Raw genomic sequence first — 122,722 nt, 5'->3', positions numbered from 1 at the left:
AAGGAAATAAAGCGCGGAATAAAGCGACGCAAAGTGAAGGCGACTCTCGAGGCGCATCGAAATGGGAGTTCTGCGAATGGCAGAAAAACATTACGACGGGAATAGAAGGGAAGCGATGATGATAAGGGAGGATTCAAGGAGCCGTTCCTCTTGGAAAAGCTCGAAGAACTAGATATTAATATCGAGAATACGCGCGGAAGTTGAGACTTTATTGAATTAAGTAAAAAAGTTTTATCCTCTTGTTTTATTCCTCAAAGACAAAAGATAATAACGATATAAAAATAGATAGATATAAAAATCTTCGATGCATCGCGGAATAAATTTGTCACTCAATAATGTCTCTCTCTTTCTCTCTCCTTCTTTCAATTGTTATTATTTACTATCTGTCGTCGACGTCCATGAAGGGATGTTTCTTCGCCGGGAAATTTCCACTTTTTTATCGCAAAATTCGCGACTGCAAAATGTGCCCGCGTCTTTGTCATCGCTCTGTTATCGTGGATGCGCATACTATCGGACCACGTTCGGACAAGAAGGTTTTATCACCGCGCCCGCTCGTTGAAAGTTAATGAACGCATCATCAGGTTTATCGAGAAGTGCGCGTACAGAGCGATAGTAGCGGTTTAATTTACAAAAAGCGCGGTACAAGCGACTCTTACAAACGTATAAACATGTGCGGCCGGATTGCTTTTTGGCGGAAGCGACGCGATTAAATGTTCCCGAACGATCGAATGGCGCAAACTTGATTATAAGAAGCCATTCTTCTCAAAGAAATTGCATTTCTTCCTCGCGACGTACGATAAATGTTCATAATTAATAATAATCGATCATAAAATGGCTTTGCTCCTTCGGTTCGTCGATCAATTACAGCGCTTGAAGAATGCAATGTGTCACATTCGTCTATAATCTATTTCTTCAAAAATCTTATAAAAATCAATCTTATTGTTAGGTAGGTTCATGTATAAATCAAGCTGATGCAAATGATTTGTCATTCTTATTAAAGTCGAGAAATGAAATTAACTTTCAAGACATAATAATCTTAATCTTAATAAAACATTATGTTGACTGTGATATACATGTTTCCATTTATAAAGGATTTTTTGTCTTTCTCTCTCTTTTTTAGAAAAGACAAATTCTTAACTTTACTAAAAACAAAAGTCGATACGAATGAACTTTTTTGTAAACCTATTAAATTAATGTTTTAAAGTTTTTCAATCAAATTATTAAATTATTATGAGAGATATACTAATAGCACAATTAAGAAGATTTAAATAAGAATAATAAAAGTCTTTTGTGCAGCTTTTCTCGTGGAATTTCTTAAATTATCTCAACACAGTCGGAAAATAACAAATATAGCTTGTGTAATTATGTGTAATTATATGGAATTTGATACTTTTAACGATATTAAGTTTGTTATAAAATTGTACGGCATGTGGAATCGCAAACAGTCAACTGTTATCATATTCATAAATAAAGCGCGTAATGTACGATATTATTGAGATTAATATATCATAGCAAAAATATATAAGTCGATTGTACACACTGTTACAATTTATCAAAAAGTGCAAGAATTTTCAAGTTACAACCATCGTCACGCATATCAAATTGCTTTCTATCTCCGATTATTGCGATTTGAAGAAATATATTTACATTTCGCAAAATAATCACCGCTGTATATCGGCATAAATGTTTAATGTAATTTACATTATTCTCAACATTTAACGGGCAATTATTAGTACTGAATAAAAATCCAAAAATATTTGGAAGCTAAAGTAGCGAAAATTAAAATGATACTAGGGAATCCTTGATTTTATCGTTGCTGTCAATCTGCAGCGACAAGATACAATGTGTCATCGCGATCATGTTCTACATTGCCTATCTGCGCAAATGCAATACTCTGCACTTGGTGATTCCTAAGGTAAACTTGGGGCGATCATTAAAGGCAGCCATTCGCGACAGCGCCTCGGACTTCGCCGACGGAATGGCGGCTTCTGCAGCCAACTTGACGTCTGAGCGGATCCGCGATTCGCTTCTAGAATAATTTTATAAATACACATCATGTGGATTTTTTTATTTTTCGACGACAGAAACGCAACATTGTGTCTTATTAAAGAATTTTAACAAAAATTTAAATTTCTACTTCTGGTCTTTATTTAAAATATTCTACTTTAAAAAAGAGAAAGAATGGCTTGATGCGAATAATTATGTTTTGCTTTTTGAGAAATTAAGTTTTGAAAATTTTTAAATATTTCTAATCACTTGTCATTTGAAAGTTATATTAATGTTATTTTATTTTGACTTAATTAAAGGTCGATTATTACATTATTAGTTTATAGAAAGAAAATATTTTCTCGCGCAATTATATATCGATTTAACAAATACTTATTACATTTAGATCAATTTTTTAGCGTGAAATAATATAGAATTAATCAAATTTATCATATATCAGGTCGGATCATTGATTGAAAATTTAAATATTTTTATTGATTTTAGCCTTTTGCTTGAACAATCGATTGAAATTAAAATTGCCATTGCAACGGGCGATCTGTCAGTTTAACGAACCCGAACGAGACTTCTACGGCGATGCAGCACGAATGGCAACATGAAAATGGTTAAGCAACACGAATATCAAAGATGAAGATATCCCTTTGCCCTTGAAGTCGCAAAATGGTCGACGCTTGCCAATCATCGCACACACCGCGACGGCGCTGGTCGTATATATTTCAAGAAGAATAAGGAAAAAAAACAACATTTTTTTCAACAATGGATTGCGTGTCTGAGTGCGCCGCTTAACAATCGCGCCGATAACATGATAATTATAATAAATTCGTGCTGAATAAATTACAACAATATAATAGCGCGATAAACAGGATGAAACGACAGCCCTCATATAATAAACTTATCGTTATTTATTGTCAGACCTTTGCTTCGAGATTACACAGGTAATGCTTTTTTGTTTAGATAAAATTTTTGTTATTAACTAAGAAGATTTAATTTATATTCAGATCACAAAAGATTATTTTTTTATATCTTTTTTCTTTGCCAGTTTTTCTTCAATACTCGCATTCTAGCAACCATCTTGTCGGGAAAAAATGATAAAAGAGCTCTGTAGAATATAACAGAGAATATAAAATAATTTGTTAACCATGCTCTGCATATGCTCTGCTTTAAGAATAAGTGTTAATAGACAATGATACATTTTTATTAATTATTAAAAATAATTCTTGGATAGAAAATTTCTTACAATAACATAAAAAAATTATTAGAATAATAATAATAATGTTTCTATTATCTTGTGATGAAAATCATAAGTAAGAAATCAATCATAAGAATGTTTTGAGCTTTCATCAAATTTATCAAAAAAATGATAAGATTATTAAAAATTGAGGGCAATGTAAAACTCTCTTATAGTACCTACAATAAGATTATAACAACAAATGTGTGATAAAAATATATATTTGTACAAGTTGATAATTATTGAAATAATGTTCTTTAGTAATGCTGGAAAAACTTTTTGCAAGCGGTCAATTACGGCTCTGTCGCGACATGTCATTTTACGTTGATTTATGTAAACGTGATAAATGAACAAAGTATTTTACAAACTAAATACTTTATCTATATTTTTCTAACAATTTATCTTACCGCTTGCTTTTTGCAAAACAAATCAAGAAATATGTCGGAGCTTCGCTCCCAGAGAAATTAAGCACTGCGTCTACTGCATTCCTGCAGTTCTCGTTTTAGTGACTCAGGATTTGTATGCGTCGTGTCCTATATACATATATGTAGATACCTATATCTGCGCCTGTAGACTGACAGTGTGTCCTGGACCAAACTACGATCGAAAACATCGTACAATACTACCCGATTACAAGATGCTCTCTCGATGTCGAAATGTTGGCGCCATCCTTGTATATCGCGCATATAAGTGTATTACACATATTACACATAGTTCTTTTAAACATCAAGATTCCATATAGATATATCCTAAGGGATGCTTGGAATTGTAGTTTCGAAACTATCAAATACATTATAAATAATTATAATTAACATATTATAATGCATTGTAAATTTTCATTTATTTTAATTAATATTAATATGTATTAAAAATATTTGCACGCAGATGAATATGACATTGTGTCGTTTACTGCAATTTTTGTTTGCTTAGATTCTACATAATTCCCATTTACAGATGTATATATTTTTATATAATTAGTTGGAGAAACGAAAAGTCTAAAGTTTTATGAAAAATGACAAGATTGCGAAAGTACTTTTTTGCATCTTTCGCTTCTTCCTCTCGCTGATAACAAGTTGTGTGTTTATCAGTCACATAATTTCCATGTCTGTACGAAAGAATAATACATGTTGTAACATCTATTATGTAGCGTGTTTTTGCAGCTATCTTTTCTCTTCCCCCACGAGCGCATCCGCGGTACATTGTGATATCTCTTGCATAATGCACACATTGTTCTATCAGTCGGATGATAATGCATCTTGTTACATCTTTCATTCGTCGTGCGCGAATAAAAAGTATAAAATAATACGATCGCGTAATCTTTCTGCACATATATAATTGCAACCAACGAGGTGACATCGTGACTCGTTGATAACGCGATTCTGCGAAATCCGTGATTTTTTTTGTTTCATCGATTTTACAAATTTTTGCAAAGCCAATAAGTTTTCCAACGTCAACGTGTAGATTCATACCTCACCCTCTTTCTTCCCCTCAATAAGTTTACATAAATCACGAGCGATTAAAACGAGAGCTCGTTCGCGATATCATCGAGTCCTAGACTCTCCGCGGGAAATGTCTTTTTTTTTATTTACATTCGCGAACCACTGCCAACGATAAATCGTCATTTCTCCCTCTCAGCCTCCGCGCGCCGAACTTCGTGGAAATCCGCAACGAGACGCGCACCAAAAACGATAAATTATGCGATCCTTGGAGAAAAAAAAAAATGTACGAAAGGGAGTCGACGGTAAGAAAGAGGGGGGGAGGAACCCTCGGTGGAAGGAGTCCGGGATCGGGAACGACGCGAGCAGAAGTATCTGAAAACGGCGGGGAAAGGGATCGTCGAGAGGGCGGCGCCAGGTTTGCGCCACGGTATAAAAAGTCCCCGGAGGGGAATAAAGAAGAGGTGGAAAAAAAAGAGCCCGACGAGAACGGCTAACATGGAATAGCCCTTAGCCGGCACGATAGCCGCTCTTTAGGCTGATGGACTCTCGGTCTTTCCTCTCCTTCTTCTCCTCCCGCGCTCTCTCGCTCTCTTTGCCTGTGTCACCTTCCTCTTTGCGGTCCAGCTTTCTACCTTTGTCGTACTCCCGTCGCGTTTCTCGTCGTAATTTTATGCGTATATGTGAAATATTGGACTTTATTCAACATGTGTAACCAGAGAGAAACCTGAGAGCGGCCACCAGCCTCGACGGGCACATTTCTCGATGCTTGACGCGCCGTCTGACAAAGTGGACGTGAACTATGTCCATTACGCTCGGTAACGAAACATGGTTTGTGTCTATGATATAGGTTCATGTCCGAACTATTCAGAGATGGACAGTCATTATATGTATATTTATATTATCAGGAGAATATATTTTGCGAGAAGGTCGATGATGCGTTGATGACCTCTTTACAAATCATGTTCTCCTAATAACGCAAGCGTGAAAATTTTCGAAAATTCGTTTCTTATTATTTTATATTATCAGGAGAATATATTTTGCGAGGAGGTCGATGATGCGTTGATGACCTCTTTACAAATCATGTTCTCCTAATAACGCAACCGTGAAAATTTTCGAAAATTCGTTTCTTATTATTTTATATTATCAGGAGAATATATTATGCGAGAAGGTCGAAGATGCGTTGATGACCTCTTTACAAATCATGTTCTCCTAATAACGCAAGCGTGAAAATTTTCGAAAATTCGTTTCTTATTATTTTATATTATCAGGAGAATATATTTTGCGAGGAGGTCGATAATGCGTTGATGACCTCTTTACAAATCATGTTCTCCTAATAACGCAAGCGTGAAAATTTTCGAAAATTCGTTTCTTATTATTTTATATTATCAGGAGAATATATTTTGCGAGGAGGTCGATGATGCGTTGATGACCTCTTTACAAATCATGTTCTCCTAATAACGCAAACGTGAAAATTTTCGAAAATTCGTTTCTTATTATTTTATATTATCAGGAGAATATATTTTGCGAGGAGGTCGATGATGCGTTGATGACCTCTTTACAAATCATGTTCTCCTAATAACGCAAGCGCGAAAATTTTCGAAAATTCGTTTCTTATAATTTATATTATCAGGAGAATATATTTTGCGAGGAGGTCGATGATGCGTTGATGACCTCTTTACAAATCATGTTCTCCTAATAACGCAAACGCGAAAATTTTCGAAAATTCGTTTCTTATAATTTATATGATCAGGAGAATATATTGTGCGAAGAGGTCGATGATGCGTTGATGACCTCTTTACAAATCATGTTCTCCTAATAACGCAAACGTGAAAATTTTCGAAAATTCGTTTCTTATAATTTATATTATCAGGAGAATATATTTTGCGAGGAGGTCGATGATGCGTTGATGACCTCTTTACAAATCATGTTCTCCTAATAACGCAAGCGTGAAAATTTTCGAAAATTCGTTTCTTATTATTTTATATTATCAGGAGAATATATTTTGCGAGGAGGTCGATGATTTTTTTTTTTTTTTTTGTTTAACGACGGGGAAAATGCATTACGCACACCCCCCCGAGGTGCGTACGGCGCACCAAGGGAGGGTAGTGTTGGACTCCCCGGCCCTTAGGAGAGAGCTAGCCCCTCTCCCAGGTGTGCAATGCCGGGTATACCAACTAAAAACCCCGTCGAGCAGACTCACGTGCTGCTATCGCCCTGCCTCCAGGAAACGGAAACCATAATTTCTGAAGGCAGGGCAGCCCGGCCCAATTAAGGGCCCCACCTCGAGGAGGTCGATGATGCGTTGATAACCTCTTTACAAATCATGTTCTCCTAATAACGCAAGCGTGAAAATTTTCGAAAATTCGTTTTTTATTATTTTATATTATCAGGAGAATATATTTTGCGAGGAGGTCGATGATGCGTTGATGACCTCTTTACAAATCATGTTCTCCTAATAACGCAAGCGTGAAAATTTTCGAAAATTCGTTTCTTATAATTTATATTATCAGGAGAATATATTGTGCGAGGAGGTCGATGATTGATCCCTAAAGGGAAAAGAGGGAGCCTGCCCCCGGAGGGATATACCAAGAAAGAGCCCTGGGGTGCTGCCCGAATCTCAACCCCTCTTGGGGAAGGGAGGGTGGCCCACCCTGGGGCTCGGGGGGCCGGGGCTCGAGCGGGAGACTCGAGCCCCGACCCCGCCGCCCCGGAAAACACCGTGGAGGGCGTGGCGTGGAGGTGATGCCCCTCTGCGCCACAACTAGAGCAGAAGCCGCCATACAGGCGGAGTGGGCGGGCCCCCCCCCTCGGGGGGGTTCGCCCACGAGGTTAGGTCGTGTGGGTGGGTGGAGGACGTCCGGTTGACATCGCTACGGCGCACCCGGTCCTCCCCCCAAACATCCGAGTAAGCATCCGGTGGAGTTTTAGTGGGTATATTGGTCCTTCAGACCAGGAATCCCACATAACCCGCTCTCCCTCCCCGGGGAGTGCGGGTATCCATAAAGGATTTCTCCACCGTTATCAAAAAAAAAAAAAAAAAAAAAAAAAGGATGTCGATGATGCGTTGATGACCTCTTTACAAATCATGTTCTCCTAATAACGCAAACGTGAAAATTTTCGAAAATTCGTTTCTTATAATTTATATGATCAGGAGAATATATTTTGCGAGGAGGTCGATGATGCGTTGATGACCTCTTTACAAATCATGTTCTCCTAATAACGCAAACGTGAAAATTTTCGAAAATTCGTTTCTTATAATTTATATTATCAGGAGAATATATTGTGCGAGGAGGTCGATGATGCGTTGATGACCTCTTTACAAATCATGTTCTCCTAATAACGCAAACGTGAAAATTTTCGAAAATTCGTTTCTTATAATTTATATTATCAGGAGAATATATTGTGCGAGGAGGTCGATGATGCGTTGATGACCTCTTTACAAATCATGTTCTCCTAATAACGCAAGCGCGAAAATTTTCGAAAATTCGTTTCTTATAATTTATATTATCAGGAGAATATATTGTGCGAGGAGGTCGATGATGCGTTGATGACCTCTTTACAAATCATGTTCTCCTAATAACGAAACGTGAAAATTTTCGAAAATTCGTTTCTTATAATTTATATTATCAGGAGAATATATTGTGCGAGGAGGTCGATGATGCGTTGATGACCTCTTTACAAATCATGTTCTCCTAATAACGCAAGCGCGAAAATTTTCGAAAATTCGTTTCTTATAATTTATATTATCAGGAGAATATATTGTGCGAGGAGGTCGATGATGCGTTGATGACCTCTTTACAAATCATGTTCTCCTAATAACGCAAACGTGAAAATTTTCGAAAATTCGTTTCTTATAATTTATATTATCAGGAGAATATATTGTGCGAGGAGGTCGATGATGCGTTGATGACCTCTTTACAAATCATGTTCTCCTAATAACGCAAGCGCGAAAATTTTCGAAAATTCGTTTCTTATAATTTATATTATCAGGAGAATATATTGTGCGAGGAGGTCGATGATGCGTTGATGACCTCTTTACAAATCATGTTCTCCTAATAACGCAAACGTGAAAATTTTCGAAAATTCGTTTCTTATAATTTATATATCAGGAGAATATATTGTGCGAGAGGTCGATGATGCGTTGATGACCTCTTTACAAATCATGTTCTCCTAATAACGCAAACGTGAAAATTTTCGAAAATTCGTTTCTTATAATTTATATATCAGGAGAATATATTTTGCGAGGAGGTCGATGATGCGTTGATGACCTCTTTACAAATCATGTTCTCCTAATAACGCAAACGTGAAAATTTTCGAAAATTCGTTTCTTATAATTTATATTATCAGGAGAATATATTTGCGAGGAGGTCGATGATGCGTTGATGACCTCTTTACAAATCATGTTCTCCTAATAACGCAAACGTGAAAATTTTCGAAAATTCGTTTCTTATAATTTATATTATCAGGAGAATATATTGTGCGAGGAGGTCGATGATGCGTTGATGACCTCTTTACAAATCATGTTCTCCTAATAACGCAAGCGCGAAAATTTTCGAAAATTCGTTTCTTATAATTTATATTATCAGGAGAATATATTGTGCGAGGAGGTCGATGATGCGTTGATGACCTCTTTACAAATCATGTTCTCCTAATAACGCAAACGTGAAAATTTTCGAAAATTCGTTTCTTATAATTTATATTATCAGGAGAATATATTTGCGAGGAGGTCGATGATGCGTTGATGACCTCTTTACAAATCATGTTCTCCTAATAACGCAAGCGCGAAAATTTTCGAAAATTCGTTTCTTATAATTTATATGATCAGGAGAATATATTTTGCGAGGAGGTCGATGATGCGTTGATGACCTCTTTACAAATCATGTTCTCCTAATAACGCAAACGTGAAAATTTTCGAAAATTCGTTTCTTATAATTTATATTATCAGGAGAATATATTGTGCGAGGAGGTCGATGATGCGTTGATGACCTCTTTACAAATCATGTTCTCCTAATAACGCAACGTGAAAATTTTCGAAAATTCGTTTCTTATAATTTATATTATCAGGAGAATATATTGTGCGAGGAGGTCGATGATGCGTTGATGACCTCTTTACAAATCATGTTCTCCTAATAACGCAAGCGCGAAAATTTTCGAAAATTCGTTTCTTATAATTTATATTATCAGGAGAATATATTGTGCGAGGAGGTCGATGATGCGTTGATGACCTCTTTACAAATCATGTTCTCCTAATAACGCAAACGTGAAAATTTTCGAAAATTCGTTTCTTATAATTTATATTATCAGGAGAATATATTGTGCGAGGAGGTCGATGATGCGTTGATGACCTCTTTACAAATCATGTTCTCCTAATAACGCAAGCGCGAAAATTTTCGAAAATTCGTTTCTTATAATTTATATTATCAGGAGAATATATTGTGCGAGGAGGTCGATGATGCGTTGATGACCTCTTTACAAATCATGTTCTCCTAATAACGCAAACGTGAAAATTTTCGAAAATTCGTTTCTTATAATTTATATTATCAGGAGAATATATTGTGCGAGGAGGTCGATGATGCGTTGATGACCTCTTTACAAATCATGTTCTCCTAATAACGCAAACGTGAAAATTTTCGAAAATTCGTTTCTTATAATTTATATGATCAGGAGAATATATTTGCGAGGAGGTCGATGATGCGTTGATGACCTCTTTACAAATCATGTTCTCCTAATAACGCAAACGTGAAAATTTTCGAAAATTCGTTTCTTATATTTATATTATCAGGAGAATATATTTTGCGAGGAGGTCGATGATGCGTTGATGACCTCTTTACAAATCATGTTCTCCTAATAACGCAAACGTGAAAATTTTCGAAAATTCGTTTCTTATAATTTATATTATCAGGAGAATATATTTGCGAGGAGGTCGATGATGCGTTGATGACCTCTTTACAAATCATGTTCTCCTAATAACGCAAACGTGAAAATTTTCGAAAATTCGTTTCTTATAATTTATATTATCAGGAGAATATATTGTGCGAGGAGGTCGATGATGCGTTGATGACCTCTTTACAAATCATGTTCTCCTAATAACGCAACGCGAAAATTTTCGAAAATTCGTTTCTTATAATTTATATTATCAGGAGAATATATTGTGCGAGGAGGTCGATGATGCGTTGATGACCTCTTTACAAATCATGTTCTCCTAATAACGCAAACGCGAAAATTTTCGAAAATTCGTTTCTTATAATTTATATTATCAGGAGAATATATTGTGCGAGGAGGTCGATGATGCGTTGATGACCTCTTTACAAATCATGTTCTCCTAATAACGCAACGCGAAAATTTTCGAAAATTCGTTTCTTATAATTTATATTATCAGGAGAATATATTGTGCGAGGAGGTCGATGATGCGTTGATGACCTCTTTACAAATCATGTTCTCCTAATAACGCAAACGCGAAAATTTTCGAAAATTCGTTTCTTATAATTTATATTATCAGGAGAATATATTGTGCGAGGAGGTCGATGATGCGTTGATGACCTCATTACAAATCATGTTCTCCTAATAACGCAAACGGAAAATTTTCGAAAATTCGTTTCTTATAATTTATATTATCAGGAGAATATATTGTGCGAGGAGGTCGATGATGCGTTGATGACCTCTTTACAAATCATGTTCTCCTAATAACGCAACGTGAAAATTTTCGAAAATTCGTTTCTTATAATTTATATTATCAGGAGAATATATTGTGCGAGGAGGTCGATGATGCGTTGATGACCTCTTTACAAATCATGTTCTCCTAATAACGCAAACGTGAAAATTTTCGAAAATTCGTTTCTTATAATTTATATTATCAGGAGAATATATTGTGCGAGGAGGTCGATGATGCGTTGATGACCTCTTTACAAATCATGTTCTCCTAATAACGCAAACGTGAAAATTTTCGAAAATTCGTTTCTTATAATTTATATGATCAGGAGAATATATTGTGCGAAGAGGTCGATGATGCGTTGATGACCTCTTTACAAATCATGTTCTCCTAATAACGCAAACGTGAAAATTTTCGAAAATTCGTTTCTTATAATTTATATTATCAGGAGAATATATTTTGCGAGGAGGTCGATGATGCGTTGATGACCTCTTTACAAATCATGTTCTCCTAATAACGCAAACGTGAAAATTTTCGAAAATTCGTTTCTTATAATTTATATGATCAGGAGAATATATTTTGCGAGGAGGTCGATGATGCGTTGATGACCTCTTTACAAATCATGTTCTCCTAATAACGCAAACGTGAAAATTTTCGAAAATTCGTTTCTTATAATTTATATGATCAGGAGAATATATTTTGCGAGGAGGTCGATGATGCGTTGATGACCTCTTTACAAATCATGTTCTCCTAATAACGCAAACGTGAAAATTTTCGAAAATTCGTTTCTTATAATTTATATTATCAGGAGAATATATTGTGCGAGGAGGTCGATGATGCGTTGATGACCTCTTTACAAATCATGTTCTCCTAATAACGCAAACGTGAAAATTTTCGAAAATTCGTTTCTTATAATTTATATTATCAGGAGAATATATTGTGCGAGGAGGTCGATGATGCGTTGATGACCTCTTTACAAATCATGTTCTCCTAATAACGCAACGCGAAAATTTTCGAAAATTCGTTTCTTATAATTTATATTATCAGGAGAATATATTGTGCGAGGAGGTCGATGATGCGTTGATGACCTCTTTACAAATCATGTTCTCCTAATAACGAAACGGAAAATTTTCGAAAATTCGTTTCTTATAATTTATATTATCAGGAGAATATATTGTGCGAGGAGGTCGATGATGCGTTGATGACCTCTTTACAAATCATGTTCTCCTAATAACGCAAACGTGAAAATTTTCGAAAATTCGTTTCTTATAATTTATATTATCAGGAGAATATATTGTGCGAGGAGGTCGATGATGCGTTGATGACCTCTTTACAAATCATGTTCTCCTAATAACGCAAGCGCGAAAATTTTCGAAAATTCGTTTCTTATAATTTATATTATCAGGAGAATATATTGTGCGAGGAGGTCGATGATGCGTTGATGACCTCTTTACAAATCATGTTCTCCTAATAACGCAAGCGCGAAAATTTTCGAAAATTCGTTTCTTATAATTTATATTATCAGGAGAATATATTGTGCGAGGAGGTCGATGATGCGTTGATGACCTCTTTACAAATCATGTTCTCCTAATAACGCAAACGTGAAAATTTTCGAAAATTCGTTTCTTATAATTTATATTATCAGGAGAATATATTTTGCGAGGAGGTCGATGATGCGTTGATGACCTCTTTACAAATCATGTTCTCCTAATAACGCAAACGTGAAAATTTTCGAAAATTCGTTTCTTATAATTTATATGATCAGGAGAATATATTTTGCGAGGAGGTCGATGATGCGTTGATGACCTCTTTACAAATCATGTTCTCCTAATAACGCAAACGTGAAAATTTTCGAAAATTCGTTTCTTATAATTTATATTATCAGGAGAATATATTGTGCGAGGAGGTCGATGATGCGTTGATGACCTCTTTACAAATCATGTTCTCCTAATAACGCAAGCGCGAAAATTTTCGAAAATTCGTTTCTTATAATTTATATTATCAGGAGAATATATTGTGCGAGGAGGTCGATGATGCGTTGATGACCTCTTTACAAATCATGTTCTCCTAATAACGCAAACGTGAAAATTTTCGAAAATTCGTTTCTTATAATTTATATTATCAGGAGAATATATTGTGCGAGGAGGTCGATGATGCGTTGATGACCTCTTTACAAATCATGTTCTCCTAATAACGCAAGCGCGAAAATTTTCGAAAATTCGTTTCTTATAATTTATATTATCAGGAGAATATATTTGCGAGGAGGTCGATGATGCGTTGATGACCTCTTTACAAATCATGTTCTCCTAATAACGCAAACGCGAAAATTTTCGAAAATTCGTTTCTTATAATTTATATGATCAGGAGAATATATTTTGCGAGGAGGTCGATGATGCGTTGATGACCTCTTTACAAATCATGTTCTCCTAATAACGCAAACGTGAAAATTTTCGAAAATTCGTTTCTTATAATTTATATTATCAGGAGAATATATTGTGCGAGGAGGTCGATGATGCGTTGATGACCTCTTTACAAATCATGTTCTCCTAATAACGCAAACGTGAAAATTTTCGAAAATTCGTTTCTTATAATTTATATTATCAGGAGAATATATTGTGCGAGGAGGTCGATGATGCGTTGATGACCTCTTTACAAATCATGTTCTCCTAATCACGCAAGCGCGAAAATTTTCGAAAATTCGTTTCTTATAATTTATATTATCAGGAGAATATATTGTGCGAGGAGGTCGATGATGCGTTGATGACCTCTTTACAAATCATGTTCTCCTAATAACGCAAACGTGAAAATTTTCGAAAATTCGTTTCTTATAATTTATATGATCAGGAGAATATATTGTGCGAGAGGTCGATGATGCGTTGATGACCTCTTTACAAATCATGTTCTCCTAATAACGCAAACGTGAAAATTTTCGAAAATTCGTTTCTTATAATTTATATTATCAGGAGAATATATTTTGCGAGGAGGTCGATGATGCGTTGATGACCTCTTTACAAATCATGTTCTCCTAATAACGCAAACGTGAAAATTTTCGAAAATTCGTTTCTTATAATTTATATTATCAGGAGAATATATTTTGCGAGGAGGTCGATGATGCGTTGATGACCTCTTTACAAATCATGTTCTCCTAATAACGCAAGCGTGAAAATTTTCGAAAATTCGTTTCTTATTATTTTATATTATCAGGAGAATATATTTTGCGAGGAGGTCGATGATGCGTTGATGACCTCTTTACAAATCATGTTCTCCTAATAACGCAAGCGTGAAAATTTTCGAAAATTCGTTTCTTATTATTTTATATTATCAGGAGAATATATTTTGCGAGGAGGTCGATGATGCGTTGATGACCTCTTTACAAATTATGTTCTCCTAATAACGCAAACGTGAAAATTTTCGAAAATTCGTTTCTTATTATTTTATATTATCAGGAGAATATATTGTGCGAGGAGGTCGATGATGCGTTGATGACCTCTTTACAAATCATGTTCTCCTAATAACGCAAGCGCGAAAATTTTCGAAAATTCGTTTCTTATAATTTATATGATCAGGAGAATATATTGTGCGAAGAGGTCGATGATGCGTTGATGACCTCTTTACAAATCATGTTCTCCTAATAACGCAAACGTGAAAATTTTCGAAAATTCGTTTCTTATAATTTATATATCAGGAGAATATATTTTGCGAGGAGGTCGATGATGCGTTGATGACCTCTTTACAAATCATGTTCTCCTAATAACGCAAACGTGAAAATTTTCGAAAATTCGTTTCTTATAATTTATATTATCAGGAGAATATATTTTGCGAGGAGGTCGATGATGCGTTGATGACCTCTTTACAAATCATGTTCTCCTAATAACGCAAGCGTGAAAATTTTCGAAAATTCGTTTCTTATTATTTTATATTATCAGGAGAATATATTTTGCGAGGAGGTCGATGATGCGTTGATGACCTCTTTACAAATCATGTTCTCCTAATAACGCAAGCGTGAAAATTTTCGAAAATTCGTTTCTTATTATTTTATATTATCAGGAGAATATATTTTGCGAGGAGGTCGATGATGCGTTGATGACCTCTTTACAAATTATGTTCTCCTAATAACGCAAACGTGAAAATTTTCGAAAATTCGTTTCTTATTATTTTATATTATCAGGAGAATATATTGTGCGAGGAGGTCGATGATGCGTTGATGACCTCTTTACAAATCATGTTCTCCTAATAACGCAAGCGCGAAAATTTTCGAAAATTCGTTTCTTATAATTTATATGATCAGGAGAATATATTGTGCGAAGAGGTCGATGATGCGTTGATGACCTCTTTACAAATCATGTTCTCCTAATAACGCAAACGCGAAAATTTTCGAAAATTCGTTTCTTATAATTTATATGATCAGGAGAATATATTTTGCGAGGAGGTCGATGATGCGTTGATGACCTCTTTACAAATCATGTTCTCCTAATAACGCAAGCGTGAAAATTTTCGAAAATTCGTTTCTTATTATTTTATATTATCAGGAGAATATATTTTGCGAGGAGGTCGATGATGCGTTGATGACCTCTTTACAAATCATGTTCTCCTAATAACGCAAGCGTGAAAATTTTCGAAAATTCGTTTCTTATTATTTTATATTATCAGGAGAATATATTTTGCGAGGAGGTCGATAATGCGTTGATGACCTCTTTACAAATCATGTTCTCCTAATAACGCATTTAAAAAAAAAAAAAAAAAAAAAATTTCGCGAACAATTAATGTTCGAAATAATTTACGCATTGCCATCCGCGTTTTGTGGGCTCTTAATGCTCTTTATTTAATTATCATGTTGATAAATACATAGAACCGTATTATTTACCAATTTATTTTGAAAAATATTTATTTCATCTTTGAATATTACAGTATCTGTCGCGATTGAATAATTTATTTATTATCAATTTACACACATAAGTATTTAATTGTTATATAGCACTGGTGCTACCGGCATTTCGTGTACATAGCACGGAACAAAACCAGAAATTGTGCAATTATATATTACCCTCTGAGAACATTCATGGACTTTGACTTTGTAGTTCATGTCCATGTTTTGAATGTCCATAGAGGGAGTATCACTTTTGGGGTCACTCCATAGCTTGGACATGAACCATAGCTCAGACACGAACCATGTATTATTATCGACTTTAATGGATGTAGTTGACGTCCACTTTGTCAGGGAGCGCATTAGGACAATATATCCGTTAAAGCGAGGTGGCCGCTCTCAGGTTTCTCTCTGGTGTAACGAAAAAAATTTTATTCACATATACATATACACATAAGCCATTAAATGTATTTTTAATAATTTTCTAATTTTCTATAAGTCGCAAATCCACGCAAATTTATTTATACTTATATTCTTTTTTTTCTTGCAATGTACAGAATGTAAAATTTCGTTGAAGGGTCAATCGATAAAATATGTCTTTCTGAAGTAATAAAAAGTAATAAAAAACCATCGTTCCTCTATGAAGAAGATAATACATAGCTTGATTTAGGATGATGAATTTTGCGCGCTTTATACTCGGCTTTATCGCGCAATTTGCTTGTTTATTATACGATGCGTACGGATTATTGATATAAAATAAGATGTACGATAATTCGCGCACTTTTATCGCGTCTATAAATACGATATTTGTTATTTTTCATGTAACGCATATGTGCAACGTTAAATAATTTATCCTATTCGCACGATACATGTTCTAATGTCAAACAATGTCTAATTAATAAGTCACGCATCATTGGATGGGTTACAGATAGATATTATCATCTCGGGAACTTTTCGATAACGAGCTGCTGCCGGATTCCTGGGAAAGAATCTCAGCTTACAATTTTTTAAAATATCGCGAAATTGTTAATAATATTTAAAAAGAAAAAATGAAGGATTAAAAATTTACTATTACGCTTAAATATTTATAATTTATATTTAAAATAATTCGATTTATCGTAATCTAAAATTCTCTTTGATGATACTGGGACAAGATATACTTGCATAATTAGTATGCGATTACATTATGCACAATGTAAATATCGTCGATAAGAGAGAAAAAGATCTCGCTTTGAAAGATATTATATTTAAAGAGAATCATTTGCAGAAAATGTCTAAAAATACATAGTTATATATATGTATGTAATATTCTTTGGAGAAAATTATAAAATATACGTCTCTCTCTCTCTTTCTTTCTTTTTTTCTATATATATATATTTATATATCTTTGGATCACGTGATGTAAATATATATTTACAAAATCGAGCAAATATGAGCCATACTATATACATGTCACATGTTAAGTACAAGTCGCACGCTAAATATAGATTAATCATTTAGAATGTCTTGTACGTTGCATTATCGTAAAAGAGACGAAAAGAAATCAAGTATATTGTAAAATAGATAACGAATAACATAATAAAATGTGATTTGAACTAGAGTCTCTGTATAAAAGAGCTTCTTATAAAACATCTTTATGTAAAAGAAGAGACTCGAGTCAAATTTAATTGAAATTTTATATAATCCATAATATAAGTTTTTTCACATTTTTCTTTCTCCTTACAATATAATTGTATCTTTCGTTTCTTCTGACAGGGAGCGTATCGGTTCAGGTATATTCTGCGATGAAGCAGTCTACAATATCGATAGTATAACGTCAAAGGGACGCATTATTGTAGAAAATATTACCGATATTGTATCATATATAATAGATCGTAGATGCTTTCGTTATTTTGCAAAATTTCGACATGATTAATAATTAGTGTAAAGCGTAAAGAGATAATAGAACAGAATAATATGCTATACAATATCACGCTTTTTAATTTTCAAGCGCTGACATAGACTGTTAAGTAAATGTAACTTAAATAAATATAAATATATATATATATATATAAAGCGCGATAGGAATATATAACATTATTCATAGTTATTTCCTAATCTCAAATTCGCAATAATTAGACTAGGATGCTAAACTTCCCGTTAACATTGCGCGTTTAGCGTTGTATTTTTTATTTTTTATAGGATTATGATAAAGCTCGTATGCTCTTCCTCCAGCATTGAATGATCGAGCGAATACGGATTCCTTATAAAAAATACATATTATTTTATTTCTACAAAATGATACGTATCGTCTTCATATTTTCGTGCACTCTGCGTTGTCGATAAACATCGATACCGATAAGCAATCATAAATCGGTATGCTTTTGCCAGAATTTTTTTCACAGAGTTCGTTGCAGCTGCAGTCGGCAAGTGCTTTCAAGTCGGTAAGAACGAAACGGTTCTCTACGATCTCTCGGAATGTGCTGCCGTAGTAGACGTTATAACCGAGGCGAGGTCACCGCTGGACTGACTAGTGATTGGTTCTAGGGGTGGCACGCTAGAGTGGAAAAATTAAATGGATATTAATAAATTATTATTATTAGCGACGTATCTCAATTTTTCTCAAATTAATATATCATGTCATCATATTTGCGTATAGATATAAATAGAAGAATCAAATTTTGACAATGAAATATAATCTAGCAATCGTATAGAATTACATTTGAATTTCATTATTTTTATTATTAAAAATCATATATTTTTATTTCACTTTTTGTTCCGCTTTTTTAAATTTTATATTTAATCAGGCAAATTTATTAATAAATTAACGATAATCCGTTGTACGTATACACATACACACACACACAAACGCGTATCGGAATACATCTCAAGTGAGACTAATGATTGATGACTTACGTAAGGGTGGTTTGGCGATTCAACACGGCGGCGGTAGGTAATGCAAGGGGCGAATGTGCGTGTCCTAATTGCGCTCCAGTTGGTGTACCTACAGGAAGACTGTGCCCTTCGACCCCTTCACCACCCCCGCCCCCGCTTGTGTATATTGTATTCAACTGCAACGCGTCCACTGTAACGTCAACAAAGAGAGACAACATCGGTCACGATTACTCTGCTCGTCACACCTTATGCTCTGATTAATCTCACTTTTTTTTAACGCGCGATATGTGTGTATGAATTCTATTTTGCGAGAGATGCAGGCGCTAATATTCGATTATTATTCTAGTATTTCTATCGTTGGAATTTCACGTTATTAATTTTTATCATTAGCGACACATCAATTTTTATCATTAGCGACACATCAATTTTTCTTCAAATTAATAGCCTATCTCGTTTACTTATTGTTAGATGTAAAAAAAACAGAATCGAATTTTTACAACGAGGCTTCAGTTTTTATTCTTTAATTATTTCTTCAACACATTTCGCAAAAATTCATTCAATTCAATCGACTCGCGCTCTTATCAAGATGAATAATCGACGTGCCCGTTGATCGACTTTTGATCCTTGTTTTGTCGCTCGTAAGAAGTACCTCAAGGTCTTGATTCTCAAAAGAGATAAACGCACAGCTCGAGTGGAAAATTCACGATCCGTCATTCTTGCGAGCCCGCAAAGTCGAGAGACTATCTCGAATAATAATGTTCGATATAATCAAGTATGATTTAATATAAATATAATCGGACATGCAAAGTTGCTAATTTTTTTTCTCCTCCAATATGGCTTTAATTAAAATTTTCTAGACGTGATAAACGCGCAATTTTTCGATGTTATTACGCTTTAATTCGCGTGTGAGGAATATATATTAAAATATCAAGGGTAATGTTCCACGTTCTCTCCTCGCGTATTTCGCGTATTTTTTTATTTAATCCCCTGTCAAAACGGAGAGAAGTGTCGCTATCGCGCATTCCAAGCTTTGACCAATCCGAGGTACTATCGGTTATTGTGTGCTCTTTCGTCGATCCCCCTTCGCGCTATCACATGTACACATAATCGTATCGTATAGTCGGCCATCGAAGCTACCGATGGACGAGGATAGGAATTACGACTTTCTGCGTTTTCTGAAAAACGATTCACTCGCATACAAGAAGTTAATTGATCATTCAAACATCGATAAAATTAAAACGGTAAAAATAATTGTTAGCTTCATATTTTAATAATTGCGCAATGGCTTTATAATATATTATGATATAAGTCTAGCGATTGCTCGTATAATTGTTCAATAATGTATATTAAAAATAGTTTTAGCATTTTACGTGCAAATTTATATTTCTCGAACCATCTCGTTTCTACCTGTAGGTACACCTAATCGAACCGATTAAATATTCGATTAACGTTCGCGAGAAAGAATGAGAACATCACAGGGTGTCATTGTATCATAGAGAGAATGGCGGTAAACTTGACAATAGCTTTTGAATAATGAAAATGGTTTAAGCTCGCGAAGAATTGTGTAGTTTATTTAGGGCACGATTTGTATCCTGTATATCTTTAAATCGAGGTGATAAGTAGGAAAGGGAGTGTGTGTAAATGAAAATAAACTGTATAATAGACTTGCTCACCGAAGACTCACCGAGTAGGTTGGACTTGATCTCGGTCTTGTGGATACCACTAGGTCCGGGGAGATTTCCAGTGATGGATCCCGAATGATTCTTTGGTTTCCGTTTTCGCGTCTGTATTCCCTCCTTCTTCATGCTCAACGGCCTGTTCACCTGTCGAATCAAATTAATTATGTGTGCGCGCTCTTTTTTCCAGCTTTGACGTAAAAAAGTAATGAAACGTCAATTTAGCACGAGCTTTCTAGCTTTAAGATTGATCGAGGCTCTCGATCATTTATAAATAATTTTATATTTTTTAATTCTTTTATTTTATGTACGAAAATGTTTGTAGATAAGATAATAGGATTATTACTCGAGATGATATATATATATATATATATATATATATATATATATATATATATATACTACAGTAGGGCCAAAGTATGAACACCACTTGTTCTGCAAAGTTTAATATTAAGATTGAGAGGAGTAAAAATAAAAAAAAGATATAGATATAGAAATATATGATAATATGAATTTTTTTCGATTCATAGCATAACCGCTCATCAATCTCTGTTTTAATTAAATTTATTGTCACGATGGTTTGCACAGATCCGCGCGATAATCTGCGCTCTTCTACAACGTCGAAACGGAATCGTGCGTGTAAAAACAATCAAGTCACCGTTATCATTGACTAGCGATCGCAAAAAGACCGATAACGATGCGCTGACCAGTTGTAACGAGATTAATGTATTAATTAAAGTAATTTACTATACTGCTCTTTTGGTATTTTTATATCGCGAGAGAGTGGATCAACGCATTGTGTCATTGTAATTCTTATATTATTCGGATACATTGAGGAAAAAGAAAGTTTTGTTTTTTGTAAATTACGCTTTTCATACGCCAATAATTTGTTTTTAATTTATTGTTACTATCATTTATTATTATTTATAGAAATATTTGTAGCTTGTAATGATATTAAGAGATGTCGATTATAAATACGTTAACGAAATTTCCGTTTAAATCCGGATATAAAAGAAAAAGTATAATTTTGCGACTCACATTATGCAGCTTGAAATAAAGTCCGCACGCGTTGCAAACTGGTTCACCATTGTTATTTCGCCGCCAAAGAGTCGTGTTGTTTGTTCTGCAATTTGCACATTGAACTCCTGTCCTTCGTACACCGGTCTGTAAAAAAAAGTGTTATTTTCATATAAACACACAATATTAAGTTATTGCGTGTATGATAAAAATATGTGTCAGAGATCTTTAAAGAGAGCAAATGATTAGTACACAAATTCCATATTTGAAATATTTTAGTATTGTCTTTCTCTCGTCTCTCTCTCTCTCTCACACACAAAAGTTGTAAGCAGTGTGAAAAAATACCGTATTTAAAAGGATATTTAATGATAATTTCCCTTATTTAACGGAGCATTAAATTACAAAAACAAGTTGCATATTTCACGAGCGACGCACTCTCTTGTTTGCATCAAATAATTTATGATTAAGACATATGTTGTTTCTTTTCGTAAATTTTAAGGTCGCGCGAGAGATGAGAAAATTCCTCGTTCTTAGTCGATGACGTCATAAAATGCTGCGTCGTCACGACGGGGTGTTTGAGGAATCGAGACTACGAAAATGGGAGTGCTCGGCGCGAGAAAACTAGAGCAAATAACAGCCGCCAGTGAGTCCCCGTAGTGATTATTTACTCAACAAGAGATAACATCCCCCTTTTCTCTGTCTTTTATAACGTAGAAGGAAACGAGAGAGAGAGAGAGAGAGAGAGAGAGAGAAGGCAAGAACGTTACTTAATATCGAAGTCATGTACGCTTCAAGCGAGAAATTTATCAGGGTAAATATCGGTGGCCCCGTTTTGGCGATGGTCATACGTATTTCGGCTGTCGAGCATTCGAACGCGAAAATTGCAGATTGTGTTTTGAGAGATCTCTTGGTTTTTTTTTTAATATTTCAACAATTATATTGAGCATAAAATTTATTATGTTAAAAAATATCAGAAAAGAAAAAAAACCGAGTAAACCTTAGCTCAAAAAAAATCGAAATATCAAGTTAAATAAATAATAAATAGAAAAAAAATAACGATGACTCAAAGAGAAAAGTAACAGAGATAAAAACTCTGTATAGAGAGTCGAGTGTTCTCGGGGAGGAAAAGTGATTTTCAGATATATATAGAGTTGAATATACAATATTTAAATAATTATATCGTAATAATAAAGATTCGCACAATGTTTACCGGTACCGTCTGCTTCGGTTTAGGACATCTCATGGGTGGCCTGTTGACCCCGTTCATCTTGCCATAAAGTCCGCAGGCATTGCAAAGATAATGCCCGGCGCCGTCCCGTCTCCATAACGGCGTCATTTGTGACGCACAGTTGGCGCATTCTTTGGTTTCTATAACGGCATTTTCGAAGGACTCGTCGGTACCGGCAATCGGAAGGGTAGTAGTCCATCCCGATGGTCCGCCCCCGCTCGTAGAGACGCTGTATCCGCCACCCGAGTACAGCTGCATATTGGTGTCGCCGACGGAGATGATGCTCGGATAACTCGGGACGTACTCCAAGGTCGGGGGCGAGGGGGTGCTACCGGCCGGCCAGTAAGGATCGTTTTGCGCCGAGGATTGCTTCACGTATTGATACGACGTCGGTCCTGTGCTGTACAAAGTCACTTGAGAACCCGGCGAACCGGGTTGCTCGTAATGTAGCGGAACCGCCCGAGCGGAGGTCAAGGATGACGTCAACGTCGGATCACCTTTCATGAACGCATTGCCGGGTGATTCCACCTGTTGAAACGAATGAATGTATCTTTTCTTGGGTCAAAAGATAAGATTAGGACAATGTTAGTAATTTGTTTTTATTTATGTGTGTGTATATATATATATATATATATATATATATATATAATTGTAATTTTTTAATATTTATATATTTTTATATAGTTAAAATTATAGAAACGAGAGTAATTAAGTGCGATTCAAATAACAAATTTCTAAAAGCTCTTTCTCTTTTTCTGTTTCTCTCGCTCTCTCTCTCTCTCTTCTTACCTCGGTCACTCTCGATCCAAGTGGAGTTGATGGTGGATACGCCAGGATCACGGGATCGCCCGGTTTGGCATAGCTATAGGTCGGTGCCTGCTGAAACGTCTCGCTGGCCGACAAATATTGCGTATATTGAGCGGTTTGCGCGGGCGGAATGGCGACTGTCTCTAGAGTGGTGTACGTGTTCGGACCTTTGATGGTTTCCACGGCGGTCGCGGACTCGGGCGGATCGTACTTGACGACGCCGCTGGCGTCGGAGTAGCTCGTCGACACGAGGTGTTGTTGCGACTGCTGCTGACCGGGACGAATGCCGTCCATGGGCGGCGAATACGGCGGTGCGGGTGACCCCAGATGGACCGTGGATCCCGATTGCGCGGCGATCGTCGCAGCGCCGTAGTCCTCCGTCGTGGCGGTGAGAACCGGCGATGTATATCTCGCCTGATGATGATTGTCGTGCGGACTGAATTTCTGATGCCCGGCCTGATGCTGGCCTCGCCGATCGGCCATTTGTACGGCGATCACTTGATTCTCCCTTCGTATCTCGTGACTATCCGGATAAGATATCGCGTACCGGTCCATCTCGGTACCGTCCGGTGCGGGAGTCTCGTATCTTCGTTCGACCAAACCACACGACGTTTAAGTGCGTGTTTCTTTTTCTTTCTCTCTTTTTTTTTTTATAAACACTTAGTTTTAGAAAAAAATGTGTCGACCGTTCTTACCTGGGTGGTTCCTTGACCGTAAGCGCAATGGTGCCCCCGGAGCTCTCGGAAACTTCGACCTGTATTTGAGGGCCGTTACTAGTGCCGTAAACGACGCGTTGTTGATCCGCTCGTTGATCCACCTCGACTGCGCCCGGATGAGAGATCTGCACGTAATGCGCCTGATGAGTCTGCTCCTCGTGATAATTACGCTGCTGCGTTTGCTCGTGTTGCCGCTCGTTTCTCTGCTGATGGAGATTCCCGCTGACCGAATTGGAGTCCGGCGATTCCGGATCGACTTCGGCGATTCCCTCGGTTATATGACCGGCGGTAGTGATCGTTCGAACGTGCTTTCTGCTCGTTATGACGCTTTGAGGGCTGGACACCGTCTGATCATCGGTTGCGGTAACTTGCGGAGAACTATCGTCGACATGATGGCTCTCCCACTCCATTTTGATTTCTTGCTTGACCAGCGTTTCTTTCATCATCGTATCCTAAGTAAACCAAGGAGTTGTCATTATTCAAAAATAATGTAATCTAATCTCTGTCGCACATGTTCCAAAATAACTTGTCAACTTGTTTCTATAGAAATTTTCTATAGAACCAAAATGTCTTTGAGTTATTTATGTGGCAGTCAGTAAATAGTTTCAAATACAAATATTATATTATATTGAGTTCGTTATGCGACAGTCTGTAAATAGTTTCAAATACCCCTATTATATTATTATTTATTACGAGTAATATTATATTATTATTTATTACTTGTCGGAAGAGGATGCAAATTTTTCAATTTTCATAGTCAAAGCTTAAGCGTTCTCGACAGTTTAATACATAAATAAAATTGCTTAATAACGGAACGACCACGTGTCGCGAAAACTCGCGTGTAAAGACATCGGAGCAGCGTTATCGTCGCGATAACGGAATCGTGCGAGTAAAGTCATATGTCGGATTTTCAAACCGGATAACATAAGAGATTGGTGTCTAGGTCGGCGATCTTTACGGAAACTTTTGCTTTCGCTCCGATGGAGCAATTACGGCAGGGATATTTCGCCGAAGAAATCATCGAATACGCATTTCGCGCTTTGCGCTTTCGCGAGAGGATAATTTTTCTAAAGAGATGTACAGATCGTTTCATCCAAGGACTCGGAATAATATTTCAAGGATCGGACGGTAGTCGAGAGTAAGGAGCGTATTTACCTAAAAAATTATGCAAAATTGAGGTAAAGGCTAAAGAATGGTCCTGACGGATTATCGATTAGTCATTCTTTCAGGGGAATCCTCGAGGCACGCGACACGAGATCGTTTCGGGCAAAAACACAGACACACAGACACACGGCGGATTTAGCGGAGAGGGAAAGGACCGAGACACACCTCGTCCGTCTCGAGAAAAATGCGAGAGGTACCGTGTTTGTCCTGCGTCACACTTCCGCTCGGCAATGTCAAGTTTCGACTTCCGGCACGAGAGCGGCTACGCGACGGCTCTCTTTCTTTGGCAAAGACCTCGCGCGACTTCCGCTACATCACCGTCGGCGATGATCCCGCAATCTGTGTCCCGGTACCGCGGACGTCAAATCGGAATAACGCGACGTGGTGAGTCATATTAAACTGCGTTAAAGCGAGCGAAAAGCGTCCATTACCGTCAAATTAAGCGTTAAACTGTCGGAAATGGAGTAACGGAGAAAATTAATTTGCGAATGGCGATTGCTTCGTGAATACTTTAATTGGAATAAATCTTAAGTCTTTCTCAAGTTTGAAGAAATCATACGTTCGGGAGAACAAAAATTATATCACGTTTATTTTTGTTTAATGAATATTTTAATCGAAATAACGAATAAATATTTCTCTCTCAAATATCGAATAAACTATCGCGTGTTGAAGAAATTAAAAATCATATTATATATGTGTTTATTTGTATGCGCGAAGCAATTAAAAATTTTATTTTATTTCAGACTATCATTTTTTTCTGTAAATAACAAACTTTTGTGAATTTATCATTTCGTAACGAGTAAAGTCGAAATATAAAGATGCTTCAATTCAGAAGACTTTCGAGACTCGACGTGCTCTGAAACGATAAGTTTTATTTAAGTAATTGAAAATGTCGCAATTTTGTCAAGTACAATTTCTCGATCGACACCAAATTCTTCGGCAATTCCATACATATTTTTCTGAGTGAAAATCCATCGGTACCTCGTTCGATGCGTGTCGCATTTGAGAATCGTGTCGCGTCCTCGCTGTTTTCCCGACGCACCCTGCAACGCACTAATCTCGGATTAAATCGATGTTGGCATGAAATGTACATGCACTCGGAAGTAATCGCGACGTGGATCGTTGAGAAGAATCGTTCAAGTAAAGAGACGCTTCCTCCGCTGGCGGGAAGCCAACTGACGACGGCAAGAAGAGACAGCCCGTACCACAAAGAGATGTGCGAAGAAAGGTGGTGGAACCGCAGCGAACCGCCGGTGAGTTTCTACTATACCTGTACCGTACCTGGATAGGTGAAACGACGTGCTCTTCTCCTCTTGGTCGATGCGTAGCGGAGGAACGAAAGAGAGAGAGAGAGAGCGAGAGCGAGAGCGAGAGAGAGAGAGAGAGAGAGAGAGAGAGAGAGAAGGAGAGAGAGAAGCTGCATGTGGACAACTTGCAATAGACAGTTTAGATTGACAGCAGCGGAAGCGATTGGGCGGACCCTCGCGTTCATTGGTCAACTGGTTACGAGATTCTTTCTACAGTTATACTTTCGTGCTGTTGTTGCTGCCAGAATCGATCGTGCTTCTCTCTCTCTCTCCCTTTCTCTCTCTTTCTGTCGTCCTTTGCTGCGCAAAAATGCGACGTGCGAGAGCTGCATGCTTTACATTCCTTCGTCTCCCCTTTCCCTTTCTCTCCCCGAAAACTAAATATATATATATATATTTATCTTTTCTTCAATTCAAAAGGAGAATAAAAATGTGTATTTAAAAAAAAGGTCTAATTGTTCCAGTGACGAAATGTTGTTTTCAACAACAATATCTCGATAAAACGAATCTTTACTCGATGATTTCTTTTCGAAATATTTTTGAAGAATTACAAAAATTATTTCATGACGTCATATCCGTCGACTCACAAGCCAGGTTGTAGCGTGGACGATAAAAATAGATGGTCAGAAAGAATCCAACGAAACCGAATTTCGTAATTCTGTCCACTCGGATTGGGTAAATTACACACATACAGTACGGGGGGGAAAAAAAGGTCGTGAAGGTGTCCGTTTGTTTGCTCGTTGATAAGGCACGATGTAGCTGCGACGAGATGAGATAACGAGGGACGGTGCGGGGGAACGGGACGTGTCCACGTGAGACCTCGTCGTCATCGTCGGCCATCGTTGCTAACGCCATTTTGTAGCGGCGACAGCTTGACCATATAGAGAGAGAGAGAGTGAGAGAGCGAGAGGGATGATTCATTCCCGTGCGCATCGATCAGTCGGGGGAAAAGGGAACCCCGCTGCGACGGATTTGTAATAAAATCTCGTTTCAATCGAACGGAAAGCCGATGATATCTTTTTCCTAGAATCTATAAAATTTCATACGTTTAAATTACGCGTCTTGTTTTTATAAATATTCATATAAATATACATTCATTTATATATTCATGTAAATATACATTCTAGTGATATATAATGTATATAAATCATGTAATCTAATCTCTAGCAGATCAAGTTCTAAAACATCTCAGAGAAAAGAAGTAAATGAAGTTGATAATGCAACATTAAATACAGATGATATTGATGAAGCATCTATGTATGAAGATGCAATTGGAAAACCTATTCCAGTTATGAGTTCAACTATAAAGTCTAGTTCTTTTCTGCATGGAAAATTAATGGACTCTATTGCGGTATTAAAACGTTTGTCACAACCGAAATTAAATGAAACAGTAGTAATACAAAAGTCACAAAATGCAAAAACTAGACAATCAGAAGAAAGAACAAGTAGGGATAACTTACAATCAAATGAGCAAAATATACAAATATACTTAATTTCTTTCGATTTAATTTAATTCACGCGCTAGCTGAAATGATCGCGTTTCATTTTCCATAGTTATAAACAAATAGACGAGGGTAGTATCGGTGTGGGGCTGAATAGCTCAGTGGTAAGAGCAGTCGCCCGGCAAGCGAAAGACTCGGGTTCGATTCCCGATTCAGCGACTTCATTAGCAAAACAAAAGAAAGACAATGAAGACTTTAAAGAGATAAAAGCATATATCTATACTTAATTTTATCTTATAATTATTTATATAACTTTCATTTACATCATGACCCATTTTTTCTAGCATTTGTCACTGATATTTTCCATTAATAATGAATTTTTTCTTTCAGAATACATATATTTTAGTATCCGAAAACTGCTTCTCGTACTCAAACTGGAAGAGCAACTTAGAAACTGCAGAAACAACAGAAACTACAGAACAATGAAGCAACAAAGGAAACGGAACAAGAGGAAACGGAACGTTTCTTGCGGTACAAGAACATATTCCGCAAGAAGTAATCCACAAATCGGCCTATGCATATATTTTACTTGGTGCATTTAACCAAGATATAGATTCTCATTTTTGAGAAATTCTATAAAACCTTCTTTATCTCCCTGGAGAGACGTAGACCCGAAAAATATCGGGGTGAAGTCGCTGAATCGGGAATCGAACCCGAGTCTTTCGCTTGCCGGGCGACTGCTCTTACCACTGAGCTATTCAACCCCACACCGATATCACTCTCGTCTATTTATAACTATGGAAAATGAAACGCGATCTTTACAGCTACGCGTGAATTAAACTAAATCGAAAGGAATTAGGCTCGTTATATATTAAATAACATGATAAGAAAACTAGCGTCTACGAGCCACAGCGGATGGTAATGCCTAAAAATTCTTTTTAATTGTACACGAAATTTAACGTGTACAATTAGACGTAGACGCTAGTTTTCTTATCATGTTATTTAATATATAACGAGCCTAATTCCTTTCGATTTAGTTTAATTCGCGCGTAGCTGTAAAGATCGCGTTTCATTTTCCATAGTTATAAATAGACGAGAGTGATATCGGTATGGGGTTGAATAGCTCAGTGGTAAGAGCAGTCGCCCGGCAAGCGAAAGACTCGGGTTCGATTCCCGATCAGCGACTTCGCCCCGATATTATTCTCGTCTACGTCTCTCCAGGGAGATAAAGAGGGTTTTATAGAATTTCTCGAAAATGAGAATCTATATCTTGGTTAAATGCACCAAGTAAAATATATGCATATGCCGTATTTTCGTTTAAATTTCGTTAAGATTGAAGAATTCTTTTCTTTATATTCTTCAATCTTCTGAATCGACAAGACCGTCAAATACGTACATTAGCACAATTAAATTTTTGCAAATGTTTTCGACGTCAACATTCGGAAAAATTCAGTTTTGTTAAATTAAAAGATTAATGTTTATTAAATGATATGTTTGTAATGGTTTGCGCGAAATGTAATTGAAAATGTATCGGTTTTTTCTTTTACAGAAATTATTACAGCGCACGACTAATTATTATGCCAATAATGATGATATTAAAGTTTTGCCCGCGCGATAAAGCCCGCGAGTATCTTAATATGTGATTGAATATCATAGATAATCATTGTGATACATTGCATCGATCAATCATTATTTAGTCCGAAAATTTAGAATGAAAATATAAATATGTTGTGCATGCTCGCCGAGAGAGAAAGAAAACGGTAACATTTCAATTACGAATGGTACGAATAGCGTACACAAGCGTCGCAAAATCATCTCGAGATAATAACTATTGCTTGCATCACGTTGTCCTGATTCATTTCTGCAAACGAAACGTCATCGATAGCGAAACCGTCATAATTTCGGTAATCGAAAAAGGCATGACACACGTAAAGTACCTTTAAACCCGAAACTCTACCTTTCTCGCATCCGAATTAATCTTCCCTGCGTTATCTTTCGAGTCTAAATCAAGATTAAAGAAGAAGAGTTTATCAAAGAAAGATATTAGAATAAAACAATCTCGGATTAACTTATAGAGACTTTGAACAAAAATACGCGATGTATTTAATTTTCTAAAAAATCAACTTTCGCCCGATTTTTACTATTAATCATTAATTAAATCGAGTGAATTAAGGCAATTCATCATAATTGGTCGTTGTCGAATCTTCAAGAATATAAGTTAATAACGTGATCGCAACAAGCGAAATCAAAATGAGAAGAGGAGGCGGGAGGAGAAAGGAGGAGAAAGGAGGAGAATAATAGATCGCGACGCTCGAGGGGCAAAAAAAATATCAAGCCGCGAAAACCTTTGGACGCGCATGAAATTGTCCGGAATGGCGTACGTGACGATGACGGATATTTCTACATGCGATCGCAACGATACCGTGTAAGCTCGATAGAAATCAAGAGCACAAACATACGCACACGCGCGACGCAGGTTTCCTCTCGAAGCAATATTTCGCTGATAAGAGCGAGCTGTTACGAGCCACGACAAAAGGAAGAGAGGAGATTGTACACAATTGCAACACATCTAAAGTTTGGTGCGATGGATTACAGTTCTGTTGATTTTGTAACAATTTTCCGTTGTTAACCTGGGCTTCAAATAACGTGGGAAAATTTATACGAGGGTATGAGAGAAGAATGACGCGCTTCTATCGGGAATGAGAAATATACGAGAAACTTACGTTTTGTATTCACCGTCATTATATAACGCGACAATACATGATGACAATACAAATAAATTTGAGATTGCGAATTTTGAATATTGCCTTTGTAATCGCATAATCATTCGAATAAAACAGAAATGATAAGGTTGGAAATTTCATTTCCCACAAATCGATTAAAAATTAAATTCAATAGAATAATGAGATTATTGAAGAATCGAAGGATAAGATGTACGATAAGGTTGTAATAAATAGTACTTGTATGTACACTCCCCGAGTCTAGTCTTTCTCTATAGTTACAAAAAAAATGACTGACGCATTATCAGCAACGTCTACTCCCTCGTTATTTCTCGTATCTTTCGATCTTGGCGCAATTCGTCAATCGACGAATTTGTTACGATTCCGCTGTCAATAAAAAAGTCATTATCGTAAAGCGTCGATTGCAGAAATGATGCGTTTTCGGCGGAACCATAAAACCTGATCTTTTCGTCTCGTCGCACCTCGATAAAGCGACCGATTATTGACTCGGAAACGCATTGGCGCGGATTAACTTGGCGCAATATGCAGTCGCGTTAAAGTCGAACCTACATATGGGGCTTTCATAGGCGAAGTTTGGCGATTATTTGAGTTTACAATCGCGTTATACGTCGCGGAATAAGCAAACAGCACGTTGTCGGCAAACAAGAGGAAACGGCGACGCCGGATTATAATGTACAATTGCGTGGAAGATTTCTCAACGTCGTAATTAAATTCTAAACGAGAACGCTTGTCTTGACAAATAAAATGCAGAGATAGCAAATAAATAAATAAATAAATAGTACTTTTTTTAAGATGAAGGCAGAAATTGATAATGTTGATACGCAACTTTAAACTTATTAATTCGAGAGATATATAAATATTACGTATTTAATAATATTTAATTTTACCTGTGTTTTATTTTAATTCAAGTTTATTTTCGAGTTGGAGATTTTAATTAATCGGCAACGTCACAAAATGTGGATTACGGATATAATTGACTTATACACTTAATTATAGATTGAAAATGATTGAGACGATGAAGATGTAAGAAGACGACTTTGAGGTACAATGCGCGGCTTTTCGCGCGTTTGGTTTCTGTCGCAATCTTATTGTATAATCCATGCGACGAAATTCGGGAACGCGCGATTATGTAGACACAGGCAAGGTGCAAAAGACGAAAAACCACCCGAGCGATGATACACAAAACGCGCAGCGTTGAACATTGCCGATGGGGAGGCGCGCGAGTTGCCTCCACGCTGTCAAAATAAACGGCACTATCGCGATTTATCTCGTTTCCCATGATAATAAGAGATAAAACTGCATCCTTACATTAGCTAGTATATCAGCTAAAATGATAATTTCAGTCGTCGGGTCCGCCAGGAGCGCGTAGGGCCGTTCTTACTTGCCTCCGATTGCATCGATCCGCGAATCTCCCCGGGAATTCACGATGAAAACGCGGGCTGCGAAACATACTTTAACCCAAAGTGCATTGCGCGAGACCCATTCGAGTGTAAACCGAAAAAAATGGAAGCGGGAAGGGAGGACTGACGATATATTTTCTTCGCGCTCGTCCTACAGCTCCCTAAACAAGATTATTGGCACGTGTGTGTGTGTGTGTGTGTGTGTGTGTGTGTAATAATATGTGAATGAGTCTTAGAGATAAATCTTTGGATAAATCTTTTTTTTTGTAAAAAAAAACCTACTATACTCGACTGTAATCGAAGGGTAAAATATGTAAGATTTATATATTTATTATCAAAATGAGGAGTAGATCGACAACTTGAGTGTCTCGCGAAAAACTCTATAAATAATGCTCTGTAAAAATAAAGCACAAAGTAGATAACGATGTGCATCATGTGTATCGAGAATATATATTATTAATTACATCATCGAGTTTCGCCTGGAAATTGATTCGTGGATGAACTTTTGTGTATTTCTGACACAAATACACGACGGAAGCAAAAATTGCAAGCGAACGCAAGGAGGATTTACGTCATTAAACGAGACACGAGGTCATTTCTTTATCAGCCACGTAGATATCCCTTATCATCGTATGTGAGAAAAATTGAAGTATGTACGTCCGTGTACGTGTAAAGGTAGACAGCACGATTCGCGCGAGCATCGCGTGTGTACGTGAGAATCCGTATCATTGAGAATCTACGTAAAAATGATGTCTTATTTTTGCACGTTGACATCATGCGGTTCAAGGAATACCGATATACGCAGTGTTAAAAAATCATTGGATATTCTTTTAATTTTTTTAAATTGTTTTTTTTTTTACTTTACTAATATTTTATCTTAATGAAAATATCAACGCTCTCATTTATTACATCTCTTTAACTTTGATTATTGCATCTTTTTTTTTATAATTAAGCTATTCAAATTACGATTTTCCCTTTATTGAAATACATCAAAATAATTTTCGTCGATAAATCATTCTCTCTTGAAGAATTGCACGACATTATAGTTTGATGTACAGACAACAGATTCCCACATATATGTATATACGCCCTAGATGGCATAATTTGATAAGGATGGACTTAATTTGTTGGGAAAATTTTCCAAAGTACAGCACTAAGGCTAGCTTCTCGTCTCTCATCGAATACTGAGAAGCCAATAAAACTTTATTGCAATTTGTCATCGTTTTAATCAAGCATAGTGCACGCCCGTGCATCAAAATGGCGAGCGTTACAAGTCCTTTATTGCCCAATCGGCGCGTGTTTAACGACGTCTCGCAACGCGTGCAAAGATGAGAAGATGGGAAGGTTTTACGGCGCAATTAGTAAAATTTACAACGAGACGGAGCTGTCTCGATTTTAACGTCGACGGGATTAACATCGCGCTACAACCGCGCCGTGCAAACAAATTTCACGCTCATTATTTTCGTCGCAAATACCGTGCGTTCCTTCGTCGTAAAATATCCGATGAAAATGAGCTCGAAAGCGGAGGATGGTAACTAAGGTACTCGCAATTACTCGCGACTATTTATGACAATTAAATTGCTAGTCGCGAAAAAAATATTACAGAGTTTCTGAAGAAATTGCCCGTCGTTTCTCAAAGAGGAGAGACACGCGCGTCGTATACCGCCATGGCGATGTTTGCGTTTCTGCAGCGGCGGGATCGAAACTTTTTATTCCAATATTTGTATTTCGATCGGCCGACTACGAATGGAACGTCGCGAGACCTTGAAAAAAAAAATGATTTACACTGGGTTCTCGCATTCGGAACTAAAGCCCGCGCCGCTCTTTCCATTTTTAACGGCGACAGATCTTTACAAGCGGTATCATTGCCAGATCCCTATTAATGCGTAACGTAATTATTAATATATGTATATTCGAGTTGTAAAAAATTTCAAGCTAAAATTCACATTTACATTTACTCGATGATTTTGAAATAGAATTAAGTCTATTGATAAAGGCGCGTTATTTTTTTAATTAAATTTTTTCACGAAATTTTCGCGCGCGTTTTTTTTTATTAATATATTCTTTTATTAATGATTATTTAAAAATTTGTGTAATATCTAAATCCTTCAAGGAAAATATCTCACGTGTAAATATTTCGATTTTATCGAAATGTGCGTTTCAAAAAGAATCTCTTTCGGTTGTCGCTGTCGAATCGAAATACTTTGGAATTATTTGAACGAAATCAAAGAAGAAGCGTTGATTGCTATTTCCCGTGGCATATTCACGCGACAGTTTGTTTCAAAAATAAACTTTGCCAACATTCCGAATAAATTGATCGATAATGGAGCGACGAGCCGACGGCGCGGTGCGAGAGGACCAATAATTAACGTGCACGACAAACAGTATTATCGTCATTGCCTGATATTATTCCCATTATCTTATATGTACGGCGGCTATGTGCTTAATGATTAATAAAATATTATCTGCGCTCTCTCGGCGGATATCTCTTTTCCTGCGACGGATAGTTTCGTGCCAGACATCGCAAGGAGCACCGATGTCGAACGTATCGCGGATTCTCTACAGGTGACAATTGAGATTTTAATCCGGATCGATGAATCGTATTTTTGTCAAGATGGAACGCGTCGGGAACGAACCGAGAAGAAAAGTTTGCGCGCAACGAACAATTATTTTGCCTTATAAATGTATGGTGCGCGCATGTATGTCTACGTGTGCGCGTGGACGTACAGATGATTGATAGTGAATATAGCTTTCGTTTGTGACATATAATCGATAGTTGAAGAAGAAAGCTCCTGTAAATTTTCGAAATTCCAGATTTGTGAAAGTAGAAAGTTGAAGGTACCTAATGTTAACATATATTTCGAACGTGTAAAATAATTGGAATATATAAATTTTGAAAGAAGCTTATACGGAAAGGTACAAGACTTCGTGAAGAAATTAAATTAAATTGCGATTCTTAAAATTTTATTGAAAAAGGTGTCTGAAAATATTTGTTCATTGAAATGTTCCCTCGCGAGCGCACCATTGGACCGACTCGAGTTGATATTTATGTCGATTTAATATTTGCTGTCGACATTGTTGTAACTGAATAATCTGGACATCGTTTGGGACATGCTTCTCGAGCGACAGATGCAGGTAAATTAATTAAACGTTAAAATAATTAATTTGCTCTTGAGAGGGAGAAAGAGAAAGAGAGAGTAAACTCGAAAGTCTGCAAATATTTTCGGTCGTTTGTATAAACTGGAAATTACGTATACTTTAATGAGCTCATGCTTTTATAGCTCCAACTTTATAATACTTTGCAGAATTTTTCTTCAATTTAAAAAAAAAAATTTTTTTAATTTCAACGATGGTAGAATTAATTTTCGTTTTAATAATTCAATAATTACGTTACTTAATACGTTACGTTATTTAATCATGTGTCTATTTCATCACAATTCTGATTTTACGATGCAACTATTATTACACGGAACAATTAGTGTCCAATTAGAGCATATATTAATTACAGCGTAATATCGTGCGAGCTTCGTACGCATGTGCGATATGTCTTTGAGTGATAAAACAGATGAATTAACATGACCGATTGATGAAGATCTGATCGAGACCTTGAAAAAAAAGACTTTCGAGAAAAATAAAGAGAAAAGGGGAAGGGAAAAAGGGAAAGGGAGACGGATGAATCGAATAATGTTCGACGAGGCTCGTGCCTAGATTAAGGAATCGTACTGATGAAGAGGAGGAAGCGGGCCAGGTACAAAGCACAAGTGTCGAAGAGGTTCGAACATAAAACACAAGTGTTTCTTTCGTTGCTCGCGTTACCACGAACGTTCGTTTTCGGCTCTCTCTTACGTGCGTTTCTCTCTCTCTCTCTCTCTCTCTCTCTTTTTCTTCTCTTCTCTTTCTCTGTCTCTCTTGACGATGAGATGAAATCGCGTTAGCCGATTTGCTCTTTTATCAACGTTCGACTTTATTACATCTTAATGTCTTTTTTATGTTTTAAAATTACTAAGCTCATCGCTTTTACCTAGATACATGTGAGAAAAGATTTAAACCATATTTAAGGTATCCAGCTATTTCAATCGTCTAATGCGATTTCAAAGTCGATTAATGTCATTCGACTTCGTTTCTCAATCGTACCAATCGACTCGCTAATTATATCACAAGCGGGAAAAAATTTATTCAACGACAATTGATGCTTGCGAATCCGTTGAAATGCAATCGTGCACGAATGCTGCTACAGATGCGGCGTCGCCATGCCGGTCTCTGTCAGCGCGCGAAACTTGACAAGAATGATAAGGCTTTCGACTTACGAGTAAACGGAGCTCCGTGTGATTGTATTCGTCCTGATTGCACCTGATTGCTCCTGATTGTTCCTGATTGTCACCAAGTCCACGAGGTACTCTTGACGTTCGGACCAAGTCGACTCCTCGTTTCGTTCGGTTCTCGCGAGTGAGCCTGTGAGCGAGAGACACGCACGCGGCGCGCGCTTGACACAGGTGCGTTTTTTACGAAGTGCGAGAGGAATGCCTGCCGCTCTCGTCGTCGCCGTCGTCGTCGCCGTCGTCGTCGTCGTCGCTGTCCTCGCCGTCGTCGTCGTCGCCGTCCTCGCCGTCCTCACCGTCGTCGTCGTCGTCGTCGTCGTCGTCGTCGTCGCCGCCGCCGTCCTTATTCGATGGTCGTCGCTCAAGCTGCCGTCTAGTAGCGCAAAATCGAAGCTTCGATTTGATCCGAGAGCCCGTCAAATATTGACTGACGACGATTACGAGACGACTGCCATGCTGGACTCTCCTTCTGCTACGTTGGTATCGACTCCCCCCGATCCTGTCTCTTCAGCCTTCGGTCTCATCGTTAATCTGAAAACTGCAGAGGTGAGTTAAAATCATAGTAATAATAGTCTCTTTTAAAAGTAAGCAAGACAATCGTTCTCTCAAAGCACCGAGAGATAGAAATTTTGATTCGCTTATTGATTTATCGATTAAGCCTCAATCTCAGTTTTATGAGCGAGAGAATGTTGGAATGTCAATGAAAATAAGATAAGATATAATAAAAATAATACCTGCGTAAAAATAAATACACCGCGGAAAATCATATATAATTTCATAATCATTTTGTTTAGATAGTCTGAGATATATCATTTTTCTGTCATTAGGAGAAAAAATTTTGATGGAAGATTAAGCAAGGATGTGATTTGTGTCAACAAAAAAATTTATAACTTTATCTATGTATTTTTTTTCAGAGAGAAAGAAAATCCAGCTCGTGTTAAAAATTCTCCATGAGATTTTCTAGATATATGCATACTTTATAATTATCGATTCCATTCGATGCTATGATTATAAATATAATTTAGATTATGATTATATATTTTTTTAATTCCTCTATATTTATATCATATATTTACATTAAATATTTTATTATTGATATTATTCTACTATTTTCCCTTATTATTCTGAAAATATGTACAATAATATTGCAATAAGCACAAAAGATAGAAAATATCAACAAATATACAATTTATATTTTGGATTTTGAAATTCCATTCTAATAATTATTTTTCTCTTATTTTATAGATATGTAAATATATTACATATAAAGTCTAACACTGTCATTTAAAAAATATAATTTAGCTTAGTTGGAAGAAAAATTATTTATAAATTAATTTAATATTATTTTATGTCTCAAATATTTATACATTTCGAGAAGACAATTCTTTTTTCAATATATTAAATAGCATAAAGAAATGGCACACGTGTAGAGAGTGTACTTTGTAATATTCTAGTATACTTAAAAAGAATTTGAAATTTTTTTAGTCCATACTACCTCATTTTATTTTTCTCATTTGACTTTCCAATTTTTGAGAATTTAAATTTTAACGAATAAATAGAACGAGATGTCGAGATACAAATTTTAATTATCAGTGGCTGATAATTATCAAAGATTTGGTAATTCCAAAATTGAAAATATATTTTATTATAATTCATGTTATATCCTTTTGATTAATTTTATTCCATTGATGCATTTTTGAGAATTTAAACTTTTACACTATCTCTTGATCTCTTAATTGATTACATCTTCCGATTTGCATATATTTCCGACTTTTAATAGTTTAAAGTTTCGCATTTTTCAAATCCTTGAATTTAAATACTAGATTACTAAGGAACCTCATCGCGGCGAATCGATAATTATAAGAAAAGAAAATTAAACGAAATAGAAAAATATCATGTTGGAACTGAAATGTTACACAAAGCAACTCTCGAACATGTATTTAAATCTTGTGATTTTACGAGACGAGTTTTATCCTAGGCCAGTTTATCTCGGTTACATACTCGTTTTTTTATTCACATGGTTTAATATTTTCTTATTCCAAGTTATTTTCGTATAGCTCCCTGTGATGACGGGATCAGTTTACCTTGCTGTGTACAAGCGCGCGTCCGCGCGATGTGTATCTACAGGTATACTCAGTCCGGATTATCTCTCTTATCACCTGCCTACCAAGAGGGAGAGGTATGAAACTTTGGGGGTGGAGGACTGTTGTCATGGTTACAGAGCATACACCGAGGTATCCGCTGATAAGCGAATCAGGTGAGACATCGTTCTAATAAGACGACGATTCAGCGTGTATTATTGCTTCAGATGCAGCAATAGCGTACTCGTATTATTTAGAGGCATTCTTTTTACATAACAAACAATTGTATATTTTCTTATGAAATAACGAAACAATTTTATTATAAAAAAAATAAATATCGTAATTTGTTTTCAATGATTTTATTCATCAGTTTTTAATAAATTTATAATATATTAATAAAATTACAGGAGATTGGATGATTTTTAATAAGTCTCGACAAGTCAAGTCTTATAAATTTTAGAAAACTTTCCAACACAGAAACTAATCAGATTATATACGATTAAAAAAAATATACTAAAGAATGATACATTTTTTAATTCGAACGTTTGACAAGTTCCTCTCTACGGCGATATTATTATAAAGTTTTTGTAGTCGCGCTGTACGTTAGCTACGCCATTGCTACGGGAGGGAGCATATGCGACTCGCGCAGAGATTAGCCGAGATATTTTATTATCGCCAAAAATACACAAGGATGAACTTTCCGGAGGATGACTCCGGTCGTTCACTGACTCCTTGCTTCGTCAGCTAGGTAATGTTTTTGTGGATATAACAGCGCAAACCCCGTATCAACCATATAACTCGGAAAGTTCAACCTCATAATTTTACAAGTTCATTATCTGGCTTTTAAACAACGCGATGGATGTAATTTCGAGGAAATGTCACGAGTAGCACGCTTTATATTACGCGATTGCGTATGATGAAAATGTACATCGCATCGGTTCCTCTTTCTGTTACAAAATGTCATTTTTCTTCTCATTATTATTTTTATAATTGTCACATTGTTTCATAATTATATAATTGACATTATTACATATAAGTCATTAATTTTATATACAGTGATATCTGTTACTTCTAAATTCTTAAATGTTTGTTTTTTTTTTTCAAATGTAAACTTATATATAGATTTAAGATTTAATACGATTACATCTTAAGGCATCGACAAAGCTTCCTAACTTTGTTTTTTAATTATCCCTTTTTATTTAAAAATAACTGATGCTTCAATATACAATATTCTAAAAATATATTACACGAAATATATTTGCGATGCATTATTACAGCACTATATATTAAGGAAAATATATAGTTGTATATATTAGTCTTGTAATGCCATCGAGAGAAGGGAATATGTTCACTCGTATAATATATGCAGCAATTATCGTTACATGCTTATTGTCTAGTTGTGTATTACATTATTCTTATTATTTTTAAATGCTTTACATATAAAGGCGATACCATTTATATATCATATATAACAAAGGCACTATATATCCATCGTAAAATCCTTATGTTTTTATCTATTTATTCTTACATTCGAATGATATATAAGGATGTTTACTAAATCTATATATAATATCTAAATCTTATATATAAAAAAATTCCCGTTATATTTATATATATATTTATATATCTATATATACAGATAAAATATTTTTTGCAATTTGGTATTAAGTGTCGATTCGCAAGACTTGTTAATAAAGTCTTCTTTGGTAAAAAAAAAGAAGAGATTGAATAAAAAAGTACAATTCATTTTCCTGGACAAAGAAAGTTCATGTTTTTTTTTTTTCGAAAAATTCATGTTAAAATTTTTTAAAACGCATATTTACAACTACTGCTTTCTTGCTTTCTTATACACACGATTTCTACAAAAGTATAACTTTCAATTTTGTGTATCACAATGCGCGCAGAAAACCTAACAAAATGCTTATTTTGCTGGTTGAAAAAAAAAAAATATTGTGCAAACGACAATTGCACAAATTGAAACAAGTTCTTTCAATCAAGTCATATGTAAATTACGAAATTTAATAATATATAAATATATAATGTACACACACTGTATATAAATATATTATAAAATTTCTCAAGAAATATAAGAGCTGTGACAACTCGAGAGAAGTATCCGGCTTCTTTCTGAATAGCTTCTAGGACGATATTGACACAACCGTAGATCTTTCAAGGTGTCCGTTATCCAGGATAATCTTAGGACCAGCTGGACTACTCGATGGACTGCCCAGAGTAACGATATGCGGCGAAGTGAGCTGGTGATGATCCGGTGATTGACCAGCTGAGACCATTCCGGGGGAACGGGTGGCACAAGGTGAAGACGGACACTCGATCTTGGGCGAATGAGTCTCGAGCAATTGCTGTTGTGGCTGCGAATTCATCATCTCATAATAGAGACCTGTGGTGGTGGGCTGATAGGACATTATCCTGTTCGAAGCCTGGGTGTTGTAGATATTGCTCGTGTATGACACTTGTGACACGCCAGTGTGAGCCATCCTCAGATCGCCATAGGTATCTATCGGCAATGAAATAATTGTGAAAAAATTGCAAACGAGACAACAATAAGTATAGTGAAACGGACGCGGAAATATCGCGGGAGTGTTTCGAAAAATTGTAGATGAAAAGAAAACGCAAACGAATAAAAATAAAAAATTCTAAATTATTTGAGATTTTTAAACGATGAAGGGCGCTAAATCGATAGATATGTTCGACACGCTTACCTGGTTCGAGTTTAACGTTGTTGTTATTGTTATTGTTGTTGTTTGCGCATTGCGCAACGTTGCCCGAAAGAGGTGTGTCGCTGGTTTTCATTCCGCCCTTAGGTTTCCGTTTGCGCGTTTGAATGCTATCTTTCTTCATAGTCGACGGCCTGTTGACGCCGTGTAGCTTAAAGTAAAGACCGCAAGCGTTACACACCGGTTCGCCGCTTGCGTTGCGACGCCACAACGATGTCATCGTCGTTTCGCAATTGCTGCAAGAGAGACCAGCGCGCCTCGAAGCAGACTGAAGAAATAGGAAGTCGTTATTACAACCGTTTCCTGCCTTCGATCGAAAAGAAAAATTTGAAAATGAGGATCCGATGAAAGCTAATGAGAAGGATGGGGTGATTTGCTCTTAAAAAGGTGCATGATTTTATCTCGATAGAATCTCTCTCGAAAAACGAAACATTGAAATTTACATATCAAAAATACGTATAGATGCACAAAAAAAAATATATATATATATATAAGAAAATAACTGGACCATACATTTCAAAAAAAATATGTAATAAGGAAATCGGAAAATATTTTGAATATTTAAAGGGGAAAGAATCGTTTAACGGAAAGGTGATAATGATCAATCGCTTTCACCAGGTCACTAGTGAGCTCGGGAAGGGATTACCGTGACTAGAAAGCTTTCTGTGCAAGGTACCGCAGAGAGATCGCGGAGTAGAAAAGCGAGCCACCCTCCGAAGATCACGCGCGAGCCTGGAAAAACTCAACAAACGTCACAAAGAATCATTCTGTGTGATTGAAAAAATTACGAGCGACACGAGACGTACTTTACATTTAACAGGCTGCACGTGATTTCGGAGGGAGGAGGAGAGTGCTCGTACCATGGGTATAGTGGCACCTCGGGGCTTGCGATTCGAAAGTTGTGTCTCCTGCTAGGAACGTGTCGTTGATGACGAAAACGATCGGGAAGAATGCTTTCGTCGACGATAATTGATTGGCTTGGTTGGTTTAGCGTGATGATTGATGAAAGCGCGAAATTAAAGGGAAAGCCAGGACAGGAAGAACATTCGTCGATCCTTAATCGTTTTTCGAAAAAAGCTCTCTAGCATACAATACTAGCATAGATTTTTTTCTAATGCTAGTATTGTGCGATTCAATTTTAATTATTGGTTCTTTCTAATTTGAAGATTATCTTAAAAACAAACTCAAACTTCAAATACAAACTTCATTTATCCATCGATTTTATTCTTACGTATATTTGATTAAAAATAACTATTTCTTTTTGAAGTATCATCAATTTAATATATCGTTTAAAGATGGACAAAAGATTGGTAAAGATTGAAAGACAAAAGTTATTACCGCGATCATTAACTATTATATCCCGTACTTGGTCGGAGAAGGAGTCAACGAAGATGACGAGTATGGGAAAAGCGCGACAAACTACGGGACAGGGAATGCCGATGATATTGCGGAGGAATAGAAAGAGAAAGAAAGAAAGACAAGAGAAAAATATCATTGTTGATTCGATATAGCGTGTATTGTCAGGTAGAATAATAGAGGAAAAGATAGAGTGAGAAAGAGAGAGAATGCTGATTGGGAGGATGACACCTACCAAACGACGGCTCGTTTTCTCCTCCGCGAGGACGCGACGGGCGCCACTATACCCACAGAAGAGAGAAGAGTCTTTGTAGAAATTGCCCTGGTCCGCCACTGAAACAGACATGAGGCCATACGTTAGGGATGTTTCTTTCGTGCGCGTATTAAACATACACGGGGCGATGCTCGATGGACGAGTCTCGAGGGACAATTTTTTTTTCTTCCTCGTAGAATCACAGTCGGAGAATGCGATCGCTCGGACTTACGGGAAGGCAGAACATCACGGGCGAATTTCCACATAGGCTCCTGGACAGTGATAAGAAAGTGACAAGCGAGAGAAAGAATCCTTTATGCTTCTCTCTACCTCTCTCTCTCTCTCTCTCTTTCTCTCTCTTCTCTTTCTCTCCTTCTTTCTCTCTTTTCGTCTCATTTTTTCTTTCGACTGTACCTTGCAAATTCGATCCAAAAACACGGGAACGGAACGGTATCGGAAATCAGAGACAATTGTCCAGATTTCTCAAGAGACGATTTGTAAGAAAAATCACCGTCTATAATTTTCCTCTCTCTCTCTCTCTCTCTCTCTCTCTCTCTCTCTCTCTGGATTCTCTCAAATTCGACAAACAAAAAGCAAATTACGATACATCTGCGAGTATATCCCGCCAAACAAAACAACTTTGTCAGACCGTTCCGTTCCCGTTATTCCGGATCGCGAATGGCGAGGCGGAGGGAGCAAGGGGCATTGAGTCGCGAAGCCTTCCTTACCAAGCGGCGTGGTTGTTTAACTAGAGGACGATTCATTCCGTTCATCTTGTGGTAGAGACCGCATGCGTTGCAGAGATAATGCCCGGTGCCATCCCTACGCCATAAGGGTGTGGAAATCGCGCCGCAGTTTACGCACTCGCGGCCCTCCGTAAAGTACTCCGCCTCGATGTTGTGCACTGCGTTTCACATTCACACGGAATTTCTCAAAAGGATCAGACAATCGCATGCAAAACACGCACACGTACCCGTATCGTGAGCAATTTTTATATAAATATTATAAATATATATATATATATATATATATATATATATATATATATATATACGTATATGTATTCTTTTGCTGTTTCTTTTATTTTTAATTAATTATACGCAGATTGGTGAATAATCTTGAATCAGCTGCGGAGAATGAAAAATAGTCGATTGTCCATGCGTTGTTGTTTTAAAGATGCCATGATGTATCGTTGACTCATAATGGTTCGTCCGTAAAGATAAAACGATGGATATAAAATTATGTAATATAATATCTATGAATCCTAATGACGTACATGTATAACGTATGATAGCGCATTAATTAATTGTCTAAAATATAATTGTGACGCATCACTCTCCCCCCTCTCTCACTTGAAAAAATACTTGCCTTTTGAAGACATGCGGAAAAAAATCATCGGTGCACTTTTGTCTCGTGAGAAATATATGTAACGCGTCTCTCGTCTTTATTCGTGAATATTTTCCGCTTTTATTTCTCGCAAAGGCAAGTATTCTTTCTCGTGTTTTAAAAGCAGACGTGCACAAGCGCGGTGCGGAATAAATTTCCCGAGAGACAAACGGTTGACCACACTCGACTCTTTCCCACCCGAGTATTTCCTCTTCCATCGCAGAAGCGAAAAATGCGCGATACAGCCATGGGTGCATGTGACACACGTGCTTCCGGCACGCGCGACGCAATTTTCGCGGCCAGGTAAAAAGAGCACTTGCACGCGCGTCCCCGACGAGAGTAACCGTATCTGCGGCCTCTTTTTACGTGACCATTCGGAAACAATTGTTTCGTTGGCTCTCGCGGCGATGCCCCCCCCCCCTCATTTCTACATTACGTGACTATGAATATGCATAGTCTCTCGGACCGCGAGCGCAACTTGAGACGTAAACTCCCGGAATATGCAAAAAGAAAAAATAGAATATGTGAAAAAGTATTTGGTTCTACTTATTTCGCTTACGAGACAAGAAAAGACGAGAAATTACATCGTAATAGTAATAGTATAAGATCGTCGTAGAATAACGTCGTAAAAAAAAAATTTAACACGTCGTACAAGAGTCTAAATTATTTTCTGTAATTTTCCAACGTTTCGACGAAAATAAATTTTGGTCTCAAAAGTCAACAACCTTTCAACACGGTCGTTCTTAATGACAGCTTAATATACTCGTATAGAGTTGAGTCATTACTGTCAATAATTTTGTAGAACTAGTCTATTACAGAGAAATTACAGAAAACAAATTCCTTTCGTTTCCGAATTCCTGTTTGAATTTTAAAGCGTCAATTATTTATATTTTAAAAGCGTCAATTATTTATAATATTTTATATGGATCGCGGGGAATATTAAAATATTATTACGAAAAGAAAAATATGAAAATGACCAGAAACGCGACATCAAGGAGCATCAACGAACGAGCGAAGGAAGGATGCAGGAAGTATAAAGGCGAGGGAACGGACATGGCGTTATCAGAATTTCCGGCGTTTGCCGATAATAACGCGAGGCGACCCGGTCTAGTCGCGCCATGTGCCGCGACTAAAACTTAAAAAAAAAAAAGTACAAAATTATTTCTGTCGTGACAAAATTATTCACTGCCACGTCAAAGTTATTTCTGCTATAAATGTGTATCATTTAAACAAACTTGAATTCGAAACAAAGCGAAAAACAAGCGATATTCTTTTCGTTGTTTAATGGGAGATGAGAGAGGAAGAAAAAATGGAGATATTCTTTGGCATATAATTCATCTACTAAACGACGTTTGCTGGAATGCGCGAGAATGAAGAGAAGCCCCGCGTCTTCTTATTCTTCCTAGTAGAGTCCGAGCGAGCGCGTCACTTGACGGAGAGAAAAATGAGAGAGGATTCATCTCGGGTTACTCGGTGAAAAGAGAAAAAGAAGAAGAAAAGCAAAGCGTAGAAGGAGAAAGAATGAGGAGAGGTCGGTGTACGCGAGCAGCACATCCGGCAGAAATGCCACTGGGAAGCAATCGGATATTGTATGTAGGTAAGCAAGAAGCTGCTGATGTTCGTCCGCGAGTCCTACGAACTCTCTCATAAAGAGCCGTGCGTATTATGCACGCGCGGGTCGAGTTGCATTCTCGCGCCTTCACGACGCCACCTTGACCCACAAATACTAGATTATTAATAATATGTCGGATTATTTTTTGTCGCCGCTCTCGCGACAATTTGCAAGCGCGAGTGATTTTTCTATCGAGAGCATTTTCCGCAGAGAGACGTCCGCGGAAAGTCATCGACGTGAACGCACGTGTGTCTGTGCATACGATGGAATTATAACAAGGATATAAAATATACATTACATACATTAATATCTGCATAAATATATAATAAATTCATATAATATATCCAAGTAAATATAATAGTAATAAAATAAATGAATATTTAATAATAATAAATAAATGAAATAAAATAGATGAATAATAATATACAATTAAATTAATATTTTGTGTCTTTCGGGTACTATACTTAGTGATTTATGACAATCGTGAAGCGTGTTTACGAGGAAAATTAGGAGGCTCGTCTTCTTCAACGTCGCATCCTCCGAATCATTAAATTAGAATTAAGTTTGAGATATATCCGACTGCTCGCGTGTCGTTTATGGCGTCTATAAACTTGGCACGCTGTTTTCAAGGTAGGAGGAGCGTCCGTAACTAGATATGAAAGGAGAGGTAAGGAATTAAAATGCAGGAATCGAGTTACCAAACCGACACGAGGACGAAAAGGTCAGAGGACACGAGAATCTTCTCGAGATAGGGGCGGAATCGGACTTGGATAGCAATCGGATATTATACAATATGCGGCTGACGTAGCCCGGGGGTATCCTCTATATGGAATACCTTCGGAACGTTGCGTACGAGGGTTCACGTTGCATTTTCACGTTCCGAACGACGCGAACGACGCCGTCGCGACGACGAAGAAACGACGAAGAGGAGAGGAGAGGAGAGGAGCTGCAGAGGTAAAAATACGCGCGATACGTATCGCTTCGAAAGATCAAGCGCGATAAATCGGAAATTGTGACGTTGCTTCTCGCAGGCGAACCTAATTTCACAGTTGGACGATTATACGTCGACGCGCGATAATAAGCGCTGCGTTATCATCGCATTAACATTCTTGTTCACCTGCGCTTTTGTTTCTTCCGACCGTTCGCTCGCTCGCTAATCTACCCTCGGCTTCGCGACACTTGTTATTTCATAATGAGAAAGCTCGATCGATTTCCCCGCGCGGCGTCTACCCGCGGGCCTCGTTTGCAACAGGTGTGCGAGCGCTGCAATTGCCATTGGTTTATTTATGACCTTTCTATCCTTTGATATCCAATCATTATTATAAGGGATTATTTTTGCGTCGATAAACCCTCGATAGTTTTGCATATCTACATAAAAAGCGATATTTAATTAATCGGAGAAACTTCATGTGAGAGATTGCTATGTACGTTAATTTTATTTCGAACCGTAAATGGAAAAAAAGAGGTCTGCGCGATGCGTGCTTTTAAAAAGGGAAATTTTCGAATCTCAATCCTCCAGATTAATTTACGGACGGCCACGTGCACGATCCTTCATAATGCAGAGCTCTCGCAGTGCTCCCGCATCGACGTTGTACAAAGTATACGAAAGCATGCCAAGAGAGATGCTCTCTCTCCCCCTACGTAGGTGGTGGGATACGCGTGTCTGGCGCGGTTAAACTTAAATGCTGTACGGCATGATGAACTCGCGGACTCGAGATATTCGAGGTCGCGGTATGTTAAAAGAAGCATCTCTTTTTCTCTCTCCCGGTCTGTTGGAATGGAGTCCGTATGGTGCGGCACGTATAACCGCAGACTCTGTCGAGTCCCTGAAGAACCACTTAAGGTCTTCAAATTCTCCCTCTTCGACCGATACATCCCTCAAAGATGCGCATCTTGCCCTCTCCGTCTCTCCTTTTCCGAATATTACAAGTGTCTCGATTATTTTCATCTCTATACGTACAATTTAGACAAGACAAATAAGAGAATATTCTGACGAAGATTAACAATTTAAGAGAGAGAGATTCGGCAAGTTATTTTTTTTTCAACTTAAACTCGTACATTGCTGTGGTGAACTTTTACGTCACGCGGATAAAAGAGTCTGATCGCGACCTCCGTGAACTTCGAAAGGCCAACATTTTTTATCTCGGTCATTATTAGTATCTAAAATGAATTCAACGTTGCCAAGAAACGTTAACTCGATAAACATTACTATATATTCGCCGGCGACTATCGGACCAGCGAGACTTAATTATTATCCGAAAACAGGGAAAAGAGGAGTAAAGAACAGTGCGCGATATCAGCTATGGTCGTGAACTTGAGCTTGCATAAGAGCCAAAATTAAATGCGAACGATACCACGGAGGAGGTATTTAAAGAGAGAACGATAAGGAAAATTCGTGTGTTAATCAAACCGCTTATTCTCGTACGACACGCCCGGCGGACGTGATATTTCATCGCCACGAGTATTGGATCGAAACTTGACTAAAGACACGCATCGCGAATTTGAATTTACGTCAGCTTCAAAGAACGACACGACTCTTTGGCGTCCGATTCCAAGTCGATGCTTGATAATCGTAGCCTCGAAGACGTCGTCCACCGTGGACCCAACGAAATTCTCGCGAGACGTCGCAGCCCCAAAATCGCTCTCTATCCGATTTTCTCGGAGAAGAGAACGTGTCGGACGATGCGTCGCTTCCATTCCAGGGTTACCGCCAGTTTTCGCTGCGTGTCGCTGACCGGTTTTAGATTAGATACCTAAGAGATGTTACGCCTGAAGAACATACACATTACGGTGGAATTATCGTAAGCCGCGCGTTCCCGCTAGATACAGCCCTATCGTTACCTCTGCGTATCGCGAGTAGACGCAACTAGATTAGGCTCGTTCGTGCAACCTAGGTCATGGTCGTATCAATGTTCGCGCTGCCTCCTTCGATAGCGCGCGTGACGGAAACAGGTGTTGCGGAAGACGAAGACGAGAGTCTCTCTTTCTCTCTCTCTCTCTCTCTCTCTCGCGGAGAGAGGTTGCTTCAGGACACCTGCGACGAATACCTTCGTTCGCTGGATACCGCGAACTCCGAAATCGTAGACGATAAAGAGCAGACTCGAGAGTCGCGCGAGCAAAGTCGGCGACACTGACGCGTCTACAAAGTAAAGGGACGAGGAGAAAATGCGCCTCGAAAATTAATTAATACATATTATACTAATTTCCTTCGAGAAAAATAGATAAAATTGAACTTTTACAGCATTAAATAAAGCTTGGGGCGAGTTGAAAAAAAAAAGAATTAATTATTTATCAGTCGATCTACTTTCGATAAGTCATAACAAGACACAATAAAACCGTTCTGAATGATATATTGCCGACTATCGTTTACAAAGTCGACGAGTCACATCGATAGCGATCGACCCGAGTGTCAACTATAAGTCTTTCTCTCGCGATAACGAATATAAATTCGTAAAAGATACGTACCACCTATCCTACGACCGATCGTACGCGCATTGATTTAACGTTATTCGTAAATAATTACTACGGTGCAAACTCTGAAAAAAGTTGCGCTCGAGAAATATCGCCAGCAAGGATGATAGGGCCAAGTAAGGGAAAACTGAAACGCGATATTGGAATGGTCTGCCGGGACCGCCCTAATTTAGTGGACGAATTAGTCACAACTATGTGTGACTATTCGTACCACCCGAATCTCCTCTCCGCTATTCGACTTTTCACGAGTAACGAGACATCGAATCCTTTTTCCCCTATTATTTATGACGACCGCAACATGACACGCCGTTGATCATCGCGCGAGCGTGAGTTAAACGTCAATTTATCATATGCCTGAGAAGGAGGAGGAATAGTGTCTCATTGCCCAAAATTATATAAATCTCTGAAAAATTAAGGGAATAGAGCAAGGATTATCAATACAGTATCCGATTACACAAGATATCTCACAACCTGCGTGCAATATTTTAATAGCATATTCTAGGGGTAAAATGAAATCGAGTCGTTTGTTATTAATTTTTACAAGACAATAAATAAATAAATAATCGGATCGAAAGAAAAATGACAGTTTTTTATATACGTGTGAAAATATTAGACTTGTAGTTTTCCGTTTATCTGTAATAATTAATTGTTTAAATCATTAAGAAAAATTTAATCGTTTTACGTACAACATTTATAACTCGTTAATATCAGTTAATCACCGTACCAACATACAAGAAATAGTAAAATCAGCTATAGTTAAAGATCAATATGGCCCAACTTGTATAAAAATCAATAAATGACGGATCGGATATGCATCTGAAGGCGAGATGATTGACAAATTTTGATCGCTTACGTTATAACTCATCGCAAACTATTGCAGCTTCAACATTTTTGTATATGATTATTTTTGAATTTACATTAGCTTCAAAATACACTTAAAATACGAAGATTGTGAGACATCCTGGATAATGGCACGATATAAAGATAAAACGGCGATTATAGTCGAATAAAGTTTTCAAGAAGGAAAAAAACTATATATAAGAAAACAATGCGCGTGTCGCGAGCGCGGAATTTGAGAGCTCGAGGAAGCGTGTGTGTGCACGCACGCCCACCGATCTCTCTCTCTCTTTCACGCTTGACGATATCCACGCGCATGCAAGAAAGCTCGCGTGTGCGTTGCTTTAGCGCCGGCGTTCATTTATTTCCGTACGGATGCAGATGCGCGCGACGAAGGATCGTCGTTGCATCAAAGGATACCGCCCACTTTAGGGACGCATGCGGCGCAACACGGCCACAGGGGTAGTCTCTGGCTTCTCGAGGACCACCTCGGATGAGGGTTGCTTATACCGATCGGTCACTTGCAGCTCGCTTACGTTACCCTGCCTGCACTTTGCGGTTTCGTGTTACGGGGACCGCTTGGAAGAATTAATTCGAGAATGTGTCGGAGTTTATGGGAAAAGAAAAAAAAATAGAAAAGAAACGAGAAGAGAAATATTTCTCACTTGAAAGTTTGCGGGTCTCCGAGCGATTTATACATCACATATTTAATCAACTTACATTTAAAAATATTTAGTAACGAACAAATTTTGCGAGTCTAATGAAATCAAATAAAAAAATCAACTTAATTAATTAATTAAATAATTGTAGAAATTATTTTGTATTTTTAATAACATGTTTAACATGCGCCACAAGTCTAAATATGAAAACTACTGACGCGCGCGAGAATATTTCAAAAAAGAAAAATGTTTTCTCTCCTCGATGATGGCTTAATGAAATAATCAATCCAATATTCTATGAAATAGAAGATAAGGATTCGAATACATTATCGCAAAGCGCTGGGATGCGCGTGAAAAAATGATATACGTGTATATCCAGCAAACAAGTCGCGATGATTAATAAACTATGAAGAATGTTTCTCGTCAATTTCCACGAGTCGAATAAAATCCAGCACACGTTCGTGTTATCGCGGGGACTGTTCGATTCTCGATTTCATTGCCGGAGACACGAACGTCGCGATTTGATTAATCCAAGTCGTGAGAATACGCGACGATCGCTGTATACATCGATGGGATTAATTTTTTTCAAGACCGATACGATTCGTTATCGTTGTGCATGGATTTAATGAGGATTTTCCTCATGATTTCTTTCGTGACAAAACGAATGAGATTATTAATTTACCTATAATTTTTCGATGAAATCGTTTTCGCGATACGCCTGCTTTTAATCTGCAATTTTTCTTATTAACTCTTTCAATGTCACGAGAAAGGAAAGAAGAATCAATCTTCTGCATCTTCTTTAAAATTATATGATAAGAATAAAATGTATGAAATTATTAAAATTAAAATATAAAATTATTTTTCTAAAAAAGGGCATCTTTCTTTCCTCATCTCACAAGGATTAAGCGCATTGAGAGAGTTAAAAACGCTCCTAGAGACGCTTTCTCTAATCCTAATTTTACACCTAGCTGCATCACCACTCAACTCAATCGTAAATAAACTTAATCATAATTAATTCACTAGTATTATTTTATGATTAAATTATGCGATCCGCTTGCTTTTAGTCAATTTTTCTCATCAACCCTTTTATTTAGTATTACGAGAAAATATTAACCTTCTATTCTCTTTAAAATTGTGTAATTGGAAATGAAATTATAAAATAAAATTATTAAATATTCTTATATAAAATTATAAAAAACAGAATTCTAGCACTTTCCTTCCTTTATCTCCCAAGGATAGCGCGTCAAGAGAATTGAAGGTACTCTTTCTAGAGCTGCTCTAATTCTAATATTCCTTTTAAACATCTAGCTACATCACAACTCTGCTCGATCGTAAATAAAAAAAGAGGCGCTAAATAGCTAATTAGCGCGCTTTGAAAAAAGAAAATACTCACTTGCGCTTAGACTCGCCGAGGCGCTGAGTTGCGGTGGTGCCGCCGCCGAATTAACGGTCTGCCGTTTCTGAAACGTGCCGTATTGCGTCGTCAGCGGATCGACGCTCGTGGGCTGAGCGCCCTCGCGGATCGACGCGTACACCCAGGAGGCGGCCTCGACGGCGCTGGCGGTGACGGCGCGGCCGGTCGGCGTGTCGGTGGTCGTCTGTTGGGACGTCGCGTACGGTGGACTGTAACGGTAGCCGGATCGCGCTCCAAACGGCTGCGAGAACGCCGGCAGGGATTGATGGGACACCATGCCCGACGGTTTGCTGCTTCCGTAATCCTCGGCGATGGACAGCGCGGTGCCGAGACCTGTCGACAGAAAGCAAGAGAAACGAGGATAATAGCGTATTAGCGAAGGTCGTCTCAGCTCGGAGACACCCCATGGGGTGTCCTTTTAACCGCAGCGTTTCTCCGCTAATTTTTCTTCTTTTCAGAGAAAGACAATCTTTTTTGCTTTTAAAATGTCTACGTGGAGGTCGTTATTTACTGCGCCTCAATTCTCAAGTGAGTTGTATAGTTTGTAAATCAGATTAGGAAATTCCAACATTTTGTATTAGAATCCACTTGAAATTTTACGTACGCGTCGTTGAACGATAGACAATTCATCATCACGACTAATCCTAATTAAGTAAAATTATGAAATAATTACTAAAGCTCAAAAAAATGCTCTTACAAATGTAGCAACAATTTTCTAAGTACGAAAAATTAACCGAGATAAATGATTAACAAATAGTGCGATATGTGTTTTGCACTTGATCAATTTATTTATGACAGAGATTAGACAGAGAATTTACGTCCAAACTGTTTGTAAAATTTAAAAGTCTTTTTATGACGCGTCTATTCATGTTAAGATTGATGGTTAAAACTTGTCAAGTTTTACAGCATACAGGAAACATGCTCTTCAAACAAAGATCAGTCAAACTAAAATATTCAAACTCATATTTATCTAACGTAGCGATGAATATTTAATTTTAATGGAATTTAGGACTCTAATTTATTAAAAAGATACTAATAGAATTTGCTGCTATAAATTCGATGTAACAAACACAAATAACAGAGATAGAAAAATAACGATACATCTTTATTGTGACAGAAATGCTACCTGCAAAACATTTTTTTGAGTAAACTTTCTGTTTTCTGCTAAACAAAATTTTTAGAAATATTGAAGAAAAATGAAATACCCTATGGTATGCATTGTCAAGTGCAAAAGAGAATTTCATTCTTTTGTTACAATAATTTTCTATACAATATACCATATTTCATTTTTCTTCAATATTTCTAAAAATTTTGTTTAGCAGAAAACAGAAAGTTTACTCAAAAAAATGTTTTGCAGGTAGCATTTCTGAGGTAGCAAATGAATCTCTCTTTACAGAAACTACCATCTCTTTAGAGAGTTTCTTTTAGAAGCTTTCGATGACTCATATACAGGATCATTGTTAGGAATGCTAGTAGTCATCCGTCAAAGGTATAGCTGAGCAAGGACGCGTACTTATCTCGTCAATTAGCTCCGCTGATACGTACCTTGAGTGTTCCAAAGCTGAGGCGACGACGCCAGCTCCGTAGGGCTGCTCGTCATGTAAGGGAGAGCGTAGGTGCTCCCCGTTCCGGTTCCGACGCCCATCGTGCTCACGCCGCTCATCTGCCGATACGAAGAGCTGTAACGAGAAGAAACTTGTTATATATACATGCGAAAACATTCAAGATTACCCCAACAAAGTGAAGAGCGAAAGAAAGATTTTCCTTCGATCAAGCCATCGTGCCGTATTCGAAAGCTTGATTAATAACGATTACAAGCAGAGAAAATTAATACTAATAAAATCAAATTGAGCTTCTCTGATCATTTGAAAATTATTCGACAACGAATACACTCGAACGATCGAGGAGGCTTCGCGGTTCGTGTTGCGCGCATGGATCGCGTCTCGCGCGAACAAATACGCCCCTACCCATGGGATTTGAAGCGGCGCGACACCCCGGAGAGTGTAAGCGTAGCATACGTATTTATATATCGGACGCAAATTGACCATTTTTTCCCTCCCGTTTCCGCGCAGCTGAAGCGGGTGCCCCGGTTGTCGGGCGTTCCGCCCTGTCGAGGACGCGCCGGAAGGCGACTCTCGCGGGGGAGAGCGACTCCGCGAATGCGGGCGCGTGCCCGAAAGGGTCACCACCTTCCCTCTCGACCCTATAGTTTTCGTTGCGCGTCTCTCTCTCTCCTTCCCTCTCGCTGCGGATGACCCCGCATACAAGTGGCCGGAACAACACGGCTACTCCATTACTTCTTTGCCATTACCATTAAACGACGAGTTGTTTATACCTGTCTCGGCTCGCCGGCCACTCGAACGCGCCCGGGGGTCTACCTGAAACGAAACGAAATAACGAGGCTTCTGGGGACGTACGGCGCGACGAAACAAGTTATGGCTCCACTTAAAGTATGCCCTTCTCTCTCTCTCTCTCTCTCTCTCTCTCTCTCTCTCTCTGTCTCTTTCCTTCTGTTTCAAAGCGTGACGTTATCTTGTCGGCGGAGAATGCGGGCGAGTCACGTAGGGATCTACCCCCCGAGAAGTTCCGGAAAATATTCCGTTGCGGAAGTCAAAGTGATGACGTGTCAATTGGACTCGGTTACAAATGAAGCAAAAAGCTTCAACAAATATATCATCTATTTAAGTACATCGATATCTTTGTTGATTTTGTATACTTGTATCAACGTAATCTTACTTGTCGCGTAAGCTTTAAGCAGCAATTATATATTTCGTCAAAATTTGTTTCGATTTTTCCCCGTCATTTTCAATGCCATCTTTTTACCCAAAATTACAACAACCCGATAAAACAAGAATTTCATTTTTCGGAGGAAATAAAATTGCAAATTGCGATAAATTATAAAATTGCATATTCATACTCTTGGCGACCCTATATACATGATTATCGCTTGAAACGACGACGTCGTCCGTGTAACGAATTTCTTTTATTGCGCATAATTATGCGTGCGCAAAAGGCCATCGCGTCCCAGGCGCACGTGCGCTTTATCTCCGAGCGCGGATTAACGTGTTCCAAACAAGGTAAAGAAGAAGAAGCGCGCGGGTCCAGTTTAAAACAAACGAAAGCACCGCCTTACGTTTGCGCATAATGTCAATACGGATGCGACCTTGAGCGATCGCGCGGTCCCCCGGGCACGTTTCTGCATACCGGTACGTGTCCAGAGGCACCTTCGCGACGTCCACGATTCCCGTGATCCGTGATGCTCTCTCTCGCGCGTTTGGTATCCTACAAACTTGGCCCGCTGCTCGACAGGGGAGAGAGAATGAGAGAGAGAGAGAGAGAGAGAAGCATCGATAAGCGTATACGTGAAATTTGCGAGGAACGAAAAAAAAAAGAAGAGATCGCGAAAGCGAGTAGAACATTTTATGTACGTAAATATTAGATTATCCTTATTTTTTTTATTAGACTGTTTATTAATTTTCCATCAGTTTGTACGTGTATATTATTGATGGAAAATTAAATGAAAGATACGAAATGGCAGTTTTAGCAGAAGCGAAAAGTACAAATTTGACATTTTTAAACTCGGAAAAAAAATTGCGTCTTCGATACACTTAGAGACTATTTTTCTTGGATAGGGCATTTTAAAGTACATTAATTCGATTAATATTTTTTTAGCTTGAATTCTTTAAATTTGAGATTCGAGTTAAACCAATGTTTTTTTTTGTTTTTAGCACACGAGCGGCACGCAACTAGACGAAAACTGCGACTCGCGTGCAAAAGTGCACGGGTCAGCAATACGTCTCGATTCACCGGCGAAGCCGTGACGAATATAAAATTTGCAGTCCAACAACGAAAGACACCTGATACCAAGTGCGATCTGACCCCCGCGAAATTTGCAAGCTACTTGGGTGATTTACATTTACGTAACATTAGGGCAGGTTATGAGTCGCAAAGGTCGAGTATCGATGATACTCGAACAGAGATATTTTTGACGATAGCACACGGATAGAAATAGATTTCCAAGCGAAAATCAATAATCGAAATTTTTCGCGACGCGTAAAACGAAGCTCGAATTACTTTGGAATTATACGACCAAATACTTTTATTTGGCAAAATATTCCGCATAGATTCACTGGCGTAAGCGAGACGCGCGCGTCTTGGATGGCAAATAATCGCGCGAGTGCATTTTTTTACGGCAATGCGTAAATATGCCTCTAACGGTTCCGATTGTCTTAGGATGTGTCGTACATCTGACACGAGCTCGAGGATGACACGAGGATGCGCGTCTTAAGTGCATCGTATTAAGCACTAAGTGCGACGGAACGTTCATCCGATGCACGACGAGACCGTTTCCCCGTGAAACTGGTTGCGCGCATCCCGGATGGTTTGCAACCAGGTGCAACCGGGTACTTTGTAAACCGCTAAAATACGAGAGAGAGAGAGAGAGAGAGAAAGACAAAACGGTATTAGACGGGCACGCGCTGCGTGCAATTACACGCTCGATGCAGCGATCCGCGTCCCGCTGCTAATGCGTTTCGCAATGTAAACGACCGACCGATGGCGTGTTATATAGACGGAAGGAACCTTCCTCCGCCAACGAGACCATAAGAGGTCACGCGCGTGGACGAGACAAAATGTACGCTACATTCCGCAAATATTACGACATAGAGTCCAAATTGATCGTCGCGAATCTAGAAAACATTGGTGCGAAGAAATGCAGTCCTCTTTATTATTGTTTTTAATTCCGCTGACGATTCCACGTCATTCTCCATCATGCGGTAAGATGTTTACGACAAGAGCGATTTTTGTTTCTTTCATTGCTACTTGCACGACGAGGAGGGCGAGGAGGCGAGGAGGGCGAGGAGGGCGTTTTCCGCGGCCTCTACGCCGCATAGTTTGCGCTTGGCAGGCACGCGTGACGATGGCCCAACGTTGAGGAAAGTAACGCTTAATGACGTAACGTCACCCTAACAGGAATCGAGAGTGACTTTACGGGCGACTTATGGCTGGCGCGGGCGTACGTGTGCGCGCACGCATAGAATATGCGTGCGTAACGGCTGCACGGGGGGGACGGGGAGCCGTCAATAGCGGATCTCGGATTTCTTCCGAGAACCTTCGCCGCATACTTTTTATTTAATATTGCCGCCGCCGCCCGCCTAATCTCGATCTCGAGCGCTTCCTCTCCCGCATGATGTAACAATCGCGACGATTATTTAGACAATCGGAGATCGACTCGGAGAGAGAGAGAGAGAGAGAGAGAGAGAGAGAGAGAGAGGAGAGAGAGAGAGAGCGCTTTCCTCGATAGAATAAAGAAAATCCTCGATAAAATACACGCGGATAAAGCTGCTAATGTTGACGTTTTCGCGGAATTTTATTTATTCAACTTTTCGATTATTGTCCCTAGGAATCGGCTCACCGGAATCGCGACAAGTTTATTTAATAAACAAGAGATAAAAATGCGCAGTAGATATAATACGCCATTTGTATTTGCCACCGGAGAAAGACGTAGGGTCCCTCACGGTCGAGGAGTGCGAATTTCGCGAAATCCAATATAGCGAGTTTAATGTCGACGGGGTTATAGCCCTGCTGCCGTAGGACTATCTGAATCCACCGAGCTGATAAGACGCTTCTCACGATGGCCTGCGAAGGAGCAGGGGGAAGAACGTTGCGGGTAAAGCGGAGCGCGAGAAATCTACGAGACGAGGGTAAACGCATCGGCATCAAGGGTGAAAGATACGTGCGCGTTTGTTCGGGACAGATATCGACGCGGAAGTCGATACGATCTGAATCACGATAAAAATCGAAAAGCTGAATTTTCAAGTCAGCGGACATTGAATGGAGAACGCGAAAAATTCTTTTCCGAAATTCCTTTCTTTATTTTTAGGCACGATAAAAGAAAATAAATCTCGATATAATTACGTTGATTATTCGCATCGTTAAAAATTTTAATCAGAGAGACGCTCCGCCTCGGTATCGAAACAATTCTCTCTCTCTCTCTCTCGCAAATAACTTTGCTTCGACAATCTATAATTCGTGAAAAAAAATCGAAACGGAATTCTATTTATAATTTTATGCGCCGGCATATATTTTAATGTATATGTATTCTAATCTATATTTTATATATATATATATATATATATATATATATATATATATACAGTGTTTGTGTACAATATATTTTTTAAAAATTGCTTTCTGTATTATATACGACGCATAAGGCTATAAATAGAATTTTTACGCTGAACTTTGTCGCAAATAATACATTTTCTAAAGCGGACTCGACTCTCATTGTCAATTATAAAAAATATACGATAAAACATTACATATAAGAAATATCCTGTACATATATTTGAAGTTATATATGTAAAGATTCGTGTCGTTTTGAAAATCTTGTAACACGGTAGATATCTCGTATGACAAGAGATAAGAAGGGCACCACTTCTTATTTGCTTAGCCGCACGAAGACTGCTTAAGATATCATAGCTGATCTTTTTATACGGTCAGGGTTGTATAACGGAGAGCGCGAGTATAAATCACGTTAGCGTATGAATTTAACATTTGCATACGTGTAATGTACGAAACTAGTAGAAAAAAATGTTGAGCATACGCCAGATGTAAAATATATCATTCTTTCATCGTATTCAATTTTAGCTACTTGTAAATGGCTAAAAATATATCATCGGATATAAAATTAACGACTACCCCGATTATAAAAATGTAGAGAAATTATATAATTATCGATACTCTCTGCGGAATCAACAATCATGCGAGATGGGAGATTTTATAGAAAAGTTTTTAGCGTACCGAGTATCGATTAATATCGGAGTTGTTGTAAAATAACGATATCTTTCGCTTCGCGCTTATTTGGCTGCAAGCTGCCAATTATCATCGATTCGTGCTTTATTTTATTTTAAGATTGCGATAAAACGCGCGAGGGTTTCTGAGAAAAGTAAATTCAATCGATGGAGCCAAAAAGAAAGAATGCAACTAAAGCGGCAAACTGATTAAGCGTATATGTATGCGAGATTACTAACGGACAAAAATAAATAGCAAATTGTTGTAATGCGATCTACGCAAAGAGCGAGAAATAAAATAAAAAGTAATATTTTACATAAATTTACGTCTTTTTCAAGCAACATCTATTTGTCTAAGATATTTATCTTTGCATAATAAAGAAATCGTTATACATGCGATAACTTTAATAAAATAATATTACATAATAATGTTAGACGTAGTAGTATTAGGAAGAGCGTGTAACGAAATAAACAAACGCATGTTAAAATATCGACCAATAGATATATATACATATATATAGTGACGCGTAATAATTTTGTTACAACGTAGCGATTATAATCTCGAGTTTAATTCAAAATCCGCGTAATGACCCTGTTTGATCAAGATTCAGCCAATTCCACGCGTCACGTTAAAACATAAAAAAATAAACAGCCCATAACGGAACGTCGTTCAGATATGGAAATGTCGCGTCACGAGATGGAAGCGCGCGTGTTATAAACTGTCGGGAGGTTTTTCGTTAGGAATTTTTGTCGTTAGAAGAGAAGACTCACTGCATGTTGGCGGGCGCGACCGACCGGCCAAAGGTCGATATGCTTCGATTTGTATCTCCTTTCCTCGCGCGTCTCTTCCAGTCTGCCCCTCAGGCTCGTCCTCGGCTCCGTCGCGAAGTAATAGAGATGTCGAGGAGGAAAAGAGAAGAAGAGAAAAAAAGGCGAAGGATATAAAGAAGGCACCCGGGGAGCCCCGTATCTGTCACCGGGCAGACAAGAACTGAGCGGGATATAATCTAACAGCGTGCACGAAACGTCGAGTCGAGCGTCGAGCGTCGAGCGTCGAGCCGAGGCCGGAGGAGTCGGAGGACCTCGCTCGAAGGTGGTCAGGATTTTCCCCCTCTTTCCCTCTCCTCTCCACGGAGCGTGGGGGGGCTCTCCTGCCGACGGCGGACAATTATCCCCACTCGTATTATTTTTAGCGCGCCTCTCCCCTCGCGCCGCCACTTATCGGAGATTCATCGCGCCGGCGATCGCATTTCTCTCCGGCCCCGACATCGTCATCGTCATCGTCATCGTCGTCGTCGTCGTCGTCGTGGTCGTCCCCGACCGCGCCTGTTCGCGGCATCCCCACCAACGTGATCGACCACTCGAGACGTCCCCACTATCCGAAGCTTCTCCGCCGATTACGCCTCGTTTAGCGAACGAACGCTCGCTTTTGTCCTGCCTCGCCGCCGCGACGCCACGCGTAGAGAGCGACGACGACGGGGGGGAGACTTTCTCTCTCTCTCTCTCTCTCTCTCGTCGTCGTCTACAGGTCGGGAAATTCTTCGATCGACGTGAATCATGCGAAAACCTTTTTCCATTTTCTCAGAAATACCGACTTGTTGTCTTTTTATGTCGTCCCAATCTTTTTGCTTTGCGTACAACATAAATAGTAAATTTAAATACGTTACATCTGTAAATTAAGATTATCCTCGAATGGCCTAATAATTTCGATTTGAATAATTAATGACATGTACGATTGAATAAATCTGAAAATAAATGACCTTCCAGAAAATAAAATCGGACATGAATTATCCCGAATGACAGCAGTCGCTTCGTTTCAAGTGGAATCTACCACGTGCCACTTCCGCCGGCATCGAAAGACGACCGCACGTGGACATAGGCGAGGGAAAACAAATGCTGGAATCACCTTCAGATGTAGAGACAGCTGCGTATATTGCACGCGTGTCGCACGAATCGTGTATTTGTCATTGTTTTAAGCGAGACATTGCAGACGTAATACGAAATGTTTTACGGAATACATTTTACACTCGTTCAAATGTTCAAATTTTAAGAAAAGATTCTCTCATCATCGTTTATACATCGCGATAAAATTACACAGATATAAGAGAATAATATAATGTTATGAAAATAAATAAATTGTATGACTACCTTTAGGCGATTTAATACAAAGGGTTTTATTTTATGCGTTTCGTAGAACGCGATGTGGATGTATTTATGAATTATAAACTCTCTCAAATCATCTACGCACAACAAACTTTGCGTCGCTATTAATGATTCGTTCGTTCTCGAATTTCTTTCTTCGTATTAGAACTGTATAAATGATGATTTAAATTGATATTTTGAAAACCGACATTTAATTTAATAAACTAAGACACGATTATAACATTTATTATAAATTTTTTCGTAAGATTTTATGATCCGGAATCTGTCTGCAACTGATGAGAGAGAGAGAGAGAAATGGAGCTTACATTTTTTTTCTTTTTATTACGTTATTACGTTACAAACTATTGCAATCAGCAAAAGATTGATGCCTAATAATAATTAATAATCGATGAATGTATGCTTAAAGTAAATTTATATGTCACAAGTGTGCATCCTTCCCCCACATATATGTACACATATATATATATATATATATATATATATATATATATATATATATATACGATTGCGTAATAGAAACGGTCAATTTCTCTGCGCAATCTCTCGCATCGGTCGCAAAAAGGAGCAAATAATGTTAAAAGGAGCGAATCGCGCGCGATCTGGACTCGAACTTTGATATCAAATTTGGAAGGTCGTGGCCTGTAACACGTGTACAGTGCGTGAGTGAATCGACGAGCGCGAAACTCTTAAATGTAGCCTCTTCTCTCTCTCTCTCTCTCTCTCTCTCTCTCTCTCTCTCTCTCTCTCTCTCTCTCTCGCTCCCATTTTATCTTTTTCCGTCTCGATTACATTCGCGGTGATGAAAGTGAGCGCGGTCAACCGACCGATCTCTATTCGTGGAATTGCGGAGTGACAACCGATGGAAATCTCTATCAGTCAATCGCATCGATCGGTCAATAAATCCTTATCGGATGCAGATTCAGAGCAGATAAGACTGACTGTATTGCGATCGCGAGGAAATAAATGGCGGGATTGCGATAAAACGCAACTACCGCGAATCGTCAACAATTATCGATCGATCGTACATCAATTTTATATTTATACCTTGCGCCGGGATTAATTTTTTGCTTCTCCGTCTCGCGAAACGATACCGCGCAAACTTTGTATTTGCCAAAGGTGCGTTTTTCATCCCTCGATTCCCTTGCCAATTTACTCTGTCGGTGCAATAAAGATAAATCTAGCGGTCATTGTGTGCGTCGATCGAACGAATCAACACGAAAGCTTGAATTCCATGACGCACGATGCGATCGATCTCTCGTAACCTCCCCCTTCCCCGAATCGGAAGATGGCAAACAATGCGATCCGTAGATCACTTTGATCGGTGAACGAACCCTCATTGTCGGTCATACACGAAGAAAAGCGCAAAATTCGAGCGAAAAATCATTCCTTACTCTTGTTACTAATCTCGATGCACTTCTCTCGGTATTTAAAGAAATTTGCGTTTAAAAAAAACTTGGAATCTACTTATTATTATTATTAGAGAAGAAAAATTGTGTAATTAAACGTCGCGTGAAACTTTTTAACAAACAAATTAATACTCGAAAAAAATTTTCCTATTAATAAGGAAAAGGAAAGAGAGAGCTAAAAATTCCGACAAGCTAATCGACGACAAACGATCGAAACAAACTGCATCGGAGCGGTAATAGAGACGACTCTACACATACATATACGATACACATCTTAGGTCCTGGAGTATACCTAAATTGGAAGGCTCGTGCCCGAGATAAATCAACAAACACGTCGGCGAGAGAGTGGGGACAACCTTCGCTTTCATCCAACTGTTAGCATAGGAGGAACGTCATCGTAGCCCTCCACAGACGGCCGCGCTTTGTTTCGGCCTTGTATCGCCTACGCACACAGCCCTTTGCGAGGACGGAACAGCCCTTAAGCCCGCGAGTAAATATTTTTGCGCAAGCGTGATAAAGATCGCGCACGTTTGGACGCAGCGGTTTCATCATCCCGCGCTTCGAGACGGATTATTTTTCCAAGTTAAAATTTAAATCGCGCGAGCGCGCGTGGATAAACTAATCGGGAGAGTCTCTTGCTCCCATTAATTATTAATTAAGTAATTATATTATTCATCGGTCGGACTTGTGGCGACGAGATCATTTCCTTTCATCGCATTTGAAAGCGATCGGAATCTATTATTACTTTAATAAAGTTTTATTTTCTACACGAGATAGGAGATGTGACACATACTTTATATTATATATCGTATTACGTCTAGCGGCTCGATTCCCGGTAAATCGTAAATTTCAAACGAAGCTATTATTCGCGAGAAATAGTCGCGGATATCGTAGAAAAACAATTGTCGACGAACGATGCTACGCGCAATAATACAATTTGACGTTACATCGCTATCAATCTGTTGTCGTCTTGGAATAATAATATCGCGTCCAGCACTCTCTTATTCACTCTCGATTCCAACTAACTCGTCCGAGAAAAATGTTTCGCCTAGAGACGAGGAGATTTTTCTACAACAAGTCTGGAGCCGGACGATCAATTCGTTCGCACCTGACACATCCGTCTGTGACGCGCGACAACGATAACGATAAGGACTAACCTGGAAAGCGGACTAGGCGAATGCGGGGTAGGGGGGCCCTGGTCGTGCTGGTCCTGATGATGATGCGGGGTACCGGCGGTCGCGTGATGCGCGTAAATCGAGTCCATGTACAGCTGATCGGACACGCGCTCGGCCTCCTGCAGCCCGTGATTGGTCTGTACCGGTGGTTGCATGGCCGTGAGATGCGTGAAGGACTGCAGTCTTCCCTGGTCGCTGGGGCTATAACCGGCTTCCTGGGCCTGTCGATGCGGCGACGACAGGCCCTGATCGTCGTGCGGACTGTGACTGGAGGTCGGGGAACCACCGACGGTCCTCACCGACGGCGAGCCTCCACCACCGACGCTGCCGCCAGCGCTGCTGGTCGGCGGGGCACCGGTGCGAATCTGATGTTGCAAATACGACTCGTCGGACAACACGTCCTGCAGGTGGTGATGGTGATGGTTGCTGCCACTGTTGCTCGACGCGACGCCCGAGGTGAGATTCGTAAAGAGTACACCCAGATAATCGCCCCGCGCGCCCCTCATGGCAGCGGTGATGCCGCTCACTCCTCGGTCCACGTCCTCGTCCGTCTCCTGATGATGCTGGTGTTGTTGCGGATCCTCTAGATGACGGTGCGCGGACGATAGAGCGACGACGTGCTGGTGCACCTCGGACAGATGGTGATGCGACTGTTGCTGCTGCTGTTGTTGTTGTTGTTGTTGTTGTTGTTGTTGTTGTTGTTGTTGTTGATGATGATGATGATGATGCTGATGGTGATGGTCCGTCGTCGTTGGGGAGAGTGTTTCGGTACCGTAACGATGCATCGTGGAGTGAGGCATGTGACTGCCGGCGCGGCGTCCTTCCGACGCGACAGAGACCTCCGACGGGTGTCGGTTATCCCCTCCCTCGGGAATCGGGACCTCTCTCGCCCCGAGCTGAACGTACTGCTGCTGCTGCTGCTGCTGCTGCTGCTGTTGACGGTGGTGGTGTGTTTGGTGGGGCGGCTGCGAAACCTGTTGCTGCTCTTCTCTCATATCGCCGCCCCCGAAACTTTGAGGGTTAAAAAGAAATAGAAGGGATATTTTTTAAATTATAATGCACGATGAAATTTCGCGAGCGACAGACTCGTTTCATTCATCGATAAATAAGACGAATGATAATATTTCTCGATCTCGATTAATAAAAATAAATAGATTTGTGCGAGATATAATATATGATAAACGAATAAACGTTTCCAATTTTCATTATAAAACACGCGGCGACTTTTTGTTTGCACGATCCTACTCGAAATCATATAATATCGACGTTAACCCCCCGCAAATTTAAATACCACAAACTGTACAAAAAGTCGTTGTTCCGCGAGATATTACCGGGGTGCGTAACACACGATAATAAAAACAAAGAAGCCGGCAACGATGAAATGACGACGTCCGTCGTCGCGATATCGGGACACTCGCCCTGGCTCGCTCACCTCTCGTGGATTATGTGCGCGGGATGATAGCCCAGCTCGTGGAGGGTGTAAGTGGCGTTGGGATCCTCGTCGGCGCGAGCATCGTTGGCGACGGCAGCGACGGCGGCGACCGCAATAGCGACCGCTTCGGCACCGGTTGGCTGTACCATGACGCCATTTTCCATTTCCGGCTGTCCCGCCTCCAGCACGCCCACACCACTCTCCTCTCCGGTCTCCTCGTTCGCCACGTACGTCGCCAGCTGTTGCTGCTGTTGCTGCTGCTCCTGCTCCTGCTCCTGCTGCCGCTCGACTTGGTTCTCGATGACGTCTTCGCTCTTTATCGCCATCGCCATCGTCGCCTTCCCCTCCTCCTGCTTGACGACTGCCTCCCTGGTGGACGCTGCTTCCGCGGCCCCGACATACTCGATCAGCACTACGCACAAACGGACTTGTTGACTATGTCGATCGATATGTTACGAATGTGTATGTTCTTGGAACGAAAAACCCCGAGCCCTTGAGCTACGCACGACGGTCTAAAATCCGTTCTACCTACCTTAAAAAACAAAACGAGAGACAATAGGGATGACCTCAGAGTTTAATTCAAGCTTTTTTGTTTTTTCTACGTCGTAATGAAAAAGGGCCGCTTCGATTAATTAGATCGTTGATTGAAGGATTGCCAACCTGACAAAATAATTCAGTGTGGCCAATTGTATTTCCGACGATATATGTAACAAAAGATTTGGTTAGGACGATTATATTTGCCAGAAATACAGTTGGTCACACTGAATTATTTTGTTGTCATATTGGCGCGACCCTTTGAACAACGATTGAAGTTAATGGAGTTTGATCGAGGCGACCCTCAATGATGATATAACAAAATTGGCCATCTCTCTCTCTTTCTCTCTATTGCCATTTGTCAAACCTTTCAAAAGTAATACGAATACTCGATATGTGTAAATTAAAGTTTCCTATCCTTCGAATTTATAAAAAAAAAATTTACGGATGATGTGTGCAAATTTCTCTAGTGCTCTAAATTATATACTCGCAACTATAGAATTAAGAGTTTGCCGATGTATATTTTTACATGTTATTCCGATTAAAAGATGCGATCAAGATGAGAGCGTATCGTGTTATCACTTTGTATTATATATCTGGGTCATAAATTGTCTGCTTTGTAAACAAGTGTCTACAATATCGACAATAAATTACGTAATCATGTTGCAAGATCTCGAAATGTAGATCCGTATACATAATTTCGCATACCGTATACAAAATATCTCTGTATATCTCTGTATATGATAGCCTAAATCGTACAATTATAAACGAAATGCTTTAGAGAAACGTTTCATTCATCTTATCCGCGCTATCAAATATTTCGAAATCCGCTTTAAAAAATATATTAATCTTCTTTTTTTTACTCTCAGCGTGTGACGGGCGAGTTTAAATGTATAATTTATTATATTGTGATTTTTTTTTCTAAAAATAACGTCAATATTAAAAATTTTGAGGAAAATTCCTCGATATCTCTTCCAAGAAAAAGTTTGTTTTAAATCAATTAGAGAATTTGTTTCTTGAAATAGTTTTCCGAATTGCAGGACATTATATTGCGCGTACAAAGTGCGATATCAATTAATCGTTTAATATTACTTAATGATAAACGTTAGATGTGGTTCGATGTGTCGTCGAAAACTGACTGGATTGTTTCGGTGCAAGTTTGGTTGCATCTTCTTTCGAATCGAATGACCACGATCGCGCAATAAAAAATGATTGGGAATGATCGAGATTCAACAGAAGCGTTGGACACACGAAGACAGAAGCACGATGACACCGAGAAACTGTTGCTAGCCGGTGCGATACAAAAATAACTACATACGCTCTTATCTACGCGTCGTAATGGTGGCGCACGCACTCGCACGCATTCACGCACGGACGGACATTACTGCGTGTGCGAAGGAGCAAAAGATATATATATATATATATATATATATATATATATATATAAAAGGCAGAGAAGTGCCCGTTTCGCGAGCTGTTCTTCCTCCTTCTCACAAAGATAAAAATATTTTTAATCATCGAGGGAATCATAGCAGGATCAAAGAGCGTGATTCTAGTCTTCAATTTGATCACCGATACTTGGTTTACGTCCGTGTACGGCTTTCAAAAATTTCTCCTCTCATCTCTACAATCCGAAATTTTGAAATGTACGTTCAAAGTTTCCAATGTCTCTCGATTAATTAGAGCGAAATGCGACGCACCGCACGTACGCGCTCTCGCGCTTTCAATAGACCATTGTCTGACCTCGAGCGATGCAATATGGGCCGATCGTGACGATTTGATGCGTAACTCGATTGTCCACGCGGCCGCTGAGTAATCGGTGTGTCGCGTGCAACGTGCGGCACACGAAACCTCAAGAATATCACGTGCGCCCCGCAAAACCGATCTGATCTTAACTCGTGACTATACGCTCATCCGACAAAGTCCAGATATCATATAACCATGACTAATATATATGTATTTCTCTACTCGAGGAGGAATCGGACGGATCACCAGCTGTGCCGAAAGTTTACGAATCTGTCATTCATTTCAGAGATTCGTGAATTTGATCGCGCAAAGCGCTTTTAGCCACTTGAGAAAAATAAAATCAATCATCGATTAAAATAACGATTCGCCCTGTACAATACAATCTAATCTAAAAATCGCGCGTAAATCTACCTCATATTAATTTCATTTTTTATAACGATTGTAAAAATTGTATAGTGACTTTACAAAAAAATTCATCGAGATAAAACTTTCAATTCTATATTCTCATTATATTCTAAAAGAGCTCTGCGTAATGTCAAAATGCAAATATAACAAACCTAATGCATTCGAAATGCATTAGATGCGGCTAATCGGTCCAACTCCTCTTTAAAAACTGATCTAAATGAATGAAGTTGTGTTTTGTGAATCAACGAGTATTTGGTCCATTTCAAAGCAGATTCCGACAACTATTATTTTTATGCGAGACTCTCATTATTTCCTTTCCTCTGAAAAATAATTGGAAAGAAAGATTAAAATCTCTCTCGCCAAAAATGTTGCGTCTATTTAATTCATTCATTTACACTCTCGTCCCTTTTTAATGAAAGTTTTCATATTATTTGAAATCTTTCAGTGTAATTATATTATGGTATACGATTTATAATTAGTATATATTTTTAAAAAGGAATCATGATTTTTTAAAAATCAGGATAATAATAAAATATCCTCAACTCGAGGAGTTGATTCGAATCGATTTAGCCAAGTTCTTATTTAAACCGCAGTATCATCCTCGAGGACGGTATATCGACCGTTTAACATTGAATTGACCTTATTGACATTACCTAATCAAATTGGAAAGGTCAGGCTCGTTGGATTATCTGGTCGTTGCCGCTCGACGAATTCTATTAAAAAACATATTTTTGCACAAAGGTCCAAGTACAATTCGCCTCGACTCAGTCTGCTGCGGAATAATAGAATGTACGTATTAATATATAGGGTGATCTGGCAAAAATATCATTACACGATGATACTTTAGCCAAAAATTATTCTTTAAACACCTAAAATAATAACGAGCAATTGCGAAATTTCCATTTAATTAATGCGATTTTACTTGTATCAATGTACTTGTTACTTTAAATATATGTATCGTAGAGCGAATTAATTTTCCAAGAACGATAAAAAATGTTATATTACGTTTCAACGATCTTATTTCAAGATTTCATTTCACAAGAATGCTAAATATATAAAATGAAAAGCTGAATGTAGCCACGATATGTAAAACAATTGTACGAGTGTTATTCGAGTGCAAAACTTGGAATAAAAGACTTTTAAAGAGAATGGAAAAGAATTAGCCGCCCCATATTATCTGCGGCGAGGAGATGCAGAGAGCCGCGACCCCGATTAATCATTCGACGAAGAAAATACACTCGTCGAGCCGACGACAGCGAGAGAAGAACCTTTCCCCATTGTTGCAAGAGTAAAACGAACAAATTGACGGTCAGCACCGACAGAAAAAAACGCGCGGCATCGATTCGCGCGCAACGATTGTTAACGTCTCGTGCGCGCGCGGACATTGTATTTCATTTATAACGATGACATTACTATATATCTCGCGTTTTACATTAAAAAAATAAAAAATATAGATCAAAGTTCTCATCTTTTTGTCTCTCTCACATGTTTCTTTCCATAAGATCCCGTAAAGATATCCCGTAAAAAGAGACGCGCCCAAGAGGTCACCCTTTATATTAATATTTCACGAGGGATCTCTGTTATCTTCAACTATGTTAAATATTCCATTTTTTAAATGCTTGCTTATATATAAAGAATATTATACGTAATAATCTTATTTTCAATTATATAATAATTGCATATATATAAAGAAAAATATATAGTATTTAATATAGTATCTAAAACAATTACAGGTAACATGTATGTGTATGCGTATGTATAAATAACTCGTATATACACGTATATACACATACTTCCATCTGCATTTTCAACAAGCCGACATTTCGTTCATCGTTACAAGGTGCGTGCGATACGATGCGTTTACGAATTATCGAGGTACAGCTCGCCATCGCGCGTTTCATGTCCGATATATATATATATATATATATATATATATATATATATATGTATATATATATATATACGTATATACATATGAGGCGAAAATCGCCGATGCCGCTCCTGAACGGTAGCCGATAGAGCGAGTTTCACAGAGTCGCATGGACGAGCGGAAGAGGTTTTGTACGTCGAGGCCAGAGGTTGTCCTTATCTTTCAGACCCCCACAAAAACAGCCTCTGTTATCCGCAATACGAGCAAACGCGAGAGAGAGATATATATATATGTACAAATGTACACATACATGTCGATGCGCTTTACGACGAGATTTTCAGAGATTGAATGGCCTCTTTATCTCTACCTCTCGAATCCTCATCTTCCTCCTCTTCTTCCTCCTCTGTTCGATGAAACTCGTATAGTAGCTCACGATCGACTACTCTCTTTGATGGAGATAATATATTCAGATAAGATAAAAATCGACGATAACATTTAAGAGTCTTCGCAGTTGCATGTACCGACACATTTCGTCTTCAAAATCGATCGAGAAAAAATACAAGAAGATAGGGCTACTTTTAGAGAGACACACCTTTCCTTCTTTTTATCCATAAATTGCAATTTTGTACAGGTTTAAAAGGTAAAGTAAGGACACTTTTTCGTGCCACACACGAAGAAACAGGGAGAGCATTGTGTGAATAGGCGAGGCGGACTCGTTGTTGGACTAGATGCGACGATGTTTAGTCGGGCGCGTTCTGTCCATTTTTGATAAGAGAAAGGCCAGGTGTTGTCGCCGCGCGAATCGTCCATCCACGGGAGCTCCCGTGTTTTTTCCAACCGCTCGCAGCCCCCTTTTGTCTCGTCGCTCGCAAAAGCGACAATAATTTATAATCGCCGACCGACTTTCGCGAAGCGCAACGAATGATTCACGACGACCGTGCCATTATTCGAAAAAAGCACGTATGAGAAGAGGGTGGAGAGAGAATGTATCACCGCGTGATACACGTTCAACGATCGGTCGATTAAAAAAAGAAAAAAAATCATGTCGAGCAGTCTACGATATATACATAATTGATCTGCATCGCGACATTTTCTAGACAACTTACGTTACTTTATCTCGCGACATTTACGCGCGAAAGAATATTTTTCTCGTCGATTACTTTCCTCCTTCGCTCGCGCGGTTCATCAAAGGTTCATGGGCGAGCCGTCGAAATCGCTACAACTCGCCCATCGGACTCATTATTGTCAGCAGTGTCTGTCGTCGCGGTGTCTGCCGCTGAAATCCGCATCGTTGACCGCCGTTGCAGATTAGGCACTACTATGCGATTCTTAAAAGACGATAGAAAGCCCGCAATCGCGTGTACTCGGCTCGCGCGTACTACGCACGCTTATGATAAGTCCACGCTGGCAGTAGAAATAGAAGATAATACAATCGCGCCGTATAATCGTACGTAGGCTCTCATTCATCCCGCGGCTCAAGATAGAGCTAATCTGCATAACGTCACGTTTTTTCTCGTGTCCTTTGCGATTCCGCGTAATTTTTGGCGCTCGTCGTGGAGCAGCATCTATTTCATGCACGTAATAAACATTTTTATAAAATTAGACGGAAACGAAATGATTATAATTTTGGAGAGATATAAATAACAAAAATTATAATATCATTAATTCCGTTTCTGTCTAATTTGATAAAAATTTTTCATCTTTCTCTCGAGTTTTGCGGACGTTTCCGAAAAGAAACTGAAAGAATACGAAAGATGAAGAGAGTCCTTTATTCCCGAGGGATTCCTGAACACGAATTTATGGGCTCGGCTTGTGAGACAGTCTGCATGCCGGCTATAAAATGTGCAAACACCTCCGTGTGTTCTTCAAAGTGCGGTTTAAATGTCTAGCTCTTGAAGAGAAACTGACACGCTGTATGTATTTAAAACATTGTTGCTATAATATAAGGAGAATGGATATTTTGACAGCCTAAAGGAGCAGAGAATGAACGAGAACGATAAAATTTCTCAAAGTATTTATCGAGTGCTTTTCCCAACGAAGAGGATAAAAATTGTGAAAGAGAGAGAGAGAATATCACACGTGTATAGTTGATTTTTAAAATGTAAAATAAAATCAGCAACGTCTCCAAACATACTTGTTAATAATTTTGTGGATTTCGCGAGAAGGAAAATCGATATCCATCCATGGCGTTATAAATGCCGATACAAAATCGTCAACGGATCGCGATAAATCATTCACATTTCGTGATCGCAACGACACCTCGGTATCTTAACGCGGAGTCGTACAAAACTACTACTCGGCTCGATAAGACGCGATAAAGCCGATAAGGTGATACGAGACGGCACGCGACCACGCGACGTGTTTCTCGCACATGCACGTGCGGACGGTGAATGAGAGAAAAGAAGGAATGACTCGAGACATTTTAGCCACACCACACCACGATTATCATTGTCAACACATTTACATTCCTATCGAATGCAAAGCGCGACGATTTTCTATCACGACGAATATGGATGAGGTGAAATTGACGTCGCGAATGAAATATGCGAGCCTACGTAAGATATTGAAATTGAAAAGTAAGATTTTTTCGTGATAAAATATTGTATCTAGCAAAAGTGATGAGAAACGTCCTTTGAAAATTAAAAATTTGTCACCTATTTTTGTTCTTGCAAACAATTGGAAAGCGCATCCGACGTAATTATTCCATTTGTAAGAGATTGTACTGCTTCTCAGAGATTACATACGCTTTTCAATGTTCTCCAATTCCCGCGACACTTTTACGACACGCCGTGACACACGAGAATAAGATGCATAAAGATGGGATTAACCCAATTACAACAACTGTCGGATGAACAATGGAGTCGTGACTTTATCGGAGACTGTGTTTGCGCGCAAACAAAGAGGACGACCGTCGATGACGCGGAAACAACAACAAGACGAGAGAGACGAACGGAAATTTCGCTGCAGTTTCGACCAAGATTGCATCGTATGGTAAAAAGAGAAAGAGACGAAACGCGAGTATATATATATATATATTCTATTCTCGATCACGCCGTGACCCAGAGCTGACCCTTGAACCGCAACCGCGCTTTCCTCTATCGTACTTTGTTTGGATAAGCTCAAGAATCACGATCGTACGTTATCAGATATTATTCGATGAAATACGAATACTCGACTTAATTTTTAATTTAGCGATTAATTGATAATTTTAATGCAACGGCGTCGAAAAATGGAAGAAGGAGAAAATATTCCTCGAGGAAAAATAAATTTGAGAATTGGAAACGTGATTACGGTCATCACATAAACGCTAATATAAATTGTAATTAATGCCCGTAATTAATAATCCGGAATAAATATAATTAAAAGATGACACACCGCTAATAAAAAAATCTGACGGACACGCGCGCGTGTCAGCTATTAATTATTTCACGTAGAAAGCATCAGATTCATGTTAATGAGCGGTATATGGCTATATCGAATCAGACAAATGATCCTTTGTCTAATTAAATCCTTCGGGAAATATGGATTAAATGATCGATCGAATCGATCGAATTCAATCGCGACGCAAGGCAAAGCTTGCGAAAATACACATATGCCCATTCCTTGTCCAACAAAACTTTTTATGCTGATATAAAATAGCCGTAGTATGTATATTAGTTGATAATTTCAAGTTGGATATAAATACACGAATCTTGGAAGCGTCGCGCTTAATAAAAACTTGACATTAAAGTGACTCGTGTCAAACACAAGTTGAGATATTTTTCGCATTTCCATATACGTAAAAATATTATTTAAAAGGTTGTATTTTCAATTGTAATTGCGCCGTTTATTAACGAGATTAATAAACGTCGGTCAATTAGAAGCAGAGACGATCGAAAAATTCCGACTCTCTTTCGAAATACTAAATTAAGCTTTGCTTCAAAGTTAATGGGTAATAAAACGAAACACCCATAACAGCCGTTACAAAACGGCTGCTAAGTATCAGACTGCGACAGAGTCGACATGCTCGTCTCATCTTCTTTTCCCCGAAAGTCATTTGTATTTTTTTCTCGACGTCAAAAGGATTAACCGTTCTCACAAGAGAAATTTGATCGCTGTCATACATAGGTTAATCCTATATACTTGAGTTGACAGATGCATTACAATTTGAAAAATCGATTGCACGAAAGTAGATACCAAATACTATTTCGCAAAATTCATATTCGGTGTAAATATTGTATATGCGCGGTGTGTTTAATATACACGGAGGAGGGAGAATCATATTTAAAAATACACATTTATATATAACGCGATTTAAATATTTCGAGTCGAAAGTTTCAGTGTTTTTTTAAAAAGTAAAAAAATATCACTTATTAATTAACATGCAAAATTTTTAGCTAAAAAAACAAAAGTTATTTAAATTAATTTAATTTATAATATTCTCTCTCTTTCTCTTTTCGTAAAATGAAATATTTATATCACATTGAAAAGAATAAGCCATCAATAAGTTACGCAAGCATCAAAAAGGAAAAGTATTGAAAAAGTTGATGAAAGTAAGAATCATCGAATGAAAAGGTAGCCAAAGATTAATATATCGATCAGCAGATATACTCGCTCGCGGTCGGAATTAACAATTTACGATAAGTCGTTTCTCATCCGAGTTTGAGGAAAGCTCCTCGCGAGCGAGATGAAGACATCGAGATGTCTGCGCGGCAGAGAGAGGGAGGGGGCCACTAACCCCTATTTATCTCGAAAAGTCTCTCTTTTATCTCTCTCTCTCTCTCTCTCTCTCTTTGGCTTTATTATAAACAAATCTCGAGCCAGCTGATTTATAGGCTGTTTCTCGCTCTATTTAATCTAAATACCTATCGATATAACGAGTAGAGATCCATTCATTCCAAAGTTCCCGCGTTGCTACGCGAATGTCGATTGACTCTTCGAAGCGGAAAGATTCGCGATTAATTTCCACCACGATTATATCCTATGAAATCCTCAACGATAAAAAATTGAAAAATCTTATCATGTCGCTATCTCTTTCGAAAAATTCCATAGACAGTCACTTACTTTGTTTCCCCTAATGAAAGTTAATTATAAGACTATTGCAATTTTTTTTTTCTAGAAACATAACGTTTCTGTAGAAATTTCACAGGTTTTAAATTGACTGTTTTGCGCGGTTTTAATATAGCACCAGTTCAGGAAACACGAAACGGGCACAGTCCTCTTTGTGTATAAGATTCGGCGCAGGACATTCCGACGAAGGAAGGTAAGCAAATATTGAGTGCGGCGCGCGGAAAAGAAAAAAGACGCACGGTCGGGTCATTAGCGACGCCTTACAGAAATAAACAAAGTCGACCAGGTGAGAGAGAAGGTGCCATAAGTCGCCCGAGACGAGCCAGGATATTTGCCACTTTTTTTTCTTAATCGTCCTCGTACCACGCCTCGCTTGCTTTCCTTCGCTTTACGAACGGAGACGACGACAACTTTTCTTTTACAAATGGAAATCACTTGAGAACATTTGAAAGAAAAACGCTCGATTTAATAGTCGCGGAAAAAGTCTCGTTTGAAAATATCCAAGAAGAATACCGACGACGACAATACTTGAAAATATATATCGATTAGTAAGTAAAATGAAACCCGCAACTTTGGCGTACATTTATCGCTTTCAAATCTTTTCCTTTTTATAACAACAAATGCGTCTCTTACATGCGTCGTATACAGACGTACGTCTAATGTTTGTGCCTTTCACGTGGATGTCCGACTGGCTGCGACATTTCGTCGGGTCCGGAGGTTTGTCAGAGACAGGTTTCTTTCGGTCTCTCGCTCTCGGTGATGAGTTTCAGCCGTCACGAGCCGCGAAACAACGAAACACAGACAGCGTGGCGTAACGCGAGAAGGGCACAAATCGCGCCCAGCGGGGGTGTTTAAGAGTCTTTCCTCCCCTCCCCAGATATCGTCGCTCGCAATTGTAAGCGCCACTTTGCAAAAGTGACGATTTCTCGAGAGAACGTATCGTTGCAACGCGCAAGACAAATTGCCAAATTTTTGCTCGAAAGCGTTTTAAAGCTCGTGCACTTTTATGGTCGTGAAATTAAACCGCGAGGTGTCAGGTGTGAATGTTATTTATTTTGTCGATCGTCATTATCTATTCTTCTAGAGGCACTTTGGAACACTTCTGAGAGATTAATGATTCGTCGAATATTGTCGAGACGCGAGGTATCCTTTCGACAGCGCGCAATATTTTCCGAGCGTCTGTAAGAATCCAAAGTGCTCCGACTCTTGTTCACCCGTATCTTTATCCGTAGTGTTCGATGAGGGCGACGAAAACTTAACAGCTTGCTCGGGAGTCTGTTACGTTTTTAATGGCGCGCACCGGCCGACTATCGCGTTATCAGTGACTTTCAGGGACACGCCGCGATGGGTATCTCGAGTACCCCTACTTGCCGCTCCTGGATTTTTATGAACCGCGAAACATGTATGCGCAACGTCTCTTTATCATCGCGTTGCTGCTCCCATTCAATCATGATGCCTCGCTGCGTCTTAACGAGTCTTGTTTATAAATCGTCCGAGAGAGCACGAATATATGTGGAATCGAGATTTAAGAGCGAGAGCAAAGTGTCGCGTATCGAGCTCGAATATAAAACAAGGACAATTTTTCGCGACAAATTTCATCTCGGAAAATTCATTCCAACCGATCGTTGCGTTGAAACACGACACGCGGAGAAGCCGCTACTAATTTCGGGCCCTCGACGGAGGACGACGCAAAGAGTCGTCGAACTCGAGTTCTCTCACGAGTTCCCTCTGAAATTATCGTGTTCGAAAGAGGTCAATTTATATATCGATATTCTACGAGTCGTGCGTAACTCTATTTGGAAAAATGATGCTCCCGCTCACTACTCGAGCGGAGAAGAGAGAGACGGAGAGGAAAAAAGCAAAGAGACGATGATTACGAGGGAAGGATCGGTTTCGGAACGAAAAGAGAGCGGTAAATCAGTCATCGGGAGGTCATGGGTCGCGAACGGTGCCCTCCTATATGTATTCACATCTACGCGTAATAGGGTATTAGACCCCGAAGGGACTTTCGGTGCCCCAAAGTCGGAGATCGCAGCTGAGAATGAGAGACCCTTATTAGCTTGGCCAGATATTATTTTACGTCACTTTACGGCTCCGGAGTATATCAACGGGGTGGGGGGTTACCCCGTCAAGGGGGACGCTTGACAGTTTTCATTTCAAGAAATACGTCGTCCCCAAAAATATCACACCTGGGTACGATAATAATTAAAATAAACATAAACATGTACATAATAATTAAAAAAGAATTGAAAATGATAAAGATACATATGTAACAATAATTTAGGAGCAACATTTTCTCTCTCTCTCTCTCTCTCTCTGTATCTTTCATACTGGACATTAGTGAGAAAAGAATTATTCGTATCGTTATCTGATAAAATTATTATTATTTTTATTATTAAAATCTGAAGAATCTATATAAAAAAAAATTCAAATTTACCGGATGTGTAGAGAATTTGGATGATAAATGGATAATTTATTGCCATGAAATATGCATCTTGGAAAATTCTTTCGAATAACGCAAATACTTGTTTTGGACAATGTAAACACGTGTTATTGTAGTTGCTCGTGCAAAGTAATCGGCTCTCGGTTCGGAAGACAAAATTTTTCAGTTATTTCTCGGTTAAATGAAGGATCGAACAACTTTTTACGTGGACACTTTATTCTTTTGACATCCGTCGTCGCGATGAATCGTGCCAGGAATAGAACACCTGTCCATCCAGTGCACAGCTCGACGAAAACAAATATATACACTGACTTGAAAAACTAAAGCATTCCAAAATTTCCTCGAAAAAGCTCCTCTGTTTTCCCATAAACACCATTTCGTATTTGTCGTCTTTGGCAAAAAGATGAATACGCATTTTTGAAAGATAATTTTTAACTTTTGGACAACGGATATCGAGTGCTCTTTTCTTCGAATGCTTGACGCGCGATATAAATTCTCAAAGACATTACATTAAATCTAACAACTTGTAATTAATGTCATTGTACTTTTAATAAAAAGACAGCTAATTTAATAATAAGACATTGTATGTCTCTATTATTAGAGATAAATTTAACGCTGGCTAATTGCCAACTGAAAACCAAATGCTTGTTGCATCTATTTAATTTGAAACCACCGTATCGGTTTTCAAAATATCGACGTGGATAAGAAATTTCGTAGGGCGAAAGAACGAGTGTGGCAAAAGGGTACTCTCGGGACTTGGCGCAGGGAGGCAAAGGAGAGCGAGAGAAAGAGACGCACAGAGAGGAACATGTTTGCGTCGCAAACAGTCGGGCAGGTTTACGGTACTTGCCGGCCTGCCAGCAGCTCTGACGTCACATCCTGCGCGGGCGGACATCCGGTTTCGCTGCCGGACTCTTGCCCCAGAGCGATAACAAAATCTATGCTTGTTAAAAAAAAAGGAAAGAGACAAAGAAAAAGAGGGGAGCACCTCCGCGCGATCCATCCCACTCTATATAATAATCCTTCGATTCGGCTATAAGATTCGGTGCTAATTATACAACAGGGACCAGGGTCTTTTTAATAGCAATTATTAAAAACAATTTTTTTAGCGATATAAATAACACGTGCCAATGAAATGATTGTTTTCAAGATTCTTCTCTCGAGGAAATAATATTTAACAGTACCTGGATTTCGCGTACTTTTTCTACGACACAGGTTAGCGTTCCTCTCGTGGGAAATTCGCAAGGATACTCCCACGATCGGGACAGGAAATCGTGACGCGTTTATTTATCAAACACGGTTGTACCGAACGCGTTACGCATTTCTGGTCAAACGGGTCTGACGGGGCCCCGTTCTCGTTGGGCTTTGCCGGGCGTTAACCGTGCTCGTCGCTTTTTGCGCGCGCGGCAACGACGAAAACATAACAATTAGGGGCCCGTATTATCGCCGGGATAACGCGCGTCCCCGTTGAACGTGTCTTCCGCGTCGTTCCGCGTCGTTCCGCGAACGTTCGCGAAACCCCACGGATCGACCGACAGAGATAATCCGTTCAGTGTTTTACGACCGCGCGCATTTAGGCCATTTAACGTTCTCTCCTTTTCTTTTTTTCTCTTTAACGACTGGGAGAAGCAGGTTTCGATAATAATCTACGACAATATTTTTCACGAACATTTTCGAGAAATTTATCAAGCTTAACGTCACGCGCAAACTTTTTCATCGAGCTTTCGTAGAACAATATGAACATTGACACTCTATCTTAATACTCGTGTGACCCTCCGTTGGAAAGGATTACGTTGGCGAGGATTAGCCTACGACGTAGGTTCGATCCTTTACGAGGAGTCTTTCAGCCGTTTCGTTCGTTTATGAACGTACAAAGTTTACAGTTTACCCAAACTGAAAGCGACGTCAAATCCTCTTTTCTCTCTCGAAAAGGGCGACGAGATATTTATTCCATTATTGATTTACCAAATATTTGTCCCAATAATTGTTTTTACGACGGTCCTTTGTTGCGGGGGATTAAAAATTTACGAATCCCTCGTCAAATACGTGACGATGGACGCGCGCGGCCCATTGGCCGGCCACAAACGACGAAAGGAAATCTACGTCGCGATCTACTCGGCAATAAACTCGGCATTAAAACTACACGCTGCAAATAGGTCATGTCGGGCGAGATGACTCCTCGAGTGTAATTTTGATTCGAGCTTTACGATATGCAATGGAAAATTCTACTCCTTTCATCTTATTATTCTTTATTTCAATTATGAAATTTTCAATATGTACCGCATCGCGAATCGCACAAATGTATATACGAATCGATGAGTCATGCTCCGCTTCTCCCTCAGCTTGAGCAAAGTATAGATGCTCTCCGCGCTTACAAGCTTCGTTTATTCCACGCCGATCTACCGATAATTAATATAATCGTTAATACGTATATAATCGTATGTTATCGTATTTCAGGTGTCGATGCAACCTCCATTAAAATCATTTTTCCTAAAGAGGAAAATCGAAATTGAAAAATTACATGTGTCGCGTTGTTCACGCCACGAGTCACAGATGGCATTAGTTCGCAGAATAGCGTGCATCACGCGTATACGCGTGCGTATATACGTGTCGCGTCGACGTTGCGTTCGCGCGACGCGTACGCGACGCGTGCGTATGTGACCTACGGTTGTTAATCCTTTGCGGTTGCGAAAACTTTCCCTTTAGAAAATAATAAGTATTCATTTTTACCTATATATATATATATATATTTTTTTTAATTTTAATTTTATTTTCAATTACAGCGCGATAATTATTTATTATAAGATGGTACTTTGACAAAATCGCGCGCGTAAAAGATGTTTCGTGCCGTGTACATATTGGTTCCCCTTGAAATAATCGTAAAACAATTATTATCTACCAAATGTATATAAATGTTGAAAAATACTCTACATTTCTCACGACGATATAAAACTATTATTTTTATCGCATCGTTTATACTTGGAGATATTTTTATTATTAGATAGAGCCTTTTTCTCGCGATCCGCGCGTATCGACGAATCGACAAAATCGAAAATCGTAACGCTCATGTAAATGCAAAACAGGAAACAAGGAGAAAGAGGGAGAAGGAGCAGGCGCTTATTTTCCCATTGAAACGATCCGTATTTCTCGCATTAATTACTACTGCAAGTCGATCGCCTTTACACTGGTATTACACGCGGAACAATTGCGAGAGTCACGACGTTTCCTTATGGGACCCATAAAACATTGCACGGCAGTTTGTTATAATACCTCTGCTGCTTTCCCGCGTCCTTCTCCCTCGGATTTACCGTCACCTTCGTCTTCTCCCGCATCAGCGATTCTCATTTCGTCGACGATGCGACGGTGATTTTAATAATAATCCCGCGTCCCATTTTTTAACAATGTTTTCATTATCGCGGGTTAAAAGTAAACAAACGCGACCATTTCTTTTACGCGCGCGATATTATTTCCGAAACAAGTTTCGCCCTTTCGCCGAACATTCTTCTAAATAGATCGATCAAATGCTCCTCCAAGATGCGCAAAGTTTGAAAATGAGAGTCTTTCTTTGAGTGACTTTTGTTTTTTCATGTTCTTGTTTATCGTGAAACGCGCATCGTCAATGGCGCATCACAGACGTTTCTTAATGACTGGTTAACATCCCTGCGTGCAACAGAAACGTCGGCTCGCAATGCGGTACGAGAGATTGCCGATGTGTTTTGACAGACCGTATACGTCTGGCACACGCTGCCGATAACCATTCGACTCTATTGGGGGCGTTTTCGGGGCGGTTTTAATTCCTCGGGGACCCGGCGCAATATGAATAACACGTGTCAATAAAAGTAGTTGCGCATGTTCCGAACAAGTTTTGTCCCATATATATTAATTTACTCACATGCATTATATTAATAAAAAATACAATATTATATATTTATTCTAGTTTTTCTAATCTCAATCTTATTTTCAAAAATTAATAATTTCATATTTCGGTCGAAATATATGTGTCTAAAGCCCTTTATTTGCATAAAAAAATATGAAATATTAAAGATATTTTAATTTAGACCAGAAGAAAGGAGATTTTTTTTACATGTCATATATAGTTGATGGAAAAAATCTTTCCTCATATTTCTAATGACCGGTCGTTCGACAAACCGTTTCTTTCCATAGGCTCGGGATATTTTTAGCCGAAAAAAAGGAAAGGATTGTTTTGCCAATCGATTATACGACGTGCCCCGAGCCGAGAGCAAAAGTTTTCACAAGGGACCTGTTTAGATCCTCGAAGGATGGTTCGCACACTTTATCTTTAGTAAACATCCATTATGAATGCTTCCCGATATAATATACTCCGAGTGTGTATACAATGGGTAAAACAAATGTATCCGTGCACACATTATTTTTTTGGGAAATAACTTTTCGAGGAAAAGAAATATATCAGCCAATGGTTTTCTCTATACAAAAATATCGAGTTGTTCTTTCAGTTTCTCAACAGTTTCTTTTCTATAATTGTTTATCGAATTATATTAAATATAATTATAAGAAAAAAACCATATTTTTTTCTAACGAAAATCTCTTAATGTCGTCTTAATAATCGTGGCATAAATGCGACTAAAAAAAGAAGAGAAGAAAAGGGAAAAGAGAAAAAAGGAGACAAAAGGGAAAAGGGGGAAAAATTGGCAACAAAATCGGTTCTCGGCGATGCAGTCCACGTTTTCATTAGCATAAGCCGCGAACGTAACGTTCGCAAAGTGGGCCGAGTAGACGTCGACGAGGTACGTTTTGCGCGCGATAAAACCCGCATAGGGGGGCAGCATTCGACGTTTCCGCTCCACTTGTATTATATGGGAAAAGAACCGTCTTTTCACCTTTCGCTCTTATCATCGGTCGCACCCCCGCACGAACCACGCGGGTTGCTCAGCTGTCTGTCCTTGGAAAAAAAATGAAAACCATGGGTTTGGACAAGATTTATGCACCCCCCCCCCTCCTCCCGTAAAATGCAACCTACCCAGGTGCGAGACTAAACCGACAAAGCCGTCAAAGCGCGACCACCCTCCAACGATGAATAAAAGGAATATGTGTAAGCTCTATCCTCTTTCAAATTCAACTTTTCCTTTTGCATCTCGAAAATTTGTCTCCGAAGAATATATCTTGTACAGATGTACGTTTTATTCAACGATTTTTTTCGTAATATAACATGTAGAGTTATTATACTTACGTGTATTTACGTCAATAATTTTATACGCTAAAATTTTACAAGCCGATAATTAAACTAGCACGATCGAAAGTTATCGAATTTGAGCGCGTTTCGATCAACGCAACCGATTTAGCGATGAGAGACCGAGATTGCAAATTCTCTCTCGCAATCAAGAGATAATCCGAATTCTCCCGATGAGCTCTTACGTAGCTCTTACGACAGGCGTTATCGTCATATTGACCCGATTAGAGAACATTTCGTGACGTCATTATCGTCAGGAGAGAAGCACGAGAGAGCCTGCATCTCGCAAAGGTGCAGAGAAGGGATGTTAACAATGCAGCGGTTATCTCCGCGTCCTTGGCTAATCTCTCTGCCGCAAGAGAGATTACCCTATCGGAGCGCGAGTTATATACCACGCTCGCTCTCTCTCTCTCTCTCTCTCTCTCTCTCTCATACGTTATTCGACACGCGCGATTATCGCTCTAAGGACCACCTTCCTTCTCGCTCGAGTGAACGAGAAAGCTCGGCATCCTTGGGCGACGTCTACGATCTCTAATTTCTCAGCGTCCACATGGAGATTTCAAGAGCGAGCAACATTGCAAGACCCTCCAAAAAAAATAATATGCGCGACAAGAAAAAGCGAACCGCGAAGAAGAGGAGAGAGAGAGAGAGGGAGAAGGATAATTTAATCACACATTTCGAGCTCGTCCAATTCTTCGCACGCCACAGCATCATTTTCCTTCTTTCGCTTCCTCCTTCTTGCTTTGCATACGCGTCGCGCGCGCATTTATGCGGCTACGCGTAGAAACGTATGCGTGCGTATGCGTGCATTTGTAGGAACCGTAAATGCGTGACGATGCGTTACATCGGGGCCGCGTTGCGAAGCGCTATCGCAACGCGGCGACCGCCGGCCCGATACCTTATCTCAACTAGTTGCAAGCCGACAGAGGCTCTCAACCAGCCGAGTCTCTAGCTCGGCTAGCTCTCCCGCGCATACGCATGTAAGAGAGACATTCGCGATATATCTCTTTTCTCGAATGAAACAATTTCAATCAAATTATATATTGCAGTGTTTAGGATTAATTACAGAGATATTTAAACTTTGAACTTTTTCATTACCCTCGACCGCTTCAAGTTTGTGGAGTGAGAAGAGAGACTTTTGGCGACACCACCGTTTCATCCGCGTACGGGATTTATGATATCTGTTCTTCGCGTTCAGAAACGATCGACGTTAAAGCTTCCGGATGAGGGATTGGTTGCGAGAATCGACGTTCCACGGGCGTACACGCGATCCGTAAACAGAGTATACGGATCGGTATGAGGAATCGTGTCGGATGTCGGGGAACCCGAAGAGATTCTTATCTAAGTGATAATATACCCCCTCGGCATCTACGCGCGATTCATTAGGCTCGTCGCTTTCTGTCACCCGCTCGATCGTCCCGTGCATTCTAAAGTCTGTAATAAAACTATTCAAACGGACAAGTGGAATATATAATAAATATATTACTTTGACAGCAAACAAGTTGTAGAAAAACTATATCGCATTTCACGACCGGAGATCTTCTCGGCAAAGCTGCGGTCGATCCTTTGTTAAGGATTTGTCTAAGGATTTGTATAATCCTCAATTATATTTCCATTATTTTCGTAATGAAAAGAATCAAGTCTCGGCAGAAATTCGGGCGAAAAATTAGCTCGTTGAGAAAACTCGAAGCCTCGACTCTGCATCCATAAACATATCGATACACTCGCCGGCAGTCTCGGTTTATAGAAAACGCATCGACTCCATAAAAGCGACCACTACAGCCAGCCATCCAACTACGTGCGGTAGCTGCGACTACTCGCTTTATTCCTCGGCACGCCAGTAAATCACGGCGCAATAATACCCGGCGCGCGGACGTAACGGTGAATACATGGCTCGCCGAGAAGTAATAAATGGAATCAGCTGTGGTACACATTTTTCCAAAGGGAGAACAAAATCGGCAATCTTGGCGTCGTTCGTGTCGGACGACTTCTTACATCTACAACAGCCACAGAGAGAGAGAGAGAGAGAGGGGGGGGGGGAATAAAATAAAATACGCGCGTTCGAGGGAGGTTCGACAAAGTTCTCCCCGACAGTCTCCAAAACGACATCTCCGTGACGGAGGCTGGAGATGAACGCGTGCGCGCGTTCCGCCGTACGCGGCACAAAGATGCGCACTGCGCGTCGCCTCGAGTCCAGGTTTCGTCAGGCACCGGTATATCGTGAGATAAGTCCTATCGCTCGCGCTCGCGGCTGGTACCGGGGCCCGATAGAGAGCCACCCACCATTTCGCGCGGCACGATAGAAACCCAGTGCACGCGGGCCGAACCATCGTCGTTTAGTCGTTCTCTGTGTGCGCATTATCACGCGCTCGGCACGCATTTCGTGAAATCAGTCGAGCCGCGTCTCGGACCGTGTCTCGGATGGAAAAAGAGCCTTTTTTTTTCTTCTCTCCGATAGCTTCATGTTATCAAAGATTGGCGAGATAATTAGTCTCATCTCTGCGAGGGGGAAATGGGGGAGGGGAAGACTAATCTTCAATCGCAAAAATCCGCAATGATTGGAAGAACTCCCGACTTTTGGTCGGAAACCGAGAAACGCGATCTTGGACTCGTGAGGGAGGGAGGGAGAGGGAGGGAGAGAGAGAGAGAGAGAGTGCGTAGGAGAAACGGCACAAGATGCTTGCGAAACGTCGCGAGACGTGCCCCGGAATTGTGTCGCTGAATTTTGCTTTCCGGAGAAAATGCCGCGTCTGGTGAAATTACGTGCGTGGATCGAGGTTGTCGAGGAACGACGACAACAGCGGAATGAGATTTCTTTTCGTCTAGACTAGAATCGGGAAATGTGATACATGTATGATATATATATATATATATATATATATATATATATATATATATAGGTATATACATACATACATATATATATATATATATATATATATATATGTATATATGTATATATGCATATATGCATATACGTGTAATTCTTTCGTAGAAAAAAATTGGAGATGCAGTTCTTCTCGATGCTCGATAACGGTATCGTTGCGTCTTCCTGTATCGATACCATTACGTATTATTGTTGTTTGTTAGATATCATGTTCCATATCCGGAAATGAATCGACGACCGAAGCCAAACGCTCCAAAGGAACACGCTCTATTAAACGGAGTAATCGGTAAAAATTTCATCGTTTAAAGCAGCGATACAAGATTTCATCAAAGATCGCTAAATATCTCATTGCTGAAAATATTCACACTTTGCTCTTGCGTCTCTTGTGCTCTTGTTCCACGATTATTCATCATATATATTTGTAACATGTTTTAAAGTTTCTTCCATTTATTTCTGATTATTATTGCTATTTTTAAAACCTTCGTACGTATCTGGATTAAAACATACGTATGTGTAGCAAACATTTAAATTTAAAATCATATACACTTTTTTACTCTCGAGATGCGATAAACCCAAATTTATCTCACAATATTATACTGTAACGTATATATATATATATATATATATATATATATATATATATATATATGTGATAGATTTTTAAATATCGATCGATTGAGAGAAACTATCATTGATAGATTCTTTCGGTGAGATTTCATTGATTTGCCATATTTACAGAAATCATCCGTGATTATTATTCCTTGTGCTTTTCAATAATAATATAGAAATTTTCCATTTACGAAAGGAAATAGAGCTAAACTCATCATATTTGCCGTATCGTATTTTCACTAAAGATGAAGCAGATGTGGTTACATTTATTTCCTGCGCCATGTTATCATCTTGGCCTGCATTACGAAATAGCCAGCTTATCGATCACGCATACAGTTAAAGTTACTTTTCCATTGCGCGAGAAATAACGCGGCATAAGTGGAATTTATTTTCTACTTATTTATCATAAAATATAATTACTAGAAAATTAAAAAGAAAAAGAAAAAATCGATAAAATATATAGTCGGTCGAAATCATTTTCCTTAAATTTAATGTCACAAAATAAATAAGAATATATAATTAAATTATACAATTAAAGAGAAATAAATAAGAATATAATTACTTGGAAATTAATTAGAAAACCGATAGAATTGGTCGAAATAATTGTCTCTAAATTCAAAAATTAAGGAAAAAGAATACAACCACGTATTATGCTCTCCGTGTTGGAATAATAATACAGAGATATTTTTACCTCGGATGTACGAACAATTTCAGAGATTTACAGATTCGTTTTTTTACAATATACTCGCGCGAGAAATTGCCGATTCAACACGCGTGCAAAATGCTCGCGAAATATTCCGCCGTTTCTCGATTACGCGCACAAGCGTGCAGGTCGTTAAATACGATCGTACGATAACCTTGAGCGGAAAAACGTCGCGTATTCCACTTGGACGACAGCTATTTTTTTATCGCAAATTATTGTCGCTGCGCGACAAACAAATTGTACGTTTTGGAATTGAAAGAATTGCCAAACAGTAAAGGTCGCGCGGAGAAAATTTTAACGAGCTTATATCTATCTTGAAATAATCATCGGCGCCGTGTGCCCTCCCGACACCCGGTATACCTTATATGACATATAGCTCTCGCGCGTATGTATGTACCCGTTCCCGTAGCCGGTCGCTGCATCGTCGAATGCGACGCGACGACCCGCGCGACGTGTTTTGTACTTGCACGAACTCCGGGACGCGAGAGCCGTTTCAGGAAACTCGAAAACAATGCCTACTGCCGTCGGCTCCAAATGACGCGCAACCTGCGACCTGTCGTGCGGAGCACCTCTCGCTCTTGCTCACCTCTCACACAAGCCTGCCTCCCTCCCTGCCTCCCTCCCTCCCTCTCTCGCTTCTAATGTTTCTACTTTTAATTTAGCTACGGAGAAATTATTATCGAGCCGTCGCATTAATTCATATTTCGATTATCTTCTCGACCGCTTCTGGACATGCCTAATCTAATCGGAAGTCTAGATATCTCTCTCTCTCTCTCTCTCTCTCTCTCTCTCTCTCTCTCTCTCATTTCCAAAGAACCGTCTTATATCTACGCTTTTTATAAATGGAGATTTATGAACGTGACTATCGAGTTTCTTTCTTTTTCAGTCTTGAATAAAATCTACCTGTTTCAAATAGAGATTTCTTTTTAAACGGTCCGATAATAAACTCTTCAATTCTGAATACAGAATTATCCACTATATTTTTATACATAGTTTATGAAATTAATATTAACAGAGATATATTCTTTTATTTCCCTTCTCATTTTCTTTCACTTGTATTTTCATTTTTCCATCTTCAATTAATTGCAAATATTTATACATATATCGTATACGATCGTTTATAAAATTTTCTCTTCCGACAGTCACGCGGTATCATTAAAATATGAATAGCAAAATAAGCTTACATGGTTATTCCCAACTAGCTACTTAACGGCGATGGTTCAGTTATATATTAGCTGAACCTTACGTAACGAGGAGTGTGTCGTCAAATTTCCATATGGTAAATCGATTCCTTGAACTAAATGACGCGACTAGCGATTCTCGGCGGTCAAAATAAGCTGTCAAAAAGTAATAATTAACTCTTCATAAAACGTCAATCTTCTCCCTACATTTTATAAAGTCATTATTTTAACCTAATGACATAATTACTTTATTTTCTCGAGCCTCAAGAGAACGCCTCGAAGAGAGTGAAAATTTGCAGTTAAAAAATACAGAACATTATGAAATAAAATACAGATTTTCTTTTTAACGTAGAAATATGATTGCAAATATTAATAACGCAAAGGTTTCTGTTCTTCAAACTTTTGTCCTCTTGCTGATTCGTACTTTTAAAAAATTTACAATGGAAAACATTTTTCTCCTCTTACTAACGCGAAGAGAATTATAATGCAATACTCCGGGGATTCGAGCTTCTCCGACAAATTTCTTGGTCTTTTTCCTCTTCCGAAAATATGCGTTTAAAGGTGTTTTGTGTAAAATATAGCATTACCTTTTAGTCTCCATTACGAGCACCATAACAGCCGTATCCGTATTGTTGTGGATTCCTCGATGTGAGTGAGGGAATAGCGTCTCGTAGGGCAGACAGCGAGCGAGCTGTCTTAAATTATGGTCGCATGATAAGACAGACGTTGAAAAATATAGTCGGGAATGAGACCATTTCCACTCTCTAAATTTCTTAGAGTGAAAATGCACTTGAAAAACTGAGTGACTGGTCACTCTAGTTGGAATGACTTTTCACTCATAGGAGTGAATTCTTCTCACTTTTTGTTGTAGAGTAAAAAATTCACCCTGCAAAATGTAGAGTAAAGTATGTATACTCTACTTTGTAGAGTGAATATTTTCACTCTGTATAGAGTGCAAATTTTTACATGAAGAGTGAGTAAAGCGCATAATACGTTACGTTCAGAATTAAACAGTTCACTTTTGTGAAAAGTGAATGTTCACTAATTATTTGTGAGTGGCAGTATTTTCACTATCACTTGTAGTGAATATTCATTCGTTTGGAGTAGGATTTCACTCGAAGAAATTTAGAGAGCATGGGGCAAAACATTTCGGTGCTCGAATTCCGGAGATAGGTGCGGTATGGTCACTATGTAATCTTTTTTCGAAAAACTACCATGTTACCCAAAAATAATCCGAGCGCGATTCCAAATATCTACGTTTAAATATCTACGTTTGCGCGTGTGCGTGCGTGTGTATTTTTTAATTAGAAATGACTTGCAAATTATTATGATACGTATAGAAAAAGAAATTGCAATTAATTAATTAAATTAATAATACGAATGCAATGCATAGCGTATATAGAGAAAGATAATTAAATAATTAAATAATTTTTATCAAACGTCATCGCGCAAAAGTAGTATATCGATAGAGATAATTTTATGCTACGATTATAAGATTTACGAATTGGAATTAATTAGATAATAATGTAATTTCCAACTCGATGCGCGTCTCGTGCAATGTCAATTTATAAGAGATCGGCATGTAAAGAAAATTCGCGGACGTAATCAGCTGGAATGGCAACGAGCGAGGTGAGAGAGTCGGTTAGCGAGCAAATTTAAATGAAGGCGGAGCAAACTAGTAGGAAGAGCTCGATTCCACATAACGGACCATTCGCCTTCCACTGTAGCGGCCATTTTGGAGCATCCATAACATACCATCTTCCCATATATAAACCCATCATCTTTTCCATCACCTTTCCATCTCTATAATCTTGGACGTCTCGATGTAATCGCGATGTAATATCGCGTCAATTCCGATAACGCGATCAAACCATCTAGTCGTTACCGCGTAAGGCAGACTCTCCTTTACGAAAAATCCTAACGAAAAATTATTACATACGTAACTAATTGTAATTGTAATTTGCAAGATATATATCGCTCCCTTCGTCATCGTGATAATTAGCAAAAGCTCTCTATTCACATTCTATCCATTATTCTTTATTACTTGTGAATAGAATCCGAAACAAAATAAGAATACAATAATTAGTTGGATTAAACGTTGAGTGTACACACACACACAACGTAAAACACAATATATCGGCGTCACAACGTCGGAGCAAAGATTTTATTAATAGGAAGAGAGCAAAGGCTAACGAAGGAAAACAAGGACGGAAAGAGAGTGAAATTCGGTGGAACGGCGATAGTTCTTGGTATACTCGCCCCATATGACCATTGAACTATGATGTAAGAAACTGTTTGTGGATAGAAAACGTTCGATAATGGATGGACTTGGATCCTTCATTTATACATATATTTGTAGAGCGCAAAATACACATCATAAATCTATAGTGAAATTATATATTGAATATTATTACGTAAACGTATATATTGCTCGCACGGTCGATTCGCAAGTAAAAAGATCACGCGGTATTCTTTTCGTTAATATATCATTTACGTTATTAATGCAAAAATGTAAAAGTGCACGCGCGCTCTACGCACATATATTTCATCGAATCTCTCCTGTCATTGTTGATGCAAGTTAACTTTTAAAATTGTACACGTACGTACGCAAGTATGCGAGTTGCATATACGCATGCGAAAGGATCTCTACAAAAAGAGAAAGCAAAACGGCGGCAGACGGATTATCGACAATGAAACGTGAATCACATTGCGACTAGGCACAATCGGATATATTATTATTAGATTAATTTTTATTTACGTTTATTTACGCCTCGATATTCTAATAACATGACATGATAATGCGATAACTCGCTCGCTCGCTCGTTCAGTAATTAAGATAGAGACGCGTATCGGTTATTCGGTAATTACAAGAGATACGTTGTATTATCCGCTCTGTGACATGCGATATGTGCAAAATTGCAAGTGTCACGTCTCGGTGGGGGAGAGAGGAGGGGGGCGGGAGGGATGGAAGAGATGATAAAACGTCCGCAAAATGATAAGGACCAATAACACAGTGGCATTTACTTCATCCGGGTTAACGATGTCGTCTAGCGAAAGAGGAATTTTATTGTGGACAAAAAATTCTTATCGCGAGAAGAAATGCTGTTTATGTCAAAAGTAACTCAAAGTAAACTCTCGGTTGTTGAGTAACTTTAAAGATTAATAATGCTCATTTATTTTGGTTCACTTGTATTTTTAGCGATTATTTTCTCTTTTTTGTAAAATTACACATGCAAAAAATATATACACTTATCTTATTTAATGTATATATATATATATATATATATATATGCATATACAATTATTTTAAATTTTTGTGTACAACAACGCGCTAAAAATATTCCGATCATCTCTGACAGATTTCAAGATGCGTAACGTTAAATTCCATCAACGACATTCCGCGCGGTCGCGGTTGTTTGATTTACCAGCATGCACGGATGTGGTCTGGCACTGCATCCGCACTTCTTTCTTTTTCTACATTAAACCAACATAAAGCCGCCCCCCTTCGCCCTTCCGATAACAATCGGAAAATAAAGATTTCTCTATGTGTGCCGAGATATTACTTTCAGGTCCCTTTCAGTCGCGTTTTATCAAACATGCAAATCGATCGGCATCGCGTAAAGTCAAGACCAAGAAAACGAACGGTTCCCGAGGGGAATCGTAAACATGTACTCGAATAATGGCTATATACGAAGAGTGCACTGTTATCAAACAATTAATGTGGCCCGTGCGCAAAGTTATCACTTTAATATATACAATAACTTGAATCGATTCATCTTTTCCTTACTCGATTTCCTTTGCTGTTGAGTGAAGCTAATTTTTCGTCAACTTAAATATTTGTATTTAACAACATATACGTATTTAACTACAAATTATACAATATAGTGCGTCTATTTCTAATTCTTTTTTCAAGTTCACTCTGTGATATAAGAGTCGATGTATCCAACGAATAGAGCAAATGCGATGGAAGATGACGCCAACGACTACCACTACATCGATATATAATGATGATGATGATTTAATGTAATTTCGATTTACATGAACCATGACTTTTGTGCGCCACCGTGACCTCGTCGTTTAACTCTCGATTCAGGCACAAGTACCCGACTGTATAACGAATCCAAGCCTTCGATGGAGGCACTCGATAGACAAAGATAACAATTACGATCGTCCCTAAAAATTTTCCGTTACCGGAAAAGCTTTGTACGCGATAAAATTGATTCCTTTGATTCCTCGAAAATTCCGTTTTGTTTTTCACAAGGACAAATTCGGATTATTTAAATTTTGGATTGTTAAATATTGTGAGATTAGCCACGTGTAATTATTGACTTATATATTGAAAATTATTGATTATTTGAGAGAGCGTTTGAGTAAGCGTTTCGATAAGAAATAATCTTTGTGTCCAATATATAATATTTTTATTAAATATTTATATACATCTTCTATTTTTTTACTCGAGGCAAAAAAATAATATAAAGTTTTCTTTACATTTTTAACATGAAGATTAATATCAGGTCGTTTCATCGTAACTTTCGATCACCAAAATTCACTTGGAAGAGCAAGCATTGTTTGAATAACGAAAGTATGATTCATACAACAGAAGAAATATATCGCTTTCTTTTAATTGACCGACAACATTTATGAACGATATAATTAAAAAAAAATAAAATAAAATAAACTAGAAACCCTGTAAACTGCAAAAAATTGAGAAATTTATGGGATATATTCAATGTTGAAAACAAAAAAAATTTTTTTTTTATGTATAATTAAAGTCGCATAGTTGTATTAATAACTTATCGCGATTGAATCACGATTCAATGATTTTTTTTATTGAGATAATTAGTTTATGCTGATTATAAACGATAAGATTAATCTGCAAACTCTAATCTGAAAACTGACAAACATATGTGATATTACCAAGATCATTCGTCATTTATTTACGACTTATTGCGATATAATTATTGTAAAATTAACGCTATTCACAAATTGTATAAAACGAGATAAAATAAAATCATTCAGATGAATTAATTAATTCTCAAATTAAATAAATAAATGTAAAAAATACTTATACAATATAATAATGGTATACGATTTAGCAGTCAATCAAATATTTTATTAATAAAGAGAAATCGGTAATTGATTATTATTCCATTTGTAATAAATTATGTATGTTGCTGACTTTTCAAAATGCAAAAGTAAAATATGGATGGCTGATTGCTTGACAGTCGTTTGATTTTATGCCAATGATTTTTTGAAATGTCACATTAGAATCGTCGTGTATATTTACATTCTTCAACATAATATACAGCGAACCAAGTGGACGATCTAACAATAAGTCTGAACAATCCTAAGAAAATCCATTGGCTCGAAAATATTCAGACTCTCAAAAATTATATATTTTAAAATATTACATTTCTTTTATATATATATATATATATATATATATATATATATATAAAAGAAATGTAATATTTTAAAATATATAATTTAAAAGATTAAGAAAATATCTCTCAATTTCGCTCACGATGTATATATATATATATATATATATATATATATATATATATATATACATCGTGAGCGAAATTGAGAGATATTTTCTTAATCTTTTATGCGATAATTATACGGTATAAATTTTCGAAAGAATTTGTAACAACAATTGAATTAGATTTTACGAGGAATGAATTACTTTTTCGTGTACTTTTATCATCTGACCAAAACTGTAAAAACAATCTCGCATCGATGGACTTGACATTTTGCACTCTCGACATATTTACGTAAAGATAGTTACGAAATGAACGTAAAACGAAATCGCCTGACTCAACGCGATAAGATCTTTTTCGAGAGCTCCATTCCTTTTTCTCTCTTCTCTTTATATAAAATTTTAAACTCGGCATAAACGTTTGCAAAGATTAACAGCGATCGATAGATTAATGTGCGTATATATAAAAATTATTTTTTAATATACATTTTTTTTTAATTTTTGGCAAGATGTCTGATAAAGATGATAAACGCGTAAAGATCGACGCGTGTTATTAATTGACGAAATATTGTCAAATATTTTCTCGATGAATAACAAAAGTATCGTCGATGTTAAGAGGGTTTTATTAACTCAAGATCAAAGTTTGTCTTACAATATACGTATATTATGGTATTAAAAGCAAACGGGCCTTGTATAAACGCACACATGATTCATAGAATCCCGACACGACAACTATACCGACCGACGCATAACAATCTTCCATTCGTTAATATTCAAACTGGATTTACTTTTAAGCAGGAATTAAGCACAAAAATATCTTATAACTCGATTAATCCGTGTGCTCTATAAAATGTATCGTAAAAATTAAAACAACTCGATTTATATTATAATGTTTGCAAGCTTAAAAGGTTGTAGAAATGTCTCCTACTTGCACACATCACACTTTATGTATATCAAAAACAATTGTAAAGAAAATTTTAGGTAATTATTTGTTTGTTTTTTTTCCGTTATCCGTTTTCTGCTTCGGATCGGTGACACGGACGGCAAAGGACGAAAGGAGATGCCGGTTTCTCGCGAACGCGAAACGAATCCTGCGAATGAAAAAGGGATCGAAAGTGGCGGCTCGTCCTTCGAACGTCACAAAATGACACGCGCTTGAATGACTCAGGAGACATGTGACGCATGCAGCGAGCAAGTGTTTAAATAGAAATAATGGCGCGACCCTGACGAGATCGAGCCGATAAAATTCAACTACTCGAAGGAACGACCAAAGTGACCGTTATATAGGTGCTAGCGATGCACTTGTATACTCGCATGCAACAGAATCCTGTTACCGTTGTTCCGAAATGTCGCGCGCTTACCGTTGCTTTAAAAAATATCGAATTATCTATGCAGCAACGAAACGAGCAACGAAATGAATGAAAATAAACGAACACTACGCCTACTGAGTAAAACGATAATAGATAAATATCAACTGCGCTTTCCTAAACGCAAATATTTTGCACGAACGCATGCGTAACATCACAATATGTGATAACTCGCGCGCGTTAAGTAAATAATAATAAGTAAATATATTTTGACGTAATATTTGGTATTTTTTTCGCGGGACATGTAATCTAATTATTGTATCTTATAATCAGCAGCATCAAAGATCACACGCTATCTCGTACGATTATTATCTCTACGAGTTTAGTTGCGGTTTATTATCTTTATTAATAATTATCATGTGGTTTTGATCGATAGCATTCGGTAATTATTCACCAACTAAACCGCAACTAAACGCAGTTGATTGTCGATTAAACTGTCATCATTGCGTCATAAAAAATACTCAAGTATCATGCTGAAATTATCTAGAGACAAGAGATTACATCTCGCGCCAATAATATCGCATTACAATAAAGGTAATAATTGTAAATTGCATGTAGATGACGGACAAAGTTGCTTTAAAAATAAGCATAAAACAGAATCTTAAAAAACTGTATATATATTTTAGATAATTTTAATATTTGAGAATATATATATATATATATATATATATATATATATATATATCTTACATTCAAAGACTTAACAAGCTTAATTTCTTTTTGTTTCTTAAATTGAACATGAATATTTTATGGATAATTGAAATGCAAAATTGTCAAAATATAAAAGCAAAATATAATTGTCAAACAAATAAGTATAAAAATAAGAATAAAAAATTAGTTACGGCAAACAAGTTTTAAAAATAAATGTAAAAAATTATGAGGATTTCTCGGAAACCGTTCTGGACCGATGTTACTTCAAAATTGTAGACAGACGTATGACATGCAATTAACGTTTTCGTCCTTTGTGAATGTAAAATAAACGAATTATTCAAACGCGCATATTCTCTCAATCCAAAATTGCGATATCTCACAAACATAAATCTCGAGTAAGGTTTACAATATCAAACTCTAGCGGAATGTCAACAATAGTTTTATTGTTGACATTCCGCGATTAAGTGATATAACGGAATTTGACTTGTGCGTGCGTGTATGCGTGCGTGTGTATAAATATATAGATTTTGAATTCATAATATAATGTTGGAGCGCGTCGCAAACACGTTAAAATTACACGTGTATATTCTCTTGATAAATCTCCCGTCTCTAAACTGTAGGACAAAATAAATAATGGAATCGAAAACGCGTCTTTTTTTTCTTCCTTCTATTATTTTAAATATTTGGAGCGGTAAGCCCGAGGAGGGGTCGAAACGAAATTGTCCGGCGCTTCGCGCAATCACGAAGACCGAAAGGACACTCGCGACGGACGCAACGAGCGGTTGACACGAATGCAGCAACCGGTGGCTGTACGTAATTCAGCCAGCGGCGTGTGCGTGTTATTTACCGGCGAACGTTATCGCGAGAGACTAGGGGCGGCGTTATCACTCTGATATCCAACATATATACATCCCCCACGACCGGCCCCTGGCCTCCAGTGACTCGCGGACCACCGGCCTAGTTGAGCGCTTTAGTGACGGCGAATCGCGTACATGCATCTCTTTTCTCGACGTTGCATCCCGAAGCAACCGATCGCGAGTTTTAATCGTTTCCTACCTCTCCCCCCCCTCCCGCCATCCTCTCTCGGCGAGAGCGCAAAATTGCGAGAATAAAAGTGGTACTCACGATATTCCCGATGTCGATATTTGGCTGCCGGTTTGCCGTCCTCGTCGCTCCTCCTCCTCTTCATCGCGCTCTTCTTCCGGGTGTACGTTTATCTCCGTCCCCGTTTCTCTCTCGTTCCGGTTTCACCAGCCGTTCGTCGATCTGGAATTGGCCACTATCCGTAAGAGGAGAGACACTTTACTCGGCGAGGGGGCGCAGGATCACGGCAGCCTCACCTATCGAGAATCACCGCCGCGTGTCGAAAGATCGAGGGAGCGGATCGATCGGTGTCTATGTACATACCGATTGGCGACTAGATGAAAATTTAAGTCCGGGGACTTTTGCTGGCTATACGAGAGTATTCCGCGCCACTGCTCTATGATCGGGAGCGAGGCTCGTGTATATTATGCGCGTAGAGCAAACGCGGAGGAAGAGAGAGAGAGAGAGAGAGAGAGAGAGAGAGAGAGAGAGAGAGAGAGAGAGAGAGAGAGAGAGAGAGAGAGAGAGAGAGAGAGAGAGAGAAAGGCGCGAAAAGAGGGAAGAGAAGGACGGGAAACGCGAGCGAGCGATCGCGATTCCGCGGACGGTCGAGGCAACGCGAACTCGCTGGCGACTCGTTCGAATGTACGCGAGCGAGACGAAGATGCCGCGAAAACGAACGAGAACGGTTAGGGACGACGAGAGGGATCGAGCGAGGGAGCGAGGAGAGAGAGAGAGGGAGGAGAAAAAGAGAGAAACGACCGATACCAACCGCGGCCGCGAGACTAGTGGCGGCTCGGGAGGGGAGAATTGATGCCTCGGTTGGAGCGCGGCTGATGGTGGGAGTAACGCGAATCATGCTAGGGAAAAGTACAAGGAGTAGTAAAATCGGCGCGCGCGGCGCGGCGCGGCGGATTATTATCGCGCAGTTTCTATACTCGTCTACCATCACCGTTAACCCCACGGCCTCCCCTCCCTCTTCTCATCCTCCCGCGCGCGTTTTCCTTATCAGCGACGAAAGGGGAGACGGGGCCGGCTAGTGACCACCTCTTACCCTTTCCCTGTAAGCCGAGCGAGGCCGGCTCCTGTGCGTGTTTCGCGTCCGCACTGCTTTGCGACTCGCTGATGGAATTTATGCCTCGCGGGAGTGTAATTTTATTGCGCTCTTATTAAATGCAACGCGCGCGCTCGCGGATTGACGGAAAAAGTCGACGACGCTCTCTTGGATCGATCACGATTACGGCGTATTGTCAAGTCGAATTGTATCTTTTGTAATATTAAAACGTTTGAAAAATCCTATCCGTAAATCTTAGATTCTTTACATTTTATTTCTTTACTTTGTCTGTAATTAATCTTACCTTCCTCCCTCTTTCCTTTCTCTTTCCCTCTCGTCTCAAGCCACCTCGTTCCGAAATCTATATAATCTGCTATTAAAATGCGACGATAGATTACTTTGCATCAAAAATTGTCCGGGGTATGAATATAATACAAGTCACGTGAATAAGGTTCCTAGGGTATTATTTACGTAAAGTTAGATGTATCATTCAAAGTGTCGTGTATGTATAAATATTTCTTCATAGCGCAATAGCGTTCAATAATATTCAAATACGTATTTGTTTAACGCGTACAATTGATTTTATTCGACATAATAAATATATTCCTTTCAGCAGAGAAAAAAAAAAGAGTCTTTTTCAAATACTTTTAATAAAGAAATAAATACAATTTCTTTTAAAATGCTAGATAAACATGCAATTGATTGTCTATTGTGAAAATATATTTGTTCTCTGACATTACAGTAAATGGAAAAAACAAAAGATTTACTCGACGAGTGATAGCACAAGATAGGAGAGAAGCTAAATTTTAAATTCAACGTTTTATTACGTAAATTATGTTCAAAACTAAAATTTTACCTTCCTCTCTTCGAAATCTAAGCCACCGCCATCGCTGCAAAAGTACATGACCTATGATCAACAAGATAATAGATTATTTTGCACTATATATAAAATTCTCTATATAGAGAAAAATGTCACGAAATTAAAAAAAGATATATTTCAAGTGCAAATTCACGGTTCATACGATGTGTAGATGCGCTAATGTAAAACTGCCAATTTCACAGATATACATTCGACGTTATGATGCCGTGACGTTGCATCAATTTATGTACATGCATATATTCGCATCGTATCTATAGATTTCGTGCATCGTGACTATTGGTTAAAAAAAAAGTCTTATAAATTTTAACTTTTAATCTTTATCGATTAATTAAAGGTTGTATGTACGCTTTGATTGACTTTTTAAATTTTTATTTCTTATCAAGTAAAAAAGTCTGATTGTGAGTTACGATGCATAAATATCTAAATACGCCGATATATGTTAAAATTGACGTGTTATTTATTTAGATATTTACGAGTTTTTTTTTGTCACGCTACATGCAAATTTCTAGCTTTTACAATTCTATGCAATTTTTAACTTTTGTAATTCGAATCCTTAAGTTAATTACAACTGAAAAACATACATGAGAAAAGGATAATATTTATCGATCGATAACTCCTTCCAAAAAAGATATTTTTGTAAACATGCAATATACATGCATCTTAATATACGCCGTTCGAAATAAATTGATTTAAGAATATATTGGAAATTTGCACAAAATGCGTATATATGTATATAGTGCGACTGATATCAAATACACGATGTTGGAAAATATTTACATTGTCGTGTAATCTATATGATCGTTATAAACTTAATATAATATAATTCGTATAATTTTTTATCCATCTTTTATCAAACATAAATAAGAAACAGAAGAATTGTGCAATTTTTTTTCTGGCTCCCTATAATCTTACTTTGAAACTAATATAGTTAAAACCAAGGGAATAAGTGCATAATGAGGACCTGTGGTACATAATGGCAAAAAAAGAAAGATTGTTTACAGGATCGGCGAAGCTGAGGCACATATATAAGCAAGCGGCTGAGCGACTGTTTCGAGAGTGCCAGGTTACAGATACTCGGCTGTCAAGGACAAGCTTGTCCATTCATTCGTCCGTTTCTACAATCGATCGATCGATCATTCATTCATTCATTCATTCATTCATCCAATTGATTATTACTGGCACACGTGCTGTGTATATGCGAGCGCGATTTAATCGAGATTTATTTTTTACCTAGATACTTTACATGCTTCATTTTCAACAATTGTTGTTTCTGTAAAGGACTCCTTTTTTTATACATATCGCGAAAAATTTAATTTATCGAAACCGTGCATCTCTCTACTGTGCTATATTTATTTTATAAACGAGTTCACACAATGCCCGGTGCATAGTAAAGCATTCAAATCACCTCGAGCGATCGTAATCCTTCATACATAAACGCTACATTCAATTTCAAACTAATTTCTCGTCGTATGCTTAGTCATTAGAGAGAAAAAAATTCACTTAACAACACTTTGTAACTTGATTTTATCAGTTAATTACAATTACTCGATAAACTTTATATTTTTTACATATATATATATATATATATATATATATATATATATATATATATACTCATTTTGTTATTTTATTAACATAATGTACCGCGTAGAAAGTGTAAATATCTATCAAGAGGTAACGATTTGAAAAATATGTTAAATACTCTTGTAAATGTGCTTCCTGGTCTATATAAATAAAAATTCGTACATACAAAAATAGATGATACAATAATATTGCTGTTCGATATAAAACTAAATGTGATTAAATTTTTCTGCTAATCGAAAATTTAAACTTTCAAAGAACTGCAAGCAAAATAACTTTTCAGTAGTTAAGAAACAATGAGACGATGCGTTGTAAGAAATAGTAAAGTTTCGATTATTCCTGCATGAATATTATTTTTCATACGTATGTACAATGAAATTTCTTTGAAAATTCCAAGTTTCATCGAGCAAAAATTAAGTAAACTCCAAGACATGTAAAAAAATAATTATAATAAAAATTATTTTAGCTTATCTTTTCATAAATTTATCATTGCAGGAGATATTCTTTTTTTCTCTATATATTATAAGTAAAATAATATATCTCAAAAAAATCTTTGCCTTTAAAGAAAAAATATCGACTAGTATTAATATATATAATTTTTTTTAACGTTTGGCAAGAATTAAAAGCATTGTGACTTTTGCGAGCTAACCTCGATATATTTGCGAGTTTGACAGCTTTACAATCACACACCATCATACGCGAGACTCACCTCGAACTTTTAATGATCCCCGCGCTAATTGCTCATTGTTTTTTTTCGAGAAGTAAACTCACAATTGCGCGCTCAGGAACCCGATTTATCCAACCAGAAGTACGATATATATATATATATATATATATGTTTATACACTAATCTAAAAATATATTCATTTTTTATAATATAGAAAGTAACGAATATATACAAATTCCTTTTCTGCACACATGCTGGGTTTGTTCAACAATATACAACTTTATTCTGTCGTACTTAACAATAAAATTATGTACAAGCAGATTAAAGAGTACAAAACGACGTAAGTCTCTCCGCGCGTGCTATTACAACTTTAAGCTGGATTGTCGCCTTCTTTTTCTATTGCTCCTATCCATGAGATTTTACGTCAGAAGTAATTAACCGAAGTGACAATATCTATTGCAACAAACTTTGATGGTGGATCTTGCTAGAAAAAATACAATATGTGCCTCAATCCACGAGTACGTATACATTGCAGGAGATTTCGGCTTATGAATATTTCTTAAGAATGTTGCGCATGTTCGTCCATTTATAGCATATAATCATGAGCAATCCGTTTGTGAGCGATAATTATGTGTGAATCAAATCACCAAGACACAAAATAAACATTGCCCCATAACAGTACAATTATTATATTACATCGATCGGGTGGCACATATTTTGTCATAATTTTTGTGAGTTATTTACAATTACTTTTTCGACGGATTGAATATATGAATACACACAAATATTCACGAACCTTTCATCATTTTATGAGTTGCAGATTGCCAATATGGAAATTCCTATAAAGTTAATAAACACGCACATTCATTAATTTATGCAAATAAAATACAAAATGCAACGAATTGCTTTTACGTTTAATAAATGCATTGTGACGTAAAAAAAATTACTATTTGAATAAATGCTAAAGTTAAATAGTGGGATTCATAAATATGTGTATACTTTATCTATTTGTGTTACATTAGTGAAAAAAATCTTGGAAATTGATCAATGTTTGTGAAATAACATTTCATGTGAGTTTCAGTGAGTTTGGGGAGTAATTATATTGCATGTATTGTAATTATATTGAATATTTTCGATTATGAAGTGTTCACAACAATATATAATAATATTGGTTCAGTGTAATAAATATAACGAAAATTTTTTTTCCAACCAATCGTTACTCGATATCTTTGTTTCAATACTTTGGTAAAAAATATATACCTTTTACTCGTGTAGTTTTCGCAATTTGATTACTAGTTTTAATATGCAATAGAGATTGATTAAATATATATCAATAAATTTAGTAATTGCTCAGAATATTGTCAATACACAAATGTATGTAAAAGAGAAAAAAAATTTTTTTTCGTGTGTCGTTTATTAAATAAGATATATATGAAATATATATCTGAATCTCTTATTATGGATCTCATTTTTATAAAAGAAATAACATATTTACTATGCATTACCTTCCATTTTAATTTTTTTATCTATATTACCAATATCTCAATGTTAAAAAATTGTTATAGATAGAAAAAAAAAAAAAAAACTTGGACAATGTATTAAAACGAGAAATTCAAAAATGTGTATAGATCTTTTAATCAAATTAACACGATCGCTTAACATGAGTCATAGTTTTAATGAAACACGACATGCCAGATGTTCTGAATGAAAGGAATCGATACAGCATCTTGGATCTTAAGATTGCACGACTGTCCGACTGTACGGAAAGCGGAGTTACTTCGGATCTGCATCTCGCAAATCGAGCGTCGTTCTTAACCGATGATTAGGCCGCAACCCAGTCTAAACTGCTGCTTGCTATGATTGATTACACCACTAAGCGCGAACGAGAATGGTAACGGTTGTAGTCTCTTTTCTAGAACTGCTCCTACCGTCCAAGTCGTATCTACGCTACCTGCGCATCATTAATTAAATAGAGAATAGGATAAGATTATGCTCAATAAAGTTAAAATAGTAAAATAATTACGAGCACAAACACACCTTTAAATACTAAATCTGCTTTAGGTAAATCGACTTGATAGGCAATTGTTGCCGTCGACTCTTGCATCCGCGCATTGATTTCTAATTCCACTCCCACTTGTAATTGTTGACTAGCACGTTGGTGAAAACAGAGATGGCAAGCGGATGGACCTTAAAAGAAAATTGTTTACAAAATGCAGAGACTTTAAAAATGTGTTACCAGAGAAGCCGGAACATTACTTACTAATACTACCGCTAAATGTGGAGTCGCCGTGTGTATATCTTCCTGCTGCGGACAATAATGCAATTTGTCCACCTGGCAAACCAGGTCCACGTTGATACGCAAGTTCACCACCCAATGCAAGCGATGGTGTCAAACTTTGTAAATAATGTAAAACAAGTACACCTGAAAACAAATTGATGACATTTTTTATATAAATGATACATATACTCACCGATACTTAGTAATTTATCAACTTACCGGAACAATTAAGGATATCTGGATTGCCTAACGTTAGGGAGCAAGTATATGCATCACCTCGATAATCAGCTGTCATTTGTATAGCGGTGAATTTATTTCTCTGTACTTGCGCCGCCAATTTTCCTTTAAGTCTTGAACCAAGCTGATGAAGAATATTGGCATTAAGATTTCCACTTGGATCGATATCACCCAACAATACAGGATATGCTTCTGTAGGTGAAATTTGTTTTGTACCAACATAAGTTGCACCAAATCTGAAAAATGGATGACACAATGAATATATATTGTAAAAATTATCGAGGTAACGTTTCATATGTGTATATGCGCATGCACACACGCACACATATAGAGCTAGCTATGTTAATTTACCTATAGCCAGACTGTATTACAGAACTCATGTTAATGGTATGTGAAATATGGAAATGGTTGCTCAATCCTTTATTAACAACCAATTTTGCTCCCTCAAAATTTATAGGAAATATATCTGTAAAAGATATATAAATGTAGTCAATTGTTAAGTTGTTTATAATACATGTACATATAACGTATAGCGTAACAAAATGGCAAAATAATCAGTCAGCAAGTACAATGACGAAATAATTTGAGAGAAATTGCATCTTTTTACACTTATATCGCATTGAAATAATAAATTTGTCGAAACATATCGTCTAATCAATGTGAATGTTATATTTTTTGATTTTCCGTTTGTCATTTCTTCTCGATCGCTTCACTTTTCAATTCGTTATTGTACGATTGTGTAAATGTGTAGAGCAGCAACATTGGTACAAGAGAAAAGATAAACAATGGGATATGAAAGAAATCTATGTAATTAAAACATGAGGATATCCAATTATAATGTGTAGAGCAGCAACATTGGTACAAGAGAAAAAGATAAATGGGATATGAAAGAAATCTATATAACTAAAACATGAGGATATCCAATTATAATATATATTCCTTTTGCACTCTAATCCAATGATGGACGAGCTGTCCAAACAAGGAGGATCATTCCTCGAGGAATAATTTAGAAAGTTCCGGAAAGAGTCGCGAAAAGTTTTCTGTGATAAAGTGAAAAAACACAAGTCTACCCGAAGAGATAGCGGGAAGCGATAGAGGATCGTGACACGTGCTTGGACGAGATACCTTTACACTTCTTGTGCAGATCCTCGATGGTGCCCGGGTTCTCGATCCGAGTGGTCGTCTCGGCGGGCGCGTACGCGTCCGCGGACGACGGGTCCTGTTTCCCTAAATTCGGCATCAGTCCAGGACCCGGTGGCGGATTGTAAGGCGGCGGAGGTGGAAGAGGCGCGGATGCCATCACGTTGCCCATTATTATTTATATACTATTCTTATCGGCACGATTTATCGATCAATTTATCGCGCGCTCGACGCCTGTCGCGTCCTCTCGGTCCGGTCGGTTTAACGGATATCGGCCGCGCCTCAACTTTTTACTTCCACGACGAAGGAAACGGGCCGGATGAGCCGCACGGGTTATACGGTACAGCGTGTTTCACCGTAAGCCGCCATTTGTACAAAGAGCTAGGAAAGTTTCCTTCGCGAACGTGATCGGCGCTACAGTCGCGCCACGCAGGGATGCCAACGTATTCGAACATGCTAGGGGATCCTGGAAATAAAGAGAAAAAAAGTATCTGATTGGCGATGTGGCGTAGCCAATCAGATTCGTCGTTTTGTCCTACCTTGGAACGACATCTGTCGTCAATCTCCTCCACATAAAGTCACTAGATTAACAAAGGGTCTGTTCTTTTTAGCTGCACTGCTACACTAGTGCAATAAGTTGAAAAAAGATAAACATACTTTCTTTCACTCTAACTAATTGCACTAGTGCAGCAGTGCAGATAAAAAGAACAAGCCCAAAGTACTGCAATTTTGATCTCAATAAGATGGAGCAAAAATGGCGTCCGATAGTGCACACTTTGTGTAGCTATCTAAACTAAGTGCAATTTTTCTAACCTTGATCCTGATTTGTCCTGTTGGTATCGGACGCCATTTTTGCTCCATCTTATCTTATTGAGATCAAAATTGCGGTACTTTGTTAATCTAGTGACTTTAAGATCGCCTAAAAGCAGACTATGACAAAAAAGAGTGAAAACTATGTACAACTTTGTTGTTTGTTTTATAGATTTTAAAAATGGCTTGTCGTATGCTACATATTTAGAGTTGTAAATAATTTGATAAAAAATGTTCAATCTGTAAACAATGGTAACGCAAATGAAATATATCATTGTCTCTAAATCATTATATGTAATTAACATATAATGTGTATTTAAAATTAATTTATCAATTTAATTCTAATAAAATTATGAAATTTTTTTCAGGTATATTATTGTTTAATATTGTTTAATTTAGTGATTGTCAGTCATTCACATTTATTAAAAATAGTCACTTTATTAAATAATGTGAGAAACTCTATATTTTTTGCGAATAGTAAGTAGAAGTCCTTTTATGGTAAATAGAAATCCTTTTATGGATATAGCATTTTGATAATAGTTTATGTTTACAGTAGAAAATAATTTGTATTTCACTGTGCTTTTGTTCTATAGAACCTGAAGATGAATTATGAAAGGGTGTGACAAGTATCAGTAATGCAGGAAGACGCAGAGATAGAGCACAAGAAGAGTAGTGAAAAGAGAGAGCTACTAAATAAGGAGCAAATTATTGGCATGGGAAAAATTCCGATACAATTTCCTGGTCTGAACACTTCTGTGTTTAGAGGAAAAGAATTAATTCAACAGCTAAAACTGCTTGTAAATCTTGAAAAAAAGCAAAAACTTATGGAATTACCACAAAGTCAGACCAGACCAATGTAAATAAAATTATCACCATTGGAATGTGGTTGGAGGAGTGTTACAATGAATGGCAGAAGCATTAAATCAGATCTTATTGGAAAAGGTTAATATTTATGCTATTATTGGATTATAATGGTTAAATTACACACATACAAAAATCATGTGATACAATGTCTATTTTCAATTTTTTTTTTTTGATGTTTCAGTTCTAAATATTAGAATCTTATATAATTAATCTTATATAATTAATATCTTTGTTTTCTGCAGATATATTTGAAAGTTTTGAAACCTGGATTTTGAAAACAAAATGATAACTTGTATGACCAGTAATTTAGCACGTAAAACTAGAATCAATTCATTTATAGTAACTGGGAATGGAAATGGATTGGCTGGATTTGCGTTATCAAAAGCCAAAGCATTCCTAAAGACGATTAAAAATAGGGCTGGTCAAAGATTAATGTATATTCCAACATATAAGGAACATACTGGTAAGAAAATACTTGTCAATACTATATAATATAAAATTTATTTCTTCTCTTTTAATATCACTTTGTATTTTTCAGTTTTTGTTACATGATTTCTTTACACAGTTTGAGAATATAAAAATATTTGTAAAGAAAATTCATGAATGATAATGGGCTTGTTTGTCATCATGTGATAAAAGCATGTTGTGAGATAATTGGCATAAAGGATATGTATGCCACAGTACAAGGAGGAATGTAAAAGCATTCTTTATTGATTTATTGCAATAGGTGTAAATATAAAGTATTTAAAGGCATATTATACTTTTTATTTAATTATATTAGAAAGAAATATTTTTTATTTATAAAAAAATATATATATATATATATATATATATATATATATATATATATATGTTAGACATAAAGCTAAAAAAAACGTGGATTGTGTCGATTATAATTAATTTATTGTTTTATTTAATTATCAATTTATATATGTATATTATGAATAATGATTTTTTGTTTACTTAAACTTTATAAGGTTGTACATAAGAAACAATCTTTTTTATTTAGTATTTCAAGCATACTTTCATAGAACTTTAATTTAATTATTATATTAAAAATATTGAACAAAATAAAGAATTAAAGCTGACTTTCTCTGTAGTCTCATGGCAAATTATATCAGTAATCATACTTTAATTATTGCAATATATCATGAAACAAATCAATATATCAAATATGCTATATCAAATATGTAGTGTAAAGATTTTAATGTTTTCGTACGATCTATTTTTTATAATTTTTTCGTATACGATCTATTTTTTATTCTATCGATGTTTTCATAGTGATGCACCTTGAGCACTTTGCTTCATATATTTGCAATAAAAATATATTAAAGCAAATTATTTTGCAAATTTATTATTCTAATTTTTATTTAGAAAGAATAAGATTTAAAAAGACATATGAATTTTTTCAGATTTTTTTACATATTTCTATTGAAAAAAACGCATCAGATAAAACTGACTTTCCTGTACATTTTTTCCTGTGCCAAAAGATTTGCTCTTTATTCCACTTACTGCAATAATGTACACTAAAAATGACAGATCTATATTAAAAATGATAGATCTATATTTAGTAGTTGAAAAGAAAGAGAGGAGAAATGAAAAGTGTATCTAGAGAATTTAAAAGAATAAAAAACAAATCTAAAAATAATAATACATAAAGATAAATATTATGTATTTTTTTCATGAGGAATGTGGGGCGCACATTTATGCATTTATTTATTTAGATGAGATTTACTTTAGAGCACATTCAGTATTCAACTTTTATTTTATTTTCTCTTTCTTACGATATTTAAGTATAACATAATTACCTGCAATTAACCAATCAACCAATTATTCCACCGCTCTGTTTCATTAGAGTTGCAATTTTCTTTTATAATATCACGAATATTATAAATAAGATAAAGATTTCAGTACGTTTTAAATAAATTTATATATTTTATGTATGTAATACTGCGCACACATATTAAAAGGTGATAATATCGCAGTTATAATAAGATACAATCCTGGCAATGTAGCGATGTTTGGATTCTGAAAATAATTTAATTTGATTTATTTTTGAGAAATGCACACAATACTTGAGAGCAAATTATTTTTGTGCCATGTATTACCTGTGTAAAATTCCACACGCAGTATCATATTGTCTGCGATATATGAAAAGCTTCATCGATGAAATAAATGGTTGAATATGATTGAGATATAAGAAAAGTACTTGTAATGTAGTAATATAGTACTTGTAATGAATAACGTTAATGTGGAATACATAAATATTTTATATTTTAATTTCATGTAATCGAGATGTGATAAAACACTCATGATTACTTTAAAAATGTGACCACAAATATCATGTAACTTCAATAGCTGCACATTCGTCAAATTAATCCTATTACGTTAAATGAATCACAGCAGCTTGTTTTAATTTAATCTAACCTAACCAATTATATTATATGCTACTCATTAAAATGTGTAAAACTGTATGTCGCACATTTAATACGATTAATATATTACGTAATAAAATGTAATACACTAATGAAATAATTAAATATTATTTTTTAAAGCATGATACAATCCAGGCAGCATACGCTTGTGTTTACATTCGATATCCAAAGACACTGAGAGGTTAGGTTAGGTTAGATCAAACAAATTTATCGTTTGGCAACAGTTGGCAACCCTACGAGATAGGCTGTCTGTGCAGCACTGCGCGCGCGTATACAAAATTCAAAACGCTTCTAGCATAATCATCTTCACGCGATCGACTTATTTGAATTGCACCGAATCGAATTATGATGCGGCGCCGATTTGTCCGAATGTAATTCGGGACATCGCGATGCTGTATAAGCGTCGAATGAGCACGAATTGTCACGCAAATATGATAAATCAAATCTACTCAGGCGGCTGTTCCACAAGCCGCTCCTCCACGGGACAGTTCGCTCGCCTCGGGACGTCCCATTCCGATCTTGATGCACACAAATTAACACGATATCATCAACGCGAATGCGCGACACTTTATGCGGCACTCCCGATACTCGCTCGCATCCGATAATCATCATCAAGGGCGCGAATAACGCGACGCAACTTTGCTCCATCTTCGCGATGACGCCATCACTGAATATCGTCAAAAATCGCTGTCGCGCGTTTCCATCAACACACTATGAAAGTCGCGCGATTATCCTTGGACACTCTCGACGCTCGTTCACTCGCGATATTCGTTTAAAAATGGTTAAAAAATGCGAAAAATGCGGACGTACGACGATCCGTGTAACTGCGTATGACTCCGATTCACGCGCCAACATGGCGGCCGTATGACGCGTATGACGTAACAGTGACGTCGCAGTGACGAACAGCACGCGCCAACATGGCGACCGAATCAGTGCGCATTCGTTTCTGCGCATGGCCATTCCAGCACGCAACTTTGATTTCTGAATATTGTCTACGGCTTTAATTAATAGCACAAAATGATAAATATATAAAGATGGAATCAATTAATCATATTGGTCATATATGTAGACTTGCCCGAAGAAACAGAAATAAAATTAAGAGATATTTTTAATTTCTTTTTTTTTAGTAAAGGATGGAAATGTCTATTCATAGGCTTGTACTTTTTTTTCTCTTTCGCGCAATTTCGATTCAATATATAACGTAGAAAATTCATAGTATATTATGCTAATGATATGAATTACGAACGAATCGAATGTTTTACTGCTGCCGCTTGCCACCCGTTGCCCGCTGCCCGCTGCTTGCTGATGTNAGCGTACGCAAAGAGGGGAAATCGCGTTATATATTTCGACAGTTTCGGCAATCTTCGACCACCGAATGAACTGGTGCGATATTTCGGACGAAACGTAACGAAGATATAGTACAATTACACACCTGTTCAAACTTACGATCAGAGCATCTGTGGACAATTGTGCTTGCAGTTTCTTCGAATGGTCGATGCGTGCGAATTTAAAGACTGATATTGCGCTATTTAACTCAGTATTCGTTAAACAGTTTTGCCGACATGTCTATGACATTTACGTTGAGTGGGAAGAGGAGCGTTCTCACGGCAAACTTCTTTCCCGCCGTAGATTTGGGCGACGATGCATACGAACTCGGTCTAACGGATTTTGAAACTTATCACACAATACCGAATGTGAATTACTCGAATAATAAATTATACTTTGGCAAAGACGACGCGGAAATTACGATTCCCGAGGGATCGTACGAGTTGCGAGATATACATGAATTTTTGAAACGTGCAATTTCACGACAACATCGCGATACGAAACACATTGACGACGATGTCAATGAAGATGACGAATATCCGATAGTGTTCCGCACTAATTACAATACGAAACACATTGACGACGGTGTCAATGAAGATGACGACGGTGTCAATGAAGATGACGAATATCCGATAGTGTTCCGCACTAATTACAATACGATGAGGAGCGAGATCAAATGCGCATATAGATTAAACTTTAGCAAACCCGGCAACATTGGATCGCTGCTAGGATTCTCGAATCGTATTCTCGAGTCGGGAAAATGGTACGAATCGAACATGCCAATTAACATTATCAACGTTAATATTATCCGCGTAGAATGTAACATGACCGCGGGCGCGTACAACAACGGCAAACTCGTTCATACGATACATGAATTTTCACCGAGGGTACCGCCGGGATATAAGATATCGGAAACGCCAGTGCAGATCATTTACCTGCCGATCATCGCGCGGAGCATTACGGATTTAACGTTACGCGTTGTCGACCAAAACGGACGATTGCTCGATTTTCGAGGAGAAGAGATCACCGTAAGATTGCACGACGGTTGCAGCGATAATGTACGTATGCGACGTATGAGATGCTCGTGTTGAACGGATCGAAAGACGTGAGAGATAACACAATCTTTATGAAATCAGTGACAACAACAACAACAACAACATCGACGTTCGCTAATATCCAATCATCCGAGAAAAAGAAACTCAACACATCGAACGTTGCGTTTTTGCAATCTTTGGGATTCGCGGTGCGAAACAGCTGAACGATGACCGACATCCTCAACATCGGTGACGAACCTATCTTTGACGATCGTATCGTCAAGATCGAGACTCACACGTACAACCCGTTCGCCAATACAACGTTCGGATACAATGACGAGATAAGAATACCCATACAATAACAGGATCTGTATACGCTGCCGCATGAGAGTTTCCTATACATCGAGGGAAAACTAACAAAAAACAAACCACAGCTGGAGGAGAAAATGAAGTGTTACTGGGAAAAAATTGCGTCGCATTCATGTTCGATGAGATTCGATACGAACTCGACGGTGTTGAGATTGATCGCAATAGAAACGTAGGAATAACTACTATGCTCAAAACCTATGCAACAGCATCAACCGATAGATACGTGATTTTGAAAAATGCCGGCTGGGAGACGTCTACCTTCACACATGGACATTTCAATTTTTGCGTACCGCTCTACATGTTGCTGGGATTTTGCGAGGAGTACAGACGCGTGGTGATTAACGCTCGTTACGAATTGATCTTGATACGATCGCGCAACGACAACAATTGTCTGCTTGGAAGTTCGGTGCAGGAGCCTGTGATCGACATATTCAAGATACAATGGCGAATGCCTCACGTGCTGTTGAGCGAAATCAAAAAGTTGTCGATGCTGCGTGCTCTGAAAAGCGGACGATATCTCAGCATGGCTTTTCGCTCGTGGGATCTGTACGAGTGTCCGCTATTGCAGTTTACCAACCAAGCATTCGTGGGCCATTAAGACTGCGACTCAGCTGGAGAAACCACGATACGTTATCTTCGCTCTGCAGACAGGTCGGAAGAATGACATGCCTAAGGATGTGGGTGCATTCGACGACTGCAATTTGATCAACGTGAAACTCTATCTGAATTCGGAATATTATCCGTACGACGATATGAATCTGGATTTCGAAAAAAGTAGATATGCCATTCTGTATGAAACATACGCACGCTTCTGCAAGAATTATTACGGACACGAGTATCTCGAGCCGAGTCTCATCGTCCTGAAGTTTCTACAACACGTTCCGTTCATGATTATCGATTGTTCCCGACAAAACGAATCGGTCAAGAGCACAACCGTGGATGTGAGATTGGAATTCGAGTGTAAGGAGAACGTACCGCCGAATACCACTGCGTACTGTCTCATCATACACGATCGCGTGATCCAGTACAATCCGTTGACCAACGTTGTACGCAAAATCACCTAGGCGATAACATCGACACAAGAGAGAGGGGGAAGAGGAGCATGATATAAATCAAAGTCTTGCGAGATGGTTTTAGAGTTTTGTTATTCCTCTCGACTGGCGTATCGAAGAGAGAGAGAGAGAGATCTCATCATGTCCGTACCAACGTTTGTGGATCTGCAAGGATTTATCGTTGTGAAAAATTTTGTCGTGAAAAAAGCGGCAGTCTTGAGAAAGGGATACGTTCTATCGCATTACTTTTTCGCAAGTCCCGTACCGTGGAGCGTGCTTACAAAATCTGAGCGATGTCAAGTCTCATGGCTGATTAGAAAGCATCATGGATTACAATGAGAAGACGGAAACGTTCCGTATGGTTTGGCTCAGCGTGTAATTACAACAGCTGTCGTTGGTACGATACATGAAGAAGAAGAAGAATCATCTGTCGTATACGTTAAAGGACTTGAAAAGCGAAAATGGTTGACCGATATATTAGACGATGCGGGGAATGGCTATATTATTGAAACTTTGGATGCAGATTACGAAGATATTGATGCTTTAAATAAATTAGATATTATCAATAGTATGCGATGTGGAAAACATGTTAAGAATTGCGCATTACAAAATGTATTTAAAATATTTAACTGGTGGTCGCAACGCCAGAAAGAATTGCAAGAAAATAAAACAAATATGTAAACATTAATATGTGTTTTATCTCTTATTTCCCCCCTCCCTAGACCTTTCCTTGCGTTTCTAAAAATATTTTATCTGAGCGTTATTTCACCCTTCTCCTAAAATTCAAAGCGTTAGAAGCATTGATCCCCCCCACCACATTATACTTTTGGAAGATGAGCGTCACATATACCCGGTTAATTCCTGTACGATCAGTCTCGCGTTAACCGCTCGTGGTTCACTTTTCATAACCTCCAAAGAAATGTACTACGTCGAAAGAAGCAGTAGCGGCAGCGACGTCGGAAGACGCGTGAATAATAATTACGTGCCGAGTCGTAATAAAACTTCATCGTTTGAGAACAAATGTAACGAGTAAGTTTCGTTTAACTTTTTTCTATTTTTATAATTGTATTATTATTACTATTATTTAATTTTTTTATTTATTTTAATTTTTTTCTGTAGCATTTCGTTGGAGCGTCGTGCGATTCGTATACTAGGTAGACGATACGCATTGACAGCTACGGAATTCAAATTCCTCGAAATTGGTATCAATGTGGGTCCACCGAGTTACGTGGAGATTGCCATAGGAGATCATCGAGGAAAGAAACTGATATTATCTCTCGAAACGTGGAAGGGACTCTACAAGCAACGTCGCAATATTCAAAATTTACTTCGGAACGACTCTAAAGATGTCTACAATTTCATAAGCGTTGGACCGCTAACAGTGAGAGTTCGTACGATTAACGACGTCAAACTCATAAGTCTCGAATCTTCAGATGTACGCATGATGATGGTCGAATCAACGTTACATCGTATGTTCGATCTCGATCAATGCATAGATGTAACTTTTGATCGATTAAATAAAATTATCCAAACAGTTGATGTCAAATTTACGCAATTCTGCAACATCGCGTCCACTGTAACGGATCCGAGAGAAGTATCATATGTAATACGCGCGAGTGATGTTTTCAACAAGCATCAACTCGTCGATTGCGAGCTGGCAGCTTTAGCTTTTAATTCTTAATATGTAAGACAAAAAAATATATTTGTATACTAAATATATAAACAGAGAATAAATAGTTATAAGTCTATATCATGGTGTACTTTCTTTGCGTTTGGCACGCTCTCCCGTCCCAGCTTTCATGCATAGCTCCTTGCGAGAGAATTATCATGAGAGAGCAAACATTAGGAAAGAAAGAGACAGAAGGAGTGATACGGCGCACGCGAGAAAAGAGATATCACGCAATGAAAATATTTTTGATAATTTAATATAATTTTTTAATAGTTTTTATAGTTTAGTAATAAATGGAGCAATGAAAAGAGAAGAATTTTGAAAATAAATAAAATTTTTTATATTAATTAATTTTTAATAAAAAAGAAATGTGTATTATACAAAGTGTGTAAAAAATAATGTAAGAAAAATTTAAAAGAATTTAAAATATAAAAAATATAAATGTGTATTATACAAAGTGTGTAAAAGATAATGTAAGAAAAATTTAAAAGAATTTAAAAATATAAAAAAATATAAATGTATATCATACAAAGTGTATAAAAGATAATGTAAGAAAAATTTAAAAAGAATTAAAAAATATACAAAAATATAAATGAATAGGAAGGCGACGACAACGACGATATGGTGGTGTCGATGAGAGGCGATGGTGGGGCGGCCGGTGGAAGAGTAGTGACGGCGCGGAGTAATAGTCGGTGATTCCTTCTGCACATAAAAAAATTTATTAATTATTTTAATAATTTGAAAATAAATACCTACACATGCGACCTATCTCCAATTAATGATCAGCATCCGTATCAGAATCAGAATCAAAATCAGAATCATAACCGATGATATATTCTAGATATAACAACAAATAGTTATGTTGGTGAATTCCTCGCATCCTTTCAGAACACGCTTCTCGATTCCCGCCTGGCAAACAGCAATCTCTGCAAATGGCTGCCTCTAGTTTATTCCTCTCTCTAATCTGTATATACGATTGTAGATCGGATATCGCGGTTGGAGAATTTCTTACGCCAAGTTCGCGATTTCTTAAATATCGTAACACCGACATGTTTATTAATTTTTTATTACGTTGCTCGCACACTTTATACAGTCTTATTCACTTTATACAGTCTTATTCACTTTATATAGTCTTAATGTTTTTTTTACCGCGTGCACTGTGGGCACATGTTGCACGGAAATGTTAAATATAATGGATCTTTACAATTTAAACAAAAAAAAAAGCGTCCATCCGTTGCATCCAATGTTTCAATTACATGTTTTCGGACAGCATACATCATTTGGCTGTCTTACATTACACCTTGTAATGAAATCATACATGATGGACATACGGCTAAAGCACCGCCAGTCGAATAGTAAAAATATAGCGTGCAAAACTTTGTACGTCCGTTTAATGCATTAATTTCTGCAATAGATACTATTTTGTCTCTGACTTCTGTAGAGATCTCACTGCAGTCACTAATGCAGTTACTGTCGGACGACAACGCGTGATCTTCGTCTTCCATTTTATATATATTATTACACTTTTTGATAGAACACTTACGTTCACTGCACTTTACTCTTATGTTCATTGCACGAAAGCTGAAGACTTTTTGACGTGGAGACAGACTCTCTCCATAAGTTTCAGCCCCCATTTCTCTCATAATTTCGGGCATTATCTATTTTATATTATTTATAAATTCTAGCAGCCGGACATCGGCGCTGATACGTTGCAATTCGTCCTAAGGAAAAAAAAGGGAAAGGGTTCTGAATCCCAAGATCCCATTCTCTTCAAATACCACTATTTATATTGTTTATATCGAGCGTAGAGAAAAACCATGAAGAGATCACTAATAGTCAATATATACAGTAGATGTAAAATATTCATACACTAAGAATTTTTCCCAAGATTTCGTTATTTTATTGCTTCGAAATATAAAATGTTATAATTTGTGTTTTTCTTTTTTGTTATTAAGAAAAGAAGAATTTATAATATAAACAAAAAATTATTTATTGTCACACAGAAATAAACCATTTTATATTTCGAAGCAATAAAATAACGAAATTTTGGGAAAAAAAATTCCTGGGGAAAAAATGTATGAATATTTTTTTACAACCACTGTATCTTTGTTGCGGCAAGCGCCGCACTAGTGTAACCTCTTCCAGTTTTTTGAGACCTTTGTAATTCCTACAGCGGAAAGTAACATTCGATTTTCGATCTGAGTCATGTCGTTGTCTGAGAGGAGAGCGAATTTAACCGTGGTTCTTTTTCTGTGTGTAATTATTCCAGTAAAAAATGGATGGTATTAATTTGTTGGTAATAATTGTGGTGATGGTAATAATTGTATTATTGGAAGAAGAGTTTCATAGACCTTTTATTTATGATAATAGTAAAAGTGGCATTCGTTTGGAAGGTAGGTAGTGTTTTTGTGAAAAAAATTGTGCGTATGTGTATGTGTATGTGTATTTTTAATATATTATTTTATAGAGCTCCTATGATGTTGAAATTCCGGGTTTTATAAATATCGAGCATCGACGAAGAGTGCGGGCGAAGTGGTGGAACAGGCGAAATGATCTCGCGGAAGAATGGGGCGACACCCCGGAGACTCGCCAAGAAGACGAAATCAGTTCGAAATATTATGACATTTTTAACCTACGGCAGCTCTTCGGAATGGAAGACCTTACGACGAAATATGTATTATAACGCTTATGCAATATGAAGAAAGAAGAAGAATACAGGAGGAGGAATGTAGAGCATGGTTAGAGGAAATAGGCTGGCCGCACTTAAGAGCTCCAGGGGGCTGGCAGCACTCAGTAGCTCCAGGAGGCTAAGGTACATATTTCTTTTTACAATTTTCTTTTATTATTAATTATTAAGATAAAATAAGTCTTTCTTCTGTTTCAGGAGCGGTCCCCTCTATCCCCCTGCGACCTGCATATTGAATATTTTTATATATATTATAATGGATATTTTTATATACTTTTATATTGGATAGTTTTTTATAACTCACACATTTAAATAAATTATACTATATATTTTTAATATATATTTGTAACAAAAAATGCAATTATTACAATATTTACACGCCTTTCCCTTGCGCTCCAATCCTTCGTGCGCTCTCGCATTAATTTTAAGTCTCGTTATTATAAGTATAGTTCTCTCTCTCTCGTACGCGTTCTTTTCGCACTATTATCGTTCTCTCTCACACGCGCGGCAAGAGCACACAGCAGTCGAACATCGATTGCTGTTAAATTCTTTCTTAAAATAAAATAAAATAATAAAAAAAATGGGAAAATGATTTTGGTTGGGCCCAAAATCCTCTTCAAAAGAATACCGCTCTTTTTTTGTTTATGCTTGTCATAAAACATCCCACACGTGCGTCCCCTACCCCGCAACCCCCGCACCACCGAAATCCCGCGTGACGTCATACCCCCGCTCCACCGAGATCCCCTCGCACCTCACCTCCCTGAGAGCACCTGGGTTAGAACCGGCCCTATATCACTACTCCCCCGTCTTCTAAGATTGTCGTCCCGACAATCCCAAAGTGCCATAGCAGGATCCCGAGTCTTCTTGTTCTAATCCTGCTTCTGCCAAAAGTAGTTCTGCCGAACGACTCTGTAGTACCATGGCCAGTATGTCGATTTCTGAAGAATCAGCCGTGTCTTCCTGCCCTAGCCTGAGCTGCTGCTACCGAGGGTACCGAGCGACACGCTCTAATCTCCATCGGCGTAATAAATTCACATCCATGTCTCAAATCCGTAACTTCCAACTCTCACGGCTGGTGTCCCGTGTATTTCGGATATGAGGGGGGTAATCACCGTGGACCCAACGTCCGATAAGGACTCCTCAAATCCTCGCCTCGGCATTCGTCCCGCGAGAAAACCATGGCTCAAAAACCGCGGGCGAGGCAGTCTTCTGAGAAGATGTTATATCTCCAATAATCTGGATGTCCACTTCTTTTAAAAACCATCCATAATAACACATAACTCTGTAAAAAGAAACAATCAAACGAGTACCAAAATCATAAAATAAAATTGTCGGGTTCCACGTTATTTTCTATCCAAATTTTCTTTTCGGGTCTCGGATGTAAAACCATTAACTAAACAAAATGAATTTGGGAGACCCTCCAAAAATTCTTCGAGGATTGCCCAATCATTTCAGTTCTCCAAATGCGAAAATATGAATACTCCCTCTCAAAGAAATAATGACAATCAAAACGACCATTATTTTAAACAAGCATCGGGAAACGCAACAAATAAAATCAGTCCAGAATTCTAAAGAATTACCCCTATGCGAGATACATCCGAGCCCGTCCCAATTTACACACTCCAGTTTATTCAAAATTAATTTTTTTAAACATTTAAACATTCTTTACAAGCTACGCGTGCGAATCCGTCCGCGTGCGATTTAATCGCATTTTTAATATTGGAGCGACTTAGCTGGTTTTGTTGCTCCGTCATATGATGAATCTCCTGAACCCGCTGTCGCAGGAGCGCCTCAAAATCGGCTCTCTGCTGCCGTTGTTCCTGCCGCTGCTGGATTTCATTGCGGCCTGTAACGCTGCCTGCTCCGCTGCTCGGAGAGGCGAAGCGGCTCGCATCCTCTTTCGCGCTGCCGCCGCGGCCGACGTCCCGCAACTTCCACATTTGTCGCTCCTTCACCGGATGCCATCACTTTCCTCACTCGTTAAAAAAAAGAATCCGTCCACAAGATTCCCGTTCAGAGTATCCCGGACAAGCCCCCAAAATGTTGCGACCGCGGCGACGACTTCGAGATTAATCGAACGCGCGCGCGACACAATCGATCGGCGCACGCAAACCTCGCGATTCCCGCGCACTCGAAAATGACAACACGGTTTAAAGTAACACGAGAACTTTAATAACAGAACAACGCAGGGAAATACACAACACAGAAAACAGAACGTTGATAACGATAAAGCCGCGGATCGTTACGCGTCCGCTCAGCTTGACAGCTGGGAGACGACTCGTCAAACGTCTCGTCAACATTCTCCTTGGCAATGCGATCTTCTGCCGAATGTTACAGGTGACCAAATAATCCGCAGGGAAGGAACACGGGGACGCAACAATACTATTGAAAGAAATATTATGTAACGGTCGTATTTTCGGACGTTTTTCTTAGCGCGGATAGATCGCCGGTGCTGGGTTTCTTTAAATGAAAATACGCGGTGTGTAATATAATTGCGTTTATTCAGATCGTATGAATGTGTGTACAGAGTTGGAGTATGTGTAAATGTGTAGACGAGTGTGTGAGCGTGTGTATGATTATAAATGTTCGTGTATAAGTCGCGTGGTTCGCGTAATTATGCCGAATATTAACGCTGATTTAATTTCGGCCTCGTTTTCGCACGCCGGCGGGTGTTTACTATCGCGCGAGATGGCGCGCGTTTTTGCGGCGCTTTTTCTCGTGGTGATTCCGGTATTCCGAGAATTCTTCGGTTCTCGGAATCGACGGGTATTTTCGCCGTATTATTTATTTCGCGGTGACGCGATTTAAAGCCCGCGTATAATTCTTCTATGCGCTTTAATTCGGCGGCGTTTACGCGTCTATCTCTGGATGTCGAGATGCGCTCGCGTAGTTGCATACAATGCGTTTAGGCGCGTCGTCGGACGACGTGATTAGCCGGTGCGCAGAGCGCTTAAAATGACGGTGCCGATGATTGGTACAAAATATGCGTGCGGCGATGGTCGGCGCGTGCAATTCCGGATTTCTTTCGCGAAGGATGGATTGTGCGATGCAGCTGGATCAAGATCTCTCGATCCGGGGCGGCTCAGAGCTCCACCTTCCGTAACAGTTCAGCTGCGGATTTAGGCAGTTTGCACTTGTGCTTTGGAACCGAGATCACTCGTCTGAGACGGAGCTCGCTCCATCTTTCGTCCTTAGCTACTTAGTGCGTTTTCGAGAGGATTTTCTGGATTGCTCTGAAGCGTACTGTTAAGAGCGGATCGGGAAAATGTGTTTAAGCCAAAAATGTGACCCTTTTTATACGGGCTAATTGCCCGCGTCGGCGCGCGGCGGTATAACCCCTTCCGAACGGGTTTTCGGGAAACGGTATGGTCGGGCCCGTTTGGAGGGATTCGGGTAGGAGCCGAACGCGGGCTTTCGCCGGTCGGCGGTTCGGGCCACATCGGCTTTGTTCGGCGGTGTTCGATCGAATTTCAATCCGAACGGTTTTTGAAATCTTAAAAAAGGTGGACGCACCGCGCCCCTGCCTCTGCCCGGCGGGTGTTCTGCCGGGCGGCAGCTTCCGGCGGATGACATGCCGGGAATCGTAACGATGCACCGGGATGCATCGTTACAATAATAATAAAAATGTAAAATGTAAAATGTGTGTGTGTATGTGATATAATATATTATACTATTAAAGATATTGTAAAAGATATTATAAAAGATATTATAAAAGAAATATTAATAAAAATTTTTTACACATGTTCAATTGCGCACATATACTTTTCCATGCGAAGGAAGGTTTCACATGGGTTTGCAATGGGGTATGGGGTGAGGGGTAGAGGCAGGTGTATGCACTCTATGCGTGTACTTTGCAACGCAAACTGAGATTCCACATGGGTTTAAAAAATTATGGGCAAAAGTAATGTGCGCAAAAGTAATGTGGGCAAAAGTAACGTGCGCAAAAGAATTTTGGGCAAAAGAACTCTGCGCAAAAGAACTCAATTGAACAGTGTTCAATTGAACAGTGGGCAAATGTAACGTGTCCAATCGAATGGTGCGCAATTTTATGTGTCTAATAGCATGGTGCGCAATTGCAACGTGTCTAATTGTATTGTGTGCCAATAAAAAGGCCAATATAAAGGCTTCTCCTCTCGAACGCCGTATCAATCCCGCGTCACATAAGTCTTTCCGCGTTATTGTCACCACTGTATTCACCACCACTGGGTATAAACTGTTTCAATTTAATCTTTGTACCTTCGTGTCGTGCGATTTTAATCACTAGAAATTGCCTATTTCCGATAAAGAGTTGTGACGCCACAACTGTGTTCTTTGAATTGCTTAATAAATTCTTCGTAACGCTGCAGCTATTCAAAATATTCGTCCAAGGCGGCAATTTGACGGGACCGCTCCACCAGATCGCGTTCAGTCTACTCGACGTTTTCCATTTTTTTCACAGAGTGCAAATTAGTGCACATATTACATGGAAATGTTAGATACAAGATACAATGGATCTCTACAATTTGAGCAAAATCGTCCATCCATTGCATCGAGTTTCTCAATTATATGCTTTCTAACAGCATATATGTTTTGATTATCCACGCCTTGCAATGCAATCATACACAGAGCACATACAGTTAGAGCACCCATGGAATAATAACTGTATATGATACAAAATTTTGTATTATATCCGTTTGGAACATTAATTTGCAAAATAGACGCTATTTTTTCGATATACGAGGGCGGTTCAATAAGTACCCGTGTTTGACGACAAAGGGCGTTCCTGAGGGAAGTTGGTGTTATCATCGTGTGCTGTCATCTATCAAACGACGGCAAAACAAATTTCAGACTGATTGATAGGTTAGTTTGGATTTGCCAGCCATTCGAGTAAGACGTGTTTCGTGATTTTCGCTAAGATGGAAAATAAAAGCAAAGTTGGATGCTGTTTATGGGGACACTTCACCATCTATGACCACAGTTAGATATTGGTTCAACGAATTTAAACGTGGGCGAACATCCGTTTTTGATGAGGAGCGACCAGGGCGCCCGGCAGACGTGGTTACCGAGGAAATCATTCAAAAAGTGCACGACATGATTCTCGCTGATCGACGAACGAAAGTGCGCGAAGTAGCAGAGGCCATAGGTGTGTCGACCGGAACGGCAATTAATATTTTACATGATAAGTTGGCGATGAAAAAATTGTCGGCCCGATGGGTGCCGCGATTGCTCACGGTGGACAACAAGCGGATGCGGCTGTTAACTTCGAAGCAGTGTTTGGAGCAATTTAAGCGAAATCCGAAGGAGTTTTTGCGTCGAGTTGTCACCGTTGATGAAACCTGGATTCATCATTACACACCAGAAACTAAGCAACAATCAAAACAATGGATTTCTCCCGGTGAATCTGCTCCAAAGAAGGCGAAGACGGTCCCATCGGCCGGAAAGGTCATGGCGACGATTTTTTGGGATGCAAACGGCGTCATCCTCATGGATTTTTTAGAAAAAGGAAGAACGATCACTGGACAATACTACAGTGAGTTATTGGACCGCTTCGACAAAAAATTGAAGGAGACACGGCCGCATTTGGCGAAAAAAAAGGTGCTGTTTCACCACGACAACGCACCAGCACATTCATCCGGAGTTGTCGTCGCCAAACTGCATGAATTGCGTTATGAATTGCTGCCACACCCCCCGTATTCTCCCGATCTGGCTCCCTGCGACTTTTTCTTGTTCCCTAACATGAAGAAATGGCTCGCGGGAAAAAAATTTAGTTCGAACGAGGAAGTCATCGCCGAGACA

The 122,722-nt window shown here is 38.3% G+C and overlaps 4 protein-coding genes and 1 long non-coding RNA gene across 21 annotated transcripts; 2 read left to right on the top strand and 3 right to left on the bottom strand.

Annotated features, from left to right (window-relative positions):
- Nucleotides 1-17,581: 17,581 nt before the first annotated feature.
- LOC105248147 lies at nt 17,582-36,964 on the bottom strand. Of its 6 annotated transcripts, none has more exons than XR_003123738.1 (8): nt 26,648-26,898; nt 24,482-24,954; nt 23,769-24,372; nt 22,953-23,507; nt 21,773-21,898; nt 20,732-20,881; nt 19,080-19,248; nt 17,582-18,720 (listed from the first exon to the last, which is right to left on the bottom strand). XR_003123738.1 is itself a non-coding variant. In XM_011252776.3 (8 exons), the coding sequence occupies exons 2-8, from the start codon at nt 24,946-24,948 to the stop codon at nt 18,627-18,629; spliced, it is 2,154 nt and encodes a 717-aa protein (XP_011251078.1). In that variant the 5' UTR covers nt 24,949-24,954; nt 36,864-36,964; the 3' UTR covers nt 17,582-18,626. The 6 variants fall into 6 exon arrangements, 5 of the variants coding, with proteins under 5 accessions (XP_011251078.1, XP_011251072.1, XP_011251073.1 ...); XM_011252776.3 differs by lacking the exon at nt 26,648-26,898 and adding an exon at nt 36,864-36,964 and having other exon boundaries at nt 20,743-20,881; XM_011252770.3 differs by having other exon boundaries at nt 20,743-20,881; nt 26,648-26,899.
- A 76-nt stretch (nt 36,965-37,040) lies between these two features.
- Nucleotides 37,041-61,842, top strand: LOC105248144. Of its 5 annotated transcripts, XM_025415226.1 has the most exons (4): nt 37,041-37,421; nt 39,003-39,132; nt 56,408-56,584; nt 61,238-61,842. In XM_025415226.1, the coding sequence occupies exons 1-4, from the start codon at nt 37,077-37,079 to the stop codon at nt 61,444-61,446; spliced, it is 861 nt and encodes a 286-aa protein (XP_025271011.1). In that variant the 5' UTR covers nt 37,041-37,076; the 3' UTR covers nt 61,447-61,842. The 5 variants fall into 5 exon arrangements, with proteins under 5 accessions (XP_025271011.1, XP_025271012.1, XP_025271014.1 ...); XM_025415227.1 differs by lacking the exon at nt 61,238-61,842 and having other exon boundaries at nt 38,933-39,132; nt 56,408-58,698; XM_025415229.1 differs by lacking the exons at nt 56,408-56,584; nt 61,238-61,842 and adding an exon at nt 41,146-41,404.
- On the bottom strand, nt 40,589-97,629 carry LOC105248145 (centrosomal and chromosomal factor). 8 transcript variants are annotated; one of them, XM_011252762.3, is made up of 9 exons: nt 97,123-97,622; nt 96,908-97,048; nt 65,647-66,058; nt 64,197-65,225; nt 54,225-54,358; nt 52,659-53,012; nt 44,029-44,204; nt 41,677-41,959; nt 41,095-41,471 (listed from the first exon to the last, which is right to left on the bottom strand). In XM_011252762.3, the coding sequence occupies exons 2-9, from the start codon at nt 96,969-96,971 to the stop codon at nt 41,095-41,097; spliced, it is 2,829 nt and encodes a 942-aa protein (XP_011251064.2). In that variant the 5' UTR covers nt 96,972-97,048; nt 97,123-97,622. The 8 variants fall into 8 exon arrangements, with proteins under 8 accessions (XP_011251068.2, XP_025271008.1, XP_019882075.2 ...); XM_011252763.3 differs by having other exon boundaries at nt 97,190-97,622; XM_011252766.3 differs by lacking the exon at nt 44,029-44,204 and adding an exon at nt 43,283-43,380 and having other exon boundaries at nt 40,589-41,471; nt 96,908-97,621.
- Nucleotides 97,630-102,658: 5,029 nt separating this feature from the next.
- LOC105248143 (mitochondrial import receptor subunit TOM40 homolog 1) lies at nt 102,659-105,092 on the bottom strand. The gene is made up of 6 exons (XM_011252759.3): nt 104,688-105,092; nt 103,914-104,028; nt 103,545-103,798; nt 103,308-103,469; nt 103,085-103,234; nt 102,659-102,998 (listed from the first exon to the last, which is right to left on the bottom strand). Exons 1-6 carry the CDS (start codon nt 104,872-104,874, stop codon nt 102,859-102,861), a joined length of 1,008 nt encoding a protein of 335 aa, XP_011251061.1. The 5' UTR covers nt 104,875-105,092; the 3' UTR covers nt 102,659-102,858.
- Nucleotides 105,093-106,036: 944 nt separating this feature from the next.
- Nucleotides 106,037-107,119, top strand: LOC112639901. Its single transcript, XR_003123737.1, has 3 exons — nt 106,037-106,454; nt 106,619-106,839; nt 106,915-107,119. It is a non-coding gene; the product is annotated as an uncharacterized LOC112639901 (long non-coding RNA).
- Nucleotides 107,120-122,722: the final 15,603 nt, after the last annotated feature.

The sequence above is a fragment of the Camponotus floridanus genome, unplaced genomic scaffold (genome assembly GCF_003227725.1).
Source record: "Camponotus floridanus strain SB8 unplaced genomic scaffold, Cflo_v7.5 scaffold117, whole genome shotgun sequence".
Classification (NCBI taxonomy): domain Eukaryota; kingdom Metazoa; phylum Arthropoda; class Insecta; order Hymenoptera; family Formicidae; genus Camponotus; species Camponotus floridanus.
This window is presented reverse-complemented; position numbering and strand designations above follow the sequence as displayed.

Excerpts from the sequence above, each read along its gene's own strand:
- LOC105248147 (XM_011252770.3), bottom strand. The coding sequence starts at position 26,668 with ATGCGACACGCATCGAACGAG. Across the intron at positions 24,955-26,647 it reads TGCGACACGCATCGAACGAG|GATACGATGATGAAAGAAAC; the intron begins GTACCGATGGAT and ends TGGTTTACTTAG. Across the intron at positions 23,508-23,768 it reads TTGGATCGAGAGTGACCGAG|GTGGAATCACCCGGCAATGC; the intron begins GTAAGAAGAGAG and ends TCGTTTCAACAG.
- LOC105248143 (XM_011252759.3), bottom strand. The coding sequence starts at position 104,874 with ATGGGCAACGTGATGGCATCCGCGCCTCTTCCACCTCCGCCGCCTTAC. Across the intron at positions 103,235-103,307 it reads CACATTTAGCGGTAGTATTA|GTCCATCCGCTTGCCATCTC; the intron begins GTAAGTAATGTT and ends TTTTCTTTTAAG. Across the intron at positions 102,999-103,084 it reads AGCAGATTTAGTATTTAAAG|GTAGCGTAGATACGACTTGG; the intron begins GTGTGTTTGTGC and ends AATGATGCGCAG.
- LOC105248145 (XM_011252762.3), bottom strand. The coding sequence starts at position 96,971 with ATGAAGAGGAGGAGGAGCGACGAGGACGGCAAACCGGCAGCCAAATAT. Across the intron at positions 53,013-54,224 it reads TCAGCTTTGGAACACTCAAG|GTCTCGGCACCGCGCTGTCC; the intron begins GTACGTATCAGC and ends TTCTGTCGACAG. Across the intron at positions 44,205-52,658 it reads CTCGGCGAGTCTAAGCGCAA|TGCACAACATCGAGGCGGAG; the intron begins GTGAGTATTTTC and ends TGTGAAACGCAG.
- LOC105248144 (XM_025415226.1), top strand. The coding sequence starts at position 37,077 with ATGCCTGCCGCTCTCGTCGTCGCCGTCGTCGTCGCCGTCGTCGTCGTC. Across the intron at positions 37,422-39,002 it reads TTAATCTGAAAACTGCAGAG|GTATACTCAGTCCGGATTAT; the intron begins GTGAGTTAAAAT and ends GTGTATCTACAG. Across the intron at positions 56,585-61,237 it reads GAAATTTGCAAGCTACTTGG|AAAATAAAATCGGACATGAA; the intron begins GTGATTTACATT and ends ATGACCTTCCAG.